At 48.2% G+C, this 143,886-nt stretch overlaps 3 protein-coding genes across 6 annotated transcripts; 1 reads left to right on the forward strand and 2 right to left on the reverse strand.

Annotated features, from left to right (window-relative positions):
* Window positions 1–489: 489 nt before the first annotated feature.
* On the reverse strand, window positions 490–65,671 carry FAM234A (family with sequence similarity 234 member A). Its single transcript, XM_048866659.2, has 12 exons — window positions 65,570–65,671; window positions 26,146–26,451; window positions 24,823–24,939; window positions 24,226–24,414; window positions 14,749–14,879; window positions 10,610–10,742; window positions 10,038–10,176; window positions 8,460–8,600; window positions 7,580–7,658; window positions 6,745–6,897; window positions 5,429–5,531; window positions 490–5,261 (listed from the first exon to the last, which is right to left on the reverse strand). The coding sequence occupies exons 2-12, from the start codon at window positions 26,432–26,434 to the stop codon at window positions 5,050–5,052; spliced, it is 1,686 nt and encodes a 561-aa protein (XP_048722616.1). The 5' UTR covers window positions 26,435–26,451; window positions 65,570–65,671; the 3' UTR covers window positions 490–5,049.
* A 4,389-nt stretch (window positions 65,672–70,060) lies between these two features.
* On the reverse strand, window positions 70,061–107,036 carry LUC7L (LUC7 like). 4 transcript variants are annotated; one of them, XM_048866484.2, is made up of 12 exons: window positions 106,859–107,036; window positions 105,441–105,511; window positions 104,265–104,359; window positions 88,471–88,569; window positions 86,623–86,733; window positions 82,705–82,848; window positions 82,001–82,177; window positions 80,218–80,306; window positions 76,246–76,275; window positions 75,036–75,206; window positions 73,612–73,673; window positions 71,974–72,175 (listed from the first exon to the last, which is right to left on the reverse strand). In XM_048866484.2, exons 4-11 carry the CDS (start codon window positions 88,564–88,566, stop codon window positions 73,646–73,648), a joined length of 846 nt encoding a protein of 281 aa, XP_048722441.1. In that variant the 5' UTR covers window positions 88,567–88,569; window positions 104,265–104,359; window positions 105,441–105,511; window positions 106,859–107,036; the 3' UTR covers window positions 71,974–72,175; window positions 73,612–73,645. The 4 variants fall into 4 exon arrangements, with proteins under 4 accessions (XP_048722440.1, XP_074988939.1, XP_048722442.1 ...); XM_048866483.2 differs by lacking the exon at window positions 73,612–73,673 and having other exon boundaries at window positions 70,061–72,175; XM_075132838.1 differs by lacking the exon at window positions 73,612–73,673 and having other exon boundaries at window positions 70,061–72,175; window positions 105,073–105,511; window positions 106,859–106,918.
* Window positions 107,037–130,042: 23,006 nt separating this feature from the next.
* Window positions 130,043–135,982, forward strand: PERCC1 (proline and glutamate rich with coiled coil 1). The gene is made up of 2 exons (XM_048867210.2): window positions 130,043–130,206; window positions 134,637–135,982. The coding sequence occupies exon 2, from the start codon at window positions 134,684–134,686 to the stop codon at window positions 135,506–135,508; it is 825 nt and encodes a 274-aa protein (XP_048723167.1). The 5' UTR covers window positions 130,043–130,206; window positions 134,637–134,683; the 3' UTR covers window positions 135,509–135,982.
* The last annotated feature ends 7,904 nt before the right edge of the window (window positions 135,983–143,886 follow it).

The raw sequence follows: 143,886 nt of genomic DNA on the forward strand, positions 1-143,886 counted from the left end.
CTGGCAGACTAATTTGAGCTCCCCACTCTTCTGTCCATTGTTTAAGCGGGGAGACTAGAGCTGCATCCAGTGCTCCTGGGACACTGCTATTTACACAGCCTGCCTTAACCTCAGCCCCTGCCCCAGGCCCCTCTATGCAGGCATAGCTTGGACTGAAATGGTCTTTTACTGCAATGGCAGATCCAGCGTGGTGCTGGTCATTACACTTGCCCCCCCATCTCCCTGCATCTGAGACTGCTGTTAGGTACCCAGCTGCTGATTCCATTTTCTCAAGTGCATCATCTCATACTTAATACTTAACATCAGTGCAAAATCCTCAGTGTCCAGCCACCTGGGGCAGGTTTAATCTTTTCCTGGGTACTTTCTTCCGCTGCGTGTTACGCACAGCTGGGATCAGCAGAGTTCATGAGCTCCCTCACAAAACCAACAACAAATCATTCGTTTTCACATCACAATGAGTAGAAATAAAAGCAACCAAGGGTTCAGTAATGAACTGAGCGAAACCGAAAAGTGATTCCTTTATTAGCAGCATAAAAGGGGACCGGCAAAGGGAAAAAATTGTGCTTATGCCCCTTTGGGACTTTGAATTTAGCATCTATTGAGCTTCATGACTGATTCACATTCTGGAGACAGGAAGCCCTCCTTATTGACAACACTCCTGGCCCCTTCAGTGAATGTGTGAATGCTAACGTAGATCCACTGAGGTGTCCTCCAGGGTGCCTGAGCTATCTAGGGCTGAGTCTACTCACTGAAGTTGCCTGGGATCAGTTAAACCAATTTAAGGGCATCCGCAACTGGGGATATAACTGGATCTGTTGTGATCTGGTGCAATGGGTGTGTTTAGAGAAGATCTAGAAGGAAAAAACAAGCGAGAAAACACCCCAGCTCTTTATCACAAGCAGCTCAAAGGGCACATGCACCCAGTCCTATTAAAGTCCTTGGCCAGGTCCCCTGAAGAACTGGCAAGGCAGGCTAAATTCCACTGCTATTGGGAAAGGAGAGGAACGCTTGTTTTCCAGTTACAGTCACATGACGTGCTCCTGATGCGGCTGTGGAGCAAGCCTAGCCCAGATGGTTGGTGTCCCTATTTTATACAGCAGCTTCAGTGCGTCACAGTGGCTGAACAGATGACATGGTCCTTGGCATCGCTTCATTTCAGTGCACTGTCAAACAAGACTAACTCCACAAACTGAAGGGGGGGAAGTTTACTACTTAAACTACATCCAACACATGACAAGCTGCTCTACTCTGAAATGTCATCAGAGCAATTTTCCTCCTTCCAGATAAGGCGGGGAGGGCCTGTTTCAGGACACGTTTTACAACTTTCCATCATTCTGTCAAACCCAATTCTGCATGTTCTGAGCTCAGGGCTCAGCCACGCTGGTTCCTTAAAGACAGCAGCAGAAGCAGAGCACTGTTCACAAACAATGCAAAAGAGGTTTATTGAATCATCACAGTTAGACCACGCCCAGTACAGCAACATTTGCAATAAATTAGAGAACCATACCTATCATCCTAGTGCTAGAAAATACACTGTTCACACACGCAATGATTTCTGCTAGTAGAGCCCAGCAGAGTTACTGAATCAAGTCACAATTAAACCATTCCTTCAATACTGCAAAAACAATGACACAGGGGAAAAGCAGCTGAAAAGAAACTCTTGCATCATTACGAGGGTGTTAGCTTGGCACTGACATTGCTAACAGGAGAACCTGGATTTCCAAGTTATCAGGGAATGTGTTAACAGCGGAACTTAAAGCCAGAAAAGTCTCCCGAGGCTGAGATTCCGGCTCTCCTGAGGCAATGTTCAGAGTGCCTGCTTGAAAGGGTTGCGTCTGAGTAGGGGTCAGGAAGGAAGAGGAAAAACCTCAAACAGCAAGAATCATTAATGCACAATGCAATCCTGATGCACAGACCACGTCCCCTGCAGCCTTGTTCCTTTCGAGGCGGTTCAGCGAGATATAATCTGCAGCTGATATATATCAGTCCAACAGGCATGCAGGCTGCAGGGTTACTGTTTGCCCACGGCACAGTGCAACCCGCAGGGCCAAGTTTCCCGAAGCTCAGCTTGGGCCATCGGTGGGTGGGTTACCTGTCAAGCTGAACCTGCTATCCTCACTGACAGCCGCTCAGTGCCACCAGCAGGGTGCAGGTGAGAATCACAACTGTGCGGTAAGGCATCCCCCAGGTCCAAAGGCACAACCAAGGGATTTGCAGGGCCATTGGGTCTCAAGTCATTCACATGCCAAGCAAGAGGCAGGCTCCTGAAGGGTAGGCAAATCATGGGAACCTGAGCTAGAGCAAAGACACGAGACTGGGCTCTGCTTCCAGCACTCAGACCATTCAAAAGACCATGTTAGGGAGAAGGGGAATTCATAGAATCATAGAAAATCACGGTTGGAAGGGACCTCAGGAGGTCATCTAGTCCAACCCCCTGCTCAAAGCAGGACCAATCCCCAACTAAATTTCGAGAGAGAAGCCAAGGGAATCCGTGGCACAACACACAATGCAGGCTGCAGTCCCAGTGGAGAACGCTCTTGAGAGGAGCCCTCCCCAGACACGAGGAGCAGGGACCTGAGGCATCATCCCACTGACTGCACGTTCTGGGGGCATCCTCAGAGCAGGACGCTGCCCAGTGCACCTTAGAGCAGGGCAGCTGCATCAAGCTGCCATGGTGGGAGACTTGGTTCCCATGATGGCTAGCCGTTCTCTCTCCACTAATTTGCTCCAGTAAAGCAGCTCTGTTCCAGCGGTGAGGGCACTGAGCATAACACTCCACAACTGTGTAATTTCACAAAGGGGTGGAGCGTTGTGCAGTGGGGACCCCGGCCACCTTAGAAGCAGAAGTGCAAGGCCAAACAGTTGGTTGCTACACCAGCAAACCCTAGCAGTAGATGCTGCAGTTAATTTTGCCGGAGTTGTTCCCTAGGGCCTGGCTCTGAGTAACTGAGGAGCCAGGTGCTGCCAAGTCAGATGCTGGGGGCGTGGTGCCCAGCAGCAGTTGAAGTCGCAGTGCAGTATGGGTCTGCAGCTTCGCTGTCCTGCATAGCCTCCTCTCCAGCACCAATCACACCCTGCAGTGTTCCTACGCATGGCCTTGACTCAGACCAAAGGGAGGCGAGCACTTAGCCCCACCACACCTCCTGGGGGATTATCGCCTGCCCTTAGCGTGAGGAAGCCTTGTCCGTGCCCGCTGGGGATCAGCTCCCCGACTCTACGGGCGCCGCACACTCCTCCCGAGGCCTCGCAGGTCCTGCTCTCGCCACAGATGAGCGATGCGCCCACTCCAACCCGCCAGCCCTCTGAGTGTCCCCCCGGAGCACCCAGCCCTGCTCCACTGGACGCAGGCAGAATTCACAGATTCGCTGCTCCCAAAGAACCAGGACCTCAGCTTAGCAGTCACCCCACAAGCCTGCAGCACAGAGCTCCAAGGAGCTGTGACGACTGGGGCAGTGACAGGGCACTTCTGGGCACTGAGGTACGACTGAGGCACCTGCGCTGTGCCTGGCCCCCAGGGCATTTCACCCCGGAGCATGGTGCCCCAGGGCATGCCAAGGGAGGCCCCAAAAGGAGACACCCCACCACTTCTGCCCCTCCCACTGCAACCTCAGTACAGAGCGACAGCAAACGGATATGACCACACTGCAATGGCAGCACCCAAGTGTCCTACCTGCCACACAGCTGTTAGCACTGAGAGGGGCAGCGTTACCCAGTGATTAGAGCAGCGGATCAGGAGTCTGGGCTTTGCAGAGTTCTCCCGCCAGCCCTTTCCCAAAGAGGCCTTGTGTGACCTTGGCCAGACACTGCACAGCCTGTCTCCATGTCCCCCTTGCTCAGTGAGGTAGCAGTGCTCAGAGGACTCTCCTCGCAGGGGTCGCGAGGCTGAATTAATGTCTGACGAGCAGCACACACCCTGGGAACAGCTGGCTGGCCTCCTCCTGGCAAGGAACGCGGGCAGCTCCACTCTGAAGAGCGCCTACAAACAGCCCTGTGGGTCCCAAGTACACTCGATCTGCCCAGCCGATGAGCAGAGAGCACGTGCTAAAACCACAGGGACTGGGTAGCCAGGCAGGGGCTTGTTATGGCTCTTGCATCATCTACAACTGGAACTTCATTCGCAATTCTGTTCCTGATGAGTGAACCAGCTGCGGCAGGGCCAATGGGATAAAAGCAGCCCATGCTTCTCTCAGCCAGTAGTAGGCAGCAGCTCTGCACCTTGGTACGCAGCAGGAGCAGCAGGCTTGGAAAATGAGGAACTGCAGTTTATACAGAGACCTTTTCAGAGTAGAACTGCACTTTAGTCTGTGGCTCTCCTGGGCCAGAGAATATCTGCCATATCCAATACACCAGCCATTGCATGCCCCACTAGACTCACTCGGTACCCATCTCACCACATTATCCCTGGTGAGCAGCACTCGGGTATTCCATTGAGAGACCAAACACGCCATGTCCACGCCACTCTTTGGAGAAGGCAAAAATTCCTACTCAGGAGAGCCCGTCTGTCTGATTGGGCAAAAGGAAAAGAAAATCCAATATCGCACGCACACGTGCGCACATACACACTCCCTCCCTCCTCATCTTGCTCTCTCTCACCCAGATGCACATGCCCTCCCTCACTGCAAACACCAAGGTGAGAGTAATCAACTGAGGCCTCTCTCCGGCACCCAGACATGCCCTCCCTGGGTCCTAGTTTGGGGTGTGTTGGGAAGGTGGCCCCGGCTGAGGTACGCCCTGCATCGCAGCAGGTATTGTGTGATTTAGAAAGGGAAAGAGGCAGATCTCCTGGAAGTGATGGCACTTCAGAGACAGCCAGGGACTGAAGCCCCATCAGTTCAGAGGCTGGCTGCGCTGGCAGCCACCTGTGCAGGATTTGGGGTGCCCAAGCCCTGCGGGCTCACAGGTGGATTTGCTGTGGCTGTTTTCTCAGCAGCCAGCCTTTGGCTTGTGGATCAAGAACGGCAGCTTCCCACACGAGTTCGTGATCTGGGTTTAATGAGTCCATTGCTGGAGGAGAGTGCTGAGATGGCTCTCTGGGGTCTCCCAGGGAGCTCACATTTGGCTGCTGAATCGCATCCTGAAGAAGCGGTCCCTGATGTATTGCTCACTGTCCCCCGCCACCTGGCTCAGCCAGGTCACCCTACTGTCAGCGATGTCCTCTTTCAGCTTTCGCTTGGTGACAGACACCCAGCCTGGCCCCTTGCTGCTCTGCGGCCCAGTCAGCAACACGTAGCAGGCATGCCGGCTCCGCTCAAACAGCACCGCTGGAACAGAGAGAAGGGGGTTACAGCCAGACCCCTGCCCGGGACAAGGGCAGATCAGAGCACTGCAGCCAACCGAGACTCCGCAGGCTCTGTGAGAGACGACAGTGCGAAGGGACAGCTGCCACAGGCAGCGTCTCCACTGGAGGGGCCCAGGGAGCAGCACTTACCGTCGAAGGCAACTATTCGGTCTGGGCTATTGTTCAGCTCCAAGAGAACATTGGGGTAGGACGGATGGAACAGATACAGATTCTGGAGAGCCACTTTGGAGCCCTGAAACAAACAGGAGGCATCAAGGCGGGGGAGCACTTCATCCTGCCCAGTTGGGCAGAAGCCACAGTCAAAACACGCACCTGGCTTTGGGGAAATAAGCCAGGTTTTGCCGAACTCTGCTAGTTTGTGCCAGATGGCACCAAGCGTGAGAGCCGGGCGGCAGACATTACCAGTCCAGCCTGGTCGGACGAGTCCCATCAGTACCAGAGCTGGGTTTATTCACTGGTCTGAAAGGCCCCCCGTCTGTTTCTCATAACATTCCTGAATGCCCCAGGTGCCCATCAGCCACACACAGGGCACAGAGAGGGGGAGGGTTCAGGAAGACGTACCCAGCGGTCATGGGGAAAACACTTAGCACGTCTGCACACAACTATCAGGCTGATGTTGACAAAGGTCCGAGAGGGAGCAGCGTCATCACTGCCCCTCACTCAGCTCTCACAGCCCCTCCCCTGGCTGGTTCCCAGCACCAAGAGGCTGACCTGCCAGCTGACTTTCCCCATCCAAGTCGCTGTATGCCACGGCCACGGCAAGACAGACAACGCTTGAGGGGCACCAGAGAATCCACGGCCTCAAAACAAGTTCTATAGGGGCATTTGCTGTAAGTATGAAAAATCAAAGCTAACCCTCCACTGGGAGCTCCAGCACCTGCAATTTTCTAACCGCTTGGTAAAGACACTAAGGCACCAAGTCTTCCAGGTCGCCACCTCCTCCTGCCGGATGAGCTGAGCTGCCCCCCGCTTACCAGCCCCATCCACAGCACACCAAAACACTTGCCTGCCAAGCTTTCAAGAGCCAGGCTGTGAATGAGTAAACTGCGGCTTAAGAACCAGCTAGTTGCTCCGCAGTCTAGCGAGCACTTTTCACTGCGCAAAGCAGAGACCCCTCTGCTCAGCTCCTTAGGCCTGGGCTGCATCCCCTGCAAAGCCAGCACGGCACCACAACTCGGGGTGGGGGTGATGTGGATTCAGCCCAGGTCATCACAGGAGGAGAGCAGACTGTGATACTGACCAAGGGTACTGGGCCACACATGAGCAGAGGAGAGCCTGGAGGGACGTGTCCAGGCACGTGTGTGCACACAGTACAGGAAGGGCGAAGTGCTTCCCCGGGGCTAGCAGATTTCAGAGTGTGCGTGTGTGCATGGGTGGGGGCGGCTGAGGGGGTGTCCTGCAAATTCCGGTTCAAAATCAGAGTGAGCCTAAGGGACTGCCCTCACCGTTTCATTGGCCTCTGCCTGGTACTCTCCCCAGAAGAGGAACGTGGACCGGTGATCTGCAGTATTGAGAGTGGCTGGCCTTGGACTCCCTGCTCTTGAATTCAGCTCCAGCTCCCAGTGGACTGCTCCAGAGCCACCCTCAACAATCATGATCTGGCAGAGAAGAAAGACCAGAGCTTACCTTGAAGCATGCAGCACACAGAGAGTCAGGGGCCCAGCTCCACACCTCCCTGAGGGAACAGTGCTTGGCTACATGGGGAAATCAGATCAGGGCACGGTAGCTGAACCCAGACTCCACGGAATGAGCTGCCATTTGGAATCTGTGCTCTAGTTCCCCCTCAGACCGCTACAATTTTCCATTGCTTCAATCCCAGGCTCCTCTGACTTTCTCAGCACCTATCCTGGGTATTTGCTCTCTCTCCAATTTGCGGGATGATCACAGCTGAAATGGACACCATGGAAACATGCATGATGCAGCCACGAAGGGGGCACCTAGGGGCCTTTATGTGTAGTTAGCCATGTCAATGCAGAGTCACATCTAGAGGTGCTGTGAGAAATCAGACCCAGAGCTCTGCCTTTGGATTCACCTGTCATTTATGGTTAGTTACTTGCAGGAGGGAAGAACTCCACACACTGTCTGGGCTGACGAAGGAACCTCCTGGAGAAAGAGCTGCACATCTCAGCAAAGGCCTTTGACACCTATCAAGAGAGCCAGCTCCCCTCCGCCCAGTGCAGGGCTAACTCCTTGTGCACATGGTATTCGAGCCCAACCAAACACAGACTGTAGCCAGCAAGTGAGCAATGAATGGGGGATCAAAGCAAAGAGCTTTCAAACCTTCTTCCTGTTGGGTCCAACTCCACTTTCAAGGACTATGTGGAGAACGTCAGGTGTGTAGTAACCAAACACTGGCTCACTGCAAGAGAGACAGGAGGAGAAGGGGACTGAGACAAGGTACCGAGCAGCCAGGGAACAGGTGTCTCAGGCCCAGTGCCTGTTTGTCTAGAGCAGCCTGTACCCAGCCCACACCTAGCCTGGTGAGAGACTCAACTGATCCCACAATGGCTCAGCATTTGACATTATTAACTGGAAGAGCTGGGGGTCAGACTCCTTTTTTCCCTACGCTGGAAGTTCTGCCGAAGCAGCACCCAGGTCCTACTTCTTCCCTGAGACAACAGGAACTTCAACCCTTGAGGCACAGGTAACCAGGCTGGGGCACAGAAAGGGGAGGTTCATGTAGTCAGCACTGGCCTTCAGAGAAGATGTAGGATTACCACCCCTCCATGGCACATAAGGTAATAAGCAGGCCAAGTTTCTACCCACGCATATGGCTACAGTATTTGGGTTGGGGGTTGGAGCCAGGCTATTGGGGAGGGGGTTTGCAGCGGTAAAAGACACACACTACGTACCATGACCTTCTCTGCCCTCACTCCCTGCTGTGGCTCCCAGGGAGAGACAGTCTTGGAAGAACCACAACACAGCCCCCCACTCCACGAATTGCAGCCATGTCCGTAGGAAATAGACTGATTGAATGAGGCTCCCCATTCACCCTCCCTAAAGTCAAGACAGGGCGTCAAGCTCTCCCCTTTGTGAAGGGATACTAGATCATATGAAACATGCACTTTACACGAAGGAGGGGCTGTTTATCCCTGGAACTCAAGTGTCATTGGGCAAACTCTTGGAAAGGAGCATCTCTCTCCTGCAATGGCAGCATTACCTCAAGATGTGGGAGGCGTTGACTGTCCACAGGGAGTTAAGAGTTTGTCCATCGAGAAGCTCAGCCATGTCTGACTTCACAACCAAGATATTCTCCCCCGATTTCCCGGGAACCTTCACCAGGTAATGAATGTCTCCAGAGCTGAACAAGGAGATGCCAAGACAAGGAACTAGTGAGATTTCCTACCTGAGAATACCACTTTATTCTTAGCATGCCCGATGCAGAAATCAAAGGCTATCATCCCGCCAGGAAAAGGAAAGGTAAACAAGACCATGCGCCAGGCCAAATGTCTCTGCTGAAGCCAACATTTGGGGAGGAGAAGTTGCAGGTTGCCAGCTCTCCCCATCCAACTGGGCACTCTCCCTTCACAGAGAGCAGCTCTCTTGGTTGCCACATGCAAGAGAAGTAAAGCATTCACTCTCCCTGCACTCCAGGTGGCTGTATGAGGAAAGCACTCTAGACATGTGCCCTTTCTTTCTTTACAACTGACGGATCTCTGCAACCTGGAAGTGCTCCCTTCCCTCTCTGGGGAATAAAGAGATTTCCCTGACTGGTCACTGCATTAGAAATTCAGGTGCTGTCTAGTGAGTGAGTGACCAGAAAAATATGTTCTGGAAAATTCCCTTATCCCCTGCAGTTACACGCGATTCTGGTACCTACCAATCTCCCGCACTCCCTGATCTCTGCCCTCATGCTTTAGCCATATCCAAACCCACAGCCCGGTCAGTAATCTAGGGGAGAGTTAAGGTTGTGTGGCTCGTGTGGAAACGCGTTTGGATGTGCAGGGTTTAACTAGCTGTTGGAACTGAAAGGATGTCTGTAGTGGAGCTGAGGCGTCAGAGCGCGTGGTGGGGAGCAGGAAAGTTTGCATTGCTGTGGATTTGAAAGTTCGTTTAACTGACGATGGTCTCATTTTGAGAGATTGCACGGACTGGGACTGTGCTTTACCCATAATGCAGTTGGCTGTTCATCACCATGCGCGCGCATGCACGCATTCCGGTTTGTACTGATGGTTTTAGTCTAAACGAATTTGAACTGGAACTCTCCAAAGCCTAAAACTTGGCAGAAATCATAGAAATAAAACATGGAGGAGACATTACACCATCCAGTCCATCTCCCTGGGGCCAACACAGGACTGGGACGTGCAGGGCATTTGATCTGTCCCGATTGTTGGGCGTCCCCCACGCCTTCCCTCTGGCGATGATTCCACAATCCAATAGATCTTGCTGCCAGGAAGTTTTTCCTGCTATTTAGCCTCAATCCATGCTCTCAAATTCATCCCTTTCCCCCTATTCTAACCCCTGTGTACCACACTCACTACTTCCCCTCTGTCTTTGGTGTCTTCCCCAACCAATATATAAGCAGAATTACATCCTCTCCACTTTGTTGTCACTTACTGAGTCAGTTCCCCCAGCCCTCTCCTCATTGTTTGGCACTGGAACATGCTCCTGGACAAGCCAAGAGCAACACTGTGAAGCGGATCTTAGAGACAGCTAAACCACACTGTTGCATGCTTCAATCAGTGGATCAGAGGCCCCACGTATAAATCACAAGGTCAGGAGGATGTAATGCTGCTACCTGAGAAGAGGTATGTGATGTGTGGGGCTCTCGACCTTCTTCTCCCACTGAGAATCTTGCTTCAGGCTGGTGAGTTTACTTTCCATCCCAGTTGCCATGCTGTAGAGATCCTTCAAGGAGTAGCCATAAAGAGAATTTACTGTGCAAACAAAGAGAAATCAGGATGACAGAGGAAGCTTACCTTGACCATTGTGCTGAACTGTGCAAATGAGGCCTTCTTTCCTGTCCTTTCCGCTCAGAAATTGTGCGTCAGATCCTTAGGGAAGCACAGACTAACTTAGCAACCTGCCATACACTCACTTGGCATTACCTGTGTTTCAAACTTACATTTCAATGCACTGTCCAAAGAACATGTAAAGAGCACACTGTGGGTTCACAAGATGAGCTCTTATTTTCAGTAGAGGGCTCTTTCTGTTGCTTTATCTTGAATGTCATTTCAGAACCTGGAAGCTAGTCTTGCAAGAATGTGGAATACTGTACGACAAGCTGGAAGAGTATTTACGCATTTCAAAGTGATGGTCACTTCTCCATACTGGGAGCATATTTAGCGTTCAACCAGCAAGAGGCCTTACCAGTATTGAAGAGAACGTAGTAGGAGCCAGTCTTAGTCACATGTATAAGATAACCAGGCCTTGCACCCAGACTCAATCTGCCACTGGTTCCAATCTGCTCACCATTCTTCCCCGAATAGATGAAACTTTTAGTCTACAGAGAAAAGGAAAACCCTAAGAATAAATACTTATTAACACCACTGCTGCAGGTTAGCATTCTCCTGCTGCTGCAGCCCAAACCCTTGGGGAGGCTGATGGCGTGAGATGGAAAGGTGGCTGCCTGGGCATAGCTTGCACTGTGGCTTGCCCATCTTCTCCACACATCAGAAGACACTTTACATGCCTCGGATCACTTTTTGCTGTTGACTTAAGACAGGGGTTTTCAAACTGAGCTCTTGTCAGGGGGTACGCGTGAAAAATCCTGTGATGGCGGATTACACATTTTATTTAGCAAGACTTTGCAATCTAATCATAGGTATACTACGACCCAATTCTAGATAAGGGTATGCGGTAGACTCCATTATTTGGAAAGGGGTATGTAGCCTTAAAACAGTCTGAAAAACCGTTAACTTTAGACAATGCAATTCACAACACACAAACAATTCGCCACATACCTATCTGGCCACTAGGTGTCACTGTCTGGCATGAGCCTCAATCTTTTTGTTGTGCATAATTAACCACAGGGCAAGGTTAGGCCTATTAACAGTAACAAAGGTGACTGTAGAACAACTGCTTGTGCGTTTTTGCTGTTGTATTAGGTAACAGGGAAATTTAGCTTTACAGGACGCTTATCTTACCCATGGCAGCAGAGTGACTGGCTAGGTCTCGCCTCACTGGTTTATTGAGGGAGGCTGTCTAGGACACCGGCTTTCCTCTTTCCTCTTTCTGAACAATGCCAGCTGAGCGCTAACATCCGTTTGGCCAGAAAGAGGAGCAGAGGGCACTCAGAGCAGCACCTCAGCAAACCTGACACCCGGAATCAGCAGACTATGGGCACCCTGAACCAAGCTCCCACGAAGGCTAGCTCTAGAAAACGGTAGTGCCAAAGAGAATGAAGAGCCCAGCCTGCTCCCACTAAAGTCAATGGCAGGACTCTAGCTGTCAGAGCAGGAAACCTGTTGACCAGACAGGAACTTTTCGAGAACCAAGCTGGAGCAGACACCAAGCACTCTAGAAATGCTTCAAGCAGAACACTACACTGGGAGCCAAAATGGGGTCAGATTCATACGACTAGCCAACAACCACAGCTAGCAGAGCCAGCAGGCAAGATCTCCTGCATGGAGAGGGGCAGGGGAGGGCCTCTGAAGGCAGTATGTGGGTGACTGGGATGGGTAGGGACACAGAGGACAAAAAGGGGGAAAGAAACAGAAACAGGTGAGGAAGAGGAAAGCTGGGAGGTGGAGTGGGATCCAAAGGAGCCTCCCACTCAAGGGGTGAATGGGTGGGTGAGGTATGGTTTGATCTTGCTGGAGAGATTGACACATGAACTGGGAAGGGAGGTGAGCTGGGGAAAAGAAGGTTTGAAGTAGCTGGCACTCGGAGAGTTAGCTGAGGATGTTGATTACTGTAAGGGGACTTAAGAACTTGATTTTCAGAGGGAATGACATGGAAACTCATGACTGACTCACCTCCCCTGGACACCTATCCCAAGGTCCCCAGACAGAACAATAAACTTCCCAGTTGTTCCCAATCTCCCAGGCTGGGGAGCATGGGGGGGGGGGGGGGAACCTATAGTTCAACAGGTCATAAGTTTCTATCCATTGCGGAGAGTTCAGTTCTCATAGATTCCTACATTCCAAGGCCAGAAACAATCATTGTGATCTTCTAGTCTGGCCTCCTGTGTACCACAGGCCAGAGAACTTCCCCACAATAATTCCTAGAGCAGATCTTTTGGAAACACATCCAGTCTTGATTTAAAAATTGTCAGTGATGGAGAATCCACCACGACCCTTGGCATGATCTCATGGTCATTTGTGAAGCTCTTGAGCACTCGTACCCTATCAGTCCTCAAGGAGAGTAACGGCCAACACCATGTACACACTGGATTGGACCTATGGCAGAAATGTCCATGACTTGCTCCTCACTGTTCAGTTTAATACACAAATCAACTATTACAGGTGAGAAGCGAATACATACAGATGGCTGCCTGGCACAAATATGCATAGAAACAGACACAAAGCATAATGAAGAGCTTATGGCAGCACAAACTGTACTCCCTCTATTTGAGATTAAGATCTCAGCAATACTGTATTCACAGCCCTAGCCCCAAGGGCCTTTCAGGAAAATGGCCATTTAAACATCCACCCACCCAGCTCCTGGAGCCTATAAACTCCCCCACCCGTAGCCTGACTCTGCTGCCACTCTCAGGAAAGCCAGTAGATAGACCTTTCTGCTAATCACAATACTATCACTTTCAATCTCAACTGTACTTAGCAACAGAATCAATCCACTTAAAATAATGCTGAAATAAAAAGAAAATGGTACACAGTTCAAGCATAGAAGTTTCTGGTTATCAGGGAATAAGGTACAGATTATCAAGGGGTGCGAAATTCGGTTAGGAGTTGGTGGCATAAGGAATACATAATCTGCAATCTTCCTGATTGGGGGTAAAAGTTTAACCGGTCAAAGTACAGACATTGAGATATGGGGGTATGTTGTCCATATGATGGCTATGTTCAGGTGTGGAGTATAATGAGCGGATACGATGATGGGGATGGATCTACCCTCATTTGGTGGGATATAATGTTCAGTGAATTTATGGTTGCAGTTCATACAGTCCAAGGGAAAAAGCCTCTCAGTCCCTTTCCCATAGTGGATGCACGATGTCGTACCGGCTCACACCTCCTGGTACTGTCGGTGGCCGGTGATGTGTTCGATGTAGATGTCCCTGGACCATCGGATGGTGTCTGAGGTATTACTCCAAAACTGGTTTCTTCCAAGCTGTAAAACTTAACATGAGGTTGCTCACACAGTGAGCTAAGGCCCATCTTCCATACTAAGGGCACGGATTCTTTTATCTGAGATGTGGCAGAACCCCAGCCCAGTGCTCCATCAGAAGGGTCAGAGGAGGGTTCACAATGGCTAAAGAAGTTGAACAGGATAAAGAAAACCTCAAACCCCTGACAAGGCTTTGCAGAACGTGGAATGCATTCAAACATTTTTTGGCTGCTTTATCTATAAGTTGTGAGATAAGAAGACGACACAAGTGGCGAGGGGAACGCATGAGAGGGAATAAAAAACAGAGGAGATGCAGGAGTAAGAAGAGGCGGTGGAATTTCTGATAACCGCGGCAAAGATCATAGCTACTGAGCTGCTCCAGTATTCTGTGTCTCTGAGAATGCAGGGCTCCCACACCTCCAGTGTTGTCCAGTTAAAGAGGGACACGTACAGTTGAAGTGGTACCACCTTCACAGTGTGGACAGCTATATTGGTATAAAGGTGCCTTTGAGCGGTATAGCTATTCCTGTTCGGGAAGGGAATAAGCTCTCTGGTATTAGTCACCTTTATATCAATATAACTGTGTCCACACTACGGGCTGTTCCAGTGTAGCTCTGTTCATAAAATCATCCCCCTAATTGACACAATGATACGAGTACAAACACAAACACTGTGTGTGTAAAGTACAGGCCTTGGTCAAATCTCAGGTATGAAGGGGACATCATCAGCTTAACAATCACAGTTCTGAAAAGCAAAAATCTTCAATTTACCTTCTCTACAGTGCTTTACAGGACCCAAGCAGGACATTTCAGAACCTGATTTCCGGGTGCTGGTTTGCATTTCTCTCAGCCTGGGCAAACAGACCAGGCCAGGCAATTGCACTCTTGTTCACCATCAAGGGGGCAAGGTACCATGGCTGGGCTGCAAACTCAGCAGGGGAATATTTACACCAAAATATAGTTTTCACTGGGATTTATATTTTTAGACCAGTGAAATATTTCTATTCATTTGAGGGAGCGGTAAAACTTTATTGGTCCAAAAGCAGCAAGACAATGTCTCTTCTGGGTGGGGAAGGGGAGGGGGAGGGGAAGGAGACCTGCCCTACTGAAACATGCTGGTCTCACAGAGGCCCCCAGGGGGTACTTCCCGTTTTAGAACACTCCTGTCACACCTAGCAGTATGTGCAAAGGGTCTATCATGGCTCAAAGTGATGATGTATGTACCTCATCTCCTGCAGTGATAAAGATCATCACGTCCTGAACACCGTCCCCATCCACATCTGGTATCTTTAATAAGGGAGTCACCACGGTATAATTAGCTCCAAAACTGTTAAACTGCCTCCATCGAACTTCCCCTGAAAAACACAGTTATTCCTGTTATGAGAAACATTTGCTCAAAATATGCAAAACATTTGCTCAGAATATTGTTTAGTGGCTCTGTGGGACTAAGCAACAATTTGTCATTACTGTTCTCCCACAGCCTGATAGCCCATCCTGCATCATCACCTAGCCCTGCACACTGGGGTGTCAGATTTGGCACTTCATAGTTACGGGTCTTCTTCGCATTTCAATTATAAATTCAGATGTTCATGGGTTTTATTCACAGATGAAGCTCAAACCTAGCTTTCAGCTGGGGAGCCTGAATGGAAAGGGCCTAAAATACAGCTGCACCAAGATGTCTTTCCTAATTCTAAACAATGAACAAAAAAGCATATGCTTGGCTGGGACTGGATCTCAAGTATTTTTGTGGGATCTGCTCTAGGAGAAAGATTTTTCTTTGACACTCTGAAGCTACTTCTGAGCAAACTCCAGATGGATGCATGAGCACATTACAGTATGCCACAGCTGAATTCCAGAGACACAGGGAAACTGGGAGAACCTCACCCCTACTGGGGACTGATGCCTGCTGATAACAGCTAACACCAGCCCAAAGCAGGTAAGTGGCATGAGGAGCTCCTTTGCATGACCTGTAAATTTGATGTGATCTATTGAGGGAAGATCCTGTGTGATTTTTATCAGACACCTAAGACACTACATAGAAGTCTAGATTTAAATGAATTAAACATAAGAGTGGCCATACTGGGTCAGACCAAAGGTCCATCTAGCCCAGAGTCCTGTCGGCCGACAGCGGCCAATACCAGATGCCCCAGAGGGAATGAACATAAGAACATGTCATCAAATGATCCATCCTGTCGCCCATTCCCAGCTTCAGGCAAACAGAGGCTAGGGACACCATCCTGGCTGATAGACCTATCCTCTGTGAACTTATCGAATCCTCCATGAAATTATCAAATTAAATTTAAGTAGTCTTCAGAAATTCCTTACTGATATCTTTGCTTCTGCACAGAAGTAGATCTGCCAACCTGGATGTTAGGGGACACAAAATCACAACTGAAGATATAAACTATACATGCTCAACGACTTTTAAAATAATGAAACCTCTGTCAGCATCTTACCCAATTTACCAAGATTCCTCATCAGACAATTTTGAAATCAAGACTGGATGTTTTTCAAAAAGATCTGCTCTAGGAATGATTGTGGGAAGTTCTCTGGCCTACAATAAGCACATGAACACAGTGGTCCCTTCTGGCCTTGGAATCCATGACTCTCCCGTATCTGAGGAATGGGCACACAGCCTGTCTGATCACTCCTTTGCCAATTGTTTTTGTGTAAATGCAAGCTGTGATATTTTGATTTTATATTTATCGTCCCATTTTACCAGCTCAGAAACAGCTAAAAGGGCTTTGCTTACATTTTCCAAATACAATTCAACCACCACACATATGCGGTTCAGACAAAGGAATTTTACCCTTCCAGGAGTGCAGGATAATCGCTGGCTCGCGGTCATAATGGCAGCAGTGCTGAATAGCAAGGAAACTTTGTGCTGTCTGCAGCAATGCAGAGCAGGTTGCAGCCTATGACCTCAACGCTCCCAAAGCTTTGATCCCAACATTAGAATTTGTTACTATCACAACAGATTTGGAATGGGAGGGTTCCTCTGAGGAGCGGAGGGTAGCGGAGAATTTTACCCCCACAGATAACAAGCAAACAGACAAGGGAGGGAAAGAATATAAGTTTTAGCTAGTGATACCCTGACTCCAAAGTTGCCTGAGGCTATGAAGGGAAGGCCAGGCTGATGCATCACATATTTAATTGCAGGTGGTTTTATTCTTTTCTGGGTAGACAGCAAAGTGAAGTTGGAGAAATGTGTCCCATTTCTCAATGTGTCCCTGCCTCAAAATGGAGTCTGATTTAGCACAGACACAGGCTTGAGCAATAGTCATTTCAATCCAACACGAGGGAACTTTGGTGCTTTCATGCCCTTACTATGATCCTCATTAAGGATGAACACAGAATCTAATTACCTCCAGTCTTCTGCTCAGTTGAGGGAGAATTTCAATGGCGTCCAGAGACCTAGAGTACAACTGCACTTCCTTAGGGTTTTCAGAGTTAAGGCAAGTAGAAGGCAATGAAAAAAAGAGATGGAAAATGACACATGCATATGCAGGAAATCTACAACAGAACGTACTATTTTGTCTGGGAAAGAACTGTGAGACTAAATCTTTGAGGTGGTGAAAGTTGAGTCTTGCCACTGATTTGAAAACAACCAGAGGAGGATGAAATGCGAGACTCTCCCTTCAGGATGGAGGGCTCCCAAGGCAACTATCTTAGAACAAAGATACCTGGGTAGTTAGGACTTTCGTTAAACCATGAAGCAGGACTCTCAGGGGAAAAAACCTTTTCAAACGCTCTCCTGGATTTTACTCCTAGGTTAAGCTACCACTGTCCTTTGGTGGCTCTCTAGGATCACTGATTTGTAAAGGGATTATTGGGAAGAAGCTGTTTATTTCTTTGACTTCTAGGTCCCTGATAGGGTGACGTTTGGAAGGCAATCACTGCCCTGTTCCGAAATATATCCTATATGAGCTACCCATGAAATGAACTGCGAGCTTGACATGCTTCACAAGGAAGAAGCTGAAGATTTCCATTGCACCAAAGACCTGGTGTGGAGAAGTGCTCACTGTATGGTATCAGGACAGAGCATCAAACTACTTACAAGTAGACATTGCCATGCAGCCATCTGCAGGGGTGCTGGAACAATTTTTGTAGTGGGGGTGCTGAGAGCCAGTGTTATAATAGTAATAGCAGGGCAGTTACAAAGTTAGTCATACTAACTGTGTTTGTATATTATTGCCATTTCTCCCAGCCTTTTACTAAGCACAACAAAACAACCAATCAAACAAAAAAACTAAACACCACCTTGCCCCTGACACACACACACACACACACACACACACACCCCTACCCCTCTTTGGGGACAGAGCGTGGCTCTTCATATGCCTTTGTACCAGCACCAAATACATTCAGGGCACTTCTATAAGGGAGAATGACCGGCTCAGTGTTACCAGACATTTAGACCCTGGCTGAGTGACATTCTGGAGTAGGCAGGAGAGCTTTTTCTACATTTTGTAACGTACCCATATTGAAGCAGAATTGCCTTGTCTACACAGGGTTGTTAACGTGTCCTAAATTTTGCCATTGAGCAACACCAGGGTTTACTTTGACCAGCTAACATGTTAAAACTACAACTTGGCTTGTCCACATTAGGATCTTAAAATATATGGGCTGACACCTTTTCTCCTGGTGAAGATAACACTTAACAAGGAGGCAGCACTATTTTCATGCTAGTCTTGCTCAATGAAAAAACACAGGACCTGAAAGCAACTAAACCAGGGGAGGGCAAACTACAGCCCAGATCCAGTTCATCAGGGTTTTCAATCCGGCCCACGGGATTGCCAGCCCCATGGTGCACTGGGGCTAAGGCAGGCTCCATGCCTGCCCTGGCCCTGCGTCACTCAGGAATGGGGAACCGCGGCCAATGGGAGCTTTGGGGGTGGTACCCCCAGGTGAGGGCAGCACGCAGCAAAGCCACCTGTCCTGCCCCCAGGAGCCATTGCCGGACATGCTGGCCACTTCTGCGAGTGGCACGGGGCCAGGGCAGGCAGGGAGCCTGCCTTAGCCCCGCTATGTGCCACTGCCACTCCAGAGCCGCTTGAGGTAAGCGGTGCTGGGCCGGTGCTTGCATCCCACACCCCAGTGCCCTGCGTTGAGGCCCTAAGCCCCTGTGTTGAGCCCCCTGGTGCACCCCAACCCCCTGCCCTGAGCCCCCTCCTGCACTCCACATCCCAACCCCTTGCCCTGAGCCCCTAACCCCCTACTGCACCCCAACCCTCTCCCGCACTTCGCACCCCCTGCCGAGCCCCCTGCTGCACCCAGCACCCATCCTGCACCCCAACCCCCTTGCCCTGATCCCCCTCCTGCACCCGTACGCCATGCCCTGAGCCCCAACGCCCTGTCCCCCCGCACCCCTTCTACACCCCAACCCCTTGCCCTGAGCCCCTTCCTGCACACCGCACTCCCTCCTGCACACCAACTCCCTGCTCCAGCCCTACATTCATGGCCCTGCATACAACTGCCCCATCCAGATGTGGACCTCATGCCAAAAAGTTTGCCCACCCCTGAACTAAACCCAAAAGGGGCATGTAAATAGCTTCCATTATTTCTACAGATAAAAGGAAACTGTGCTGAGAGATTTCTTTCAAGACAGAGGTTCTGCTGATTGACCGGTAGTTACCCTTCCTCAGTTGATAGGGAGGAGGGCCTTTTAACCTTCTGGGACTGTTTTCTACCCCACCCTTGCAGTTGTCTGTCCTGAGTTTATCACAGTATGTATCATTCTTGTATCTAAAACTAGAAATATGAAGTATTACTCTGAAGTCCTATTGTAATTATGCAAAGTATGGGTCATTAATGGTGGTTTAGAACCTTGATAGCTCCCATTGACTAGGACAATTGGTTGTAAATGGCTCTGTTTACTTGCAAGCCTTCCTGTGTTCCTGTTTCAGAGTAGCAGCCATGTTAGTCTGTATCCGCAAAAAGAAAAGGAGTACTTGTGGAACCTTAGAGACTAACAAATAAGTTTTCGTGAGTTACAGCTCACTTCATCAGATGCATGTGAGTCAGGGCGGGAAGAATGAATGCTTGGGGTCTCACAGGACATGTAACCTGGTACTGGAATCCATCTTAAACCTGGTGCTTTTCCATTTAGAAGGAAGGGTGGGGACCCAGAGACACAAAAGATTCCCGCCTTGTGCCAAAGCTATAAAAGGAGGTGGAACAGAACAAAGGGGCTGCCAGTCATGAGAAATCCCCTAGTTACCACCTGAGCTGGAACTAACAAGGAGTGTACCAGGGGAAAGGATTGGGCCCAGACTAAGGAGGAGTCTACTCTGTGAAAGAAGCTTACTGGAACATCTCTGAAGGTGAGATTTACCTGTATTCAGTTTCTTAATATATGAGGCTTAGACTTGAGTGATTTATTTTGCTTAGTAACTTGCTTTGTTCTGTCTGTTATTACTAGAAACCACTTAAATCCTACTTTTTATACTTAATAAAATCACTTTTGTTTATTAACTAACCCAGAGTAAGTGATTAATATCTGGGGGAGCCAACAGCTGTGCATATCTCTCTATCAGTGTTACAGAGGGCGGATAATTTAGGAGTTTACCCCGTATAAGCTTTACACAGAGTAAAACAGATTTATTTGGGGTTTGGATCCCATTGGGAACTCGGTGTCTGGGTGCTGGAGACAGGAGTACTTGCTGAGCTGTTTTCAGTTAAGTCTGCAGCTTTGGGGGCGTGTTTCAGACCCTGGGTCTGTGTTGCAGCAGGCTAGTGTGTCTGGCTCAACTAGACAGGGTTCTGGAGTCCCAAGCTGGCAGGGAAGACGGGCTCAGCGGTAGTTTCGGCACATCGGGTGACAGTCCCAAGGGGGTCTTTGTGACCGAACCTGTCACACCTATTATATCAATATCCTCATTCAATACCAGGCACTCAAGTTCATCCATTTTAATATTTAGAGTTACTGCATTTGTATACAATCACTTATAAAATGTGTCAAAATTTAGTTTTCTCCCTTCATGTGATGGGACTGAATAGGACTCTTTCATTTGCCTATTTCTCTTCAGTTTCTACCTGTACTTTATCGATATATATCCTCTCCTGTTTCCTAAGTTATAGAGCCAGGCTGTTAATAAATCCTCCCTAAGGGATGTCTCTGTCTGAACCGTGTGTTCATCCACATCTGTTGGCTTTCCCCCAGCGTTTAGTTTAAAAACTACTCTAACTTTTTAATTTTACTTGCCAGCAATCTCACTCTGTTTTGGTTTAGGTGGAGCCCATCCTTCCTATATAGGCTCCTCCTTTCCCAAAAGATTCTCCAGTTCCTAATAAACCTAAATCCCTCCTCTCTACACCACTGTCTCATCCACCCATTGAAACCCTGAAGTTCTGCCAAACTGGCCCTGCATGTGGAACTGGAAACATTTCAGAGAATGCTACCACGGAGGTCTTGGTCTTTAATTCATTGTCCTCACCTGGACTGTTGGAGGCAAAGTAGCTGGGCTGTTCCCCCTTCGGAGAAAGAATCTCCTGAATGGGAGCTGTGAAAAGGCTGCTTGGTGGATCTACAGTTAAAATCTCCAGGCTATTTTCTGTAACAGAATAAGGCTGGGAATCCTTTTGAATAGGTGGAAACTTGATTAAGAACAAATTCATTCAGCTCTGATGAATCCTTAAATGTGCTCTGTGATGGCTCCTTTAGACGTTAAATCCCATCAAAGGGAGCCAGGGCTGACCAGGTTAACTTTGATGGTGCAATCAATATTCACAGTTTTTCAGTACACCTCAGGCAACTGTACTGGATAACAAGGGCCTGGAACTATGCTGTTTTTGTGAAGAGGAATTAGAAACTTTAGAGTCGATGGCAGAACAGGAGAAAGAAAAGTGTGCCAGATTTCTCTCTGAATTCGGTACCCTTCTTTGTGTGTTATGAAGGGACCTTTCCCCTGGAATGAGCTACCTGGGGGGAGGGAGGAACTGCTGATTTTAAGTGGCCCTGGAACAGGAATGTCAGCTTAAGTGGAGCTTCAAAAAAGGATGGAGCATCAGAATTCTCCAATCTCAAACATGTTTTTGACCTGTCCATCCAACTATTTCCAGTGTAGATGGGAGGGAGGGGGGAGGAGAAGAGGCACACAGGAAGTTAGAATGAAGGCCCAATGGCATGGCAAGGGGGAAGGAAATGTGGGGGAGGAGAGGAGGCACACAGGAGGGGGAAAGGGGAACTGGGGGACACAGAGAGTCCCTGGCCTGAGTTTAGCAAAATATGCTTTGCGCTGACCATTGCCCCCCTTCTGGTTTCCCAATTTTCCCCCAAATCAATAGGGTTCTGTCCACTGATGGCTAGAAATTTTGGAATTGAACGCATTTGGTGTTCCAAAGTTATCGCATTTTAGACAGACAGAGAAATGCCATCCAGATGAATGTCGGACCTTGCTTTGCTCAGCCAAAAGCATAATTATTTGAGCTGCCCTTCCTAGCAAACTAGTAATCTGAAAATATAAGTCTGATATCATCCCTGAGATGCAGAAAAGATATACTGATACGCAGAGGTTACTTTGCCAACACTGAAATACGGTGGACATCAGCAGCTGTCAAAAAATATGCACAAAACTAATTCGGAGATTCACAAAGTTTAAGGCCTGAAAGGGACCATTAGATCTTCCAGTCTGACCTCCTGTATAGAGTGGGCCATTACATTTCATCCAGTTAGCTCTATTCTGAGCCCAACAACTTGTCTTTGGCAAAAGCATATCTTTTAGAAAGGCAGCCAGTCTTGATTTGAAGACATCACGGGTATGTCTGCACAGCAGCTTCCCAGCACGGGCAGACATACCTGGGTTAAGCCCTGCCTGCTTGAGCTAGCACACTGAAAAGAGCAGTGTGGCCACAATGGCACAGGCAGCAGCTTGGGCCAGCCACCTTAGTACAAACCCGCCCAAACCCCTGGGTGCACGCTCGAGTGGCTGGCCCAAGCTGCTGCCGCCTTTGCCACTGGGGCCACACTGCTATTTTTAGTGCGCTAGCTTAAAAAGCTCTAGAGCATCTATCTCAGGGGTTCTCAGCCTGTGGCCCACTCATCACACAGTTGCAGCCCAAGTGACCATACATGTAGTATATATATTGCGTATGGATACGGCCCACAAAACATAGCGAGAGCTGCATATCCGGCACACAATCGTAATTAGATTGAGAACCACTGGTTTACCTGCACTGGTGGTGGTGATCATTGCTGAGCCCCACTAGAAACACCCCCATTCAGAGAGGATTCCCCATTGACAGCTGCTTTTTGAAAACTGCTGGTCAATCCATTTAATGTGTTCTTTACTGATACTGTACAATGCTAATCAGAATGTCATGCAATACTAAGAAAAGCCTCTTATAAAGTATTTCATATATTACAGCTATGAATTGATGCCAGTCAATATGGCTTCATTATATTCCCGTCCCTAAACTCTCTATTAATGAAATCTCAACTCAGCTGTTCCATTATTTTGCCTGGGATTGATATCCAGGCTAACCAGCCTCATTACTCTCATAATCCAGCTGGCTTTTTTTTTTTTTTTTAAAATATTGGCATATCATTAGTTGGATTAAGCTATAAAGGTGAAAGAGCTGTTTTGGTGGTATAAGCTGCATCCACACTAGGAGCACTCTGCCAGTACAGTATACCAGGACAGCTATCATATAGGTAGAATACTGGTATAGCTATACAGGCAAACATTCCTTGTTTACCCTTGGCCTAGGCAATTGCCAACTTCCATTCCAGTGGCATATTCATCTTTACCCATCCAAACTAGAGTTCCCCAGTGTTGGAAGCAATACCCTTTGTGTTAGAAAATTATCTTCTATCATTTTAAGACTCTAATGATGTTTTTCTACAGGCTGCAGAAGACCCCCAGCATGCATCCCCCAAACTAAGGTCCCTCAAAACAACACAATTTCTGTCTTAACACATTACAGATCGGTGTTTTGGGAGTACCTCATCCTCTTCTCTGGTTTGATTTGGGGGTTTGTAACAGAGCCCCACCATTCACCCTTCTGGGCTTTGTTAGTCGGCGCATTGATCCATGTACATTCAAGTCCCTGCACTTCTGAGTTCCCAATAAATCTAAAACAGGTAATCGTGTCTAATGCAGAGTGCCCCGCTACACGCTCTTATTTTAACCACTTGGTCCTTCTTGAACAGGTGATAAGTAGTGATTTTAACATTCCAATCATGTGAATCATCCCATCAGGTTTCAGGAATGCCAATTATATCACATTTCTCCTCAATGAAAATTCCCAATTGCTTTTGCTTGCTACCTGGACTCCAAGCATTGGTATATAAGCAACTAAACATTTCTTCTCCTCATATTTGAGGCACACAATCCCCATCAGAAACATTCCCAGCTAGGGCTGAAAGTTTCTTCCCATTTCCCCTCAGCATATTTGAGCACTGCAGAAGGATGTTAGGGACTGCAGCACAGACAGTACCCAAAACACACAGCGAGACGAAATGGCAGCTTCAGAACTGAATTGGCTGGGAACATGTTGGCTTCTCACAGCCTTAGTGATGTTTGCAACGTGGATGCATTTGCTATGTTTTCACGCTGATGAAATACCTTGCATTAGTCTGTACCTTATTCATAAGCCAGCATACCATCAGGGTTCCCTACTGCCAGGGGACAGAAGGGATGAAAAGCAATAGCAGAGGTGTGAATCCCCTGTGGTTCAGTAAAGTTCTGCCCCTTAGCCTACCTGTGTGAGGGTTGATTGCAGTTAGTAACTCTGGGTTCCCAATGACAAGACAGCCCGGTGACTGAGCCCCACCCAGCTGCTCAATGGCGCACTCCATCCACAGGAGGTCTTCAGTGACAGGCCTCTCCCAGAGCGTGCTGCCGTTGGTGCCCGAGACAGCAGCAACAAAGGCACATGGAGCGGAAAGGCCTGAAGAAAGAACACATTGCAGAGGGAAGAGTACTGTCCTCCCTTCTACCTGTCCGTGCACACAACCAGTTCAGTGGGGTAACTTGTCCCCCCACCTCCTGTCCCCACATGGCCAGTGCTAATGTTTCCCCTTTATATTCACACTGTCTCTCTCAATTCTCCCTTTTTCTCCTGGCTTGGTGAATAGTGGTTCCTGCTTCGGGACTCAAAGATAGCAGCGGGGCTAGACACGTGCTGCACAGACATCGAATGCTAGATCCTTGGGAGATTTATTCCTCATCTCTGGTGAGGACAACTCCATCCACCCAAGGGGTCTCTGTCATCGCAGCATTACTAACCAGCACTAAAAGAGAAAGCACACCCCATACCACTATGCCTCTGTCTGTTCCTGCTTAGAGTCACAGTTACCTTCATCTGAGCAGGATCTGTTAAAACTGCTGCTGCCATTGGTATCTTTGAAAACGAAGATAACATCTTGTACTTTGTCTTCGTTCACATCTTCTACAGCCAGAAACTTGTAGGTCACTGCAGAGAGATCACAAACCGGATGCTAGAGAGCAGCGCTTGGATCAACAGGATTGAAGGGTACAGTGACAACGCAGGTAAACTGGAGGAAAATGCATTTTCTTAAAAGCACGATTGCTGCCCCCTTCCTTTTTCTTTGGGAAAGCAATGCCAAGATAGATTAGCACTTCATTTATACTAGTGTTTGAACAGAGCCTAGCACAGGGGGATCTCTGGTCTCGGATCAGGATCCCTAGGAGCTACCATAAAAATACAACAACAACAGTTGTATCCAACAGTAAATATTAGGAAATCTTATGCAGTTAGGGGAGTCAAACAGTTGAGAATTTGATAATCTCTGAAAGTGCGCTAATGTAATACACTGATTTGGTCATGCAATTGTCTCTCTCTAATGGCTGGCACTTGTGGATATAACAGCCTAGTACTAGCTCTCAGTCAATGGAGCTCTCCTTTAGCGCAAAGGGTAGAGGCCAGTGTTTATACGGAAGCACTGCATTTGATCCCCTGCTGATGTGCGTGATGTCTGTGAATTGTGGCCATGGTTTGTTAAGCTAGGAACACACAAGACAGAAGAACTGCTCCTCCCCTTAAACTGAAGGAGGAGGATTAAAGTGGCATAGTAAATTGTGAGGGCAGAGAGGGATGTAGTGTCAAAGGTCTGGCATGCAGTGGAGCTCTACCTAGCTTTTCACAGAAGAGCTCAATAAAAGGACATTTTTCTTCGGAATTAAGTGTGAGAGTAATTTACAAGACACGATTCTCTCCCTTCACTAATCCAATGATGGTAAGATAGAGGTACTCATTTCTGATGGAGGCAGGACCCCGTTACTGCTCTTAAGTCTCAGGTCAAAGGCACTTAAAGAACATTTTAAGTTAAAGTTCAACCACAATAAAGGGCAATTCTGTAAAAACATCCTCTCAAGCTTTGCCCAACTGAGGGCCAATCTGCTACCTTTCCAGTGCTTGAGGGCAGCACTAATTTGCCTATGTATAAAAGATTTCAAACACCTACCAGAAGGCCACTCCAATTAAGATAGGGGGCCACTGCATATCAAAACCTGGGATACCTGCAGCTCACACTCTCATGGGCAACGTCCCTGCAGGCCCTAGACTGAGGCTACACCTTGGCCAGGGTTCTACAATCCTGACTATGATGAGCACAGGGAAATGAGCGTTTAGAAATACTGTTTAGTACATCAGACTCACCCGCACGGTCATATTTCCTGTTCCACGTCCTTTGTGAAACAGGCCTCACTGGACACGGGATGATGAACGAAAAGGCAAACACCACAATCAGGCACAGGAATAATGAAAGGAAGAAGGCAGCAGTGCGCCATCGGGAGAGCTGAGACAAGCGGGTGGGCTTCCTGCAGAGAGCTTCTTTTTCTGCACAGTTCTCGTGGTTATCTGGAGCTTTCCCATCCTCATTCTTCAGAGGGTGGATCTCTGCTTCCAAGTTCTTGTTATCCATCACAGGATACTCATCAGAATTCATCAGACAATTTGTGTCACCTGAAGTAACAAAAAGGACGGTGTTACAATAGACTTTGGAATAGATCAAACAAAGCAAGGTACAGAATATTCAGTCACTACCTCAGAGCTTCGGATTGGAAAGCACTGAGTTATTAACAATGGCACAGCAGGAAAAAAACCCTCTAGGTGTTAAATAGGAGCTAAGCAAATAATATCACATGGCCTCAGCACAGCTTCATGTGAAACAGGAAACAACAACCTGTATTAGAAGATTCCCACGCTGCAAGAAGGGGAGAAAATGTGGATGAAGAAATATAGCTCTGTTGACATTCACCTGCAAAAAATCAGTTCTCAGGCTGAATACAGCTGGAATAGGGAAGATAAAGAAGGGCCACAAGCTCTTCAGTATTCTAGACTGGAGGGTCCTGACCTGGTCTGTAGGTCACCTTTGGCAAAAAGCATGCACTGAAAGTTTCTTTCACTGGCACACTGATCCTTGCCGTTTAAGATAGATTTCAGTAGAATCCCAGGACCATATAGGTGGAGGGAGACTGTGAGCTTCATATGCTGACACAAATCAGAAAGTCATTCCCTAGTGTAATGGACTAACAGGAGTTTCCTTAGGAGAGAGAAAAGCAAACATGGAGACATTCTACACAGGAGCTAAACAAACCCATTAACCCCCGTCTCTGAGAAACCAAAGTGCACCCGACACCGCTACACATCAGTTCCAGCCTCAGGCAGGAAAGCAATAGGGTGGGCTAACGCACTGCAGCATCTAGGGATGAAGACTCCTTCCCAGAATAAAATGAAAAGAAGGAGCTTAAACTAGAGTCAGCCAAGTAATATTTGTGATGCTTTTCTATCAGCAGTTGAATAAATTACTCAGGCATTAATTTTCTCCCTTATTCATCCAGTTTTATAGATAGTCAAACAGTATTTGTCAAAGACATTACTTTCTTCCTGACAATCAGCAAATAATGTATAACTAGTACCCTGTTAGTTGGACAGCTTTACGGAAAGCCTCTCTTTTACACATGGCAGAAGAGAGCAGGCAGTGCCTTGATGGCATTACCACTCTCGCTCCAGGGAGCGAAGGGAATGCCTGGCTTTATGTCTGCACTGCAAAGTGCAGGACCTGAAGAGCACTAGACCCTTACTTGTGAGCTTCCTATCTTGTGAGTTCACAATCCCATGACTCTGATCAGCGAGTCCCAACCCGCAGCAAAAAGCGAGGATCATAAGGGAAATAAATGAAAAATAGTAGATACAGACAAAAATTAGCTGGGTAAACACCTTTCTTTGGGTCTACCAAAGCACTTTTTGTTTCTATGTCTGCTAAAACCAAGTCACATTCATGAGCCCAGTACAACTCATGTGTCACGTAAGCAAATAATCAGGTTGGTTTGCTGGTTAATTTATTCTAAAAGCCACAAATAGCACCTTTAAATAAATCAGGCATGTTACAGAAACCCAGAGCTTAAAACCTACAATCATCATAAAAATCAACTTTACACCAGGTTAGTTTTCAGGCCTCATTAAACTGTTAGGGAAAAGAGAAGCAAAGAATGAAAAATACAATGTTCCAATGGCCTTGGACAGAAGCTGCATGACAGCTTGTCATAAAAGTTTATTTAAGAGCCAATAAACATGATGACAAAGCCAATTTTCCGGAGCCATGCCCTGAACAGTCACATGCCCAAATTCTGACTGAATAATTTACCTCTCCAGGAGTCTCAGCAGCAGATCTCATAGACTTTAAGATCAGAAGGGACCATTATGATCATTTCGTCTGACATCCTGCCCATTGCAGGCCACAGAACCTCACCCACCCACTCCTGTAATAGACGCATGACTAAGGCTATGATTTTGGCACGGGTATTTTTTATTAAAAGCCGTAGACAGGACGCAGGCAATAAACAATAAATCATGGAAATGTGCACAAAGCTGAAGCCCGAGCCCCACACCCGGAGCTAATGCCCGAGTCCTGCCATCTGTAACCTTGCTTCGCAGGGCCCCCTGTGGCTTGGGGCCCCAGGCAATTGCCCTGCTTGCTACCCCTTAATGCAGGCCTGGCAACAATGGTGCAAGAAATGGGATTTTTGACACGTGCTGTACTGCAAATATTAAAGGAAATAAGTGATTTCTCGTTTTCTCTCAAATCTAACACTTTCATTGGAATTTTCAAGAACACAAAAACGTCTCTTAAAATCATGGAATCTTTGACCTCCGTGACAGAATCATAGCCTTATGCATAACCTCTGGCTGAGTTACTGAAGGCCTCAAATCACGATTTAAAGACTTCAAGTTAGAGAATCCATCATTCACACTAGTTTAAACCGGCAAGTGACCCATGCACCAAGCTGCAGAGGAAGGTGAAACCCTTCCAGGGTCTCTGCCAATCTGACCAGGGACAAAATTCCTTCGTAACTGGACTGGCCCAGTCCTAAGGGGCCCGGGCCTACCACCCACCAGATGGCGGCCAGGGCTAGGCCACACCACACATGCTGAGGGACCTTTTTGCCCTGGACCCAAACTGGGGCCTGGCCCCCCTCAGCCTGGCCTGGGGGAAGGGTGGGAGGGAAGACGCTGGCTCTCTCATCAGGCTGCGTCCGCTCTGCCCGTCGGCACTGCCTGGCAGGAGCCTCGGAAAAGCAGGCTCTGGGCGCGCAGCCGCGAGGCAGGAGGAGGGCGGGGGCTCGCGGCAGCCTTCGTTTCCAGAGGGGAAGCCAGTGCCAGCTGAAGCGATGGCGGCCGGAGGCAGTCACGGGTCACGGACGTGGAGGAGGATGCCTCGCAGCTCGTCTTCCCCAAAGAATTTGAAACTGCTGAGACGCTTCTAAATTCAGAAGTGCACATGCTTCTTGAGCATCGTAAACAGAATGAGAGTGCCGAGGATGAGCAGGAGCTCTCGGAAGTCTTCATGAAAACTCTGAACTACACGGCTCGCTTCAGCCGCTTCTAAAACCGGGAGACCATTGCCAGCGTCCACAGTTTGTTGCTCCAGGAAAAGCTCCATAAATTTGAATTGGCATGTTTGGTTAATTTGTGTCCTGAGACAGCTGAGGAGGCCAAGGCTTTGATTCCCAGCCTAGAGGGCCCGTTTGAAGATGAGGAGCTACAGCAGATTCTTGATGACATTCAGACCAAAAGAAGCTTCCAGGACTAGGGCTAATTACCAGCCCTTATTATGAAAAGAAAGATCAGAGAATTTCAAATGTTTCTGTGCACACCAGTCCAATCTAGCTAGCTCCAGGACAGCGTAAAGAGAGTTCTTGATGCACAGTACTTCAGCCTTGGGTCCCGCACAGACATGTTTAAACAGTTGACCACTCTTTGACTTGTTGAATAGTGTAAACTTGACAAAGACTCATTTGCGGTAAGAGCCATGGAATCTTGTAAACTCCTGTCTAGGTGGTTTCGGTACCTGTTTCCCCCATCTCTCCAAATATGGTGATCCGTTAGACCCTGAGCATGTGGGCAAGATTCAGCAGCCAGAGAGAGACAGAGAGAGACACACACACACACACACGCTCTCTCAGCCACACTTCAGTGTTAAAAGGAAACACACATGGTCATTATGGCCTGAGGCCACAGGTCCTTTGGAGCAGATACTGCATGAACAGAACAGCTTCCTCCCTCAGAGCTGGATCAACTCTTATGCTGCATTTTTTCCATCTGGCAATCGTGAGTAGTAAGAATCCTATGCGCTTAATGGTATGGCATAAAATGATGCCTAGCCCTGCAATGGAAAATACCAGATAAAAGGTGGATATAACAGCTTCAAATATCTGATTAAAGAAAAGGAGAATTGAGAAGGCCAGGTTGATCAGGGGCTGTTTGCATCTGGGTTCCATTTTATCCAAACTAGCAAAGTAAAGTGGGTACAAACAAAAAGACAAGCATACCTGAGCATGGGAAGACCTACTGAAACCTAACACAACTCCAGTGCTTCTGGAAGCAAACTGTTTGTCTGAGGTGGAGACAGCTTACCACTCCCTTTCTACCCCCATAAGAGCCATAAGGGAACGGGGAGACTGCAAAGTGGTGACCGAAAACAAAGGGCCTTGAAGCACAGGAATGAGAGCACTGAGAAAACCATGGTGCTACCAGAGCCAGTGGCAGGAGCTCATGTGGACAGCCGGTAGGTGACTCATAAAGGGAATCAGACTGGCCACCTCACCCATCCACCTACTACATTTTGCTAGATTTATACAAATGTGTTTTAAGCAGCATAAATCCCAGGCAATTTTTTTTAAAGAACATCATTTTGTACAAGAATAGAACTCCAGCAGATATAACTGCCTCTATATCACCACAAAAGTCAGCAATAATTTAAAAACCTTACCTTTTTCTAGAGACCACTGCTCCACAGACCCTGTCTACATCTAGTAAATCAACCTGGCCCAGAAGTCAGAGAAATCTGGGTGGTGGACTAGGGTTGCCAACTTTCTAATCGAACAAAACCAAACACTCCTGCCACGCTCCTTCCCCGAGGCCCCGCCCCTTCCCTGAGGCTCTGCCCCCTCTCACTCCATCCCCCTCTCCCTCTGTCACTGGCTCTCCCTCACCCTCACTCACTTTCACTGGTCTGAGGCAGAGGGTTGGGGTGTGAAAGGGGGGTGCAAGCTGCAGCTGGGGGTGCAGGCTCTGGGGTGAGGTTGGAGATCAGGGATTTGGATGCAGAGGGCTATGGTCTCTGGACTGGGGGTGCAGGCTCCAGGTGGGGCCAGAAATGAGGGGATTAGGGTGTGGGAGAGGGCTCTGGGCTGGAGCAGGGGGTGGGATGCAGGAGGTGTGCAGCCTCTGGCTAGGATGTAGGTTCTGGGGTAGGGCCAGGGATGAGGGGTTTAGGGTACAGGAGGGGGCTCTGGGCTGGGGCATAGGGTTGGGGTGTGGGAGGGAACATGGGGTCCCAGCAGCACTTACCGTAGCTCCCAGGAAGCAGCTGCTATGTCCCTGCACCCATAGGCACATGGGCGGCCAAGGAGGCTCCATGTGCTGCCTGCGCCCTGAGTACCAGGTAAGCAGGTCCCATTGGCCAGGAACCATGAGAGTCTGTCTTAGCCCCAGGTCCCTGCTGCGTCTCCAACCGGACTTTTAACTTTTCAACTGGGTGTTCTGTTCAAAAACCAGAGGCCTGGCAATCCTATGGCGGACGCAACTTGCTTCCTTGTGACACTTGGTGCTGCACATCCACCTGCTCTGCTGGTCAGAAACTTGACATGGGACGAGTCAATGCTAGGAAGCATTCCAACTAGGAATGGAACAGAGGAAGGAATGGTCTTGCATATAGATTTCCCACTCAGATTTGGCCATTTTGCTTTCTCCTCCTTGACTACATGGCTGAGCAAGTGAACCAGGTATCATTTAGTTCTTGTAGCAGGAGGTCCTGGCAATACAGACAATATGGCACTGGTAAGCACCATGAAGGGAGCCCTGAGCACCACGACAGGTTCTTGGGATGATTCCCTAGCCATAGGCTGACCATCCAAGTAGTGCTGCTCATTGCTACATTAAGCATCAACTGGAAGCCCCAGGGTAGCTCAGCCCAGCATTTCTGTACTAGGAGCTGTACCTTTATGCTCCACCTATAAAGCTAGAGCACCTTCTAACATACAATAGAATGCACTCATCACCCCTAATAAAATTAATTAAACACTCCCTCTATCCTACCACAACAGCAGGAAAGTAGATTCTCCACTGGGCTTGGTTTGATGACGACGACAACGCCTCAAACCTTTCTGTGAGAAGTTATTTTTATAATGCAATACAAATCACTTCAAAGTCATTAAAGGTGGACAAGGGTAATAAATTCAGGTGTAATTATACTGACAATCTCAGCAAATTTCCCTTCATTTGCAACAATGACTAAGTCAAAAACATGACCCACAGCATTTGTTTCTCTATTTGGGCAGTACTCAAAGCAGGTCTACACTACAGATTTGCAGCTGCACTGCTGTAGTGCTTCTAGTGAAGATGCTCTACTTCTCCCTCTCCCTCACAAGGGTCATCAGCTCATTGGCCGCAGGGAGGGAGAGGAGATGGGGTAGGAACCCAGCACACTAGGGGAAGAGGCAGGGGAGGGGGGAGCTTGCCTGCCCTGCAGCAGTGGCCAGCAGGACCAAGCTTCTTCACCCTGCCCCCGCAAGGGAACGCGTGGGGTGGAGAAGAGCGGGCCAGGGCGGGCAGGATTTTTAATGGCACGCTGCTGCCTGCTGGGGTCCCGGCCACTGGCCCCGCTCAGCCCGCTGCCAGCCTGGGTTTGCCAGCGGGCTGAGCGGGGCCAGCAGCTGGGACCAGGCAGGCAGCAGCGTGCCATTAAAAATTGGCTCGTGTGCTGTCTTTGGCACGCGTGCCATAGGTTGCCAACCCCTGCTCTAAGCCAATGAGAGAGCGCTCTCCTGCTGACATAATGCTGTCTACACCAGCGCGTAGATGCGAGTCCAGCTTTACGCTACAGACTTATATTGGTATAACTACGTCGCTCAGGGGTGTGGATCATTCATGCATCCGACAAAGTGGGTATTCACCCATGAAAGCTTATGCTCCAATACGTCTTTTAGTCTATAAAGTGCCACAGGACTCTTTGCCGCTTTTACAGATCCAAACTAACACGCCTACCCCTCTGACAGTTATACCGAAGTAATTCTGTAGTGCAGACCAGGCCTAAGGGCTCATCTTCACATACAGCACTACAATGATGCAGCTGTGCTGCCTTAGTCCTTTAGTGAAGATGCTCCTACACTGATGGGAGAGCTTCTCCCATCGGCGTAGTAAATCCACCTCCCTAAGAGGCGGTAGCTGTGCCGACGGGAAAAGCTTTCCTGCCGACCTCGCGCTGTCTACATTGGGTGGGGGGGGTTGGGTTAGGTAGGTATAACTACGTGGCTCAGGCGTGTGAATAATCCACACCCCTGAGTGACACAGTTATACTGATATAGGTCTGTCGTGCAGGCCTGGCCTCACACCACTGGAGTAAAGGGAGGGTTGGAGTGCCCATTCGGAAATCCAGTCTGCAGGTGATTCAAATGCAACTGGAAAGCTCAGACCCTGAAAATAGCAAAGAACAGCCCAGCCCTACCCCAAACTGTTTGTTCTTTGAATCACAAAGAAATCTGGTAATTAGTTTTCCTTTGTCTCCAAACAAAAAATAGCTCCACTTTCAGATGTTCTCTCTGGTCTTTTAGCAGCTGATGTTTTCTCTGCCAGTAGTATAGAACACAGGTTACTCCCATTTGTTAAATTAATCCAAAACAGGTGTTCAAATCTGGTTAAGTATGCAATTATGTAATTAAACTCAGCTGTGTAATCAGCATCTTAACTCCCACTGACTCAGACTCACTGCTGAAAAGTGGTTCCCTATTTGAAAAATAATTCACATGTTATACTTTGGAGTCACAGCAAGTAATATGTACCAAAAGCTTGAATGAACAGCAGCTGTTGGACTGTCACCACTTTATATCCTAAAGTGGACTCTCAGCCCAGAGGAGCCCCAGACTAGTTCAAGTGGTGCAGGCACGGAAGAGGAAAGTTTCATGGCCTTGCAGTCATAAGATCCCCTACTGCACGTACGCTTCTTCTCCTGCGGGTAGTGACACGATGGCAACTGCATAGAGCATGGCACAATGGGTGGGACAGGCACCAACAAATCCACACATCCCAAGGAGGGCTCCCAGGCAATACTGCTAAGGAACTGGTTCCCAGCCTAGGATTTCACACACATATTTAGTCCACATTACAAACTGACCACCTTCAAACTTCTAAGACTATTCTTCTTTTCAGTGGAAATAAAAAGATTAGAATCAGTCACAGGTCAAAGTGAAGAGCATGGAATGGAACCTGCAAAGCAACCTCTGATGGCCCTACCTTTTGCTAGGGAATGCCCAATTTTCAAATATCAGCACACAACAGCGTATGCTTTCCATACAACAGGGTAGTTGCCAGTGTTGCAGCCAGAAGACACATGCACTCACCACTGTGGGATTTTACTCTACCCTCTGCTGCAGCTGCACTCCTGTGATGTAAATATGAATGAAACATGCCATTTAAATCACTAAAATGTTTACAATTAACTCTCTGCCTTTCATCAGTTCATCCCCCACCTTCTCTCCAGGTTTTCTTCCCTTTTCTCCCTTTAGCTTTTAAGAAAAAAATGTACCACTAAATTTCAAGAATGAATAATAACTCACCCTGTACTTGGTATAGCTACCCTCCAAGCTTCTCCTTTCAGCCCTGGTCTACACTAGGACTTTAGGTCGAATTTAGCAGCGTTAAATCGAGGTAAACCTGCACCCGTCCACACAATGAAGCCCTTTATTTCGACTTAAAGGGCTCTTAAAATCGATTTCCTTACTCCACCCCTGACAAGTGGATTAGCGCTTAAATCGACGTTGCCAGCTCGAATTTGGGGTACTGTGGACACAATTCAACGGTATTGGCCTCCGGGAGCTATCCCAGAGTGCTCCATTGTGACCGCTCTGGACAGCACTCTCAACTCAGATGCACTGGCCAGGTAGACAGGAAAAGAACCGCAAACTTTTGAATCTCATTTCCTGTTTGGCCAGCGTGGCAAGCTGCAGGTGACCATGCAGAGCTCATCAGCACAGGTGACCATGATGGAGTCCCAGAATCGCAAAAGAGCTCCAGCATGGACCGAACGGGAGGTACGGGATCTGATCGCTGTTTGGGGAGAGGAATCCGTGCTATCAGAACTCCGTTCCAGTTTTCGAAATGCCAAAACCTTTGTGAAAATCTCCCAGGGCATGAAGGACAGAGGCCATAACAGGGACCCAAAGCAGTGCTGCGTGAAACTGAAGGAGCTGAGGCAAGCCTACCAGAAAACCAGAGAAGCGAACAGCCGCTCTGGGTCAGAGCCCCAAACATGCCGCTTCTATGAGGAGCTGCATGCCATTTTAGGGGGTTCAGCCACCACTACCCCAGCCGTGTTGTTTGACTCCTTCAATGGAGATGGAGGCAATACGGAAGCAGGTTTTGGGGACGAAGAAGATGAGGAGGAGGAGGAGGTTGTAGATAGCTCACAGCAAGCAAGCGGAGAAACCCGTTTTCCCGACAGCCAGGAACTGTTTCTCACCCTGGACCTGGAGCCAGTACCCCCCGAACCCACCCAAGGCTGCCTCCTGGACCCAGCAGGCAGAGAAGGGACCTCTGGTGAGTGTACCTTTTAAAATACTATACATGGTTTAAAAGCAAGCATGTGAAAGGATTACTTTGCCCTGGCATTTGCGGTTCTCCTAGATGTAGTCCTAAAGCCTTTGCAAAAGGTTTCTGGGGAGGGCAGCCTTATTGCGTCCTTCATGGTAGGACACTTTACCACTCCAGGCCAGTAACACGTACTCGGGAATCATTGTACAACAAAGCATTGCAGTGTATGTTTGCTGGCGTTCAAACAACATCCGTTCTTTATCTCTCTGTGTTATCCTCAGGAGAGTGAGATATAATTCATGGTCACCTGGTTGAAATAGAGTGCTTTTCTTCAGGGGACACTCAGAGGAGCCCATTCCTGCTGGGCTGTTTGCCTGTGGCTAAACAGAAATGTTCCCCGCTGTTAGCCACAGGGAGGGGGGAAGGTTGAGGGGGTAGTCACGCGGTGGGAGGAGGCAAAATGCGACCTTGTAACGAAAGCACATGTGCTATGTATGTAATGTTAACAGCAAGGTTTACCCTGAAAGAGTGTAGCCACTGTTTTATAAAATGTGTCTTTTTAAATACCGCTGTCCCTTTTTTTTTCTCCACCAGCTGCATGTGTTTCAATGATCACAGGATCTTCTCCTTCCCAGAGGCTAGTGAAGCTTAGAAAGAAAAAAAACGCACTCGCGATGAAATGTTCTCCGAGCTCATGCTGTCCTCCCACACTGACAGAGCACAGACGAATGCGTGGAGGCAAATAATGTCAGAGTGCAGGAAAGCACAAAATGACCGGGAGGAGAGGTGGCGGGCTGAAGAGAGTAAGTGGCGGGCTGAAGAGAGGGCTGAAGCTCAAATGTGGCGGCAGCGTGATGAGAGGAGGCAGGATTCAATGCTGAGGCTGCTGCAGGACCAAACCAGTATGCTCCAGTGTATGGTTGAGCTGCAGCAAAGGCAGCTGGAGCACAGACTGCCACTGCAGCCCCTCTGTAACCAACCGCCCTCCTCCCCAAGTTCCATAGCCTCCACACCCAGATGCCCAAGAACGCGGTGGGGGGGCCTCCGGCCAACCAGCCACTCCACCACAGAGGATTGACCCAAAAAAAGAAGGCTGTCATTCAATAAATTTTAAAGTTGTAAACTTTTAAAGTGCTGTGCTTAAAGTGCTGTGTGGCATTTTCCTTCCCTCCTCCACCACCCCTCCTGGGCTACCTTGGTAGCCATCCCCCTATTTGTGTGATGAATGAATAAAGAATGCATGAATGTGAAGCAACAATGACTTTATTGCCTCTGCAAGCGGTGATTGAAGGGAGGAGGGGCAGGTGGTTAGCTTACAGGGAAGTAGAGTGAACCAAGGGGCGGGGGGTTTCATCAAGGAGAAACAAACAGAACTTTCACACCATAGCCTGGCCAGTCATGAAACTGGTTTTCAAAGCTTCTCTGATGCGTACCGCGCCCTCCTGTGCTTTTCTAACTGCCCTGGTGTCTGGCTGCGCGTAACCAGCAGCCAGGCGATTTGCCTCAACCTCCCACCCCGCCATAAACGTCTCCCCCTTACTCTCACAGATATTGTGGAGCACACAGCAAGCAGTAATAACAGTGGGAATATTGGTTTCGCTGAGGTCTAAGCGAGTCAGTAAACTGCGCCAGCGCGCCTTTAAACGTCCAAATGCACATTCTACCACCATTCTGCACTTGCTCAGCCTGTAATTGAACAGCTCCTGACTACTGTCCAGGCTGCCTGCGTACGGCTTCATGAGCCATGGCATTAAGGGGTACGCTGGGTCCCCAAGGATACATATAGGCATTTCAACATCCCCAACAGTTATTTTCTGGTCTGGGAATAAAGTCCCTTCCTGCAGCTTTTGAAACAGACCAGAGTTCCTGAAGATGCGAGCATCATGCACCTTTCCCGGCCATCCCACGTTAATGTTGGTGAAACGTCCCTTGTGATCCACCAGAGCTTGCAGCACTATCGAAAAGTACCCCTTGCGGTTTATGTACTCGGCGGCTTGGTGCTCCGGTGCCAAGATAGGGATATGGGTTCCGTCTATAGCCCCACCACAGTTAGGGAATCCCATTGCAGCAAAGCCATCCACTATGACTTGCACATTTCCCAGGGTCACTACCCTTGATATCAGCAGATCTTTGATTGCGTGGGCTACTTGCATCACAGCAGCCCCCACAGTAGATTTGCCCACTCCAAATTGATTCTCAACTGACCGGTAGCTGTCTGGCGTTGCAAGCTTCCACAGGGCTATCGCCACTCGCTTCTCAACTGTGAGGGCTGCTCTCATCTTGGTATTCATGCGTCTCAGGGCAGGGGAAAGCAAGTCACAAAGTTCCATGAAAGTGCCCTTACGCATGCGAAAGTTTCGCAGCCACTGGGAATCGTCCCAGACCTGCAACACTATGCGGTCCCACCAGTCTGTGCTTGTTTCCCGAGCCCAGAATCGGCGTTCCACAGCATGAACCTGCCCCATTAGCACCATGATGCATGCATTGGCAGGGCCCATGCTTTCAGAGAAATCTGTGTCCATGTCCTGATCACTCACATGACCGTGCTGACGTCGCCTCCTCGCCCGGTATCGCTTTGCCAGGTTCTGGTGCTGCATATACTGCTGGATAATGCGTGTGGTGTTTAATGTGCTCCTAATTGCCGAAGTGAGCTGAGCGGCCTCCATGCTTGCCTTGGTATGGCGTCCGCACAGAAAAAAGGCGCGGAACGATTGTCTGCCGTTGCTCTGACGGAGGGAGGGGCGACTGATGACACGGCTTACAGGGTTGGCTTCAGGGAGCTAAAATCAACAAAGGGGGTGCCTGTACATCAAGGAGTATTTCAGGCAGGACTTCACGGAGGGTTCCAATAAGAAATGGTGCACCTAAGTTATTGTTCTTATTGGAACAAGGAGGTTAGCCTGGCCTCTGACTGATACATGCCTAGATTTACCTCGCTGCACCTTCTCTGTGAGTGACTGCAGTGTGACCTAGAGGAATGAGTCCCCTAGACAGGGGAGGAGGCAAATGAGTACAAAACAAATCTGGTCTATTTCTTGTTTTGATCCACTCCATCTATCTTTTACATCTTTGGCTGGCAGCAGACGGTGCAGAAGGACTGCATGCCATCCACATCTCATGGCTGCTCGGCAGAAGATGGTACAGTACGACTGCTAGCCATCCCCATCTCTTGCCTGCCTGGCAGAAGATGGTACAATACGACTGCTAGCAATCCTCATCTCTTGCCTGCCTGGCAGAAGATGGTACAGTACGACTGCTAGCAGTCCGTATCGCCTGCCCGCTCACCATAAGACGGTTCAATAGGACTGACTGCAGGCAGGACTAAAGAGAATGACCTGGTCAAGTCACTCCAAATTTAGTCCCTGCGCCCATGTCTGCCCAGGCGCTCCCAGCCGACGTGGCCAGGAGCACCTCGGACACGACGAGGACGACTACCAATCGTATTGCACCGTCTGCTGCCAGAAGGCAATGGGTTGCTGCTACTGTGCAGCAAAGCCGTACCGCGTCTGCCAGCACCCAGGAGACATAGGGTGACGGTTACCTGAGCGGGCTCCATGCTTGCCGTGGTATGGCGTCTGCACAGGTAACTCAGGAAAAAAGGCGCGAAATGATTGTCTGCCCTTGCTTTCACGGAGGGAGGGAGGGAACGGGGGCCTGACGATACGTACCCAGAACCACCCGCAACAATGTTTTAGCCCCATCAGATTGCTCCATTGTGACTGCTCTGGACAGCACTCTCAGATGCCCGATTGTTTGCCGTTGCTCTGATGCCGGGAGGGGCGCTTACAGGGTTGGCTTCAGGGAGCTAAAATCAACAAAGGGGGTGGCTTTACATCTAGGAGTATTTCAGGCAGGACTTCACGGAGGGTTCCAATAAAAAATGGTGCACCTAAGTTATTGTCCTTATTGGAACAAGAAGAAAAGGAGTACTTGTGGCACCTTAGAGACTAACCAATTTATTTGAGCATGAGCTTTCGTGAGCTACAGCTCACTTCATCAGATGTTTACCGTGGAAACTGCAGCAGACTTTATATACACACAGAGAATATGAAACAATACCTCCTCCCACCCCACTGTCCTGCTGGTAATAGCTTATCTAAAGTGATCAACAGGTGGGCCATTTCCAGCACAAATCCAGGTTTTCTCACCCTCCACCCCCCACACAAATTCACTCTCCTGCTGGTGCTAGCCCATCCAAAGTGACAACTCTTTACATAATCAAGTCGGGCTATTTCCTGCATAGATCAAGGTTTTCTCACATCCCCCCCACCCCCATACACACACAAACTCACTCTCCTGCTGGTAATAGCTCATCTAAACTGACCACTCTCCAAGTTTAAATCCAAGTTAAACCAGAACATCTGGGGGGGGGGGTAGGAAAAAACAAGAAGAAACAGGCTACCTTGCATAATGACTTAGCCACTCCCAGTCTCTATTTAAGCCTAAATTAATAGTATCCAATTTGCAAATGAATTCCAATTCAGCAGTTTCTCGCTGGAGTCTGGATTTGAAGTTTTTTTGTTTTAAGATAGCGACCTTCATGTCTGTGATTGCGTGACCAGAGAGATTGAAGTGTTCTCCGACTGGTTTATGAATGTTATGATTCTTGACATCTGATTTGTGTCCATTTATTCTTTTACGTAGAGACTGTCCAGTTTGACCAATGTACATGGCAGAGGGGCATTGCTGGCACATGATGGCATATATCACATTGGTGGATGTGCAGGTGAACGAGCCTCTGATAGTGTGGCTGATGTTATTAGGCCCTGTGATGGTGTCCCCTGAATAGATATGTGGGCACAATTGGCAACGGGCTTTGTTGCAAGGATAAGTTCCTGGGTTAGTGGTTCTGTTGTGTGGTATGTGGTTGTTGGTGAGTATTTGCTTCAGGTTGCGGGGCTGTCTGTAGGCAAGGACTGGCCTGTCTCCCAAGACTTGTGAGAGTGTTGGGTCATCCTTTAGGATAGGTTGTAGATCCTTAATAATGCGTTGGAGGGGTTTTAGTTGGGGGCTGAAGGTGACCGCTAGTGGCGTTCTGTTATTTTCTTTGTTAGGCCTGTCCTGTAGTAGGTAACTTCTGGGAACTCTTCTGGCTCTATCAATCTGTTTCTTTACTTCTGCAGGTGGGTATTGTAGTTGTAAGAAAGCTTGACAGAGATCTTGTAGGTGTTTGTTCCTCTGAAACCTGTCATTATGCAAGGCACTGCATTTAGCCGTATGGAGTGGAAATCTATCAACTGCATGAAGAAACTTGTACAGATACAGACAGACATCATCTTCCTTTCCAAATGCAAACAGATGGACATCGTACCAAAAGGACTGAAGGTCAAAAATCCATTACAATCTACATACCACACAGACTATGCTGACAGCTTGTGCCTCACGCTCTCAAAGAAACTGCGGAATCACCTGATCAAGATCCTCTACAGCAAACAGGGAAAGATTAAGAATGAGCTCTCAAAAATGGATACTCTCATAAAGAACCAACCTTCCACACAAACTTCCTCGTGGCTGGATTTTACTAAAACTAGACAAGCCATTTACAACGCACACTTTGCTTCTCTACAAAAGAAAAAAGACACTAAACTTTCTAAACTACTACATGCTACAAGGGGCCACAGCAATGGTTCCCTCACCCCACCTAGCAATATTGTTAACCTATCCAACTATACTCTCAGCCCAGCAGAAGCAGCTGTTCTATCTCGGGGCCTCTCCTTCTGCCCCTCCACCCCCACGAACATGATACAGTTCTGTGGTGACCTAGAATCCTATTTTCGACGTCTCCGTCTCAAGGAATATTTCCAAAATACCTCTGAACAACATACTAATCCACAGAGGTCTCCCTGCCAACACTACAGAAAGAGGGATTCTAGATGGACTCCTCCTGAAGGTCGAAACAGCAGACTGGACTTTTACATAGAGTTCTTCCGCCGACGTGCACGGGCTGAAATTGTGGAAAAGCAGCATCACTTGCCCCATAACCTCAGCCATGCGGAACGCAATGCCATCCACAGCCTCAGAAACAACTCTGACATCATAATCAAAAAGGCTGACAAAGGAGGTGCTGTTGTCATCATGAATAGGTCGGAATATGAACAAGAGACTGCTCGGCAGCTCTCCAACACCACTTTCTACAAGCCATTACCCTCTGATCCCACTGAGAGTTACCAAAAGCAACTACAGCATTTGCTCAAGAAACTTCCTGAAAAAGCACAAGATCAAATCCGCACAGACACACCCCTGGAACCCCGACCTGGGATATTCTATCTACTACCCAAGATCCATAAACCTGGAAATCCTGGGCGCCCCATCATCTCAGGCATTGGCACCCTGACAGCAGGATTGTCTGGCTATGTAGACTCCCTCCTCAGGCCCTACGCTACCAGCACTCCCAGCTACCTTCGAGACACCACTGACTTCCTGAGGAAACTTCAATCCATCGGTGATCTTCCTGATAACACCATCCTGGCTACTATGGATGTAGAAGCCCTCTACACCAACATTCCACACAAAGATGGACTACAAGCCGTCAAGAACACTATCCCCGATAATGTCACGGCTAACCTGGTGGCTGAACTTTGTGACTTTGTCCTTACCCATAACTATTTCACATTTGGGGACAATGTATACCTTCAGATCAGCGGCACTGCTATGGGTACCCGCATGGCCCCATTATGGCTGATTTAGAACAACGCTTCCTCAGCTCTCGTCCCCTAAAGCCCCTACTCTACTTGCGCTATATTGATGACATCTTCATCATCTGGACCCATGGAAAAGAAGCCCTTGAAGAATTCCACCACGATTTCAACAATTTCCATCCCACCACCAACCTCAGCCTGGTCCAGTCCACACAAGAGATCCACTTCCTGGACACTACAGTGCTAATAAACAATGGCCACATAAACACCACCCTATACCGGACACCTACTGACCGCTATTCCTACCTGCATGCCTCCAGCTTTCACCCTGACCACACCACACGATCCATCGTCTACAGCCAAGCTCTGCGATACAACCGCATTTGCTCCAACCCCTCAGACAGAGACAAACACCTACAAGATCTCTGTCAAGCTTTCTTACAACTACAATACCCACCTGCAGAAGTAAAGAAACAGATTGATAGAGCCAGAAGAGTTCCCAGAAGTTACCTACTACAGGACAGGCCTAACAAAGAAAATAACAGAACGCCACTAGCGGTCACCTTCAGCCCCCAACTAAAACCCCTCCAACGCATTATTAAGGATCTACAACCTATCCTAAAGGATGACCCAACACTCTCACAAGTCTTGGGAGACAGGCCAGTCCTTGCCTACAGACAGCCCCGCAACCTGAAGCAAATACTCACCAACAACCACATACCACACAACAGAACCACTAACCCAGGAACTTATCCTTGCAACAAAGCCCGTTGCCAATTGTGCCCACATATCTATTCAGGGGACACCATCACAGGGCCTAATAACATCAGCCACACTATCAGAGGCTCGTTCACCTGCACATCCACCAATGTGATATATGCCATCATGTGCCAGCAATGCCCCTCTGCCATGTACATTGGTCAAACTGGACAGTCTCTACGTAAAAGAATAAATGGACACAAATCAGATGTCAAGAATCATAACATTCATAAACCAGTCGGAGAACACTTCAATCTCTCTGGTCACGCAATCACAGACATGAAGGTCGCTATCTTAAAACAAAAAAACTTCAAATCCAGACTCCAGCGAGAAACTGCTGAATTGGAATTCATTTGCAAATTGGATACTATTAATTTAGGCTTAAATAGAGACTGGGAGTGGCTAAGTCATTATGCAAGGTAGCCTGTTTCTTCTTGTTTTTTCCTACCCCCCCCCCCAGATGTTCTGGTTTAACTTGGATTTAAACTTGGAGAGTGGTCAGTTTAGATGAGCTATTACCAGCAGGAGAGTGAGTTTGTGTGTGTATGGGGGTGGGGGGGATGTGAGAAAACCTTGATCTATGCAGGAAATAGCCCGACTTGATTATGTAAAGAGTTGTCACTTTGGATGGGCTAGCACCAGCAGGAGAGTGAATTTGTGTGGGGGGTGGAGGGTGAGAAAACCTGGATTTGTGCTGGAAATGGCCCACCTGTTGATCACTTTAGATAAGCTATTACCAGCAGGACAGTGGGGTGGGAGGAGGTATTGTTTCATATTCTCTGTGTGTATATAAAGTCTGCTGCAGTTTCCACGGTAAACATCTGATGAAGTGAGCTGTAGCTCACGAAAGCTCATGCTCAAATAAATTGGTTAGTCTCTAAGGTGCCACAAGTACTCCTTTTCTTTTTGCGAATACAGACTAACACGGCTGTTCCTCTGAAACCTGGAACAAGAAGGTTAGCCTGGCCTCTGATTGATACATGGCTAGATTTACCTTGCTGCACCTTCTCTGTGAGTGACTGCAGTGTGACCTAGAGGAATGAGTCCCCTAGACAGGGGAGGAGGCAAATGAGTACAAAACAAATCTGGTCTATTTCTTGTTTTGATCCACTCCATCTATCTTTTACATCTTTGGCTGGCAGCAGACGGTGCAGAAGGACTGCATGCCATCCACATCTCATGGCTGCTCGGCAGAAGATGGTACAGTACGACTGCTAGCAGTCCGTATCGCCTGCCCGCTCACCATAAGACGGTTCAATAGGACTGACTGCAGGCAGGACTAAAGAGAATGACCTGGTCAAGTCACTCCAAATTTAGTCCCTGCACCCATGTCTGCCCAGGCGCTCCCAGCCGATGTGGCCAGGAGCACCTCGGACATGACGATGACGGCTACCAGTCGTACTGTACCGTCTGCTGCCACAAGGCAAGGGGTTGCTGCTACTGTGTAGCAATGCCGTACCGCGTCTGCCAGCACCCAGGAGACATAGGGTGACGGTTACCTGAGCGGGCTCCATGCTTGCAGTGGTATGGCGTCTGCACAGGTAACTCAGGAAAAAAGGCGCGAAATGATTGTCTGCCCTTGCTTTCACGGAGGGAGGGAGGGAACGGGGGCCTGACGATATGTACCCAGAACCACCCGCGACAATGTTTTAGCCCCATCAGGCATTGGGATCTCAACCCAGAATTCCAATGGGCAGCGGAGACTGCGGGAACTGTGGGATAGCTACCCACAGTGCAACGCTCCGGAAGTCGACTCTAGCCTCGGTACTGTGGAAGCGCTCCGCCGAGTTAATGCACTTAGAGCATTTTCTGTGGGGACACACACACTCGAATATATAAAACCGATTTCTCAAAAACCGACTTCTATAAATTCGACCTTATTCCGTAGTGTAGACATACCCTCAAATTACCTGTAGAGCAACTGTTGAGCTCAAACCTCTCACTTGTTCTCATGTCACTCTGGTAGATGGATTAGCTCACTTTCCATGGTCTGAAACACTGAACCATCATGCCTCTGCCTACAGTAATATCCCACATGAATCGAGTTTTGCCTCTTCCCTGAACAATGCATCATAGCAAGTAACTTTTTCAAGATCCGAGGCTCAAGTACAGTTTGTTTACTTCTTTCCCAGATGGAGAAATCTGTCTGAAACACAACTTGCCATTTGAGGAACTATACACAGCGTTTTCACATACCTTAAGGGTGAAAAATTTCTGTATGCCAGACAAAATGTTTGAAACTACAGAACGTGATTGACAGGATGAAGAAATAGACAGCTTCCACAAACTGTTCTCTGTGTAAAAAAAGTTACATTCTCTCAAGCAGCATTTCCTCCCACAACCACCCATGATCTGCTTCCATTTTTGCTGAGGTTTTGCTGCATTATACATGTGTCCATGTGGAACCCCTCTGAACTCACTAGGGACCCATCTGCAGAATCAGAGCCTGACTGGGTCAAATTCTGCCCTGCTGATGTCAATGCTTGGAGAGCACCAAGTATGGCCAACTTGAAATCCGCAAGAAACTTTGCAAAAAATCAAAAATAATTTTTCCTCTCCGAAAAGACAACAAGGTCACTTTGAAACACACACAACACTAGGGCTGTATTAAACTTTTGCTCTGAATAGCTATTTTGGCAAAAGCTTGGAATTTAGCTTCAGCTAAATAATATTTTGAATACAAACCAGAAGCCAAATAGTCACAAGGCAAAACTCCATCGCTGAGGTGTCTGCAGCATGACTAGCTAGCCATTTTAACCCATCTCCCTGCCAGTTATGACGATAGCTCAGGATGGCAAGGAGACACTGCCTCTTTTTGGCCCATCCATGTGGCATGAGTCACTTCTCACCTCCTTATTGTCAGTCTGCATCCAAGTGCCATGTCCATCACCCCCTCACTGGCATTCTGTCTCACCTTCCTTGCAGTATCAGACCACGCCCCAAAGAGAACTCAGGACCTTTGCAGTGCATGAAGCCGTATCTATAGTTGGTCTCCTCTGAGGTTGTTCATTTCTCCTTTTGCCACTGGCACCAAACTTCTCTTGAAAGCAGCACATCTCTCGTCCAGGAGACTTATCTTAACCCTCTACTGCAGGTGAACAACATAAATCAGAGAGCATTCACAGCAAGTGCTTTAAGCTTCTCAGAGTGCTAGTCCACTTCATAGAATATCAGGGTTGGAAGGGACCTCAGGAGGTCATCTAGTCCAACCCCCTGCTCAAAGCAGGGCCAATCCCCAACAAAATCATCCCAGCCAGGGCTTTGTCAAGCCTGACCTTAAAAACTTCTAAGGAAGAAGATTCCACCACCTCCCTAGGTAACCCATTCCAGTGCTTCACCACCCTCCTAGTGAAAGAGTTTTTCCTAATACCCAACCTAAACCTCCCACACTGCAACTTGAGACCATTACTTCTTGTTCTGTCATCTGGTACCACTCAGAACAGCCTAGCTCCATCCTCTTTGGAACTCCCTTTCAGGTAGCTGAAAGCAGCTATCAAATCCCCCTGTCATTCTTTTCTTCTGCAGACTAAATAATCCCAGTTCCCTCAGCCTCTCCTCATAAGTAATGTGCTCCAGCCCTCTAATCATTTTTGTTGCCCTCCTCTGGACTCTTTCCAATTTTTCCACATCCTTCTTGCAGTGTGGGGCCCAAAACTGGACACAGTACTCCAGATGAGGCCTCATCAATACCGAATAGAGGGGAATGATCACGTCCCTTGATCTGCTGGCAATGCTCCTACTTATACAGCCCAAAATGCCGTTAGCCTTCTTGGCAACAAGGACACACTGTTGACTCTTATCCAGCTTCTCGTCCACCGTAACCCCTAGGTCCTTCTCTGCATAACTGCTGCCTAGCCATTCGGTCCCTAGTCTGTAGCGGTGCATTGGATTCTTCCGTCCTAAGTGCAGGACTCTGCACTTGTCCTTGTTGAACCTCATCAGATTTCTTTTGGCCCAATCCTCTAATTTGTCTAGGTCCCTCTGTATCCTATCCCTACCCTCCAGCATATCTACCACTCCTCCCAGTTTAGTGTCATCTGCAAATTTGCTGAGGGTGCAATCCACGCCATCCTCCAGATCATTAATGAAAATATTGAACAAAACCGGCCCCAGGACTGATCCTTGGGGCACTTCATATCTTAAAAAGTAATGCATGTGTCATTTTGTAAGAGAACAGTCATCCTGTCTGGAATAGTTCTCATTATGATCAGGTGTTTGAAATTGTGAGACATTTGCTGTTTTTTTCCCTGAAGTGTGTCAATGGGCACAGCAAGTTATTAAAATCAAATAGGAACACAGCATTAACTCAGCAGGAATACAAGGGTGACTGGCTACTGGTTATTATTACTAACTTCCTGATACATCAAACAATCAGATGTCATACACACAAGTGCCATTTACTGCCCTGCAGACTACACAGCTTCAGTCCAATGCCACTTGTTTGGCTGATTAGATTTTTAGCGTGAATGGTCTATCTGTAGTAGTCAACAACTTAACGGTACCTGTATTGATTACTACAGAAACTATCCAACCCACACCCCCCATTTATAATCTGCATCGAAAGCATAGTGACTTCTCTGCACTTCCCAAAGATTAAATACCAGAGGTTTCTACGGGATCTCTCATTAGTAAAACTAGCTCTATGTCAAAACACACTATGGTGCACTTATTAATACATTAAGTATGATTTTAAATTAAAACTAAAGCTACAATTGTTGGGGGCGGTGGTCACATGACATGTAGAGAAAGTGGCTGCCTGACTCCTGGTCTCCTCAACCCCCCACCCCACACTAATACTCATCAATTAAGGGTTCCCAGGTATATAAACCATAACTTTGTCTGAAAGGTATTAACTAGATGAGGACCACCCTTTCTGTTGTGTTGTCATGGATCTGGCTGGGAAAAACAAACACCAAATGACCCATGCCTGCTAAGGCCAAGGGAACCCAGCCGTCTCTCACACTGGACTTTGCAGCTCTGAGGATTTTGGAACTACCAAATTTGATTTTTTTATCTCAAGACATACATGAGCTCTCTAATGACGTGGGAGAAGTCAAAGCTTGTTTGGTCTATTTAGATAAGGAAGAAACAAGAACTGCCATAGAAAAGAAGGCAATTAAAATGGAGAATGGTTCATTACGGCAAAGAGTAACCAGTCTTGAGGAGAAACAAGAAAATATTGAAAACAGATTACAAAAATAATTTGTGGTTACTAGCATAGTTTGACTTCTGTATTGGGGGGGGGGGGACGACGACGACTCCTGTCAGGCCAATGGAGCTGCGCGGGGGAGGCAAATTCCACACCTGCCTGAAGCTTGTGGGAGGCACCCCCCCCAATACACCCATGGTTACTAGGGGTCCTTGAAGCATGGGGAAGGAAAAAACATGATCAGCTTGCTCCAGAACATAATCTGAGATACTAGGTTTGGATCCCAGTTTGCCGCCACTAGAGACTGAAAGGGATCATTAAGTGGCAGGGGCCAGCAGCAGAGCGACCAAGAGACCAATAATAACCACAAGCCCATCGTCTTTAAACTGCAAAGATTTAATGACAAAGTTAATCTGATGACTGCTCCAAGGCAAAAATGAACTCAAGTATAAGGATTTTAAATTTTCTTTGTATCCAGACTTGTCTGTGAATTTAAGCAAGAAGAGAGCAAAACTAAATAGCATCAAGTGAGCTCTTCTGGGATCAGATATTACATACATCCTCAAATATCCTACAATCTTCATAATGAAGCTGACACATACTGTGAAATTCTTCAAAACCCCAGCAGATACTTGGCAAGCACTATAGGAATTGAGACCAGATCTCACTACAGGTATCAGCACGATCCTCTGATAAAGGAAAATAAATGGAGAATATAAGCCCTGAAGAAAAGGAACTGTGATTGGGAAAAACTAGGCAACTCAAATACACATATTTTATATATTTAAGAGTGTTACAGGGTATAATTATCTGTAATATAGGTTAATAATAAATACTTTTAATATATTGATAAACCAACAAAAAATATACTAACAACTATATTACTCTTATCTTCTTTTATTTATAGCTATATTTATGAGCTTACTCATACGTTTATAATATATATGTATGGTGCCAATATATTCATAACTGCTTACCTGCATGTTATTCGTGATATATGGCCACTTGCATATTTATTGTTATGTTTCTACCCATACTTAAAGTTTATATACTTTTACAGTGCTACTCAAAGTGGTGCTCCACGGACCACTGCCGGTCTGCAAGCCATCGGCTGCCAGTCCGCGGCGAGTTTCCAAGAAAGAAAGAATAGTATAATTTAAAAATCACACTGGAATTCCACCAAGAATAATTATCAGTGGATAAAGTCGACAATATTAAATAATATGTTTTCAGAAGCACGTTATAATATTGATAATTCTGCCATAGCACAACAGCATGTTTTGCATGAGACGCGCGAGTGCGCGCTTACCCCACTCCTTCGCATATAAAGACCCCGCCCACCGGCAGTTACCATCGAGAAGTTGAAGAAAGAGCATCATACGGATCTCTGCGTGTTTGTCATTTGGGACCCCCTCCGAACCCACTGATCTGAGAATGTAAGTACTAATAATATTATAAATTTTAATAATTATTTTCTATCCTATCCCACCGTATCCCTTACGAGGTAGATAGAGGAAATCGAGCACCACACACCTACAGCCAAATAGACAGTCCTCGCTTCCTCCATATCCATATATCGTTTCATACACGCTCTCATTGTTTGTACTTATAGCCTTCCCCTCTTCTAGAATCAAACCTACGTGTTTCTGCCAGGAAGTTCTCGAAATTCCTTGCTTTCTCACTCTATATCTTTCAGACAGGTAAATCTTATTTTTAATGTTCATTATTCATTCTTTCCATATGTTCAAACCATCTTAACTTTCCAATTATTGTCCTGTTTGCAATTTAATTTTAAAATGTATATTACCTTCTTATCCTAACATTACTTACCCTATTAATCAATGTTCTCCTGCACATATTTCTCAATAAAAGCATTCCCACTGCATTTATTTGGCTTTCATCCTAATATCATAAATTAAGTATATACCCAGGGTAATGGAATTTATATTCATTATTTTTATGCCTAATTTACAGATGGCGAAGTGAGGCCCAATCAACATATTTATCAAAAAGAGACATCCAGTTGCTGAACACGCAAGTAATTCTGAATCAGATGACGGCAATGTAAATGAAACTGAAGTATTATCAACAAAAAGAATTTGTACTAGCTTTACTCGGAAATATGACTCCTCATACATTCAGTTTGGTTTTGTAGCCACGAATGATGGTGGAGTGCCAAAACCACAGTGCGTTATTTGTGGCAATGTGTTGGTTAACGACGCAATGAAGCCATCAAAGCTCAAGCGGCATTTAAATACAAAACATAATGAAATTAGTTCAAAGCCAAAAGAGTTCTTCGAAAGAAGGCTTGCTGATTTAAAAGGCTGTCAGAAACAGATCTTTGAAGCGTCACACATAAATACTTAAAAAGAAAAGGAGTACTTGTGGCACCTTAGAGACTAACAAATTTATTTGAGCATAAGCTTTTGTGAGCTACAGCTCAGCTTATGCTCAAATAAATTTGTTAGTCTCTAAGGTGCCACAAGTACTCCTTTTCTTTTTGCAGATACAGACTAACACGGCTGCTACTCTGAAATCTGACAAATACTTGTGCTTTGCAAGCTTCTTATAAAGTAGTGCTTCACGTTGCTAAGGCTAAAAAGCCATACACAATTGGTGAGATGCTAGTGATAGGCTGTATTAAAGATGTCTGCATGGAAAAGCTGGGTGAGCTGGCGGCAAAGAAAGTGGCTCGGTGAATTCACGATCTGGCTCACTATATGGAAGATCAGCTCATAGGACAGATTAAATTAGCAAAGTACTTTTCTTTGCAACTTGATGAATGTACAGACATTGCTAAGATGACAATTCTGATGGTGTATGTGCACTCTGAACATGAGGGTGATTTGAAGGAAGAGTTTTTGCTTTCTGCTTCACTACCAACAAAAACAAGTTCTGAAGTGTTCAAGACTGTGAGCGACTACTTTGTTAACAAATGTGGGTTGGATTTCAAGTTTTGTGTTGGCGTATGTTCTGATGGCACTGCTGCAATGACAGAACGGCATTCTGGAGTGGTTACCCAGATTAAGGCACTTGCACCTGAATGCAAGTTGACGCCCTGCTTCCTTCACCGAGAAAGTCTTGCAACAAAAAAAACGTCAACAGAACTAAACAGTGTGCTCAGCGAGGTTGTAAAAATTGTGAACCATGTAAAGGCAAATAATTTAAATTCGAGACTATTCGCTGCATTATGTGATGATACGGGAGCTGATCATAAACATAAATTATCATAAACATTTGAAAGATGACTTAACTGTCACTATGGAGGATAAATTGTTGGAGCTGGCTGCTGACGAAGGATTGAAGATGAGTTTCAAAACTACAACATCACTTGCTTCCTTTTGGATAAAAGTGAAAGCAGAATATCCTGAGATAACTGAAATTGCTCTGAAAACTCTTCTCCCATTTCCTTCAACATACCTCTGCGAGACTGGCTTCTCAACCATGAGTATCATTAACACAAAGTACAGGAATAGTATGGATATTCATTCTCCATTGCGCATGGCACTGTCCTCAATTGAACTATTGGATAAGCTGACAAAGAAGAAGCGGGCTAACCTATCACATTAGTAAAGGATAAGTTTTAACATGCCTATTATTGTGTTAATAAAATAGCTTATCAATTTGATATTTTAGTATTATGACATTTTCAAAATTATTATGTCTTCAATTTAATGTTACCTATTCCTTTCAATTTTTTTTTTTAACTTTTACTTTATTCATTATAATTTTTTATTTTATTACTTATATATAAATTTTTTTATAATATCTTTGTTAGGAGACTTTGCTCGTTTGTTTTTTTAATATTTTTTATTTGTAATGTAATATTGTATTAATTTACAAAATAAACATAAAATAAAAAATGTGTACCAACTATTATATTCATTATATTGTTTCCGATATAAATTAGTATTACTACGAATGTTCAAATAATATTTTCTTGGATCGTAAACGAATAATAGTCATTTTATACTATCCACACAGACGCACAGCCTTTCAGTCAGTCTTCAATATATTTAAATGGGAACATCTCTGCGAGTACGCTACACTTGGTATGCGCACTCCCATTCCAATTAATACAGTGAAGAAGGTTAGTTTTTCTGATCTGATGTGCTATGTGCCTATGCAAATAGGATAATAATATGGCACAAATATGGTACCGGTCCCTGGCACATTGGAAAAAAATTGCCAGTCCGCCACATCAAATAGTTTGAGAAGCACTGCTTTAAAATGTGTATGGTGGTAATATATTCAGGTTTGCACACATATCATTTATGTCACTTCATGTTAATCTTTTTCCATTAGTCTATTGGTATAAATATGTATATACCATGTGCATATTGGTATTTATATGCTATTACTTATGCAGTCATATCTATGAAGCTATAGGTTTAATTCATTTATACACCTTGGCACATCTAAGTATTTTGGTAAACCTAGGTATATTTCTGGTAGATTCCAAATACACCATGTGAGATCTGAACGTGCCTGTACCGGAAATCTGGGATGTCATGGGTAAGGCGGGTGGTATTTGCATGGAGAGGAACTCAGAGGCTGTCAATCTATTGAGCATCAGTTGGCATCTGAACAATCACTGATTTTTCATGTATTCTATTAAGTTTTGTTCCTGGAACGTATTGTAGGGGCTTAATGGACTCTCCAAGAGAATCAAAACTTTGAGGCACATAATAAAATGGATGTCATATAGCTTCCCTTCAGGAGACCCATTTAAGGAATGAAGATGCAGACAGAATTAAAAACCTATAGAGGAGCATTACTATCATACCTTTTCTAACTCCAGAAGCAAGGGAGTTGTGATACTAATCCAGAAGAGCCTAACTCTTCAATCTAGTCAGTCACGGTCAGATCCAGAGGGCAGGTACATAATAGCTGAAAGTATTTTCAATACTAAGAGATTAATTTGTGGGGAGTGTATATAATCCTAATGGCGGGAACACACCCTTTATCACAGAAATAACTGACATTAATTTCCAACAGAGGTGATGGCCCAGTAGAGCTAGGAGGAGACTGGAATGATGTCATGGATGATATCAGAGACAAATCTGTGTTCCATGTGAAAATCTCAGGCCTGTGCAAACCATCCATTATCTCTACTGAAGTATATTGGACTAGTGAGTATTTGGAGACTGAAGCACCTTACAAAGTGTGACCACATATTTCTCCACAGTTCATGCCTCCTATTTCAAATTCAATTTGCTTATGAAATTTAAGGTGCTAGCTCCTGAATGTCTGGAGGCTCAAGTCAGTAATATCATCATCTCTGATCATGCTACCATTTCTCTTCACATAGATAGTGATCATAATGTTACAAGATCCTCAAGATGGAAGTTAAACACACGTCTACTTAGAGACCCTGAATTTATTCAGATGATTGAAACATCCATTACCAACTTCCTGAAGGAAAATACAAATACTGTCTCCTCTACTCCAACTTTATGGGAAGCACTGAAGGCTATATTAAGGGGAGAATGCATAAAAATTGCATCTGAAAAGAAAGGAATAAATTACTTAGTTCTTTAACAGAAGAGGCTGCTAACGCTTTGTCTACGCCGGCAAGATAAAACATTCCCTGAAAAACAACAGTTTTGTCTGAGGACAAGCACTGGAGTGAACAGTGCTTGGTTGGTAATGCCGCTCGTTGGGGGTGGAAGTTTTTTGTCTGCGGGAGAGCTCTCTCCTGCAGACAAACAGTGGCTACACTGTGCGCCATCTATACAGGCACAAGATCCAACTGTGAAGACACTTGGTCGTTCATGACAGCTTGACAAATTGGCTCCAGGTACACTGAGTTTCTGATGTGCCTTTTTTCAGGAGGTGGGGTGGGGGGGTTTGCTATAATGCTCAGGAGTACTTATCTGTGAATATTAAAATATTGTGTTATTGTTAAAAGCGTACTCGTGCTGTGTTTTCTTTGTCACTGTGCTTTAATGTCTGTATGGATTTATTAAACTTTTGAAAAATAAAATTAAAAAAAGATACAATTGTTAAAATTACTAAAGTACATTTTGTGACACAGTCTCCTTGCTCTATAATTCAAAAACTCCACAATATGCACTAGTTATGCGACTCCCGAGCATGCTCAAATAAATGTGTTAGTCTCTAAGGTGCCAAAAGTACTTCTTTTCTTTTTTCAGAGTAGCAGCCGTGTTAGTCTGTATCTGCAAAAAGAAAAGGAGGACTAGTGGCACCTTAGAGACTAACAAATTTATTTGAGCATAAGCTTTCATGAGCTACAGCTCACTTCATCAGTTGCATTCCTCCGATGAAGTGAGCTGTAGCTCACGAAAGCTTATGCTCAAATAAATTTGTTAGTCTCTAAGGTGCCACAAGTCCTCCTTTCCTTTTCTTTTTGCGGATCCAGACTAACACGGCTGCTACTCTGAAACCTGACGATGTGCACGGAGTCTCTCAGTCATTAATTTACAGAAATGAGGTCTGTGGCTATGTTAAATAAAATGGACTTATTTCACCCATTCTTGTCTTCAGAAATATGATCTTCCATTTCTATGAGATAATTCGCTCACTCCCTCCCTCGAGAGCTTTCTCCAGAAATAACCTACTTCCTCTGGAATGAAAGTTTCTGTTTCCCTCTCTCCTACACTTTTATGCTGGAGACCCAGATAAAAGAAATCTCAGATATTTTATAGAACATTCAACGTGCTGCCACAGGGCCCAATCTTGTGAGATCCTGAGTGTTCTCAATTTCCATTGACAATTCAAAACCTCTCAGGATATAATCCCTATTCCTGTGGATTGTCTGTTCACATTAAAGACAACCACAGTGGACAAACCCCGTTAGCTGCCTGTTTCATCGTGAAGCATACATCTGTTCTAGCACATGCAACTGCCCTTCCTGTAGGAAGTCAGCAGCCTTGTGCAGCATGCAGTTGTGTTCCTTTCAGAAAAAAAGTTTTCGTTTTTAAAAAGAATTAGTAAGAAGTTGTGATTTCGCCTCCCCCCAACACTGGTCATTTCTTAACATGTTAAAGATTTTTCTCCCTGTTAGGACCAAGTCTGCAAGTGTGAAGTTGTAAAAATTAAATTGAGTTTGGTTATCCATTTTAGGGAAGGGGAGCTCAAAGCCCCTACCCCCCCAATAAAATAGCCAATAAGAAACAGAGTGGCTTAATGAAAATGATTTTAAATGAAAAATAATTTATTTTAAACTGATATTTTGTATTTTATTTAAATTATAATAAGTTTCTCTTTTTAAAAATAAACCTGCTTAAAATGAAATCCGAGTTTAATACAAAATATGTTAAGGACTAAACTTACTCTCTCTTAAAACATTTAAATAAAAAATAAATATACTCAATCCATGAGCATCTACCATGAACTCTAAGAGTTATAGGCTGCTTGTCTATATAAAGAAAGAATCGGGGGGAAAACGTCCAACTTTTGAGGTCAAACTTTATAAATAAGGCACAATAGGTCAGCTTAAGGGCCAGTGTAGCCATGCCCTAAGTAACTCATTTTCAAGAGATTTAGGCAAGAAAGAATTTAAGCTCCAATAAGAAGCGACGGAAGCTCTCTAAAAGTGGGGGGCCCCTGGGCCACCCCTTCCCCTTGAGCCCCTCCCCCTGCACCACCCCTTCCCCTGGAACCTCTTGCTTACCCTTACAGTTACTAAAAAGTGATGGGGCCATGCCCTCTGGCCCCAGTCACTTTCACATGAGCATATTTAAAATTTTTCCCAGGCTGACTTGAAATAATCCATTTAATTCACTGATTACAATTAATCCCTCTGTTCCTTTAATAACTTATTTAGTTGTAAATGTTAAACACATTTTGATAAAAGAAGTTTGTGTACGCAAAACATTTAAGATGGTTTTGTTTAATAAAAATAAATTGTATATGTTGCTGTGTTTCATTAAATTCCATTTACCATCCCTAATGCAGCTGGACAAAATTTACAAGCAAAAAGTTAATTAGCTAGTAAATAAGCAATCTGAAAAGGAGAACTAGTGGCACCTTAGAGACTAACCAATTTATTTGAGCATAAGCTCTCGACAGCTCACGAAAGCTTATGCTCAAATAAATTGGTTAGTCTCTAAGGTGCCACAAGTCCTCCTTTTCTTTTTGCGAATACAGACTAACACGGCTGCTACTCTGAAACTGTAAATAAGCAATATATCATTCACTATTTTCTAACATACTAAAAATGTGCAATTAATAAGAATCTGAAAATATTAAGCTATAATTGCTTAAATCAAAGTAAACAGCATACCTCCCAAGTAGCAAAAAGATTATCAAACCTAGCGTAAAGGCTCTATTTAGCTGTAAATCAACGTTTTAATGATTATATTAACCAATGAGAATGCACCTTTCTCTAGGCAATCACTAAACTATAAATGGAAATGGTGATTACAATCAATTATTTAAATTGAGGCTTTCCACTTGGTGATTTAAATCAATGCACCCTGAATAGAATGTAACAAACGAGCCAGAAAAACAAGTTTTGAGTGCTAAACAACTGGGGTTTTTTCCCAGCAAGACAGAAAGCATTTGAAGGCAGTGGCTTACAAGGAAAGTGCCTCTTCAGCATTAATATTTTACATGGTCATCTAAAAAGAATTAATTCAATCCAAAGAAAGAAAAAGGGTTAGAACACTTACTTCTTACTGTAGAGTCACAATTTTTAAAGAAAATGCGGTAAATTGACTAATTAATGCTGACAAGCTGGGCAGGTGTTTAACATCTTGAATTCTAACACTGTGAGCTGGTTGTATGAACAATGCAATTTTTTACTGAACCCTCCCCATCACCCACTCCAAACTCCCTTGGCCAATACCGAATGGCTGAGGCCATGAGGCAGCAGAAAGCAGGGGACTACAGGAACTGTTCTGATTAGAAATCACAATCACAAGAGATATAGAATCATAGATTTTAAGGTCAGAAGGGACCATTATGATCGTCTAGTCTGACCTCCTGCACAACGCAGACCACAGAATCTCACCCACCAACTTGTCCTGTAACAAACCCCTAACTTATGTCTCAGCTATTGAAGTCCTCAAATCGTGGTTTAAAGACTTCAACATGCAGAGAATCCTCCAGCAAGTGACCCGTGTCCCCCGCTGCAGAGGAAGGCGTAAAACCCTGAGGGCCTCTGCCAATCTGCCCTGGAGGAAAATTCCTTCCCGACCCCAAATATGGCTATCAGCTAAACCCTGAACATGTGGGCAAGACTCACCAGCCAGACACCCAGGAAAGAATTCTCTGTAGTAACTCAGATCCCACCCCATCTAACATCCCATCACTGGCCATTGGGCATATCTACCGCTAATAGTCGAAGATCAATTAATTGCCAAAATTAAGCTATCCCATCATACCATCTCCTCCAAAAACTCATCAAGCTTAGTCTTGAAGCTAGATATGTCTTCTGCCCACACTGCTTCCCTTGGAAGGCTGTTCCAGAACTTCACTCTTCTGATGGTTAGAAACCTTTATCTAATTTCAAGTCTAAACTTCCTGATGGCCAATTTATATCCATTTGTTCTTGTGTCCACATTGGTACTGAGCTTAAATAATTCTTCTCCCTCTGTGGTATTTATCCCTCTGATATATTTATAGATAGCAATCATATCTCCTCTCAGCCTTCTTTTAGTTAGGCTAAACAAGCCAAACTCTTTGAGTCTCCTTTCATAAGACAGGTTTTCAATTCCTCGGATCATCCTAGTAGCCCTTCTCTGTACCTGTTCCAGTTTGAACTCATCTTTCTTAAACATGGGAGACCAGAACTGCACAAAATATTCCAGATGAGGTCTCACCAGTGCTTTGTATAACAGTACTAACACCTCCTTATTTCTACTGGAAATACCTCACCTGATGCATCCCAAGACCGCATTAGCTTTTTTCACGGCCATATCACATTGGCGGCTCATAGTCATCCTGTGATCAACCAATACTCTGAGGTCCTTCTCCTCCTCTGTTACTTCCAAGTGATGCGTTCCCAGTTTATAACAGAAATTCTTGTTATTAATCCCTAAATGCATGACCTTGCACTTTTCACTATTAAATTTCATCCTATTACTATTACTCCAGTTTACGAGGTCATCCAGATCTTCCTGTATGATATTCCTGTATGATACTTTCTCTGTATTGGCAATACCTCCCAGCTTTGTGTCATCCACAGACTTTATTAGCACACTCCCACTTTTTGTGCCAAGGTCAGTAATAAAAAGATTAAATAAGATGGGTCCCAAAACCAATCCTTGAGGAACTCCACTAGTAACTTCCTTCCAGCCTGACAGTTCACCACTCAGTGTGACCCGCTGTAGTCTCCTCTTTAACCAGTTCCTTATCCACCTTTCAGTTTTCATATTGATCCCCATCTTTTCCAATTTAGCTAATAATTCTCCATGTGGAACTGTATCAATTGCCTTACTGAAATCGAGATAAATTAGATCCACTGTTTTCCCTTTGTCTAAAAAATCTGTTACCTTCTGAAAGAAGGAGATCAGGTTGGTTTGACACAATCTACCTTTTGTAAAGCCATGTTGTATTTTGTCCCAATTACCATTGAGCTCAATGTCCTTAACTACTTTCTCCTTCAAAATTTTTTCCAAGACCTTGCATACTACAGATGTCAAACTAACGGGCCTGTTGTTACCCGGATCGCTTTTTTTACCTTTCTTAAAAATAGGAACTATGTTAGCAATTCTGCAGTCATATGGTACAACCCCTGAGTTTACAGATTGATTAAAAATTCTTGCTAATGGGCTTGCCAGTTCCTTTAATATTCTTGGATGAAGATTATCCGGGCCCTCCGATTTAGTCCTATTAAACTGTTTGAGTTCAGCTTCTAGCTCGGATGTGGTAATATCTATCTCCATATCCTCATTCCCATTTGTCGTCCTACCATTATCCCTAAGCTCCTCGTTAAAGACCGAGGCAAAGTATTTGTTTAGTTATTGGGCCATGCCTAGATTATTCTTAAGCTCCACTCAATCCTCAGTGTTTAGCGGTCCCACTTCTTCTTTCTTTGTTTTCTTCTTATTTATATGGCTATAGAACCTTTTACTATTGCTTTTAATTCCCTTTGCAAGGTTCAACTCTACATGGCTTTTGGCCTCTCTCACTTTATCTCTAAATGTTCTGACCTCAGTAAGGTAGTTTTCCTTGCTAATCCCTCCCATCTTCCACTCCTTGTAGGCTTTCTGCTTTTTCTTAATCACCTCTCTGAGATGCTTGCTCATCCAGCTTGGTCTACAACTCCTGCCTATGAATTTTTTCCCCTTTCTTGGGATGCAGGCTTCTGACAGTTTCTGCAACTTTGACTTGAATATTATAGAACCTCTCTCACAGAGGAGTAGTGACAATTTGGGAAAAGGAGAAAATCTTCATCTTTAACGTATGGAAGTTCAGCCCATGGAGATGAAAGTTCCCGGCACTGCAACGTTCCACCTTGCTCTGAACAGCCTTGTCAAGACGGACTTTAATTAAAAACAAAGGTAGCTGCATCCAATCTGATTCATACCAGCTAAACACAGCCCTCAGTTCCCTGGTCAGTTGTCTAGTGTGGCCATCGGCCAGGCACAACATCACCAATGTACCATCGCATCCTTTCCCTAGAACAGTGGTTCTCAAACTTTTTTTTTTGCTGACCACTTGAAAATTGCTGAGGGTCTTGGCGGACCACTTAATGATCTTTCCAAATGCTGTTTGCACCGTTAGCTAACTATTGTAAAGCACTTTGGATAAAAGCGCTATATAAAAAACCTTAATAATTAACTTTTTTTGTTCTACAAATAAAGCACACAACTCATATTTTAATATCAGTAGTCTTACCTTTCTAATGTGATGGATGTGCCCTCTCTCGCCGCCACAGCAGCCCCCAAGCTGGGGCTGGGAAGGGAGGGTGTCTCTCCCTCTCTCCCGCGCCATGGCAGCCCCCGACCTGGGGCTGGGAAGGAGTGGGGGTCTCTCCCCTGCCACAGCAGCCACAGAGCTGAGGCTGGGAAGGAGGGCCATCTCTCCCCAGCAGCCGCAGTCCTGGAACTGGGGAAAGTTGCCTCTCTCTCTCGTCACCGCAACCCTGCACGTCCAAAATTCCTCCCACCCCCTCTTCCACCTACTGCCTATTCCCCCACCTCACCTTAGATGTGCATCATCTCCAGGGTTCAGGCACCTAATTAGAGGAGCCATGCCTGTGCGACTCTACTAATTAGGTGGGTGGCCCTTCACTCTCTTGTGTGCGGCCGCCCACGTTCGCACCTTAGAGGGAACTATCCGCAGACCACCTGAATGAAGCTTGCGGACCACAGTTTGAGAACCTCTGCCCTAGAATCAAATCTACTCCCTTCTCCAGGTGTGCAGTGGGTACATTACACAAGTAACATTGTTACAAGGTGTGTTTCCTTGTATGCCGACAAATCCTTCCAATCTCATTATTCAAGCCATTTTTTAAAATGTAGGAACAAAAGTCATCGTTTTGGCCTTCTGTGCTGAAGATCTTAAGTGCACAAGGTTAAAAAACAAGCTGCCACAATTTGTATTAAACATTAGCTGCACTGGCTTGATGGAATTAAATGAACTATTCTTGGCTCCAAAGTCAATAAAACAGAGCTTCCAGAGCGTGCAGCTAAGAACAATTTATGTAAATCATTGCTTCATATGAGGGGAAAAACAAGCTGCTAACACACATCACTGCACTAATGGCACCTTTCCACAAGCACTGAAAAGCCCAGGCCTGGCTGTCATTATGCAGTCCTTTAAACCAACGGACAAAAGGGGACTCACTGGCCCTGTGGATTACTGCCACAGCCTTTTGCCAATGTTAGGATTCCGCTAGCAAGCTCTCTCTAGTCAATAATGCACATTTGAGTAAATACCAAAAAATATATAAAATTACAAAATTCAACACAATACTCAAGAGATCTGGAACAGCAGGGAGCACTGCAGTACAAAAGCAAAGCTATAGTATAAACAGGTCCTGAATTTCTATAGTGCCCTAAAAAAACTACAATCAGTGTTACGGTTGCAAGCGATGCACTCAAAAGCCAACAAATGACAATGTGGAGGTTGCCTGTGCCACCTTTATTCTATCTCCATGTGTATGCATGTCAATCTACACTAGTTACATCAACATGTACTACTTTTCCATAGAACCCCTGCATCAAACAGTGCACAGACAGTAATGCAGAGGTGAAGAAGGCGCTTACACACCACAATCTCTATTTACCAAAATTAAAGCAACTTTCCTCTGTGGAAATTAAATATTTGTAATGTTTTAAAAATCAATTCAAAAAAACATAAAAGTGTTATTCTTATCCTCACTATTTAACAAGGGCACTCCACCTTGTTGGGAATGGGCAACAAGGGATGGATCATTTGATGATTACCTGTTCTGTTCATTCCCTCTGGGGCACCTGGCATTGGCCACTATCAGAAGACAGGATACTGGGCTAGATGGACCTTTGGTCTGATCCAGTATGGCCGTTCTTATGAGGTAGGGTGGCTCTTCTTTCCTTGCATTCCAATAAATGGAAAAACTAAGTCTAAAATGTTTGTCTGAAATCATGTTTTTCAACAGTGAAATGTAGCAGGTTTGGTTACTTCAGTATGTGCCTCAGAGCACATAGCAAACTAATGTAAGAATTTCATTGCCTGTCACTGAACTGGAGTTACTTTTGGCAGGGAACTCAAGTGTGAACTTGTACATCACACAACCGTTTAATGTGAGAGGAGTATTGCATACATTTGAAACTACCTGGGCAATGTTGAGGAGACTCAATTACATTAATCAAGTTGAAATTTGGCAAGGAGCTTTGGGCTAACACCTTCACTCATGTGAAAAGTTTTAGACCTCAGTTTTGGATGTCATACAGAAAGATACCTCCAGTGGTAGCACACTCTGTCAGCCCCTGCAGAGGAACTGGTAGAGTACCTGGAGATAAAAAGAATGAATAAGTGCAGCTTGAAGTTCTGTTAGCTGTATAGAGTACCGCGTTCCATATATCAAGCCAAAAAAAAAAAAAAACTCAGTTAGTTTTGTATGGTTAGAGGATATCTTTGAAAGTAATTCTTGTGAGTTGAACTATATTAAAAATAAGTGAGCAATGCCAACTGTTAGAAATTCCTGAAATGAAAACAGTAATGTCTTGGGGCCTGATTCCACGGAACGTTCACCTGACATCTGGGTGGAGGCAGAGTGTGCTTGTGATATACAAACACTGAACCCAGGTTTATTCACTTCTGATTTATTATAAGTTGACCGTAAACGTTAGAGATCAAAAAGGCATCCGTAAGTGCATATCCAAATTCATTGGGTCACCCCACAGAGTGTTATCTTAAGATTTTATAATGCTTTGCTTTAGGGAGTGTGTTTTCATGGGAGCATTAAGTTTACAGAAAATGTTAGCAGCAGTCTTGTAGGTTCCATGCCAGTTCAGTCTGAGATAAAGGGTCAACAGTTGATTTCTGAACAACAGGGGAAGAATAGAAGAACCTGGGGTGTATAGTTACTTCTAATGAAACTTTGCAGCTTTCACATTTTTCTAGTAAGTGCTCAAAAGTCAGAAAATGCCAAAGTTAAGGTTACATATACTTTAACTTTACACACACAACTATAACCTCTGTCCCTTGTGTATACATTGTGTAGTTCATAATGGCACAGCGATACTTTTTCCCGCCAGATCACTGCATCTTTCTGTGTACATGTTGGATGGTGTTCAATAACTGAGGGTAGGGGTCATGATAAGCTCTCTATTATTCTGGGTGAATCCTTTTACAGGTACAGCAATATAAATCCAGAGTAACTCCATTCTATTTATCTCTTGATCTTAGTACTTATGTGGCCCCCATTATCATAGTGTGTATCACAATATTTTAGTGTGTTTATCCTCAGAACACATCTGTGATGTTGGGAAATACTTACCATTTATTTCTATTACGATAGTAACTAGGAGTCCTAGTCATGAATCAGGACCCCACTGTGCTAGGTGCTGTATAAACAGAATAAAAAGACCTTTCCTGCTCCCAAGGGGTTTATACTTAAATTGTAAGACAAGAGACAACAGCTATAGACAGATGGGGGACCACAAGAAAACAAATGATAGACAGTGGTCTCAGCGTATCAGCAACCTAACCGTTATCAAGTTTATTGTAGATATCATGGCAAAGAAGAGTGTCGAGGAGGGATTTGAGGTGGATACTGTGGGAGCTTTGTGGATGTTTACAGGGGCATAAGCATGGACCTGAGGCACAGAGAGGCTCAGTGACTCACCTAAGGTCACAGATAATCTCTGACTGAGTAAGGTATTGAATTGGGATCTGCCAAGTCCCAGGTTAGTGCCCTAAGCCCTGGGACCTTAATTTATGTCAATGGGTACATTTACACGACAAGCAGAAACCTACAGCAGCAGGTCTCAGTGCCAGATCTACAGACTAGGGCTCATGCTACAGCGTTAAAAATAGCTGTGTAAACTTTGGAGCTTGGGCTACAGCTTAGACTCTGAAGTCTAGGGAGGGGGGCAGGCTTCAGAGCCTAAGCTCCAACCTGAGCGCATACATCTATACAGCTAGTCTGTACGCCCAGCCCCTGAGGCTCAGTGCTTTGTGGATTTCTGTCTGCCGTGTAGGCATACCCAGCGTGACTGAGATGTAAATATGGGCTTCAGTATGCAAGTTGTAAGGTCACAGAGAACATAAGAATGGCCATACTGAGTCAGACCAAAGGCCCATCTAGTCCAGTATTCTGTCTTCCAGTGGCAGGTGCTTCAGAAGGAATGAACAGAACAGGTAATCATCAAATGATCCATTGCCCATTCCTTGTCAAACAGAAACTAGGGCCACCATCCCTGCCAACTTGGCTAATAGCTGTTGATGGACCTATCTTCCATGAACTTATTTAGGTTTTTTTTTTTTAACCTTGTTATAGACTTGGCCTTCACAACATCTTCTGCAAAAAAGAGTTCCAGAGGCTGACTGCGTTGTGTGAAGAAATACTTCCTTTTGTTTGTTTTTGTTTTGTCTCCTTAACTCAAGTTATGAATAATCTGTTCCTGCAATTTGTAGCCAGATAAGCAAAATGGCTGGGGAGGATGGGAAGAGGGCTTGTCTACACACAAACTGGCAATGAAATTAGTTAGAGTGTTTTTAATTAGACTCTTTTGTTATTTACGGAAAGTCTGTAACCAGACACTCTTATTGCAAATTAAACGGGTTTATTTCAATTTAGTTTAGACAATTTAAACTGAACTAAAATAAACCATTCTTAATCTGAGCATCAGTGCCCAGAGCTGCGGGGAGACAGATAGGAGCAATTAAAGACGATTCATGTATTTTAGCCAGGCAAGCAATCACATGTTCAGGCACGAGAGGCATATAGACAACCCGAGCATTACAGGGTGCATTACAAACTGCTGAAGCCTGGTGATGGGTGTCTGTGGCCACTTTCCAGAGGGCCCCAAAGAACCAGCTATCCACTGCAGTCCCGCCACTCCCCAGCATACGGGGCACTGTGGGTGCTGCCCCTCCCCACCAAGCCCCATACTGGTAAATTTCATGCCCTCAGGGGCCCTGGGGGCTGGGAAGGACCCTGCACGGGAGGGTCACCAAAAGGGGCCAAGCCCCATACAGGGGAGGCATGGGACCGCCCCCCAAAAAAGTTGTAGAGAAGGGTGGAATAGCACTGTCCACTCCCCTACACACACAGAGTCATAATTACCAGTCATTACAGATACAAGCTGTAAGGGGTGCGGCACTGCTCCCCATACATACAGGAACTCTCCAGTACAAGCTGTAGGGGGTGCGGCTAGCCCTAAACTATCCCCACACACAGGGATCCCCCCTCCCCCCCAAGTACAAACTAGCCCTGCACCCCCCGGCACAGGGACCCCGCAGTACAGGCTATGGGGCTAGTCCTGCACAAACACACACACTCCCCCACACAGGGATCCCCCAGTACAGCCTGTGCAGGGGTGGCACTAGTCCTGTACCCCACCAAATACAGGGAACCCCCTCAGTACAGCCCGTGAGGGGGTAGGGGAAGTCCAGCACCCCACCACACACACAGAGACCCCCCAGTACAGCCTGTGGGGGGGGGGCTAGCGCTAGCCCTACAACCACCCCCCTGTACACAGGGACGGCCCCAGTACAGACTATATGGGGGTGTGGCTAATCCTGCAACCCCCCCCCCCCGGACTCCCCAGTAGAGGCTGTGGGGGTGGGGCTAGCCCTGCAACACCACTTCCCCCGTGCACAGGGACCCCCTGCAATACAGCCTATGGGGGTGGGGGTGGGGCTAGTCCTACACCTCCCAGTACAGGCTGTGGGGCTAGCGCTAGCCCTGCAACCTCGCACACAGGGATTCCCCAGTACAGCCTGTGGGGGCGGGGCTAGCTCTGACCCCCTCACGCAGGCAGGGCCCTGCCGCAGGGTGGGGGTCCCGTATCCCCCCCGCGCACGCGCGCGCGCACACACTCACCCTTCGCTGCTTGCCAGCCGGCCTCCCATCAGCTCAGGCTCCCCTCTTGGCTCCGCCCCGGGGCGTGTCTCCGCCGGAAGGGGTGGGGCTCCGCAAGCATCACATCTAACACCGCCCCGCTATGGGCATGACGCCATTTCCGATTCTGGTCCTCTCAGGTTCTCTGTCCCCGGAGTTGGGCGTCTGAGATGTGCGCCTGCGCGAGACCGGAGTGCCCAGGTGCTCGGCAGCCAGCTGGAGCCGCGCGTGCGAGCGTAGGGCCCTCTAGGGGCGGGCTCGGACCAGGGCAGCGGCCGCTCTTCCAGCCCTGGGGCCTGTGGCAGCTGGTGCCGGGGAGTTCCGCAGGCTAAGCGCACTCTGGTTAAACATAGCCCGAATTTCATCAGCTGCAGTAGGGTTGCCAAGCCTCCAGGATTGGCCTGGAGTCTCCAGGAATTAAAATGATGTCATGTGATGAAATCTCCAGGAGTACCTCCAGCCAAAACTGGCAACGCTCATCTGCAAGCTCCTTGGGCCCTGGTGGTGCCTGAATAGGAGCCTGATTAGCGTGGGCACCTCCGGCGCCGGGGCCAGAGGGGAACAGCTGGGGCAGGCACCACAAAGCAGCAGCAACGGGGGTCAGCCCCAGCTGCAGTGGAAGTCGAACTGTGTTTTTCCCCTCTGTGACCATCTGCCACTTGGTCTAAGAAACCTCTGCCCGGGGCTGCAGAACTCTTGGGCCCAGATTACTAGGAGTTTAGGAAGCAGGAATAATTTTGTGTCTCCGCAGGGCAGAGAACATGCAGCACGGTGCTGCGAGAGAACTGGCCAGGAGTGCAGCACTGACCGCACACCACCCTCTTCCTGCTACTGGGTTGTGATTATTTTAAGGGCAGCAAGTCAAACCAGAACCCCTTCAAACCAATATTTTTACTTAAAGCAGAACTAAAGCTTATGGTTAAAATATTTTTTTAAGCTCACTAGTTTAAAAAAACGACTGCTCTTATTTGCCTTATAAAACAAGAAAGAGATAGAGGAGCAACACCTCTAAGAATAACTAATTTTACATAAAGAAAAGGAGTACTTATGGCACCTTAGAGACTAACCAATTTATTTGAGCATAAGCTTTCGTGAGCTACAGCTCACTTCATCAGATGCATCCGATGAAGTGAGCTGTAGCTCATGAAAGCTTATGCTCAAATAAATTGGTTAGTCTCTAAGGTGCCACAAGTACTCCTTTTCCTTTTGCGAATACAGACTAACAGGGCTGTTACTCTGAGACCTGATTTTACATATTCAAAGTTGTTGCTGTATATAGAATCACTCCAAGGCACACATGTAGTATTACAGTAATGGAGCAAACATGGTGAAAAACAGTGAAGTTAATGAGGACCAGGAAATTGAAGAATAAGCACAACAAACTCAAAGGGGGACGGGGGAGGAACGACAGAATTTACTCTTCAGGGAAGCTGCTCAAAAAGATACAGACCAAGACTGAATTGATTTGATTCATGTGGCTGAAGAAGCTAGACTTAGGAGGAAATAGATGTAACACTGCAAGGAGTACACTATTCTGCCCACACACTTGCAACTTGCCGTTGAAGAAATGTGCAATCTCTGCCATAACTTGTAAAGCTTGAGATCTAAAAAACAAACAAAATAATATTGGTAATCATTAGATAGGGATAGATAAGACAGAAAACATATTGCCTCTATATAAATCCATGGTTCACTCACATCTTGAATACTGCATGCAGATGTGGTCGCCCCATCTCCAAAAAAACATACTGGAATTGGAAAAGGTTGCCCTTTTCTGAACAAAAATGATTCAGGGTATGGAACAGCTTCCCTATGAGGAGAGATTTAAAAGACTGGGACTTTTCAGCTTGGAAAAGAGACTAAAGGGGGATATGATAGAGGTCTATAAAATCATGACTGGTGTAGAGAAAGTAAATAAGGAAGCATTTATTCCTTCTCATAACACAAGAACTAGGAGTCACCAAATGAAATTAATAGGCAGCAGGTTTAAAACAAGCAAAAGAAAGTATTTCTTCACACAACCTGTGGAACTCTTTGCCAGAGGATGTTGTGAAGGCCAAGATAAACAGGGTTTAAAAAAGAACAAGATAAATTCATAGAGGATAGACCTATCAATGGCTATTAGCAAGGATGGGCAGGAATGGTGTCCCTAGCCTCTGTTTGCCAGAAGTTGGGAACAGGTGACAGGGGATGGATCACTTAATGATTATCTGCTCTGTTCATTCCTTCTGGGGCACCTAGCATTGGCCACTATTGGAAGACAGGATACTGAGGTAGATGGACCTTTGGTCTGACCCACAATCCAATATGAATTGAACATGGTTGATTTTTATGATACGGAGTTAAAATGCAAACTGGAAACATCAAGTCTCTTCTCTTTTTACTGTCTTCAGTGAAAAAACAAGAACAAACCTGTTTTGAAAATTGTATCTTCTCTCATGTATGTACCTTGATATCAACTCCTATTGTCAGAGGAGGACAAAACCAAGGCAACATTTAATTTACCCAAAAGGTGAACAAAAATGGAAATGTTTCATTTGTTCATTTCTCTTGCTCATGGAGCACAGAGTGCCCACTTCACATCACCTTTTCCAGACAGCCTGGTCTCTTGCCAACATTGCAATAATGATGTCATTGAATCAATGTCGGACACATTTGAAATTGAAATATCAAATGATGATTTGAAAAACTTCTTAAAGCTCATGAAAATCTCCAAAAAGGAAGAGCTATCTGGACGAAGGAAAGTGCAAAAAAGGATTGGGACAGTTCTTGGTTCATTTACGGCTAAGCTATTTCTCAATAAGAAAAACAAACATATTAAACTACTGGGGACATCATAAAAATGGCATGTCCAAGCTGTATCAATTGGCACAAATTGTACTGGCAGTTCCAGCAACACGAGTGAGTGCTGAAAGACTGTTTTAAGCTTCAATGTATCCTTTCACTGCAGAGATCCAATATAAGAGAGCAAACATTTGAAGTATTGGTGGAGTCATGTTGGTGTTGGGATACAAGAGACACACACATAATATCATTTATTGGACCAACTTCTGTTAAAGAGACAAGCTTTCGAGCGTCATTCTATCAACATCCTTCTTGAATTGTGGGCATCACAACTGGACACAGTTCACTAGGGGCTTGTGTAGCCGAACACTTAGTTTTCGGCAAGCTGGGTTGTAAATCTAGCCTGCTCTGCACTATCTGCACGGACTCTGCAACTCCGCCCTAGAAGTCCTGTTGTCACTATAATATATACTGCTTTGAATGGGAGTAAATAAGAGCACACTAGGGAACTCTGAGTGCACAGCTGCCAGGTCCACAGGGACAGTTAATGTACAGCTGGCTAGTGCAAGTTAGTTTGCAGCAAGCTGGCGTGCATATCTAAGTGCATAGACAGAGCTTAAGTTAAAATGCCCTATCTGAGAAAGGGGCAGTGGCATGCACAAGATGAAATAAGTCTCTAAGTTCTAGTCCCAGGCTAGATAGTACCTGAAAGCTTAAAGGCAGGCCAGATCAGTTCCAGCTGAAGATCAATTCCTCAACTACCAGCTCCCCCCCCATGATAGGTGGTGACCTGGATATTTAGGTTGGTATCTTATGTATTAACCCCCTCAGCAGTAGTCATCACATGCGCGGAGCTGAGAGGATAAGAGAAGGAAAGCGGAAGTGCAGCTAATCACACTGGCCAGGAGAACAGTACGCAAGTCATAGCATTGACACTCACCTCAGCGTTTCTAGCAGAATCCTTGCTCAGTGTATTTGAAAGCTGCAGTATTGCACGGATTTGCTAGTTTCAACCACAGTGTCACACCATATACACATGCCAAGCTAGTTAGTAAGGAAAAGTATCAGCATTACTTCATTTGCTTAGTAAAACATTTGAAGTGCCAACAGTTCCCTCCTTTTATTTATAGGTAAAGTATGGTGAATACACTGGCACTGAAACTTCAACATAATACTGATCAGCATGTGCTGCAGAAAGGCACAGTAACAGCCCTTTTGGATGGGGTGACAGCAACAGGTAGGTAACAGAGACAGGAACCAGCTCTGGCCAATGCAATAAAGAATTGCCCTGAATTGCAATTCACAGAGTCTCTACGCATTGAGCACTCACTCCAGCAGGTGGCAGTAGCTCAGCATTTGGAAATGCACCGTAAAGGAAGCTGCACCCATTCCTATGCAACAGCTTGTTTTCAATCTTACAGTTTTCCAAACATTTAAATATAAAAGCAGCAATGGTTTGCATACACAAGAGGCATTGCATTCCCCATGACGTAGAGCAGGACTGCTGCCAGTGCTGGTCTCTAGAGTGATTATGAAACGATTTTTCCAAAATTTACAGTGACCAAGTAATTTGCAGAATTTACTGGTCAGGTCAATGGCTTTGGGATCCATTAAAAGGGACCATGTCAGTGCAACATCAGCAGGGTGCAGATACTAGACTAGTATACAAAAGCCAGAGTACCACTCCAAGCCACAAACATAAATCTTTAATGTGAGTAAGACTGGCAAGAGAACAGCATATTTTACTTACATTTTTATACTTAGACCAAAACTCCTCATAAGCAAAGGTGCTATAAAAAACAAAACGCTCCAACATGATAAACCGCAACATACAACAAATCAATGCATGGTGGGTTCCTTTCTAACACTCCATTACACTTGTGTGATCAGCTTTAGAGTTTTATTTGTTATTAGATCCTTTGTGTTTCTAGAAAGGAAATACACTGGGCCAGGCCCTGCTCTCAGCAACATGTACACCCCTGCCATTGGCTTCAACAGGAGCTGCAGGTGTAACTGAAGACAAGAGTTGAGCCCAGCATATCAATCAACTGCCAACCTGTGTGATGTTCGCTCACACAGGTTAAATTTATTCTAATGATGACCTTGTAAATAAGAGCCCTGAAAAGCAGGAGCTCACCGATTGCAATACACAGAGATTACAAAACAATAATTAAAATGCAATATTAGTTGTAAAACAAAAAGGAACTAGATTCCCCCAATACCTAAACATGCATCTAGAAGACTAACACACCAAGGACAACTCCTGCACCTCTGCAAAAAAACAAAAAAACCAAAAACCAAAAAAACCCACTCCCCCGCAAATTAAAGGAAATTGAAGAGTTAAGTGAATTATCAGAGGCTCAGCAAGGAAAAAATGGCTGGAAAACCCGAACACGCTGGCCACACTAATGCAATAGTATTTACAAATACCTTAAGTTTCCACTACAGGAAAATGGTAAGATTTAACTGTGTTAATTTCAGATACCTGCCTTACCTAATTAATAGGTAGGCTGAGAAGTCAAAACTGGACAGCAGTGGCTGGAGTTACATTACTTTAGTTCATGATTCTGCACATACTAACTACTTCAGCTAAGTTATTCTGTGGGAAGTCTCACAATAGCGCAATCCTTGTGATCACCATTGTGGCTGGCACAGTGAACTCAGAGGAAGTTTTTCCTCCCTAATTTTAAAATACATTTAGTTACAGATATTTCATTCTTCCCACACTGTTATAGTCCAGGTTCCTTTCACCTCAGTTGTAAGCACCAGTGAGATAAGTCAGTTCAATGTAAATTTATATACACAGAAACCAGACCAAGGGCCCACCCTTATTAGGCAACCTCCTGTCTTAAGAGGCCACACCTCAAGGTACCGTCACATGTACAAAGTACAATTCTGCTCCACCCTGATTGGAAGGCTACCTCCATTAAGCATGACTGAACTCGGTTACAGAGATCAATCCAGATATTGTGTTTCACTTGAACACAGGATTTTTACAGTAGGTATGTGTAATTACTACTAGGGATAGGCCCAAGCATATCTCGGTACTGTGCCCCAGGTACTTTGGTCATCATCATGAAGATGAAATGGGGTTGTTTAAGAGGGAAATTAGGGGCTAGTTTTGTTTGTCCTAAATTAGCTGGAATACCAAGATGTTTCTCAAACATTGGAACACAAAATGAGTTGCTAAGCACTTAAAAAAAAAGTGAGAAAAACCTTACATTCCTCCGAATGTGCACAAACCAAAGGAAAAATGTGAACTGAGGTAGCACCAGTGCTACTGATGATCTCAAACTCCAATTGTGTGAAGGGACAAGTGGACATTCCAAAAGGGCATAAGTGTTACAAATGATGCAGCAGGTTACGTTTCCAACCACAGCACTAGCTCTAACTGCTGCATTCCTTGGGTCATGCCAATCAACACATATGTAAATCACTGACCTGCGTTGAAGTCAATTCATTGATTTATTTATTCCTACTAAAACAAAATCCTGGTAAACAGTAAGTAACTCTGTATCTCTACAAACTCACAGCTATCTGCCAAATAATAAAAATTCAAAACTACAAAAGATGAGTTGTGTTCAGTAAATATAAATGGGAAATTTAGGCTTTTCGTAGAATGTTTATCAGACTATTTACAGTGCAATACAGATCATTTGAGTTCAGATCTCGCCAGCTTCTCTCTCTTCCGATCTCTTGGAACGAGATTTGCCATTTGTGCTCTCATGCCGTCTTTCAGAAGAGCTCTTCTCTTTCCTCTCTCTGTCTCGTGACTTTTCTCTTGAAGATCGGTCTCTAGAGGATCTGAAGTACAAACCAAACCACTGTAAAATTTTGCATCTAAAAGCATTCATGAATGTGCACTTGATGGCAAAGAGCTGTTCCTATCAGGAAATAAAGTATGTCCCAGGAGGCACATGCATATATAATGCTATGTCAGGACTACAAGTCACCAGTAGTGAACTGAAAGACCAGACAGTCTCTCGGTGACCTTTGTGTAACAGCGTCACCATCATCTGACTGGTTTGTGGAAGTCAAAGAACATTTCTCAGTGGTAAGAGAAATATGTAGGCTCTAAGTATCAGGGAGTAGCCATGTTAGTCTGTATCCACAAAAACAACAAGGAGTCCGGTGGCACCTTAAAGACGAACAGATTTATTTGAGCATAAGCTTTTGTGGGTAAAAACCCCACTTCTTCAGATGTAGGCTTTGTCACTCTCCCCTTAAATAGCTTGACACTAGAGACTCTTTAGGGTGTTGCCTACTGGACAACAGTAGAAGTGTATATGGTTCCTCTCACTTCAGCTCTATTTCTGTTTCTCTTACAGCACTTTTGGGGATACTGTGAGACAGTGGCTTCCTGCCTAGAGTGCTCCTTTACATTAAATTGACTCTCCTCCTTGGGCTCAAATGTTTGTATAGTCCTGGGCTTTTGGTACTTTGCCTCTTGAGAGCTGTCAGTTTTGCCAGCATCCTCTGTTCAAAGCACAGCTGTAATTTTGGACTCAGGGACCACTCTGCTAGCACAAATTATCATAAGATAGCTAGGACTTTAATCAAGGCTTCACTTCTTCAGCCTAGGCAGAATTAAGTAAACTAGCTTTTTAGACCCAATCTTCCAGTAGTGACCTAAGCTAAGAGTCAACTAGTCATCGAGCACCCTTCAAGAGGTGCTATTCCCATAAGGTTCCTTACACCATCAGGTTCAGAGGGCATGGGAAGCATTTTATTCTAGAGCTACCATGGTATAAAAACATTTCCTTTGCAGCCACAAAAGGTTGGCATAGGGTTTTATTTACATGCAAGCTTCAATTACTCTGGAAGGTAAGGTTGAGACACTATATCAAATGCTGTCATACCACGCAGATATATCTCAGCTACCATTTTGTCTTCATCTCTACGACGGTCATTCAGCCCCCAGAACAAGCTAGCCTGTTTGAGAAGGTGTATTCTTTAGCCCATCCCCTCAATGGTGTCTCTTGCCCATAATTCCATTAGTTTCCAGATGTTTGGAGAGCTCTGCTTTGCTATGGAACAGTAATTGTCAGGCTCACTAATTCCTTTTTAGAAAATGGGATTGCCACCGGCTTTTCGCCAATCTTCTGGAACCTCCCCAGTTCATGAGTTTTCAGAAATGCCTGTCACTGGAACAATAAGTTTGTTAGCCAATTCTTATGGGGCACATGTTATCCAAGGGGGCTAGTTTGTATATGTTGAAGTTTTCCGAAGTATTCCCTTACCTGCTCTTTAGCAATAGTTATTAGAGGGTCTTCCTCACTTCCTAATTGTCCAAACTTCTTTTCTTTATTTTTCATGTTCAAGACAGATTTAAAAAAGGACTTTAGTATCTCAGCCATTTGTGAGAGTCAACATTATTTTCACCCCCCTTATTTATTAACAGGCCTCCTTTCTCTCTGTTGCTTCTTTCCCTCCCCCTTCACATATCTGTAAAACCCCTTCTTATTCCCCTTAGCTCCTGGGCTAGCAGTCGCACAAGCACAGTGTGTGCATGTGTTGTATATCATCTGCATTTTACTCAGGTGGGTTCAAGAAGGGGATGCCGTACTAAACACGGCTTCCTCAAAGATGTCCAGAGTACCGTTAGAGCATGCTATGGCTGACTTCAGCAAAGAGCTTGGCGACATGCGTGCACACACACAATCAGCTTTTAGATCCCTGGCTTTTGGACTTACAAGTGCTGCAAGGGAGCATGCTCGTCCCTTGAGGTGCAGAGCATTTAATATTACTCTTTGATGCCTGCTCCCACCCTTCCACTAACCCAGGGACTGTTTTAGGGTCCAGCTCCCGAAGAGACACATCAAGCTCTTCTGTAATATGGGACCGTGAGGGAAGAGATGAGTAAAGGGAAAATGCCATAACTCCTGCAGTACCCTTGCCCTCCCAAAACATGGGAATTCCTAGAGAACCGTCCATCCCTCCTGCCAGAACATGCCAGAGACCGATCAAGATGTAGTCCAGGCTCCAGCAAACAATATACCCCCTTCCCAATGACAACCCACCAAAAAAGAACATGTGTCTGAGACCCCCCTTCAATGCTGAGAGGATATAGACCCATACCAGGAGGCAGCTGTGCAAGCAGTAGCCAGCCCATGGCATGCTGATGCCCAACATCCCTCTTGTACTTTGCTTTTAACAGGCCAAGAGGGAAGTTCCAGATTCGCCCCAGCAGGCTCTTTGGCCTTTTTCTATAGAGGCGTGAGTGAGAGAAAGGTTTCCCTAGCAGCAGGCCCTCATATTGTGATTTAAAAAGGAAAACAAAGGTTCTCCTTTAGACACACATCTCTAAGCTGCGATTCTATTAAACCAGTCATGCCTCAACTTGCTTCCTGGCACCATCATCTGCAGATGACCATGGGGAAGAACTTCAGAGGCTTGGGGGTTAATCACAGTTCTCACAGAGCAGTGGTTTTCAACCTGGGGGCCTGCAGACTATGTCTAAGTTTTCCAAAGGAGTCTGCACCTCCATTTGAAATTTTTTAGGGGTCCGCAAATGAAAAAAGGTTGAAAGCCACTGTCCTACATGCTTTAGTTCCTAACTTTCAGGTTAGCCCTGCTCCCCTGCGAGGAAAGGCCATTCACAACATCAAAGACTTCCACAGAAGGGCCTCCCTGATAGTGGTGCTGTGTGAAGGGGAGTACATACTTGTGTTTTGAACTCCTGTCTCTGGAACCACGGCGGTGACCTCTGCTGTGGCTGCGTGAGCGGCTCCGATGGCGTCTGTGTCTGTCTCGCTCTCGGGACCTGGAGCGGGACTTTCGTTTCTCGCGGGAAGCGGATCGTGAGCGCCTTCGTCTCCTGTCCCGAGATCGTGATCTGAGAGAACACAAGCTGTTTCAAACCCCAAGATTCTGTACACATGAGACACCTCCCTGCCAATACAGTCAAGACAAGGTCATTCCAAAGTAATAGTGCATCTAAAGAGACAGCAGCAGCCAACTTCAGTTATGCTTCACTATACATCCTTCCTAACGTAGACGGCAGCCCAAACCAGGGAGCACACACCATCCTGCGATGGAGGGCAATCAACAAGAACCCAAAGCTGGTAAATTCCATACAGGAAACCAGCTGGCAACCCCAACACCCATTCAAACACATGCTGATATAGCGCACAGCTACAGTGCAGCAGTCAGAAATGGGATCCACACATCAAAGGAAGAGAAGCTGAGGAATAAATGGCTATGGGAAGTGCCATGCAAGATCTTTAGAAGGACTGCAAATGAACTCTTTCCTATGAAAATGCTGCACTTTAAAAAGTAAACTCATTTCACTCTGTCCTAAAACAAGCAGCAAAGGGTACGAATATATTTTTAAAGAAGTGGGGAGAAAGGTTAAATGATCACAGAGTTGTCCCTGGCACAGCATGCCATTGTACTGGATGTGCCCGGGACATCTGGCATCCATCTACAGTTGCCGGAATCCCAACGCTGTACTTACAAAGTGCATTCCATTCAGGGACGGCAAAGCTCTGGGCACACCAATGATAGGGACATTCTACTACCAACAGGCATCCAGCATATTCACTTGTTTAAATGCTGGAGTTAATGTGCCCAGTGCCCTATTCCCTGGATGTCTGGAGTAGTCGGCACTTCTCTCTCAAGTTACTGCATTCCTCTGCCCCCACAGATCACTTTGAGAGACTAGGGAAGTGTAGGGTCTGGAAAGTGCACTTGTGGCAGTTCCCATTTTCATTCAACGAGGGCAACAGGTGGGTCTGGGGCATCATGGCAGCTGTTGAAAGTATTATCAGGCTTCTGATTACTACACCCAGTAACCAAACACAATTAAACTAGGCAGGAACGAGCACATGCACATGCTGCATTTGAAGACGACTTCGTAAGATTTACATACTCACCTTCTGCGATCTCTATTTTTGGAGCCAGACCTAGAAAGAAGAGCAAAGCTTATTTCAGAGAGTGAATAAAGAAAATTCATGACATCAATACGGGTTTTCATAAGATCCCCAATTCTAGAACATCGCTGTTCTCAAGGACACTGCAACACACTGAGTAGCTTGGCCCCTCAACTGGGACCACTAGCGTAGTGGAAATCAGATGTACATCAATGGCTTGTTCAACTCCAAAAAACTGCATTAGTCCAACCTGGTTTCGGGTGCTCCATGTAACAATTCAATACAAAACCAACACACCCCCATTCGCTATAGTGTTAAGTATGCATGCTGCCCTCTTATGTACAGTATTAACATCTCATCATTTGTCTTCCATCTTAGACCAGTGGTCCGTGGACCCCTGAGGGTCTGCAGACTATGTCTAAGGGGTCCACAAAAGATTGTCATTACTATAGAACAGTGGTTTTGAACCTGGGGTCCGCAGACTGAAAGCCACTGCCTTAGACACATGTAGCTGAGATTTCTTGGGAGCATGAATTTTAAAGCTATCATAAGGAGTTGCGCAGTAGCTCAGACTTAAGGTTGCATGTTCAACCTTTAATTTCGCAATAACTCCCTTCTGGCAGCTTAACTTTGCATACATCCAATTAACAGAAAATTACATGAAAGAAGTGTTGAGTGAAGGGTGAAGTCTTGTTTAATAATGTTCATTTAATACCTGGCTAAGAGGACAGAACCCCACACTAAGGAAGGGACTTTACTGAGAGGGTGCATTTACTGAATTAAGTCAGTATGTATCATGACTTAGCCACAAGGAATTATTATTATTCAATTATAGCACTGGAAGATAAAAAGGGAATTCTGCTAACAGAACAGTAACAAGGTTGGAACTGAACTTGGAGCTAGACAGATTTAGAACATGCTGAGGTGGTGCTGATAAGCTGGGCTTAAGGTACAGCTGATACATGAGAAAGAAGTTAAATCAACATTGTCTTACTCCCGTGATGTAACTCAACTTGACAAATAGAACAGTAGCGCCTTCCTATAGACAGGCGATGTTTAAGATCATTTTTGGTGTTCCCTACTGTATCTTTAAATAAAAATGTCAGGCTCTAACAGGTATGGAATCTGACAGCTTTAGAAAGATAATGTTCCCTTCCAAAGCACTGACCACTATCTGACTCTCTGGAAGAGGCCTGAACTTTCAGAGGGGTGGGTATGTACGCTCTGTATGGGTCAAAGGCTGAAGAAGGGCTGTGGTTATCTGCTCAGGCAAAGCCATATGGGGAGCCTGCAGGTACCAAGCGAGGTTCCAGGCCAACAATTAGCATGTATAGTGTTGTGTATATCCAGAAGCATCATGCTCAGCTGGTTCTGGCGTGGGGTCCAACACTAATAGCTGGCACACCAAGAATCCCACACTTAAGGAGCCATTAACCTGCGTCTCTCCTGACCCTCAGGAACCAGGCTTTTGGAAGGATGTGAGGAGGAGCTGGGAGGAGGCAACCTCTGAGGGAACTGAGCCAGCATTGTCGGACAGTCTGACCAAAGAAACTCTGAGCATTTTCTCAAGGCAGCCAGGTCAGGTTTGTTGAGTTTCTGGCAGAAGTGAGCTCCACAGTTGAGAGGCTACCACGAAGAGGACTCTCCTTAAGATAAGGAGTACTTGTGGCACCTTAGAGACTAACAAATTTATTTGAGCATAAGCTTTCGTGAGCTACAGCTCACTTCATCAGATGCATTCAGTGGAAAATGCATCTGATGAAGTGAGCTGTAGCTCACGATAGTTTATGCTCAAATAAATTTGTTAGTCTCTAAGGTGCCACAAGTACTCCTTTTCTTTTTGCGGATACAGATTAACACGGCTGCTACTCTGAAACCTCTCCTTAAGATAGACACACGACAGCATCCAGGCATGCTATGGCCCTGAGGTGGGTCAGAGAGAGAGGCTACCAGGAGGCAGCTGGACCGTAAGCCATTTAGGGCTTCATTTTTAGGAACCAGCAACTTGCATTTTTGTGGGTGCATTCCTGACAGCCAGCACAGTGACCTCATCCGCCAGCCACATCGGTGCCTGCTGGGCAGCGCTCTCATCAGTCCAAGGTAAAGCACATTAAAACAGCGTTTCCTAGATGCCACCAAAGCAGAACGATTGAAGCTAGGTCTTCTATGAGAGCGAAGAACTAGGTTTTTGGCCATCCAAAGGCAACGAAAGGATTTTCTGGACACTATGTTGGGGGTCTCATTGCAGAGATGTATGCAGTAGTGCCCTGAGACTGTGGACCATTTTCACAATGAATGGGGAGACACTGCCAACTGATGGGGCACTCAGATATGCCAGTTCCCCCAGAGGCTGCTCCCTGCAAATAGGCACCATCATGTCCAGGCTGAGCTTAAGCCAGCTGGCTTCCATGCAATATCGTCGTCTGTCAGTCATACTGGAGGAAGCAGGAAGAGAGTTCTTTCTGGGTCACCAGCATACAAACACAATAGCCTACGTTGTCTCGCTCTCCCCTAGGGTATTTACATCCACACTGAACAAGAGACAACAAGAACCACCCACAGCTGAAAGCCACCAAGAAGAGCAAACACCCCCTGGGATTTCTCAAACAGGAATGAGCAGAACCATAGCAGGGAGATTCCTGGCACTCCTGGCTGTGTCCCAAATGTAAGTCAAAAGCACCTCACTGGTAAGGTATGAAAGGCTGCTGAAGAAAGGGATAAATAAGAGAAAATATCATATTGCTTCTATATAAATCCATGGTACACTCACATCTTGAATATTGCATGCAGATGTGGTCTCCCCATCTCAAAAAAAATATACTGGAATTGGAAAAGGTTCAGAAAAGGGCAACAAGAATGATTAGGAGTATGAAACGGCTGCCATATGAGGAGAGATTAATAAGACTGGGACTTTTCAGCTTTGAAAAGAGACGACTAAGGGGGTATATGATACAGGTCTATAAAATTATGACTGGTGTGGAGAAAGCAAATGAGGAAGTGTTATTTACTCCTCATAACACAAGAACTAGGGGTCACCAAATTAAATTTATAGGCAGGAGGTTTAAAACAAGCAAAAGAAAGTATTTCTTCACACAACACACAGTCAACCTGTGGAACTCTTTGCCAGAAAACGTTGTGAAGGCCAAGACTATAACACTGTTCAAAAAAATAGATAAATTCATGGAGGATAGGTCCATCAATGGCTATTAGCAAGGATGGGCAGGGATGATGTCCCTAGCCTCTGTTTGCCAGAAGCTGGGAATGGGTGACAGGGGATGGATCACTTGAAGAGTACCTGTTCTGTTCATTCCCTCTGGGGCACCTGGCATTGGCCACTGTCGGAAGACAAGATACTGGGCTAGATGGACCTTTGGTCTGACCCAGTATTGGCTTTTCTTATGTTTTTAATGAGTGAAGATGCCTGCCATCTGTTCCCTGCCTCGACATCTTCACTCACAGATTGGTGCTGTTTCAGTACAATGTCCTAATCTGAAGTCTGTTCATGGAATTAGTGCACGGCAGAAGCTACTTGAGCAGACCCAGCAGCATCTTCTTAGTAATTTCGGAAGGATAGAGACTGGGCCATAGCTGAAGCCATGTGTTCAGAGTTGGCTTCTTAAGCAGGGGATAAGCCAGCACATGCCTGAAAGTTCCTAGGAGCCTCTAACTTTCAGCAATGCAGCCAAAGATAAAAAAAGCACTATAAAGATTTTTTTTCTTAATCAAGTGCGCTCCTAGGAGCTTACATAGGGACAATAACACAGTGCCAGGAATGAGCCTGACACAAGGCCTACCTGCTTTGTCATGGTTAGCCACCATTGCCTATGCCACAGCAGCTCTCTCAGCCCTTAATGACGGCATTATTTTGGAAAGGATTTGTCTGTCATTTTCAGGGCTATTGTAACAGCCACAAATATGAGAGCTGCACGCTTTTACAGCCCATCCCTGTAGAGGGGCTCACTTGCTTTCACTCACCGTCTGCCCATTCTCTCCTCTCTTTCTCTCTCTTCTCTCCGCCTCAGACGATCTTGGTTTCTTTTCTCCTGTTTTTCTGCCACCATTTTCTAAGTTGAGAAAGAATTCATATGCTGCGTTAGACACACAACAAGAGAGCAAACTAAGACCCCAGGAAGACCTTGCAGCTGGAGGCAAAATGCAGTAATTCAATAGATTTGTGCAACATTTGCCTTTTCCAACACGTCATGTCTCTTTATTGGCTTGAAAGGGATTCAGATTCCAAGGCCAGAAGGAACCATTGTGATCATTTTGTCTGACCTCCTGCATAACACAGGCCATAGAACATCCCCAAAACACACCCATTCAATGAGATTCCTCATTTACAATTTCACTTTGAAACCTATCAGCTAGCCAGCTTTTAATCAATTTGATGTGTGCCATGTTAGTTTTTATCACTTGAGTTTTTTTTATCAAAAAGCGTGTAGCATCATGTCAAATAACTTACAGAAGTCCCAGTACATTACATCAACACTATTACCTTTATCAAGCAAACCTGTAATCTCATTAAAAAAAAAAAGACATCAAATTAGTCTGACAGGATCTAATTTCCATAAACCCATGCTGATTGGCATTAATTATATTACTCTCCTCTAATTCTTTATTAATCAAGTCCAGTATCTATTACCTTGTCCAGGATCAATATCAGACTAACACGCCTATAATTACCCATGTTATCTTTTTTATGCTTTTTAAATAGTGAGGCTATAAAGAACTGCTTATGAGATGAGACAGAAGGCTGGGAAGCAGAACATGGATGGTACAGACTGTGTTACAGATTATTTAACACTTGAAAAGCAGCTGCTTACTTGCCTGCCAAGACCCCTATTCAAAGTCCTGTGTTTCCCCTACATCCATTGAAAGTATCACTAACATATATCAGTGCAAAGAACACAGCTCTGGGTGCCTGTGGTTGTTAGCTGTAGCATTATCTGTTTAGGCTGTAGGCCCTTCAGGGCTGGGACTTTCTCTCACCGTGTCTATGTAAAGCACCTAGCACAAGGAGACCCTGATTTTGGTTAGCGCCTCTAGGCCTCATTGTAATACAAATACTCAACAATCACAGAACAAAATGGAGAACCCTGATCTGAGCAAGCAGAAAGCACCAGTTCACTTGTAAGGTTTGTGAAGTGACTGACTTGACTAAGTATCAGTTCTACCATTCATGAGCCAAGCTGCTGTCTGTGCATCCAACTTCACTTCAGGCTCATGTTTTGAAAATCATTCCATCATCAATACTTCAGCTTCTGCTTCACTGAGACCTTCACGGTCAGCACTCTGTAAACACACTTTGCATTGCTACAGCATCTCACTAGTAGGTCTGAGTGCTTTATAAAATGTTAAAACCCAAAAAATATACATATAATTTTTAAAACTAATGACAGACTTCCCATTGCAAATTGTGGCCCAGACCTATGGACTCCAATTCAGAACATACCAAGAACCCAATTTATGTAAGGAGGAAGCCAGTCTAGTGTAATTCTTTGCCCTGCTCCTCTATGGGTACAATTTCAGTTAAGCAGACATTACAGGGCTGAACCAGAAGTGAGGTTAGGCAAACCTCCACTTGGAGTTTCATCTATCTTGAATTCAGAGTGTTTCAGAACAAAGACTGTGTAGAGTTTCCATACAAGCCAAAGACAGCAGGTTACAAAACAAATCAAATGAATAAGTATTCACAGGAGAGCTGTCGGGCCATGGCTGGCCAAGGTAGAGGGATGCTGTTTAAAATATAACTGATTACCCTCAACTGGTCCAGTTTTTCACGGATCTGAATGAAGCCCAAGTGTAATTTGCCTCCAAAGTGATCAGCGAGACGCCGGTCGTTGTCATGGAGACCAAGGTACGCGGAGCAGACCTCACAGACGCGCAGCTTCTGCTGCTGGAAACTGGATGCGGGCATGGAATTGCGGTATTCTTCCTGCGGAGAGGCAGAGACGGCTCAAAACCAGGGAAAACCATCATAACACACACACAGGACACATGCAACCCTCACAGAGCTTGAAGCGAGTGTTTTAAATTTAAACAGGAATCTCATTCTCAACATTTGGACCACTTCTAACACTCCAGTAAAATCTGTACAAGAAATTACTATTACTATGCAACCTCCTGCTTTAAAAAAAGACCTAAAAAAGCACCTGCTAATAAGAACACAAGAACTGCCAGACTGGATCAGACTAATGGTCCATCTAGTCCAGTATCTGCTCTCTGATCATGGCTAGTACCAGCTGCTTCAAAGAAAGAAACCCTGCAGCAGGCATTGTTAGATGGATGAAAGCTTACAGGGAACATTTCATCTTCTTTCATTCTTTGAGAACAATCACTTGCTAACTCACTGTGCAGATGGAGAGGGGAAGCTGCCCAGCTGGGTGCTATGTGCTCTGTTTACTAATTCAGTTCACCATTACATAAAACATGGGAACATAGTAAGTGTTGATTTTGGCAAACCTCTGCTTCTTTCTTCTTTGCTCGGACCTTCTCCACTTCCATCAGGATCTTTTGGGATTCATCCACATTTCCTTCAGCTCCCAGCTGCTCAGCTTTAGCCAGCAGTTTTCCTATGTCTTCATTCAGCTCATGAACCTTTTCTGCCTAAAGAGAGGAGTTTGCTTTTAATAAGACAAAGAACCCTGTAAAGCTTGTGGGATTTGCAGACAATGAATCCTTCACTTGCACTTATAGCTACAGACACACAGGGGCCTACAATAAACCATTCCATTGCCACCATGACCCCAGGGCTGGTTCCAGTGGCCTGCAGTCCCCCCACAGAGAGGGAGAGAAAACTGTCCTTTCCTTCCAGGTCCCAATTTTTATTCCTGGTTGTTCCTGCCTCCCTCCCACCACTACCAGGATCTTTTAACGATGACTGGAACTTCCTTCAGGCCCACTCCCCCCATGTGGGTGACAGCTCCCTTGGGGGATTCCCTCCCTAGCAATTGCTAGCCCCCCAGCCTGAAGTTTTAACAAATGGGATGGAACAAATAATTACACAGGGAAGGGCCAAACATCCAGGTCCTTGAACCAGCCTTGCAAGTTTCACTGACATTATATCTTAACCTGGAACTGGTTTAAATGCACCTCCTACTTCTAGCAGCAGGGAAGGCTTAAATTATCCTCTGCCTCCGTATTCATGCAGGCCGGCTAACAGGATAGTACCAGATGGCAGAAACTTTACTTTGAGAACACAAAGTCCCATGTCACGCTCCACTACGAGATATAGAGAGAGCACGCGCGCGCTCACAATCTCCATGGGAGCCCCTGTATTTCAAATGAAACTGTAACTACTCAAATGCTGTTAACACTGGTTTGCCTCTACAGTGTTCTAGCTTCATTGGAGTGGACACCTATTTCCAATCTATTAGGAAAGCCACAATGTTTCAAGAGGGACACCCTCAGAGATAGAATGCTTTCAAGAACACACTAGGTAAAAGCAGTAGCTGCAGGCAGCATCCTTATTATTTTAATCTTTGCCCCAGCTAAAGATGATGTACCAATATCTACAGTGAACTACAGAAACTTTTCAATCAAGTCCTACATTTGCTTGTAAGATTCCAAGAGGGAGAAGAACTGGCTGGTTACAAATTTCAGTAGTATTGGATTTGAGCTGAAGAGCTCAAGGAATATGGGCTACTGACCTCCAAATTTTTCTGCCACAGCAAATGTCCTCCCGAGTACCACAAAGGGTGTGGGGGGAAATAATAATAAAAAAAAAATCAGGGTAATTAATGGGGATGGTTCTTTCGGACCTTTGCTGGTATTTGGGAGGTCACTGGCAGACCAAGATTCCAGGGCATCTGCAGCTTAAATTCCTCAGGCTCGGGGAAGGGACGGATGACAGGATAATGGTCTCCTGCTTTGTTAAAATACAGCACTAATATTTATACACTGCATATTAGATGCATGATGGTTTGGTATATAGGGTTGATCAGCATGATTTTAATGCATTACTTACTTGTAGCAAAGCCACAAGCAAGTTACTTAGAGCACCTCTCAGCCACTCCACCCCCCAGGCATTCTGTATTTGTTTGAGGGTTACAGGAAAAGGGTGAGACACAATATTCCCAGAGTACTAAAACACTAATATTTGTATCCCCTACTGATAAAGCCAAGTGCCTAGGTTACCTTCAGTCAAACCGACAGGGCTCAGAGGAAGCCACAGAAACCTCAAAAATGATTTTAAAATGTGAAGATTTTAGGGTCTGATAATCTCATGACTTCCCAGGGCTGGAAGCAGATGTTGTGTATCCCAAGTGAAAGATAGGAACATCCCTGTTCTGCATTCATAGATTGAGGCCAGAAAGGACCATTCTGATCAAACAGTCGGACATCCTGCATAACAAAAGCCAGAGAACCTCACCCAGTGATTCCTGTATCAAACCCACAGCTTCAGGATGAGCTACAGCATTCTTGAGAGACAGATGAGAGTTTCCTCTCCCAGCCCGGCAGGGTCACTAGATAGGATATAAACCTGTCCCTGGTGCAGGATTCCCTTACCAAGGGCCTCAGGCCAGGGCCTATTTCATGGGAAAATTTGGTATTTGGGGCAAGAAAGTAACATTTATCTGGCAGGCTGGTTTAACAAGAGTAGCTCTTGGAAGCTGCTCAGAGATGTGGGATGATGGAAGCAGATATGGACAGCAAGACAGCCAGAGGTGTATGATAAATGTATGACAAATTAGATGGGGAACACATCACACAGTTCCACAACTGATCCCCACACATACGGCTGTTTTGCTACCCCTCCTTTGGGATTGTACAAGCAAGTCTGAAGGGTTCTCCTCCACACCCACTTCTCTTCTTTAAAACTCTTGCTCTTCTCCCCACAGGGAGGGCAACAGGGACACAGCTGCTCACAGCCACTGCAGCAAACGGTCTCCACCAGCCCCCACCAACAGCATGGTCATGGCTTGTTATTTTTAACCTCATCTGTACTTGCTGTGTCTTTATTACAGTTTCTCCTGTTGAATTTAGTTTTTTGAATCTCCCTGTGCAACCCTGGGTAGCTTCCTTTGCCCTGTAGTCATTAGCAATGTGGGTATTTTCAATTTTGGAAGGAGTGAACCATTTACACACACACACACACACGCTGAGAGAAAACCCCTGCGCTCATCTTGAAGGGAGAAAGGATGAGGGGACACCCACCTGGGCTACAGGAGAAACCAAGCAGCAAAATACACATTATACAAATTCCATGCCAGAGGGGTGGGAGAGAGGGCTGGGTGTGCGTGCGCGCATGCGGGTCTCCTGTCTCATAAGGGGCATGGGGAAGCGAATGGTCACAGGAAGTGTCACTAGGAGCCATATGATGAATGAGAAAACAGGGATCTTCCAACATGGATTTGGTGGTAAGAAATCACTGTTTAAATTGCCACTAGTGCAAGCTACAGGTACATTTACTCTTTGTGCAATGCAGCACTCAACCAGGAGACACCTCCTCTGTCAGCCAAGACTTCACAGCAACATCCCAAAGGAGCAGGAGACCAAACTCACGAGCTTCAGGGCCTAGGGCATCCCCAACTATGAGGATTGGGAATACTAAAGAGATCGCCACTGAACAGCACAAGAGAAGAGAAAATGCTTCAAGCAGAAAAACTAAGTTGGACAAAGTTGCCAAGGCTAGAAGCCAAGTCAGCCAGACAAGAGGCAGGCAGCCCTGACCACTCTGCACTAGCAGCTCGTTAAATGGCTGCAAGACAGGACAGTGGCCCAAACACAACACAACAGTTTTCTGTGAGTGGAAGGAAAAAGGTTAGAAACAGGTTAAAGCAGAATGGTTTGTCTTCATCTCGATCCCAACATGGTTTTCTTGTCTATGCAGGTAAGAAAAAACCCCACCACCGCAAAAGGGCTGAAGCCACATTTTGGAAATATGACTAGTTTGTAATCTCCTGCAATGTTCCCTCTAATTTTTTAAGTCCATGTGCGGAAAGAATTTTGTTATGTGCACCAATATGGAGGGGGTGTGGCTGAGGGGTTCAGAGTGTGGGAGGGGGCTCAGGGCTGGGGCAGAGGGAAGGCTCTGGCTGGGGGTGTGGGCTCTGGCATGGGGCTAGGGATGAGGGGCTTCGGGTGCAGGCTGCCCCGAGGCTGTGGTGGGGAGAGAGAGGACTCCCCCCAGCCCTCTCTCGCCACAGCAGCCCAAGGCCAGGGAAGAGGCGCCTCTCCCCTGCCAGGGCAGTTCCGGGGCTGGGACCAGGGAGAGGTGCCTCTCCACGCCTGCGTGGCCCTTGATAGCCCGCTGCACAGCCGCGCAACTTAGAAGTAACTTAGGTCTCTTGTTTTAGAAATCACATTTTAACATAGATATACCTAGTCATAACAATGCACACAGGCCCTCAGAATAAGTGTTGAACTGAAGAGTGATACCTTTGCAGACACTTCAGCACTGATCTCCTCCTGAGTTTCAGCCAGGCGTTTCTTCGCCAGCTCAGTTCTCCGGTCACACTCTGCGATAAAGGACTCCAGGTGATCCATAGCCTGTGTGTGTTCAAACCAAGAACTGTAACTATGGGTGCTTTTTGCCATACAAGCAGCATTTGCTGGGCTCTGGCTCTTTTGCTACGGACAGCCAGCCAGGAGGATTCCTTTACAGATCACAACCCACCACACAGCTCTCCTTTCTTACCTGAGTGGATGTAGGGCAACATTTTCAAACTGGGATTGGATGGCCCACTGACCTGATCCAGCACAGCAATTCCTATATTCCTCATGCTAGCAGCACCCACTCTGGGGGAACACACTTCTAAATGGATGGTGGAGATCAGCCTGTCTTTTTCCCTTCATCTCTTAGTCTTTTGAAGCAGTGATACAGTTGGGATTTGAGTTCCTGCCCCACAAAGGAGGCTGTGCTCAGCCCTAATCCACCTCCGTATATTTTTTTTACTCAGTGTCATTTACTCTTCTATGCGGCAAGGATACAGTATTTCCTTAGGCTACGAACACACTACCACTTACTGTAGAATAAGCCGCCACCTCCCCCACCCCTCCCGAGTGACATAAGTTATGCCAACCTAAGCGTCAGCGTGGACAGTGCTATGTCAGTGGAACAGCTTCTTCTGCCGACGTAGCCACCACCACTCGCGGGGGCAGGAGTAATTATGTCAACGGGAGAGCTCTCTCCCATCAGCTTAGAGAGTCTGCACTGGGAGTGCTACATTGGTGCAACTGCATGCACAGCTGTAAGCTCTGTAGTGTAGCCATAGCCTTAGTGTGAGGGAAGATGCAACAGCAAAGGTAACTAGGAGACCGGGATATCAGTGATCTCATAAGGGGGGGAGGGGAGGGGAATGGCAGGGTGCCAGTAATTAATGAGAGAGTTGAGAAGACAAATTTACAGGTTTAGCTAGAAAAATACTGAGCTAATAAAGGAGCAGGAGATAGAAAACAAACAGTCAGTAGAAAGAGCATTGGGTTCTGATATTTCAATAGAAATGAAATTAGGGCAGGGAACAACAGAATCAAAATGACCGACTCTCGTGAAACCGAGATGAGGCAAACCAAGAGTCAACAGCTGCTTGTCTGCTTAGGGAAGGGAATTTCACTGATCCCTGTCCCCCTCCCCACCTTTCCCAGGTAAGTAACTACAGCAGGGTCATTATGCCTTATTTTGAACATAGATGTGGGCAAATAGAATGAAGACTGCTCTGAAGAGTTTCTGTTCTGGCTGTAACTTGACAAAGTTACTACATTCTGAGATTTAGCAGGGGATTCACACCTAGATGGCTGATGTGGTGCACTGAAACACCACTACATGGACAACGGGTGTACACAGACACGCCGGAGCAGCCAGGATGGGAGAACTAGCATTTCTTTTACGCTTGAGCAGTTCCAATGCACAAAATCAATGCGGAAGCACAGGCTGGCAAAGGTACGATTACACAGAGCAGGTTTCTAATGTTAGAATTCACCCCTGTTCATAGCCCATCAGAGCATGATATTTCTAGCCTTGCTGAGAGCAGTGGCAGTTCTGAGCAGAAAAGGAATGTAGCCTGTTTTTGTTCCTAGGTTTTGCAAATGCCATAATTAATTTTAACTTTTCAATTCAGCATCAGATTGACATGAGGAAAGTCATGACATGACATGACTACAAATTAGCAAATAGTACAGTAAACAGAAAGATTAGCAGAAACATCAGCTGGACTCTGCTGCTCAATCTGATATCAGAAGTTACACTGAGCTGTTTACACACAAATAATTAAAAATCACAATACTTACATCCAGCTCAAAAAATAGGTCCCTCTCTTTACTTGCAATCTCATAATCTGCTCTCAGTGCCAAGTCATGGATCTTTGTACATTCTCCCAGGTCCATACGCTATGGGAAAGTAAAGAGAAGGTCAATGAAAGAACTTTCTACTGCAGCATTTGCTGGGCTCTGGCTCTTTTGCTACGGACAGCCAGCCAGGAGGATTCCTTTACAGATCACAACCCACCACACAGCTCTCCTTTCTTACCTGAGTGGATGTAGGGCAACATTTTCAAACTGGGATCGGATGGCCCACTGACCTGATCCAGCACAGCAATTCCTATATTCCTCATGCTAGCAGCACCCACTCTGATATTTAACTGCTGATAGTTATGTAAATGCTCATTTCATGTATCACACCCACAAAGGCAATTTAGAAACCGATTTTCTTTCTTGATTTACCAATATGAGAAGTGGCCACAAGAGACATGTCTGGTTGGATTATTCTTCCAGGTGCTTCTGAAGTAGCACTATTTTGACTATATGCAAGCAAAACATATCGCTCAACAGTCAGAGGCAGGTAGAATGAACGTGTTATCTGACTCCTAATATTAAAGGGCAACAGGAAAAATGCATTAACAATGGGGTAACTGAGAAAGTGTCCAAGGAAACCCAATACAACCCCATCACTCAGGTGCTGCTTCCTGGTTAAGAGTAACTCAGTCTGAAGGTGAAAGGATGGAGCCAGTGACCAGTACGTCCATGTGCCTGCTAGCAGCTAACTTGCGGAGTAGTATTAAGAGTTCCATTGACAGCTCCCTTTCACAGGGTCAGCCTAATGCAGCTATGGATTTGAAGTCCCACTGGACCAACGCAGTGGCCTCTTTTGCACAAGCCCATATGAATGACCGGACCAGCAAGCAGCGTTGATAAATAAAAATAACTTGTAATTTAAATTACAAGTTTATTAAAAAAAACGAAACACCTATTTACAATTACATTTGAAATTGATAAATTATGTTAAGACTTACAAAAACAACAAGGAGTCCGGTGGCACCTTAAAGACTAACAGATTTATTTGGGCATAAGCTTTTGTGGGTAAAAAACCACTTCTTCAGATGCAACTTATTTATAATTTATGTTAAGACCTAAATTATTAAAATCATGTAAATCAAACAAAAAAAATATGAAGGAGTACATGTTCGCTGACCAGCTTTGAAGAAAGTCAAACTACTGAACTGGTGGAAATCACCAGCTAAGCATCTGGAACCAGAGTTTGTTGAAATGCTAAACCAGTTTTTGCCAACAGTACCCTTTTCTGCAAGTGGAGAGAGAATATTTTCTTTACTTCAGTTTATTCAACTACTTCAGGCCAATGACTAGTTTATTCGAAGTTAGGAAACCAACTAGGAGTTGAAAAAACAGGAAAGCTCTTCCAATCTACGAATAAAACTAGGTATGAGAGGGTGAGATCTACTGTTCTAAAATCTTGAAGGACATGGTGACCAGGAACAACAATGTCAATTCAACTAATTACAGGTAATACTTCCTTAGTTTTAAATGCCAAACATGTTTTGATAAATTTTCTTTTCTTATGCATCCAACATATTTAAAGGTAGTTTTATGCAATAAAAACATGAAATGCTGTTTGTGTGTGTTTTTAATTGCATTTGAATTTCAATCCAAGTATCGCTTGACACAAATTAACAGTTAAAAATTAGTTTAGGAAATAAGAAATGCATCATTCCCCATTTTCTAACATAACAAATAATGTAAAAAAAATAAAGACTAAGAATAAATATAAGATGAGTTATATAACTACTTAAATGAAGGCGTATATAGTGTACCCTCCCGGTTAGCAAAAAAAAAAAAAAAAAAAAAAAGGAACCAAACGTAGTGTAAAGGCTACATTTAGTTGCAATCAACATATGTTAATGGTTACCAACCAATGAGAATCAACCTTTCTTTAGGAAAACACCGAAAAGGTAGAAACACAAAACAATTAAAATACGAGATATAAAATCGCTTTGATTTAAAACTAATCCACCTTGCTAACGAGACACTAAGTAGGACTGCCCCCTTGTCAAAAGAGGCTTCAATCACTTCTGCCATCTGCTCCCAATTTTTAAATCTATTTCCACAGTTATCAACTAAAAAAATTAAGGGGCTTTAAGGTTTTAGTTAAAATATTTACAACTGACCCCTCTAGTTTCATCCCTGCATTTATCAGTGTCGACTACCAAGCACTTGGTTTGGTTTATTTAAAATGGAAAAAAGTATATTTACCATCTGGAGAGCTCCAGAGCCAAAGGCCCATGTATGAGTGGAGAACAAATTCCATCAGAGCTTGCAGAGTCATGCTGCAGACATATGTATGTATGTATGTATACACCCAGATGATTAGGGGGTTGAGCAGGACTAAGATTAAAACTAAATATCTCTAAATTAGCTAGCCAGGAACTGAGGAAAATACCTAGAGAACTACCTACAAATGTCTGATCTAATCCTGCAGCAGCAGCCCCATGATGATGGAGGACAGCTCCAATTTCTATTATTCTGTAAACAAGAGAGCAGTGTGAGTCACATGCACGCTAGCAGAACAGGTACAGAGGAGGAGAACTGAAATTTTCAGAATGAAGCAAGTACATTAACACAAAAGACAGGCTACACAGAGATGAAATATCAGTTTTAAAATCATGACTTGTGACATCAACATAATCTTAGTTTATTAACAATGAAACAACTGCTCTAATTGACTTATCAAGCCATTTACTCTTAGCTTGAGCTGCCAAATGGAGACAGGCTGTGGCCTTTAAATACAGCCACCACTTCCAGGAGCAGCCTTGTTCCAAGATCCTTTTAACTGGGTAACATTTGGATTAAGTCTCTAGAAAAAGCTCTGAAGGACTACTAAGATGTTACAATCGTGCCGAGCTTAATATCTCCAAAGGAATCTAGAGTGGCTTCAGGTCGGTTTACGGTAATTACAGCTTTCAGCAACATCAGACCGGCGAGTGTTCTTTCACCCCTTTCGTTCTGTGGGGCTATTCTATCAGAATTCCTTTCCAACACCAGCCAGAGGAGGATTTTCCACAAGACAAGGAGGTCCAGTCACAACCTAGAACCATCTTCTCCTGAAAACAAGGTTCAACATTTTTTGCAAGCAGAAATAACACCTTCTCTTATTTGAGAGGTAAGCTCTCAGGCTCAAGTCTTCACTTTCAAGAAGTCCCCCAATTCACTCCACACTGTTCCCTTCTCTCTCCAGATCTCATGAAAAGCAATGCATCTCTGAATTTTTCTCCCTTGGGGCAATCACCCTGCTTTCAGTCAGCAGAGAAGCCTTCATTTCTCTTCCACATTTTTGGTGGTAATCTAGACGTCTGGAGGTTTCCACGGGGCCCTTTACCTCAGCGCACCAAGTTGATTTCCTGATAGAACACTGGCCCTTCTGATCAAGAAACAATCCCCCAGAATTTTTCATGTTCCATAGGCCTCAAGCAGGCTTATCTTCATGTGCCAATATTACCCTGCCATTAAACATTTCTATCCTGTAAGAGATGACCGCTATCAACTACAGGCAATGTCCTCTGGACTATCGTCTGTTTCACGGGTGGTCTATGCAACTGATGTCTCAGCATGGCTACCAAAACGGCTAACAATGCACTAAGATTTACCCCCTCCCTACCTTAAAAACCTACTGGTTGCAGAGTCACCACATTTGCCTAGCCATCCAGATCCTGGGGCATCACATGTTTCTAAGGAGCTCTCCTGCAGATTCAATAACTCTATCACAAGAACTCTTAACCCCTAAGAGCATCTTTCACAACTAACTTGGATGTTGTGAGTTGCCCAAGGAAAAAATCAACAAAATTCAGGTCCTCATGGATGAGATCTCTGCCATGCCACAGGTTTCATCAGCTCGCCACTCTCTCTTGCTAGCAGGTAATGGTAATTTGTGCCAATACAAGTCTCTGGGTGATGCTCCACCTCTGTCGCTTTCAGAACTATATGATCAGTTAATAGAGCTACCCAATTTAGGGAAGATTACCAGCTGACACTTCCTCCAGAAGTGCTGCCATTGTCTGTTCCATGGCAATCTGTTGGCAGATCCACTAGCAATCTAGATGACCACCAGGCCAGAGCTATCTGCATTCACTTCAGGACAAGTAGTCCCTCAGAAATTCCAGCTAAGCATCAGCCTCCAAGAGTGCAATAGTCCATCTCCCTTCTCCATGTTTCTCCACCTGATTGGTTGCGAATTCTGGAGGGTGACAACAAAACAACTGTAGCTTGTCGCAACCCACGAGGTGGAACAGACCGCAAAAGCTTTAAACAATGTTTTCCTCACTGGAAACCTCTGTGCTGGCTCCCTACGTTTGGAACCAGGCTCAGCAGTCATGAGACAGAAAAAAAGAGAATGGAAGCTGAAGCTGAACCAACAAGTCTGATCATATTGCTGAGAGGTGGTTTCTCCCACCAGTGGATTGTTAACAAACCAGTCCAATGGGAAGTATGAAATTCCATCCTGGCACTGGCATTCACGAGCCTGGTGAGCGGACTCCCTGTCTCCAGGATAATGACTTTCCATGCTTCCTTGAAATATCCATAGTGGCCAGATAAATCAAACTGGCGCAAGCCACAGTTGTTACAGCAGAGAGCCAGCTCTGCTACAGTTAAGGTGAGAGCACCTTTCTGTTTAAAGGTTAACTCTTGTAAGTGCTCTAAAATCGGCATGGTTACTCGAGTTGCCTTGACATTTGGTGTGCCTCATGGGGTTGCCGGGTGGGTTTAATGATCCAAATTTGAGATTCTTTCGGCAAAGGGTTCCCAAGGTATATCCCTCCTGAAATAAAAAACACTAGCTTTTCTTAAGTTGACAGATTCTACCAACTTTCTCTGAGCAAACCTAGGGATCAAAACAGGGTTCCAAGTGTGGTCACATGGTCTGATTAGCTGGACTTTTAACCCCCCAGGTAGTGCATGGGACCCACCGACACAAATGTGCAGACAGTGTGCTTAAGAGGTTTGCTAGCCAGCCACAACTCATAGGACCTGCACAGCTCAAGAGGACATATTACAGCCATCAAATCTGAGCAATACTGAGGCCCTGTAAACTCAAATCCAATTCTGGGCAAAAATGAAAAACAAAAACAAAAAAGTAGGTATATTGCTACAATACACCCCTGTCAAAGGACTTGCAGGGGGAGGAGGAGGAGGAATATGAGTATAGCAGAAAATTCAGAAGGTGCTCAAAATTCTGTTTGAAAAGATGATAGCTTAGACATGTGAAAGGGGAGGGGAGACATAGAAGTGGGTGGCAGGGGAATTGGGAGCGGCAGGGGCATTGGTCATACCCACATTCTCCCCTCTGGGGGTGTCTGAGCCCCTCTCTGTGCCACCCCATTCGTGCCATGATCTGGGGGCCCTTGCCTCTCTTGGGGATGTCGGAGACCCCCTTCGGCTCCCCCCATGTGAGCCAGCACCCGGGGCAGTCCTGCCCTTCTGAGGGGGGAGCTAAGAATTAGCATGTTAGGAACATACACAAGAATACACTACATGCTGAAACTGGTGCGAGGAGTTGAGAACAGGCATGCTTGAGGTATATCACCGGCTCTTAAGCACCAGGGAGGAGGTGACAAGAACACTCACTGACACGAATGGGGCAGATCACACGTCTCAGTTCTCTTTTTTCAGGATGTATTCAACTCCATGGGATGTTCTCATTCTGCTGAGACCATCACATTGAGAAGAACTGAGCCAAGATTTTACTGTGGGGGGGATCTGGACACAGCAAAGCACTTGCTGATGATTAATTTCATACAATTATTATAGCAGAGAAGACTTCTCTTTTAAAGGACGATTTTTTAAATGTTCTAAAATCTGCATGTTTACCTTGAAATTTGCTGTGCTTCATGGGGGGGATGATCCAAATTTGCGATCATTTGAGCAAGAGGTTTCTAAAGCAACTCTTTCAAATTCTACCAAAATTTTATACACACACCTGGCTTCTAAAAAGCTGATGGCTTATTAGGATGGAAAGTTGAAAAAGAAATGATGGCAGGATTGGAGGCAGTGATGAGAGAGACAGTCTTTTCTCACATGCTTAAAGTTCCTCTAACCACCATCGAACTGTCAAATTTTGGGGACGTAGACCATGTTTGACATTTCCCTCACCAACTCTCTTAACAAGAAAGTCCAGGACCTTCAGGGTAGCATTCTTTAAAATGCTTTCACTTTCTCTGGTTGAGAGTTCTGGAGGTTGACAACAAAGGAACTGGGGGAAGTCAGACAGAACTGCAGGATCTCAAAACATGGATAAGATGGTGATGTTTGGAAGAGGGATTCAGGTTTATTAGGAACTGGGGAACCTTTTGGGAAAGGAGACACTTATACAGAAAGTAAGGGCTCCACCTAAACCAAAATAGAACCAAACTGCTGACATGTAAAATTAAAAAGGACATACAAGAGTTTTTAAACTAAGGGCTGGGGAAAAGCCAACAGGTGCAGAACAGCACAAGGTTCATACAGAGACATCTCTTAGGGGAAAAAGAAAAAGGAGGACTTGTGGCACCTTAGAGACTAACAAATTTATTTGAGCAACTTAGGCTTGAATAAAGACTGGGAGTGGATGGGTCATTACACAAAGTAAAACTATTTCCCTATGTTTATTCCCCCTCTCCCCCCCGCTGTTCCTCAGACATTCTTGTCAACTGCTGGAAATGGCCCACCTTGATCATCACTACAAAAGGTTCCCTCTTCCTTCTCCCCCCAGCCCCCGCTCTCCTGCTAGTAATAGCTCACCTTACCTGATCACTCTCGTTACAGTGTGTATGGTAACACCCATTGTTTCATGTTCGCTGTATATATAAATCTCCCCACTGTAGTTTTCCACTGAATGCATCCGATGAAGTGAGCTGTAGCTCACGAAAGCTTATGCTCAAATAAATTTGTTAGTCTCTAAGGTGCCACAAGTACTCCTGTTCTTTTTGCGGATACAGACTAACACGGCTGCTACTCTGAAACATCTCTTAGGGGAAGATTTATAAATGGGGATACTCTATATCCTAGTAAAGAGGAGAGGATAGAAGCTGATGAAGTACAGGTAGGAACTGAAGAGAAAGTTAAATTAAAAAGAGGCCCATTCAATTACATCAGATGAAGGCAGACAATTAAATATTGGCAAATTTAATAAATGCTTGTTTACAAACGCCAGAAGTTCAAATACTAAGATGGGTAAACTTGAGTGCCTGGTATTAGATGAATAATAGGCATCACAGAAATGTGGTAGAACAACAATAATCAACAGGGCATGGTAATACCAGGGTATAAAAGATATAGGAATGAGATAGTATGTCATGCTGGTGGGGGAGTGGCACTACATGTGAAAGAAAGCGAAGAGTCAAATATAATAAAAATCTTAAATGAATCAAACCATACCACAGAATCTATATGGATAGAAATTCCATGCTTGAACTACAGGAGTATAGCAGTAGGAATATACTACCAACCATGTGGCCAGGATGGTGATGGGGATTGTGAAATCCTCAAGGAGATCAGAGAAGCCATAAAATAGTAATGGGTGATTCAACTCTCTCCATATTGACTGATAACATTTCACCTCAGGACAGGATGCAGAGATAAAATTTCTAAACACCAGAAAGGACTGCTTTTTGGAGAGCTAGTCCTGGACCCAAAGGGGAGAGGCAATGCTTGCTATAGTCTTAAATAGCGCACAGGATCTAATCCAAGAGGTGAAGATAGCTGAATTGCTTGGTAAAAGAGACCATAATGTAATTAAATTTAAAATGCTTGTGCGGAGAAAAAAGAAACCCACCACAGTAGCATTTAACTTCAAAAAGGGGAATACACAAAGATGAGGAAGCTAGTTAAATGAAATTAAAAGGAACATTCACAACACGCTCAAATAAATTGGTTAGTCTCTAAGGTGCCACAAGTACTCCTTTTCTTTTTGCAAATACAGACTAGCACGGCTGCTACTCTGAAACCATTCACAAGAGTGACATGCCCGCAAGCTGCATGGCAACTATTTAAAAACACCATAATAGAGGCTCAAACTAAACATATACCCCAAGTTAAAAACAAAAACAAAAACAGAGGACCAAAAAACCACCATGGCTAAATAGAGTAAAAGAGACTGTTAGAGACAAAAAGACATCCTTTGATATTTGGTAGTCAAATCCTACTGAGGAAAATAGAAGAGAGGATAAACTCGGGCAAGTCAAGTGTAAAACTATAATCAGGCAGGCTAAAAAAGAATTTGAAGAGCAACTAGCAAGAGAAACAAAAACTAACAGCAAATTTTTAAGTACATCAGAAGCAAGAAGCCTGCTAAACAATCAGTGGGGCCACTGGACGATTGAGATGTTAAAGAAGCCCTTAAGGAACACAAGGCCGTTGTGGGAGAAGCTAAATGAATTCTTTCCATCATTTACTACTCAGGGAATTCAAAATTAACATCCCCGCAAAAAAATGGATTCACACACCCAGGGCGTGCGTCTGGTTCAGGTGTCAGGGAGACGTAAATCACTTCAGGAGGTGGGGCTGGGCTCTCTCTTCTGGCTGCAGGAATCTCTGCACCCCTCCTCCACTTCCTGCTCCCATCACTCTCTAGCCGCAGGGGGAGGGATCACTGTAGGTGGAGCTCCATCCCCATTTGCCCAACCTCTGTGCATCCAGATCACACACCCTCTCCCCCCCCCCCGGCCACAAACAAACAAACACACACACACACACACCCCTAGTTCTCCCCTGCATCCGGATCCCCATCCCTGTACCTGGACCACCTCCAGCTGTCAGGACACATCACCCTGCACCTGGACCACACTACAGAGTTCCCTGCACCTGGACCCCAACCCCACTGAGTCCCAACCAACTGTACCCAGACCTGCACCCTACCAAGCCTCACTCTCCAGTACCCAGCCGCATCCACTGAGCCCCATGCCGAGACCCATCGCTCTCCACTTCCAGACCCCATCTGCTGAGCCCCAATGACCTTCACCTGGACCTCCCTGCACCCAGAACCCCCCACCAAGCCAACCGCAGCCCAATTGCCCCACACCTGTATCCCCCCAACACTAAAACTCCTCCATACTTGGATTCTGCCAGGCTGAACCTGCTTGACCCACACCTGGATCCATGGCGGGAGGGGGAGTCGGGGAGCAAGGCTGAGCATGCATGCAAGACTCTGTCCCTCTTGCTTGCTGTGGAGCCACACAGATGTGCCAATATGCCTAGTAAGGAATCCATTTTTCAAAAAACATTTCCTGAATCTGTTTTGCTATCTGTATTGTTACAGACACACTTGCTGAAAAGTATGTTGAAATAAATTACCAAAATAATTGAAAATGGTTTGATTATATGGTGTTATTTTGACAAACAAAATATGCCAAATATTAAAACATTGTGTGCAGACTTTTTAATATTTTGGTGCAAAATTCCCCCCGGAGTAGGTAGGAGTCAGTCCTTCAAACACGACAGATGTTTCTCTGTGGTTACAAATTCATAACACGGTAACACCCATTCAAAACAAGAATAACCAGAATTCTGGAAGTTACTCCTTATTACCATTTGGGCTGCTAACCTTGTTCTCATGGAACAGGTGATCAGCGGACAAAGGTCCCCTCCTCAAGGCTGAGTTTTTGCATAACCAGAGGGGGGTACTTTTGCATATACCTTCGCATAGATCTTCCCCTAGGAAACTTTAAAAGTTCATTCTTGTCTGGCACATTGTTTCAACTAGTCCTTTGAAGCTCATAGCCCTTCCCAGAGTCTACATTAGTCACATCTCCCTGCCTGAAACATTACATACAATAATACACAAACATTTGCATTTATAATACAAACTCTTAAGATACACCCACGATATTGCAGAAGTTGCCCTGTCACAAGTGCCATAACAGCCTTGCTACAGCTGCTCTTACTGATACCACGATTTTATAGTGGTCTATCGGTGATACAATCTAAAGATTAAATACTGAATCTTTCCTCTGTTGGCAGCAAGCATGCCAGCTCCAGCCCCCATATTACAAAAGGCAAGGCTATAAATTGTAACTGCATTTTAAGCAGTGTAGCTTGACTACAACAATATAAAATGACTGATTTTATAATACTTTAATATTTACCATTGAAAGCAAGTCCCTCTAAGCTGTGCACATGCACCTAAACCCCGCGCACACAAAAAAATGAAATGCTACATTGGAGCCAGGCCGTAATATCATTTACGGGCGACTTTTGACATTGTTCGCCTGCCATCTATCAACACAGCCAGATTCTACTAGCTGGCGGGGGGAAGGGAAGGAGGAGGAGGAGGGAAAGGAGGGCAATGAATCATACCCCTCCCCGCCAGCATTTCGAACATGGAACGTTGATCACGTTGAGACCCACACATCTCCTTGTAGTCTGTTCATTTGGCTATGTACAAACTCAAGTATGTGCGAATAAGTCAAAATGCCTGGCTGTAGTTGCTAAGGAACTGCAAAGATTTCCCAGAAATGAACAAAAAAGGTAAGTGCTGTTTTCGTGGTTGAAATCTTTCAAAGACATTGGACATCATACATTTACTCGTGATGTTTTACCATTTTCCGGCGTTTTTTTTGCCACAGATGCATGGAAATGATCGGAGCTACGCACAAACTTCCGGTATCCTGATCTGAATGATCTCCCATTTGCCCTTTTGTTGAGTCACGCTGTTAAGCGCATTGAAATAGTAGCCATATAATAAAAGTATTAATTTTAAATAAACCAATCCGGTAAAAAAATCAATCCCAAAATGTCACTGTCTAGAGGTCTAAAGCATAAAAGAACAGCAACTTCATTTAAATCTGGATGAGACTATAGAGACGGTTATACGGAAGTCAAATAGTGTAATGTTTGTTAAACTTTGTGAAATATTCATATCTGATGGAGGACAGAGTCATTTGTGTATATTGTTAAGATGCCAGAGCTTCAAGAGAATTTAACAGGAAGAATGTAGAACGATGTATGGAAGTTGGATTTCTTAAAGCGTCATCTGGCAAGTAAGTCTCATATAGATGGTGGAACAAGACTTAGAAACAAAAACCCTTCCTTACGGAGTGGATTGCTTAGCATGATTCTTGAAAGTCCAGCTGACAAGCAGAGGATGCAAATTAATCTTGAACGCAAGCACTCAAAGAAGAAATCAAGGTATTTATTGACAGTGTGTTGTTGGCTATTAAAATGAACAGCGCAATGCTTCCTGTTCAGGATATTAATGACCACAGGGAAAAGTATGTGCGCATACCAGTGAGCTGGAGAAGTAAAAATTATGCTTTCGAATTTCTTGAAAATATCAACTGCATTGTCCAAAATGACCTCATGCATGAAATAGCATCAGCAGTGTTTCATACTCTAGCTGTTGATGAAAGCACTGATATATCCATTAACAGATACTTGATACTCTACTTTAAATATAGATCCCTATATTCTGCAGACTATAAAACTTCGTTTGGTGGACTATTACGATTGCAAGAACTTGATGCTGTTTCAATAGTGTCTGCAATCAAAGAGTTTTATAAAAAACACCAACTTGATCCAATGAAGATGGTGATGTTCACATCTCTTGGTGCCTCCATGATGTTGGGCAAACTCAATGGCGTGGTGGCTCAGCTGAAACATGATATTCCACGCTTAGGGGATTTCCGATGCATGGAAAGAGATCAAGCTGATAAGAGACATCGAAACCTTAATGAGGACCATCTACACAGTGTTCTATCGGTCATCCAAGAGAAAATGCAAATTTCAGGAAATAGTGGATGCTTCTGAATGTGAGTCAGTGGCTTTCAGGCCACTCAGTGAAGTGCGCTGGTTATCTAGGCACTTTGCACTTCAAGCAATTATTTGCAACTATAATCCTCTTCTGGAATATTTTGAGCAAGACAAAGTTACTGATCCGGTTTCTAAATACTGCCACAAAAAGCTGAAAGCCATGGAATACCGAATAACATTAGAAGTTTTGAATGATGTTTTGTCGGAGCTGGCTTCACTATCCACGCTGCTCCAGAAATGGGGCCTTACGCCTCTTGAAGCATTTCACCTTGCCCGAGGTAAACGGAACAACATCAGAAGACAGTACCTTGGAGATTCAGTCTTATGGAGTGACAAAGTTAAGGCTCTCTTAGATATGAGCTCTCAAGAAAATAATGAAATTGATACCAATTCCATAATAACTTTCATAAACATCTTGTGTGCACATTTGGCAGATAGGTTTCCAGAGGATGAAGACCACAAGTGGTCTGCTTTTGATTGTGTAGCAATAGTTAAGCGTGACTTCAATTTTGGAATTCATTAGGTCAAATCCCTATGTTCAAAATACAAAGACTTTCTTGCTAAAGAGATTGTTTTGGTCAGTCAGTACAATGACTTCAAGTTTGCAGTAGCCAAAAGAATCAAAAGCCAATCGGTTTTAAGTTTCCCAGATATGGTGACATTTGCTCACCAGAACGAACAGTTTCACGATCTTGCAAAGTTGATGGATATTGGAGGAACATTCCTAGCATCAAGTGCAGACTGTGAGCGTGGCTTTAGCTTAATGAACACTCTAAAAAACAAACTATGGAATTGTTTACAAGTAGATCATTTGGACATGCTGATGTGTATTCATAGCATCATAGAATCATAGAATATCAGGATTGGAAGGGACCTCAGGAGGTCATCTAGTCCAACCCCCTGCTCAAAAGCAGGACCAATCCCCAATTAAATCATCCCAGGCAGGGCTTTGTATTAAGAGTTACCAGCTGGATGGAGAACTGATAGATCTGGACAGTGTTTATACTGAATGGGCAAATGAAAAAGATCGCAGGGAAAAACAGTAAGATTAGTTTAGCAGACTTTGATATTTTGACCAATAAGAAATTAAAATTCATTTGTAATTACATATCTTATTCTTGGCTGATAATCATTTATTGATTTTTTTTAGGGAAATTTTAAATTTAAAAAACACAAACTCTTGTCTTTCTTTTTTTACTTATGTTGTCTCTATCTGAAAACCCATATAAATTGACATAATGGCATACTTATTAAATTGTCTTTATTATATGTTTATCAAAATCTTTCAGACATGTATATAGAATGAAAGATGAAAGTGGACACCAATGGGCAGAAGCTATATGTGCTTGAAATATGCTCGTGATTGTCTATAAAAAAAGATCATAAAGCGTAATGCTTAAAGCTAACTTCTGCTTCATGAAGAATGGTTAAATTTCCTTTTTCTAAGTATTTAAAAATGACATTTATAAAATAAGTTTAGAGTAGCAGCCATGTTAGTCTGTATCCACAAAAAGAACAGGAGTACTTGTGGCACCTCAGAGACTAACAAATTTATTCCACAAGTACTCCTGTTCTTTTTACTTATAAAATAACATGCTGTAAAACTATTATCAAAAATTGCAAATTAAAACTATTTAAATGTATAAGCATTTTACTCGCTTGGGCGCATTTGCCTCATGGAGCACAAATTTGAACTCTGCTTCAAAAATTTGCACAGAAGAAATTTTTTGCACACATGGCCTGTCAAAAATTACAGGGAACACTGAAGGCTACAGAAGAATTCAAGTATTTGAATTCATCTCCAGCATGCAGCAGTCTAGTTCTCATGTGGCAATGACAGAAGACATGCTTCATTTTCTTCTGAAAGAATATCCCAGTTTACTGTAATTCAGCAATCTGTCTGGTGGTATCCATTTTCCATAAGTAATTTTTTTCATCTTTACTCAGTCACCCCAAATTAGGATACTTTTAATTACATAAAATCTTGTCAGCACCATCAAAATCCTGCATCCTCTTTTTTGCTCCTATAGAATACCTTTGAACTGAACACTCAAGATGAGCCAGATTTTTCCCAGGAAGGGAGGCAGAAACTAGAAAAGCAGGGAGGTGCAATTGGTTTCCTTCTTTCATCTGCAGATTAAACAAAATCTGCTCTGACACACTAACATGCTACTTAGCCAAACCAGTCCTAAGAGCTGAATTACAGTGAACTACAAAATGCCATTAATACTTGAATATATTCCCCATCAAAAGAAAGTTGTTCCCTGGGGAGTCCATCAGGACAGGGCCACATGCAATAAGACTGGAGACTGGAAAGCTGGGGAGTTGAATTATTAAATTAGATCAAAGAGAAACAAGGTTGTTTAAAACCATCTCTAAGTTCCACAAATGAGCCTTGATCCAACCTGCTGAAGACAGACGGTGGGCTGGAAGGGGCAGCAGCCGTGTCCCATTTAAGATTCATACATTGCAAAGTCAGAAGGGACCATTGTGATCATTTAGTCTGACCTCCTCTATAACAGAGACCAGAGAACTGCCCCATAATAATTCCTACAGCAGATCATTTAGAAAAAGATCCAGTCTTGATTTTAAAATTATCAGTGATAGAAAATCCACCATGACTCTTGGTAAATTGTTTCAAATGGTAAATTACTCTCACTGTTAAAAAATTATGCCTTATTTCCAGTTTGAATTTGTCTAGCTTCAACTTCCACAGCCACTAGATCACGTTAGACTTTTCTCTGCTAGACTGAAAAGTCCATTATCAAATATTCACTCCCTGTGTAGATACTTATAGACTGTGATCGTCACCCTTTAACCATCTCTTTGTTAAACTAAATAGATTGAGCCCTTTGAGTCTATCACTATAAAGCAGATTTTCTAATCTTTTAGTCAGTCTCGTGGCTCTTTTCTGAACGCTCTCTAGTTTATCAGCATGCTTCTTGATTTGTGGACACCAGAACTGGATGCAGTATTCCAGCAGTGGTGGCACAAGTGCCAAACACAGGGGTAAAAATCGCCTCTCTATTACTACTCGAGATACGTAAAGCTGGGGTATCCACACATCTCATTAGCCCTTTTGGCTGCACCCTAGGAGCTGGTGTTCTGCTGATTATCCACTATGACACTCAAATCTTTTTCAAATCCTGCTCCTCAGAGTCCCTCATCCTACAGTCCCCAGATGGCCGACACTCGTTCTTCCTAGATGGGTACATTTATATTTAGCCATATGAAAATACATTGTTTGCTTGCACCAAGCTTACCAAGAAATCCAGATAGGGCAATCTGGATTTCTTGGTAAGCTTGGTGCAAGCAAACAATGTGTTTAATAGCATAGGTTCAAGAACCAATCCCTGTGGGATCCCAGTAGATATTCACCTGTTCAGCAATGATTCCCCAATTACAATTACATTTTGAGACCTATCAGTTAGCCAGATTTTAACCCACTTAATGTTTGGCGTGTTAATTTTATATCTTTCTATATTTTTAATCAAAATATATGATACCAAGTCAAATGCCTCACAGAAGTCAAGTATATTACATGAACACTAATACCTTTATCAACCAAACTCGCAAATCTCATTAAAAAAAGATACCAAGTTTGTTTGAAATTATCTATTTTCCATAAATCCATGTTGACTGACATTATATTATCCTCTTTTAATTCCTGATTAATAAAGTCCCATATCAGCATTAGAAAGTTTCAAAGGCACCAAGTATGTCAAACTGACAAGACTGTTCTATTTTAGCACCAGATACGGGATTACTAAAATCCCTCACTTCTGACCACTTCCACATAATTCTACAGGCAGATTTTTTCAACAGCAACATGTGTGTGTGTCACAGATGGGCATGCTGAAATTCACGCACTAGGTACATTCAGAATTTGCAGAGACTGTCTGATCTTTCCTAATTGGCATCTCCTAAGATGTATATATGGCACAGGGATGTGATCTGAACAATTTCCATTGCCTTTTATTTCACCATATCTTACAACTACCAAGACAGACACTTACTGTTCCTGCCAGGATATCATGAGGGCAGCAGTCCAGGAGATGGCTCTTGCAGACACGATCATCTGTAAACTTCACCCTTTGCCTCGTTTCATCTCCTGAAATTCATGTGTTGGTTTAAATAAGAAAGCATTAGAATGCTGATAAAGCATGATGGTGCTGGTATGATCATTTCGCCTCAATATGTAGATTAAAAATACTTCATGTTCCTGTTCCCCAAGATAGTTTGGAAAAGCTTAGAGGAGAATAAGGTATTCTGGAACTTTTATAATTGGCAACTGAAATATGAATGTTGCATTTAGATGACCAGTACACCACATATTAAATATGGTGCTGGAAAGCCAGAGAACGCCCATGGCCTGTTACCAATGCAAAGAGACAGCCTAGCCAGGGAAAAAAGACAACCTGGCTGATAGCCATGACAATTTTTTTATTTTCCTCTTTTAAATATACAAAGGATAGGGGCAGGAGATACTGAAACCCATGCTATCAGAGGGCCATGAATCACAAAACAGGGCTGTGCCTGGCAATTTCTACAGGCAACTGCTATTTATTAATCCAATAAGATAATGCTTCAGTCCTATTGGTTTGGACAACTAAATATGCAGTGTGCTTTCCAAGGCCATGTGAGGAATGAAGTTTTTTAAGTGTTGGCCTGGAACACAAAACATGTACTTCCCACCCCACCTTCCCACCCTCAGAAAACATTTTACACTTGGGAGCCACTTAAACAAGACAATATCAGAAAAGCAAAAAAAAAAAAGAAACAAAGTTAGTCAATACACACTGCGAGCTCCAACACATACTATACCCTTCTGCATTCTTCAAGACCTCAGCTGCAGAATTTTATGCCCACTGTTGAAAAGTTTTAAAGGAAAAGTTTTCTTGCCCACACCTGCAGTAAGGAAGTCAGGGGAATGATACATAAAAGTAAAGGCAAAGTGGCAATGGTATGTGACAATTTTTATAGCTAATCTGTGTATATGACACAGGTATGTGTAATACTAAAGTATGAATATAGTTTAGGATTTGCAAAGCATCCAGGATTAATGTCGTGTCTACTGAAAATGGTTTTTTCTCTCTCTTTCTTTCTTTCTAAGCTACACTCTTAAAATTACTTGTGAAAAAAAGCAAACACTTTTTTTGTTATAACAGCTTTAAAAATTGGTTGTGACTCACGGCTCGATGAACATGAGGCTTTTCTGCAACTCCCTTGCAGATTGATGTAGGCAGGCAAAGATACACTGAACCTTTATAAATAAAATAGAGGGGCCACAATTGTTCAGTTTGTATGAAATAAAAATATGGGAAGCAATTCAAAAGCAACTCAATACACAAGAAAGAAAAAGCACTTATTCACTTACGAAAAAAAGTGCAAAGAACCAGGACAGCCCTGCTAATGTGCCAGAATGAGTTTAAATATTCAGTAGCTCAGTAGAAAAGAAAATACAAACCATAGCAGGAAAATAGTTTTGCATAGGATGCAACATTCCTGTCCTTGGCAACTGCTATGAGCTTCAGTTTCTACATACAAACCTACCTAACATGCTTCTGTGTGTAAAGCACTGACTGGATAGAGCTTTTCCTCTGAGCTTATGGCCGGAAAGTCTCTCCAAATAAATATATATTAAATCAGGAAAGTTAGACTTCCAGCTCACCTTGCAATGCAATAGCAGAAGCACTCAAGGCTGCTTTAGGGGAGGCTTAGATTGTCTCTGTTACAGAACCGCACACTAAGCACATATCCTCTGCTGAGGTTTCCAAAGAGTCCCAAGAGAAAAAGGCTGCACAGGCTAGACCTAGGCTACTCTGATTAATTACTATAAAAGAAGAGGCTCCACATTTTCAAACCCGGACTCCCCACAAGGAGTCGGCCAAACCCCACGTGTGGGCACTCAAGTTGACACAAACAGAGACAAGTGTCAAACAGGCACTGGAGTTCTGAACCGAGTTGTTCAAAGGGGAGCTGCAGACGCCCTGGTGAGACACCCCCTGTTTGAAGTGGGGCCTGGGCAGTCAGTGTGCCCCCCTCTCCCCGGGATAGGTACTGAAACAACCAGACTCGGACAAGTCTGACTCATGCAGACGTTTCCAGCAGCTGCCGAGGGCTCTACACGGACAATGACAGGCGCCACAGCTGGACAGGGCCCCTGCAGACAGGCTGGGGGAGCATCAGCAAAGCTCAGGTGCTGGATACGGAGCCTCCACAGCTGGGGGCAGCAAGAGAACCGGGGGCTCTGCCAGCTCGGGAGACGGGAGGGCAGGGGAGAGGGGCTCAGACCCCGGCGCCAGGGCCCCCGCTGGGACGGAAGCGAGCAAAGGAGCGAAGATCTGTCCTGGGAACCAGACTCGGGCCCAGGAGCCAGGGCCCCGGCGGGGGAGAAGGGGGTGGGCTCAGCCCAGGAGGCAGAGCTCGAGGGGACGGTCGGACCCCGGATCTGTCCCCCACGGCGAGCGCTGACCCTTCCCCAGCTGCCGGGATCAGGCCCCGCTCAGAGCCCTCGCTGGCGCTTGCCCGGGCCCGGGCCCAGCGCGGCCAGTGCCGGCCCCCGGCCAGGCCGCGGCGCTTCCGGCAGGCCCCGCCCGCCCCTACTCACCGTCCCGGGCCGTGCCCATGAGCTGGTCCAGCAGCGCCCGCATCTGGGCCTGGGCCGACATGGCGGGAGGCAGGCAGCGCGCGGCTCCTCACAGCGGGGACAGAGCGGGCGAGGGGCGCAGCCAACAGCTCCGGCGCCGAGTCCGGCCGCAACAGCAGCCACCGCGGGGCACGCTGGGCGGAAAGAGCCCCGCCCCCGCGCGGCATCCTGGGAGATGTAGTCCTGCCCCGAGCCGGGCTGCTCGGAAACGGGGCGGCCCTGGCCCAGCACCCCCATGGGCCCTCCCGCAGCCACCGTCCCGGCCCGTCCTCCCACTGGCCCGCCAGGGGCTGAGGCTGCTGGGGGCTCCCCAGAGTCCCAGTAGTGCCGTTAACACTGGGGGCCTCTTAGTCCAACCCCATGTGTCTCTGCAGAATGGAGCCTCCTGGTGGGTGGACGAGTGGTAGAGGAGACACATGGGGTGAGAATGGAGGCCGGGGGGGGGGGGAGAGGGGTAGAGGAGACACATGGGGTGAGAATGGAGGCCGGGGGGGGGAAGAGGGGTAGAGGAGACACATGGGGTGAGAATGGAGGCCGGGGGGGGGGGGAAGAGGGGTAGAGGAGACACATGGGGGGAGAATGGAGGCCGGGGGGGGGGAGAAGAAGGGTAGAGGAGACACATGGGGGGAGAATGGAGGCCGGGGGGGGGGAAAGAGGGGTAGAGGAGACACATGGGGTGAGAATGGAGGCCGGGGAGGGGGGAGAAGAAGGGTAGAGGAGACACATGGGGTGAGAAGGGAGGCCGGGGGGGGGAGAAGAAGGGTAGAGGAGACACATGGGGTGAGAATGGAGGCCGGGGGGGGAAGAGGGGTAGAGGAGACACATGGGGTGAGAATGGAGGCCGGGGGGGGGGGAAGAGGGGTAGAGGAGACACATGGGGTGAGAAGGGAGGCCGGGGGGGGGAGAAGAAGGGTAGAGGAGACACATGGGGTGAGAAGGGAGGCCGGGGGGGGGAGAAGAAGGGTAGAGGAGACACATGGGGTGAGAAGGGAGGCCGGGGGGGGAGAAGAAGGGTAGAGGAGACACATGGGGTGAGAATGGAGGCCGGGGGGGGAAGAGGGGTAGAGGAGACACATGGGGTGAGAATGGAGGCCGGGAGGGGGGGAAGAGGGGTAGAGGAGACACATGGGGTGAGAATGGAGGCCGGGGGGGGGAAGAGGGGTAGAGGAGACACATGGGGTGAGAATGGAGGCCGGGGGGGGGAGAAGAAGGGTAGAGGAGACACATGGGGTGAGAATGGAGGCGGGGGGGGGAAAGAGGGGTAGAGGAGACACATGGGGTGAGAATGGAGGCCGGGGGGGGGAAGAGGGGTAGAGGAGACACATGGGGTGAGAATGGAGGCCGGGAGGGGGGGGGAAGAAGGGTAGAGGAGACACATGGGGTGAGAATGGAGGCCGGGGGGGGGGAAGAGGGGTAGAGGAGACACATGGGGTGAGAATGGAGGCCGGGGGGGGGGGAAGAGGGGTAGAGGAGACACATGGGGTGAGAATGGAGGCCGGGGAGGGGGGAGAAGAAGGGTAGAGGAGACACATGGGGTGAGAATGGAGGCCGGGGGGGGGAAGAGGGGTAGAGGAGACACATGGGGTGAGAATGGAGGCCGGGGAGCGGGAAGAGGGGTAGAGGAGACACATGGGGTGAGAATGGAGGCCGGGGGGGGGAAGAGGGGTAGAGGAGACACATGGGGTGAGAATGGAGGCCGGGGAGGGGGGAGAAGAAGGGTAGAGGAGACACATGGGGTGAGAATGGAGGCCGGGGGGGGAGAGGGGGAGAGGAGACACATGGGGTGAGAATGGAGGCCGGGGGGGGAAGGGGTAGAGGAGACACATGGGGTGAGAATGGAGGCCGGGGGGGGGAAGAAGGGTAGAGGAGACACATGGGGTGAGAATGGAGGCCGGGGGGGGGAAGAGGGGTAGAGGAGACACATGAGGTGAGAATGGAGGTCCCCGGGGGGGGGGGGGTAGCTCAGTGGTCTGCTCTGCCCGGGGTTATGAGTTCAATCCTCGAGGAGGCCATTTGGGATCAGGGCAAAAATTGGGGATTGGTCCTGCTCTGAGTAGGGGGTTGGACCAAATGACTTCCTGAGGTCCCTTCCAACCCTGGTATTCTACAATTCTATGAGGGGTAAAAGAGACACATGGGGTGAGAATTGAGGCCGGGGGGGGAAAGAGGGGTAGAGGAGACACATGGGGTGAGAATGGAGGCCCCCCGGCGGGGGAAAGAGGGGTAGAGGAGACACATGGGGTGAGAATGGAGGCCCCCGGGGGGGGAAAGAGGAGACACATGGGGTGAGAATGGAGGCCCCCTGGGGGAGGGGGTAGCTCAGTGGTCTGCTCTACCCGTGGTTATGAGTTCAATCCTTGATGGGGCCATTTGGGATCAGGGCAAAAATAGGGGATTGGTCCTGCTCTGAGTAGGGGGCTGGACCAAATGACCGCCTGAGGTCCCTTCCAACCCTGGTATTTTATGATTCTATGAGGGGTAGAGGAGACACATGGGGTGAGAATGGAGGCCGGGGGGCGGAGAGGGGTAGAGGAGATACATGGGGTGAGAATAGAGGCCCCCCGTGGGGGGAGGGGTAGAGGTAGAGGAGACACATGGGGTGAGAATGGAGGCCCCCCGGGGGGGGAGGGATAGAGGAGATACATGGGGTTAGAATGGAGGCCCCTGGTGTGGGAGAGCAGAGGGTAGAGGAGGAACATGGGGTTAGAATTAGGGTTGCTTGCACCCCCTCCTGCACCTGAAGCCCCAGCCCTGAGCCCACTCCCACACCAAATCTCTTGGCCCCAGCCCGGAGCCTCCTCCTGCACCCCAAACCCCTCAGCCGCACCCCAAACCCCTCGGCTCCACCCCAGAGCCTGCTTCCCCAGCGGGAGCCCTCATCCTGTTGCGTAGGAAAGGTTCAATTTATTAAGTGTCCATAGTAGTCATTTTGGATTGATAATAGGACAACCTGTCCTCCATCTTGGCACCCCTTCTCCTTCAGCTTTTTGGCTCTCTTTTTGAGTTTGGCACCAAAACAAAGAAAAGGTGGGAAAGGTAATGTCTCGTGGCAGTAGAATCTGGACATTCAAAAAAACAAAAAAACCCCAGAGAACTCATATAAGGGAGCATCACCCTCTGAGCAGCACTCTGTGTCTCTAGATGCTGTGAAAGCAGGTCATCCGAGTGAGGCAAAGAAGCCCTCCCACAGAATACCAGCCTTGCTATTAGCTGGAGCCCTGTGGTATTAGGACTTGAGGTGAACCAGTAATATCTACCAAGGTTCCCTTAACTTACCTCCACTCACCTGTTCCATCATCACATGAATTAGCATCGCAGGACAACGAGATCAAGAAGAGAAGGCAGAAGACACCATACTGAAGATCTACTTTACTTATCACCGAAGTTCCTGAGTCCTGGTTCCTGCTGTGTTTCTGTTCCTGGCACCTGTCCCTGAGATTCTGGTTCCCGTCTGCGTTCCTATTCCTGTTCTCCAGTCTAGTGTCTGAAAGATATGGTATAGTCCTTCTTGTTTAGTCCTGTCTATCCCATTGTGTATAGGGTTTGGGGCTGTGGGGTTCACCCCCATCTACATCATTGGGGTTAACAACCAAGCTGTTATTGTATTATCTTAGTTTGCAGGGGGTCGGTTACTGTTACTCTTAATAAATATCACCTGACTGTTTGCAACCTCAATCTGCCTTTGTCTTAACTACACAATTGCCGATGATAGATGGGGAGGGGGTAGAACACTGCAGATAGCCCAACTTCTGTAAAGTAAAACCTAGTTCCAGCTGTCTCGAGCTAACCACCCCCTCCCGCACCCTGACCTACTGCCCCAGCCCAGTAAAAGTGAGTGAGGGTGGGGGAGCGCAAGTAACGGAGAGAGGGGGGCTGGAGTGAGTGGGGGTGGGGCCTCAGAGAAGGGGTGGGGAAACGGTGTTGTGTGCAATTAGAAAGTTGGCAACTCTAGTTAGAATGGAGGCCCCAGAAATGGGGGCAGGGGGAGTCAGAGAGTAGAGAACACACATGCGGTTAGAATGGAGGCCCCAGGTGGGGCGGGGGAGAGTAGAGGAGACACATGGGCTTAGAATGGAGGCCCCTGGGGGGAGGGGGATAGAGGAGACACGTGGGGTTAGAATGGAGGTCCCTGGTTGGGAGGAGGAAGAGTAGAGGAGACACGTGGGATTATACGAGTAATTTTACTAGGTGTTCTGTATTCAGCATAGGGAAATATGGTCACCCTAAGTAAAGTCCTTTCATCATCTGAGTTCGCAGCTGAGAGTCCAGGGGGGGGGGGGGGGAGGGATAAAAAGCCCTAACAAGAAGAAACTCTATTTCTTTGTTGCTTGGAGTGTAGGCCAGGGGTTCTCACAATAAAGTTTTTGGTGGCGTCAGTGTGTGGTAATTTTTTGTAAAATAATTAACTTTAGAAAAAAAATGAATATGCACATACACATGTCCAAATAATAGTAATTTATTTATGTAGGGGTTATTTTGCAGACTTAATAAAAATAATGTACCGTTGCCTCTATTCTTTACTGCAGTGGTTCTCAACCTTTCCAGACTACTGTACCCCTTTCAGGAGTCTGATTCGTCTTGCGTACCCCAAGTTTCACCTCACTTAAAAACTGTTGTAGAACTAGGCAAATATATAGATGAGTTGATGTACCCCTTGGAAGACCTCTGGATACGCCCAGGGGTACATGTACCCCTGGTTGAGAACCACTCCTTTACTGGATCTAAACCAAATAGAAACACAAATAAGGTGCTCTGCATATTCTTGTATTTTTCTGTTGATCCTTTTGCTTTTTTGATTGCTTTCTCTTTCTTTTTTTTTTTAAGACTTGCTGATTAGTAAGTCTGCTTCTGTGAAAAGTGATATTTGTATATTAATACCACTTTTCACAGCAGCAGACCTGTTAGCTAGCTGGGAGGCAGTGAAAAGAGTGTAGAGTCTGAATGAGCTCTCCTCTGACATCTAGTGGTGAGCTGTGGAAAAAGATTTCAGGAGCTGATCTTGTTTACATGGACACACCCACCCTGCCTAGGTGCTCAGCATGATGGGATTGCTTGCCAAATAATCACTTGTGGCTGGTGTTGGATCCCCAGTTTCCTTGTTATTGGGGCAGGAGTAATAAAGTGTTGTTATCCTGGTTGTGTGAACCGAGGGCAGCAGAAGTGTACCCGGCATACCCCGATGGAGGGACTTACCCTCAACCGAACGGCACTCGCTGGACAGGGGACCTGGGTTCCAAAACCCAATGAGTTGGGGGAAGGTAGGTATTGGTATCTAGATACCATTTCATGCCTCCTCTCTCCATGGTATAATAAAAGAGTTAATTTAGATTCAACTGAGAGCTTTGTTCATGCTGCAGAGCTGCAATCACTGATACCTAGATCTAAATATTAGACCTACTTTGGGACAGTGTCTCTATTCCAAGAGACTGCCCAGTGTGCACCAGCAGTGAAGCTTCCCTCACTAACAGCTGATATCACTAAGAGCTGTGTTAGATGGGGGTCCTTGAAGATATATTGGTGAGTGGCCAGCCCAGCAGCTGGTGGAGAGGTGCAGCAAGTGGCCAGCAGGGAAGCTGGTGGAGAGGGCCAGAGCAGAGCCCTGCAGAGAGACATGGCAATTGGCCTTTGGGACAATGAGTGCCCAAACAGTGGAGTGTGTAAGGTTCCTCCTTACCGCTGCCCCTCCACACGGGGTGGGAAGTGAACGCTGTGGATGAACCTCTGAACTCTGGGGCTGCATTGGCTAAGGACAGCAACTGTGAGTGGGGTACAGAGAAGGGATGGGCACGTTAAAGAGACTTTTGGATTGTTGGACTTAAGAACCTGAGGGGAAAAGGACATGGTCCAATGTACTTGGGGCTGGGTCTTTTGCTCATGGTTTATGTTTATGAACCCTAGTTGTGGTGTTTTCCCAAATTAATGCCGAGTTACTTCCCTCCTTTTATTAAAAGTTTTTGCTACACTCAGACACTGTGCTTGCGAGTGGAGAAGTGTTGCCTCTTAGAGGCGCCCAGGGGGTGGTGTGTAATTGTCACTGGGTGGGGGCTCAAGCCGGTTTTGTGTTGTATTGTTGATAAGGAACCCCTAGATACTGAACCTGGCCCTTGTTGCTGCTGGCTCCACCTGGCAAAACAGTTACAAATATCACTTTTCACAGCAGACTTACTCAGCCCTGTCAAACTGGGGGACAAATTAAGTGTTGGATGGAGAGGTGGGTAGGGAGGTACCAAGGACCGCGACGATGGGGTGGGTGGGTGAGGGGTCAGGGGAGGTAGTGGGAGCCAGGGGCAATGAGTGGGGTGGTGACACTGAAGCCCTGTGGCCGGGGGATGGAACCCTGTGGCCAGAGCCCTGCAGCCAGGGAGTGCTGCTGTGCAGCCAAAGCCTGCAGCCCCAAGTCAGAGCCTGTGGCCAGAGCCTGCCACCGCCTGGCTGGAGCCTGCTGTCTGTCACCCCAGGGCTGAAGCTGGAAGCCTGAGCCCCACTGCCCCCAGGATGGTGGGGACCGCACAGCAGCTGTCCGCTCCTCTAGTGTTTGTGGCTCCAGAGCGGGACAGGGCCCAGGATAGATCCAAGTGCCCAGGGCTACCACGTGTGCCTCTCTCTTAAGGCTGTTATAGTGCCTGAGGAGTTTACACTTAATAATTGTTTGGTGAAATCAAAGTACAGAACTCACAACCAATTTGGGGTTTGTGCCCTGGCTCTTTACAGTATGCCCTGAGGTTGGTATTCATGCTTGTGTACAGCTTGACAGCAACATTGACCAGTAAGGGCACAGAAGGCACCCATGAGGCTGCGGGCAGTGGCTATATACACTGGAGAAATGCAGGTGCCTATATGCCACGTGCTCCAGGGCCTGCAGCACAGGTCTCCCCAAACTCCACAGGCTGGAATCACCCCCAGGCCCTGCTAGCCCAACCTGAAACCCTACCTGGCTGTGCTGCAGCAGGTCAGGTTGAGGGGGGGAGAGGTTTTACCTCCTAGAGGCAGCGATGCCAGGTGATGCTCCGGTGCCAGAACAGAAGTCACTACAGAGTCTGCAGTAAGGTCCCGGTGGCACTTGGCAGTGTCTCTCTCTCTCCTTAGACAACTGAGATGTGCAAGCCCAGGAGAATCTCCATAGTGGCTTACGGCTGATCTCGTCTTGCAGCAGGATGCGGCCAGGGTGAGAACAACTGGCTGCAACCCAGAGGGGCCAGGGTTTTTGGGTCCTTCTGGACCATGGAGTCCTTTCCCAAGCCTTTGGCATGGTAGGGAGAATGGGGGACCCTGATGTGTGTGCGGGGAGGAGGACATAAGGGAACCAAGCCCTTGGAATGGCAGGGTGAAGGAGGGACCTCTTGTTTTAATTCAGATGGAAGATCTGGGCCTAAAGAGTCAAAGGTGTTAACATTATCCTGTCACTGTCCAACAAAGTTTTCAAAAAGGTGCAGGGTTTGGCACACAGAGCCCTCAGCTGCCTAGTACCACAGCAGACACAGCAGATTCATGCCACAGGTTAGAAATTTACCGATTGAGGCACATTCAAGGGAAAGAATCAAAACACGGAGAAAGGCAGCAAACTGAAACTGAGTGATCAGGAAAAACAAACATGATCCAAACTTACCAAGGTCTCTTTTTAGAGAGCCACAGAGGGAACAGCAGCTAGAGTCACTTTTCTGTCAAACAGCCCGTGGTGGGGGCGAAAGGCATAGTTCAATTGTTTAATTCTGAGTGGGAAATAATCGTACTTTCCTGCTTTCCACAGAGAGACCCATAGGGGAGAAGAGATAGGAGAATAAAGACAGGAGAGAGACGTTTTTTGTTGATGTCAGGATACAGGGTGACTGGCCAGCCACAGATGGATTCTCTGGGCCGGCAGGTCAGCCACAGCAGCTATTGCTTTGGACCCTGGCTCACCTCTCCAGTCAGGGACATCATCTGGCTGGGCTGGTCAGGTCTCTCTTAGTCACTGGTCCTTTTCCAGGTGAACCATCTCATCCCACTGTGCTGATGCCGTGATTTCAGGATCAGGTGAAAAGCCGAGAGAGAAAGAGGACAGGAGGAAGATGGGGACTGGAGAAGGAGCACATGAGAAAAGGGCAAACAAGATCTCCTGTGTATCAGACTCGGGTTCTGGGGATAGTCCAGAGTCCCTATGTGCCAAGGCCTGGGTGTCTGTATTACTCATGACAGTCTCCTGTTGGTGGAGTGTCTTGGAGCCCAGCTAAACGTCTGTGACCACTTAGCACATGCAGGGCTGTGGAGCAGGCTGTGATGCCCAGCTCTGAAGGCAGCGCAGAAGTGATGGTGGCAATCCCATCACACACACCCCCACCAGCTTAACAACCCCCCCACAGTCCCCTTTTGGGTCAGGACTCCCACAGTTACAACACCATGAAATGTCAGATATAAACCTCTGAAACCGTGAAACTAACTATTTTAAAAATCCTATGTCTGTGAAATTGACCAGAACAGACCACGAATTGGTAGGGCCCTAGCTATGAGATTGGCACCACCATTGCCTGGGCACGGCCACAGGAATGAGCCAGGGCCAAAGAGGTTTTTATGCAGAAAAATTAACAGAGCTCTGTGGGTCCCCAGGAGGGTGTGCCCCCTCCCACCCCACAGCTCCCCAGGAGGATCCATGTGTTGAGGCTGAGAAGGGGCAGTTCCCTGTTCAGGGCCTGTGAGTCTATATTTCCTAGGCTGCTCTGTGACTTGGGAAGGTGGGAGTCAATCTTTCCAGCCCCTGAGGCTCTTCCGGAAATTCACCCTCATCTGTCTCTTGGGTTTGTCTTTCCTCCGGACGCCAGGGCCCCTCCCCTGATCCTTCCCAGACCTACACTCTTCTACCGCTCCTCCCCAGCCTCCCCTCTCTCATAGAATCTCAGGGTCGGAAGGGACCTCAGGAGGTCATCTAGTCCAACCCCCTGCTCAAAGCAGGGCCAACCCCCAATTTTTGCCCCAGATTCCTAAATGGCCCCCTCAAGGATTGAACTCACAACCCTGGGTTTAGCAGGCCAATGCTCAAACCACTGAGCTGTCCTTCCCTCTGTTCTGGGAGCACCAGCCCCAAGCAGAGGCAAAGGAGGAGCAGAAGAAAGCGAGGTGACCATAGAGAGCCCAGCTCATCTGTGCTCCATGGGGAAGGGCCTCCCATGCTGCAAGCTCTCAAACACCCAGTAGGCTGCAGGAGCTGGATCCCACACGGCCCAGGAGCACAGCCCCCCACAGGAGGAGATGCGGAGTTGTTGGGCACAGCTTGCTCCAGATAGGGAGGGCTATGCATCCCCTTGGCTGAGCCCTATAACTCGTGTCACAAGGTGACCACTAGATGTCACCCACATGCCACCTCCCCATGTCTGACAGGTTGTGGCCGTTGGGGTTCATGGTGGTGGGAGGGCTGACGGTTTCCAAAGTGGCTGCTGATTTTGGCTGCCTCAGTTTGTGGCTGGCCAACTTGAGAGCCCCACAGCCCAGCACTCAGCCGTGGTGGTGCTGTGGTGGGAGTGCCCAGCTGCCAGATCATGTGTGTTTTATCGCAAGTTTTGTTGTTATTTGGTCTGTTCTGTAAAGCCCAGAGTCCTGCAGTGATGGGATTAGGGAAGCAATCCCGCTTTCCTTTGTAGATAGTTTTGAGCCTCCCACTCCACTGCAGGGAGAAGCCTGACCATAGGGCCTGCATGTGCACAAAGGATAAATCCAAGAACCCCAGATGGAGACATCTCCTGGGTGTTAGGTCAGTCCTGTAATTCTGGGGGGCAGGTCATGCTCTGTGAATGTCAGGGACCGGCGAGCCTGAGCCAGGGGCAGCAGCAGGCACTCGGTGGTTCTGAAAATCCAGTTCAAGCACCCTAAGGTTGGGCGCCCAAAAATGGAAGCTACCCATTCCTCGGTTTGCACAGATTATCCAGGTGTAAACTCAAGTTCCCCTGCACCTGGCAAGCCAGACATGAAGCCTGTCTATCATGGCAGCTGCCCCATAGTTAACCAGGCCAGTTTCCAGACAGAACCCTATTTATCACCACCCCCACAAAAATCTGTACATAAACATGTATGGGGCTGAAAATTAGAAGGGTGCCTCTGTTACAGGTTTCACTCACCACTGGAAGCAACCCCTGGTGGCTGGTCTGGGAGATCAGCTCTCATCTGGTCTAGCACCCCCTTCCATCACCGGGCTTGGGGTGCTCGCTCTTCATGGCTCGGCCCTCTAGCCAGGCTATTATATAGTTTTCCCTCTTCTGGCATATCAGCATCTCACCAGACCAGCTACCTGGATGCCACCTTCACCAGTCCTGTACCACTTCACAGTGGCTGGTAGGGGAACCCAGGGCCTGCCTGCTACTCTAGCTTCCAGCCCAGGGACCCAATGAGCAGTAACAAAGATCTGCACAACCTCACTGTTCTTTCCCTGGACTTCTTCCTACTCTGCCTTCTACATGCTTTCCTTTCCCACAGCTCTTCTGGTAAACCCTTCCTGCAGAGCTGGGAGCCTAGGGGTCTTGTGCACTCCCTCTCTCCCCCTCCAGCCCTCTTCTACTTGCAACTGTCTGGCTTTATACAAGCGCAGCCTGCCCCAATCAGCTGGGCTTCATCATCAATTAGCCTAATCAATCAAGCCTGGCTCTCCCCCAGGTGCAGCCTTTAAGGTTAATTGGCCCCTTCTAAGCTAGCTGAACCCCACCCTGGGGGGTGAACCCCCCCTTCACAGCCACTAGGGTGGTGCCTGTGTCATTTTTTAACACAATTTCATGCAAATCAAAAGGAGGGTTCTGAGGCTGCAGCCCCCCCACTATGTGCCAGGTGCTCACAGCTTGCAAATTCATATCGCTTGTTTTGCTCACTTGTAACTCCGCGCACAGGGCTGCAGACATGCACTGCCCGTCAGTGGACTCCTGTGGGCAAGGCTGGGAGTCTCTTAACATTGCCCTGCCCCTAACAACAACCACGGCAGGGAGAGGGGGAAAGTGGTAGGGATGCTGCTCAGTGAAGCAGAGATCTGAGCTCTAGTCCTAAACTAGCCTTGGATCCAGTGAGCTTCTCCTGCTTTGCTGGAGGGGGCGCTCTTTCTAGACAAGCCATTGGCAGGTTCATGTGGGTGCAGGTCAGTTGCTGGGAGATTTGGGAAGGGAGCTGTTCCCCTTTGTCCCAGCCAGACAGTCACAATGGGAGAGTTAGCAGAGCAGGAGGGGGTCTCCAGCCCTCACTGTCCTGCTGCTCACACAGGCCACATGCAGGCAGATTTCACCACCCACTGAAGAGCGATCAAACAAGGTGATGCCATCCCTACAAGGTCAGAGTTAAGGTTGTAGGAGCAGTGTCATCCCACAAGGGCAGAGTTAAGGCTATGTTATATGGACAGTTTCACTTTAATGCTGTATTTCCTGGTTCTTCTAACATTTGTTTTGTTTCTCATCACCACACTAGCATCATTATAAAGGGTGTGTGTGGCGTGGGCTCAGTAGGGGTCGCTCCTTCCTTTGACTCAGTCCTGAACAATGCCCAGCCTATGATGCCAAACTTCACATGAGATTTCAGCTGAGGTTCTGACCACTCGAGGCCACTGCAGTCACCATGCCAGGCGAGGGAGAAAAAGGAAGCGGAGGCACAAAATCCTGACCGTTAATCAGAACGGAGCCCTTGTGTCCTAGGCCAAGGAGCACGTCCAGCTGGAGAATGGCTGCATGAACTGTTGGCTGATGAGCTCCTCCCTGCCCCTTTGGCCACCTGGCTCCCTGGGCCCAGCAGGAGCCAGCAGCACCTCTGCCTGCCAGGGGAGACGGCTGTTGTGTGTGGCCCTTAAGCAGCCATGCGAGGAGAGGAGAGGGTCCTGGTGCCTCTAAGGCCAAGTAAGGGTGGCAACCTGATCTGGCTTGACAGCTTTTGGCCCTGGGGGGCAGCCAGTGGCCAAGTTCAAGGAGGAGTTTCTGGAGCTCAGGACTCTGTGGGCCAGACGCCCTGCCAGTGTAGCACCACTGAAGTCATCAGAGCTGAGGTGAGTCTCGGCCAGTGAGGACCTGACTCCCATTTATAAATGTAGCTGGTGCATTTGATTTTGCAGCTCCCAGAACAGAATCAAGCCTCACGGCACAGGGCCAGGGTTGCAATGCATTGGCTGGCCTGTGATGTGGCAGAGGGGAGCTCCAAGCCCCTTTGTGGCTCCATGGTCCGCCCTCCCAGCACCCCTCCCTGCTGCAGGGACACATGAACTAGCCCCTGGCTTTGATTAGCTCAAAGCACACAGAAAGATCTCACCCAAGGGCCTAATGTTCTTCTAATGGCTCCAGGCGGGCTGCCGTGTTGCTGTGCTGAGTTGCGGCTGTCATTTCCTGCAGCTCCCCTGGAGTGCTAACATATTGGGCTATTGATTTTCCTGCAGGAAGATCAATAAGAGCTGTGAGAATAGCAGAAACTCTGAATCCTCCCAAAGGGATGGAGCAGGCAGGGCCCAGAGCGGGGCTCAGGCTTCCAGCCTGCTGGGGTGATAAGGCCGAGGTTGGCAGGAAGCTGTGTTTTGATTGGAAAGAGGCGGCAGAAGAGGCCATCCTGCAGAAGCATATGCCGGGACATATGCTCCATCTTCCCTGACTGCATCATCAGGGCGCTTTATTATTGAACAGCCAACTAGGTGCCTAATCAAACACCCTGAACGAGGAACAGGTTGCAAGATGTCCTCCTGGCCCGTCCACTCCTCCCTCAGAGCCAGACTTTGGGCTTGATGAAGCCCACAGCCCCAGACTCCTTTGACTGGGGGCCTAGAAATGCAGAAGAGACTCTGGGCTTTCACTGACCAGAGCGGTGGGGCGCCAGGAGCTGAGAGCCCGAGTGTGCATCTTCTCCTGGTGTTGGGGGCCTGGCAGTACTGGGCATGAGCCCCCGAGTTTCCAGAGGAGCCAGACCCATTTGTGTTGAGGCCACACAGGTTCCCTCCCAGCAGGGCAGGCTCCTCCAGAGGGCAGCCAGCATGGCTGCTGGCCAAGAGGCACAGGGGGTTGGGAAGCCCAGGTCACTCAGGGCTCCTGCCTTAATCCCATCTTGGAGTCAGCTACTGGAGCACGTCAGTCGTATATATCGCTACCTAATGACTCTGCCCCGCCAGCCACACACCCAGCTCCAGCTCCACCTCCTGCCTGTGCAGCCAGATCCACCGCCTTGCCCAGAGGCAGAGCTTCGGCCCCCCCTGGCAGGGGTCAGGGTGGGATTCCCCACCCACCTACTGGTTTAGTTTGTTTGTCCCACCCTCCTTCCTCTGCAGCATGTGGGTGCAGGTCACGGGCCAAGATTATCTGGGTCTCTCTCGCTCTCAGGCACGGGTCACCTTGGTTCCCCCTGAGCTCTGCCTGTGGCAGGGGATAGTCTAGTCTCGTCTGAGCTGTGATACTTCAGTCCGCTGCAGGCTTCTGGGCTCAGTGCGGGGTGGAATGGGGGTGGGGATGTGGCACTGGCTCTCTGAGAAAGGAGGGCCCTGGAGCCGTCCCACCAGGCGAGGGGGCATCCAGTGGATCTTCTTTCCCAGGCCTCTTCTCCCCGCAGCTGTTCGGTCCTCGGGTGAGCAGGCTCCCCCCATACTCAGCTCCTGTGTTCCTTCAGATCCATCCCACAGCTGCCATGTTCACAGGGGGCAAAGGCTGGTGGCTGGAATCCCCCAGTCGGCCTCCTCCGTCCTGCCCCAGCAGACCCAATGGCCTGTCAGCCCCCTGCCCATGGGACAGGGTGGGTGTGCAAGGCTCCTCCAGGGGACACTTCTCTCCCCGTGCCACAGGGAGCCAGAGATGCTACTCTATGTCCAGCCCATGGCACCCCCTGAGGAGCAGCTCATCTCTGGCCAATGCCTGGATCCCACTGGTGCCTTCACCCCAGCTCCTTGCACCTGTGCCTCCGGGTGTGGAGGGGGGTAGGCAGAGGAAGAGACCACCCCAGACCTGCAGATGGGGACAGTGAGGCAATGCCACTCCCTGCCCCTCCGCTGCACCAGGTGTGGGGCTGGCGTGGAGTGAGTTCCCCATCTCTTTGGCATAGATGGAGGGACACGGCAGCCAGAACCCAGGATGGTGGGGCTGACTGGGAAGCCAGGCAGAGAGGCTCCTGGGGTCCCAATGTGCTGCTTGCCTTTGGAAGTGCCGTGAGCTGGGCTGCAGCTGGGGCACTGGGTTACCCCTTGTGTCTGCTTGCTGAGCTCTGCCTGAGGCAGCCCCTGCAGCTGCCAGGGAGCCTGGGTAGGGCTTTGTGAATGTGAGATGAGTGGCCATGCTGTAACCATGGCCCATCCCCACCGTCCCCGGGCACACAGCATCCTCTGTGCTCACCCACACACCCTTTTCAAAGTCACCTGGGCACCCACCACAGGCAATCTCCTCCTAGCTCCTCTTAGCCACCAACCTGACAGCTTCTGAAAATCTGCCTAAACCATGGCTCATAATGCCCCAGCTATGCTGTGGCCCTGTGTCCATCCCCACCCTCAGTCGGGCCACGACCCTGTACCCAGACCCGGCCCCAGCTGCACTGCGGCCCCATGCCCAGCCACGCCATGGCCTTGTGCCTAGACCTGGCCACAGCTGTGCAGTGCCCCTGTGCCCGGCCCCACTCCCAGCTGGGCCACACCCCAACTCCAACCCCAGTCCTGTGCTCCATGTGCACCTTCCTGAGAGCCCTGCGTTGGAGACTGCAGCCAGGACGCTGCGGGCTGTGCCCCTCGGTGGAGTGGTCCTGGCCAGTACATGCCTGAGAATCACTCAAGGGGAAGTTCTAGTGACAAGGGCAGGAGGGGCTGAGATGTGCCCCAGCAGAGTGTCAGGGGGAGGGGAGTGCTGGGCATCAGCAGGGGCCTTCTACACATTGCAAACCACGGCCCGACAGTCGGAAAGCTGCCTGCAGGCAGCCCAGGAGGCCGCTGCTCAGGGCGGGAGGCGAGGAGCAAGTACCTTACCATCACTCCACAGGGAGATGCTGAGAGCTGGGGGTGTGATGCCCAGCTTGCTAGACCTCCCCGCACTAAGAATAGCAATGTCGCTGCGGGCCTACAGGCAGCAGCGCAGGGGGCTTGCCATCCAAAGTACAAACCCACCACAACCTCCGGGCTACGTGCCCCTAGCCGCTGCCTGTGGTACTGTGGCTCCATTACTATTTTTAGGGCACTAGCTTGATGAGATCTAGCATGAGTACATCTCTTCGGGCTGGGAGCCCCCTCCCCCCCGGCTCCAAGCAGTGACGGAGCCTTCAGGTCCTGCTCGGGGGAGAGGAAGGCGGCTGGTGGAGCACAGCAGCTCTGGATGCAGGACCAGTGTCACTTCTCCCTCTCCCTGTTCCCAGCCACTCTGCCACAGTTGAAGAAGCTGCATGGGATGTCCTGAATCAGCCACTTCTGTTCAGCTAGCGTCATCCTTCCTGCAGGGTCCCCCAGCCCTCCACAGAGCTTGCTCATGCCGATTTTCATACTCGGGAGCTTTAATATGGCCTCCAGCTCTTGCCTTTGGACACAGAAATGGGCACACCCGGACACGTGTCAGGGCCCAGTGTACACACCTTAGTGCAGATCTGAGGAGCCCACTATATGATGGGGGCATCCTGTTACAGGCCCTACGCTGGCAATGCACCACCTCTGGGGTGGGGCGTGGTCCCTGTGGCAGGGGTAGGGAGTATTGATGAAGGGGGGGAATTCTCAACGTTGGGGGCTCAGGCATTTCCAGCTGTGGAAGCACAAATGTCAGCTCCAGGATGCTCTGGATCAACTGGTGCCAAGGGAGTGCCAAGGAGAGTCTCATGGGGCCTGGGTACAAACAGCAGAGGTTGGCTGCATAGTCCCCGCAGCATTTGTAGCCCAAGAAGGAGGTGAAGCGAAAGTGACGTCATGGGACCATAATGAAGGCTTATCAGCTGCTGCCGAGATCTGGCTGGAACTAATCATGTTTGCTGAGCAGGCAAATGGGCTAGATGGCTGCTATTCCGGCAGGACGGTTGCCAGCGTGAATGTTTGGAGAAGAGAACAGTAAGTGCTCCTGCAGGGCAGGGGCTACCCTGCGAAGGGTCCAGAGAATGGAGGCCATGAACAGTGCCGCAGGCCTTTGCAACTGGGCGACAGAACAGCTTCCTCTGCTCTCCGCAGCTATGTACCTTATAGGATCTTGTTTCCTGCACAGTGTACCTGTCCAGCAGCCTGCTATCTGCAGAGGGCAGTGGTCGTAGTATTGGAGGGCAGGTGCAGCCTGGCTTGGAGGAGACACCCCAGCAGGATACTCTCTCTCTTGGGGACTTGATGTTGGTTCTTCCTTGCTTTGTTATTTTCTCCGTAACCCCCAGAGATACAAGGCTGAGATGGCTGGAGCTCTCTGCTGCCCCCTATTGGAGAAAGGGGAAAAGCCAGCTCTGGCAGGCTCATTTACAAAGTAGCATTTCACCCCAGTGCAGTTCTGCATGGAGTCTGGAGCGTTCTGGTATTAGATAGTCTGTGTAAATATACCGGGGGCATAGGGGGGAGAGAGAAGAAGTCTGAAAGGTACAACCTGAGGAAAGAAGATCACCACAAGCTAAGAGTCAGCAGAGTCTGGTTGGGTAATGCAATCCAAGCTTTCCAGCCAGAGAAGAGGAGCTAAGAATGGGAAATGTTGCTAATCGGATTGTGCTGCACTAGGGATCTCCCAGCCAGCCATCTTGGACTGTATGTGGAATGGAGTTTTGTGGCAGGACTGCTGAAAGATGAGGAGGACCCTAGTCTGGAATGGTGGTAGCCACCGGTGCCATGTGGACTCCATGGACTAGGCCAGGGATGCAGAGTAGATTCTGTGAGACTGGACCAAGCAGCTGCAGTTCAGAATAGCTACAGGTCTGGAGGGGCTGCACTGATGTAGGGAGGCGTACAAAGCTTCCATCCTGGTGCCCACACAAGCACTGCTGAGCCTGTTTGGATTGATGGGGTGGGGTGTGTCTGCCCGAGAGTGTGGGCCCCCAGCAAGCGGGACAGCGTGTTGACTGGGATCAAGGAGGCTGCATAGCCCTCTCACTTCCGCAAGGAAAATGAGCACATCCAGGTTCCACATAACAATGATCCAGAGGGCTCCTGCGTGGGCAGGAAATACTTGGAAAGGGAGATTGTTTAGCTTCCTGAAGCAAAGAGTGGGAGTTTGTCTCAGTGGGGGATGGGGCCTCAAGCCAAGCCTTATATTTTGTTTAGAAAGGGTCCCCTAGACTGATTATTGGACTCAAGCCTCACTGCTGTCATTGACACCTAGCAGAGGAGAATATCCCTTAATTAGAGGGGCAGCTGGGATTGTAATTAGGTTTCCATAAACTTTCCATTAAAAAGATTCTTGTGATTTTGTGTTTGAGAAACTAGCTAATGCCACTGTTGTTAGCAGCAGGGCCTTTGAAATTCAGCAGCAAGAAAGCCCTGGGGCCAGATAAGTGCCTTTTTTTGGTCTGGGGAACTTCTGTTCAGATGTGGCAGAGATGTAATCCTTTGAAAAGGGCCCTTTCCCTGCTGGTTGCTTGCTTTGTCAGCAACGTTTTTGCAGCTTGTCAAAAGAACTGACCATGATGATGTGAATCTAAAGCCAGGCTCCTGGTGCCCCAGCAGCAGCTCATACTGCACTGGGAATCTCAGAACCAGACGGCCTCTCTGGGAGGTGGGAAGAGCATGCCAGGCTGGGCACCCCCAACCCAGCACATAGCACCAGTGGACCACATGGGGGAAGGAGCTCCCTCCCCGCCTCAGGCTAACAACCACCTTCTGCTGCCAGCTAACATAGTTAGGTCTGTGATTCAAGCTGTGCTTAAGGGCCCTGCCCAGTGCTGTTCCTGTGTGGGATGAGAGTGGTCCAGCTCCCACATCACAAACTCTGCTTTGCACTAGCTTGTGGGCTTGTCTCTCCCTTGGTTTGTACAGCACCTAGCACAATGGGGCCCTGAGCTCAGCTGCAAGCACACCTGCAGCAGAGGCCGATATGTGAAAGAATCGGCAACAAAGTTCACACAGAGACATGCTGGAAGGCAGGAGGGGGAGCAGGGACAGCTCAACAGGCAGCCAGACCAAAAACCACCATTCAGTTCTTTGTCAACTCTTTCCTGGTGGAGCCAGACCCCTGAGTCTTGCCCTTTTGGGGCTGGCGATAAAGGATAAGCGAAGAGCAGATAGGAGCACCTCTCTGTGGGGCCATTCCAGCTGGTGCTGCAGCGTGTATCTCTGAAGGCTTGCAGGTGCAATCCACCCCACCACCCTAAGGGCAGACTTTATGCCCTGGAGTTGAGTCCCTGCCTCCCTCTGTGAGGGCATATTTGAAACCAACATAGCCCCTACCCCAGCAAAGGTGGGGGGACCCCTGTGCACATGCCTAACCCCCTGGGAAGGGTATTGGTCCCTTGCTCTGGAGTGGGAGCGATGCCACTTTGCCTCATTACAGTCAGACAGTAACCAATAGTCTATGGGGGAGCCCTGGCCCTATGGGCAGGGCAGAGTACAAACAGTCTTTATCCCACAGCTTTTGGGCTGAAGCAGACAGCAGTTCCAGCGTCTCTTGGCCTAGAATGAGTCTGCAGTCACCCCAGGTGTGGGATGGCAGCAAGGGATAGGGGGACCCAGGCCCATCCTACTCCCCCAAATCCCAGCCCAGGGCACTAGCAACAGCGAGTGGTCCTGCCACTGGGTCAGCAAGGAAACCACTGAAACATGCTGCCTCGTTTCCCAGCAGCACAACCGGATCAAGGTCTGGTTCCCCTTGGCTACATCCTACCCCACTTAGTTGCTGGTGCTCTGGGGGCTCTGTCTCATCACCTCACAGTCAGGTGGCAGCCACTCATCAGGGTCTTCTGTCTTCTCCAACAGCAGGGTGCTGCTCCGCTCAGGGCTGGTCTGGGATCCTGTAGAAGGCAGCTCAGCTCCCTGGAAGAAACGTCTGCTCTCTCTGGTGGTCCAGCCCTAACTGAGCTCCACGGCTCTCCTTTTATACTTCCTGTCCTGCCCTGGTACTTCTGGCGAGGGAGGTGGGGTGGATTTGGCTCCGCCCACCAGGGGAGAGTGTAGTAGTCCCTTGCTCTCCAGTTCGAAGGGAGGCCACTCCACCTCACTGCAGGGAGTGATGCTCAGTGTGAGTGGATCCTTGCAATAGGGTTTTGTGTGTGTTGTTGTGTGAGGTCACAGCTGTGTGCAGGCTGCTCCCCTGTGCTTGGGTCCTGGCACGAGCCCTCCCTGCTCCGGTGTGGGGGATGATTGGGCTCATCAGTGACAGACAGGCAGTTAGGCAGGGAGGGGGGCCTGCTCCCATGAAATCATTGCTAACACCACTATGTGGGCCTCTAGGGCTGTTTACAACCCATCAGCTGTTGGAGGCAGCTCAGTGATTCCCTCAGCTGCTGCACTTCCTGGCCTGTGCTCCCTGCTGAGGAGCTGACCCCTCGCTACTCGCCAGGGTATGAACCGCTGCCCACTCAGGATAGCACCCTGCCCTGGGGTGGAGTGCGCAAAGAGCGGGGTCACTGCAGAGTCAGGCCCCAGGGGCTGCGGGGGCTTAGCACTGGCCAGGAGGGCACTGCACAGACTGAGCACGGCCCTCGTCTGGCCAGAGACCTCAGGTCATTCCCTATCAGCATCTAATGGGGCCGCGACCTGCCAGCCTCACAGCCACTTCCTATGCCCTGGGTCTGTCTGGGGATCTGAGGGTTTATCCTGGCGCTCAACGCCGCAGAGCCAGCCTACGTGTTAACCATAGCTGTGTGTTTGTGTCTGAGGCCATGCAGCTGGATTCCATGGAGCCACCTCAACTGTACCGGCGTGTTGCACGACCAGTGTGTCCTTGACGCCCTTGTGCAGCACGCTGACATGGCTCAGCCTGGGAGCAGAGACCCACCCAGCACTGTGGGCCCGCCCCACCTCTCAGGGTGCTCAGAGCCTAGCTCATCCCCAAGGCGGATGGGGAAGATGAATGACACCAACAAGCAAGAAAGAGGAAAGAAAAGCAGAGTCAGCCCCAGGAGACCTCACCCGCTAAGGCTGGTGCCTGCAGCCTCAGCCCCTGCTCCCTGGCCTCTCCATCCCTGTGTGTGTGTCTGTCTGTCTGTTTGTCTGCCTGCCTGCTGGCTTTGGCTGGCTTCACCAGGCTAGTGCCACCCCTGTAGGCAACAGTTCGTGTGGGTAGCGGCTGCAGGGAGTTTGATTTCCAAAAAGCAGAGCACCGTGTGTGCTCGTAGGCCCTCCTACAGCCCTGTCCTCCCCTGGCCTGGTGAGGGCTGTGCCCCTGGGATCACAAGGCGCAGGCTGGCCATGGGGCTGTAGAACATTTCAGCCAGGCCCCACGGTCACCAAAGGAGCTATGCCAGCCAGGACCTGATCCCACCTGGCTTGCCAAGCTGCTTGCTGGAGCCTGTCCCATGCTGGGAACATCCCCTACCAGTGGAGGAAGAAAGATGGGCGAAGGGACAGGGCACCTGGGGTCAGCTCCCGGCTCTGCACAGGCTCCATGGGTGACCTGGGCAAGTCCCTGCATTGCTCTGGGCCCCTGTTGCCATCTGCACAATGGGAATATTGGCCCAGCCCTGGCATGGGGGATTTGTGAGGATAAATGCATTAGGCCTGTGACAGTGATGGGGGCCACAGGAGCAGACAGACAGTGGGAAGCCGGCTGCATGCAGAGCCAGGGGCTGGGCTACCCTCCTGCAGAGATTCTCCCCTGGGATTCCTGGACACCAGGCTCCCTGTGGCTTGTGTGCACGCAGCACCCAGGCACCCGGCGCCTGGCCCTGAATGTGAGTGGGGCCTTGGGGGAGGGGCTGGGCACGCAGCGGCAATCTCTGGGCCCAAAACAAGGGGAAATGTTAAAGTCCCAGCCCTGAAGTCAGGAGGCCCCTGGAAACTGGAGCCCTTTAACTCAAACACCTTGTCTGTAAAGCAATGAGTCCCTGCAGGGACTGTCCCCCTCCTGAGTCTGGGTTGTCTGCCACGCTGCCTCTTAGAGGAGGCCATGGCAGGGAGAGGGGGCTGTGCTAATACCAGGAATTGTGGGGCTGGCTGCCTGCTGTGCCCCCCACTCAGGGCAGCTCATTAAGCCCTGTCCATTCCTAAGCTGGGCTGGGGAGCGGGGGGCTGTGGCGAGGGTGGATGCTTCTGGAGAAGGCCGAGTCCCCCAGGAATTCAGCACACTCTGGAGCTGTGCTGTGCCCTGCCAGCAGAGGGCAGTGGTGTTCCCCCTGCAGAGGGCTTGCAACACAAGAATAGGCCGAGGCCAGATAACAAAGCTGCTGTGTTCTCCAGCTGGGTGTTTACTAAATAAAATTATGAGGCTGTTATCTGTGATTTATAATAGCCACGCCCACCAATAAATCAATTACACCAGGGGCCAGCTTTCCCAGTAAATCACTTACTAAACCATTAGTCCTGGGCTTCCTATCACACCAGCTTGTGTCGGTGCAAGCCGGGCAGGCTAGTGAAATACTTCCGTAGCTAATTAGCCCCGGTGCATTTGGGAGTGAAATGGTTCTTGCACAGAGAACTGATGAATGAGTTCCTGGCTTTTATCTGGAACGTTTCAGAGCCAGTGTCTCGGGCAGTGGGAACATGATGGCAAAGGGTGAGAGTCGCTCGCAGCTGGAAAGCCGAGATCTGACCCTAGGCCTAGCGCCTGGCACTTCCACCGCGGCCCCCATGCCCAGGGATTCATCTGGTTAAACCGGGAGTGTCTAAAAAGGCTGCAGGATGCTTCCTGCCAATCTGGAGTGAGCGCACTCACATCAATGGAGCTGCCCTGGTGTAGGGAGAAGTGAATGGAGCCCTGTGTTTGTAGCTCTGCTGTGATAACTGGGTCTACCTGTGTACCCGAAGTGTGAGCTCCACTGTAAGAAGTGAGGGAAAGTTCACAAACTGTCACAAGAACTGATAACAACACATGGTGCTGGGCAAAAGGGAGACGGGCTGAATTAGTCTAAACCAAAAAGCCTTGTGATAATTCAAAAGCTGTATTATGATCATGCCTGGGAAACAAGACGTGAGGGACCGGAAATCAATGGAGCAAAATTGTTGTGTCCGTAATTAGGCCTAATGAGTGAACATAACCCCGAGGGAATGCGCTGTTACACCGGCCGTGCCTTCTTACCAAGAGGTTTTGTGGGGGAAAGCTGGCTGTGGCAACACTGGAAGACAGGAGGGGAAGGAGCAAACTTCACCATGATGGCAGCCATCTCCTGGGGGACGGCCTGTTTTGCAACCCTGCTGCAAGCTGACAGCAATGCCCTAAACAGCCTGCCACAGTTACCCATTTGCCAGCCCTCAGGGTGACTGATCAGGCTGTGGGCATGGCCCATGTTTTCCATCACTAAGACTGCATGTGAAAGCCAATAGCTGCATCTTCTCTCTGCTGTTCTTCTTTCTCCCCTGGTTCGTGTCTTGTTTTGTCTTCTAGGAAACGGGACTAGACTTTAACACAACGACAGCTCCAGCCTGTCTCAGCAAACTCCCTTTCCCCAAAAATACCAATGAAGAGACTGCCAGACAAGAGATTCTCTCTTTGAAAGACTCTTGCCAGCTAAGGAATGTTGCTGAAATTAAAGCCTTTCTTAATACTTTACATTTCAGATACTTTTACTGGTTTTCCATCTGTATTTTTAATATAAGGTTCAAAGGCTGTTTAATGGCATGTTTGCACCATGGCACTAAGCAGGTGGAGGTCTTCGTATGCCAGACCCTGAATCTTGTTTAACACTCTTAATGTTGGACAGTGACTGGGTTGTATTAACACCCGTGGGCCCCTTATTCCATCTAAACGAACAACAGATCACAGGCGGCTGGGCTGTCTCTAGTCCTGCAGCTGATTCGAGAGGCTGTTTCTAATGGGGAGGCCCCCATCTAGGGCACGTCCCTTGCCCGTTGTGGCCAGTATTTGCACAGGGCTTGTTTGATGAGCATTATGTTCTTCAGAAGATGCCTACTCCAGGAGTCAAAATAGCATGAAATTTAATTTTACGCCTGTTTGACAAAGCTTGATTTCGCTTCCAATCAGCAGCGGAGATAAGAGCCCTCTGCACAAGTGTGCGGGGTGGTCTGGCAGCTGTGACTGCAGATTTAATAGGTGAATCTACAGGAACAACACTTGAAAATCCCCTGGGAAGTCAACCATTAAGGTGAGCCCTATCTTCCGTCCCACTGGCTCCCTTGCTGCAGTGTTCTCTGGTTGCTGGGCGCTAAAGCAAACCAAAGCTCTGTTTACCAAGTCTACTATTACAATACAGCTACCAAATATTTGCCAGCCGTCAGTCCAGCTCCACTATAAATACTTCAGCCCCAGGTGGAGGGATGGCCAGGGGAGAGAGAGAGCCTGGGATGCTGCGCATGGCACGGCTGCTGCAGCGAGGTAAGTGCTGAGGCTCCAACGAGGAGGGTGCAGTACAGTGGTTTGGTGCTCATGACGCCCGGAGGCACCTGGCTTGTTCAGGCACCAGGATGGTATTTCAGTCGCTTGCACCCCAAAGCTGGCCTCGTTCTCCCTCAGGCTGACCGCTCGGGGCAAGAAGTGTCCCGTCCCCCCACGCATAGCTGCAAAAGAAGCTGTAGAGTCAGTCTTCTTTCTAACCACTCCCTATTTAGCGCCCGGGTCCCCTTTCTGCCCAGCAGCTGAGTGCTGCAAGGGACAGCCGGGGGCAGAGACTGGCACCCAGGGTGCATTGAATGGGCCAAGGAGAACAGGGCCATTCTGCCTGGGCAGGCTCAGCCCCCGGTGCTCCCCAGCCTTTGGCCCCTCTGCATTCCCAGTGCTGGCACAGAACGCACGTGGGCCCTGCGGCTGAGAGATCCCAGCGGGATGGGGGAGGTGTCTGGAGAGAGCAAAGCCGGGCTGTCTGCGGTCAGTTGGAGGTGGGTGAGCAGGGGCTGGAGTGAATGAGGCCTGCTTTCCCGGGCAGGCTGGACTTTCCCGCTGCGTGACCCCCTCGTGAAAGCACCATCGGCACAGGACATGGCCTGCGGGTGGAGGTGGCTGGGGGGTGATGGCACGGTTGCGGCGGGATCCTGTTCTCGTTTGCTGGAGGTCAGGAGCGACCCCCTGCTCTCAGTGGCGTGTGCTGGTGCCCAGGAGCTGGAGCTCAGGTTCAGGCCCATTCTGGGTCTCTCCGTAGCATCCCCCACCCAGGAGCTGAACTCGCCCCCACAGCCCAGCGCTGGAAGTGTCACACCTGAGGGGCATCCTCAGCGTCCGAGCATCTCCTCGCTCAGTACACCCATGGGTCCCTGTTCTCCCGGGGCAGCACCGCTGAGTGTAGGGGTGACCCCCAGGCTGGCTCCGGCCAGCTGGCTCCCAGCCCACTGGCTCCCAGTGTGGAGCAGCCTGCCCAGCTCCCAGCCACAGCATTGCTCCTGCTCCATGTGGGTCGCTTGGGACACTGCTTTAGCCCCTGCTAAATCCTCTCCCATCCCCCCTCCCCTCCTATCCCACCTGCATGCATGCTGCACGGGATGGTCCTACCAGCGTGCAGCACACTGGCCAGGTCGTTGGATTCATGGGGACCAGGGGTGAGGCTGCCCACTTGGCAGCGGGCTCTGTATGTGTCAGTCATACTTTGCCCTTCTCTAGCATCCTCCATCCACAGAGCACACTGTGCCTCGCACTCTACAGTAGTGTCATCCCTGCTTTACACATGCGGAAACTGAGGCACAGAGCAGGGAAGTGACTTGCCAGGATTCCTGATTCCCAGTCCCCTGCTCTAGCCCCTAGACCACACTCTCCTACCCATTGGTGGCTCTCCTAGTTTTCTTTGTATTGGGAGTGCTGTACTGGTAAGAGAGGGGGAACTGGAGCCAGGACTCCTGGTTTCTGTTTCTGGCTCTGCCTAGGCACAGGGCAAGTGATTTGTCCCCAGTTTCTCCTCCTGGGACGTAGCAATGTTGCCTGTCTCCCAGGGCACCGCTGAGGTGCTGGGACTGTTTCCCAAACTACGTGAGATCCTCTCAGGAAGGGCAAAGGGTTTTAGCGTCTTTGCCTAATGGTGGGAATGGCCCCCCACCCTGCATGGGCATGGAGTACCCTGAAGGTGGCGAGCCAACGGGGGCTGCTCTGCAGGGGACAGGCTGCAGGAAGCTTGCGCTGGGTGCAGGGAGCCCAGTTCTGCAGCTGTCTCTGCATTCCAGCCTGCAGGGGATAGGGATCTACAGCTATGCCGAATCTAGGTGTGGAGGGCACGCAGCAGCTCCTGGGGCCGGACCAGCCTCAGGCCCAGTGGAACTCCCCAGCCCACAGTCTGCGAGCTTAGACAGGGTGCGGTGGCACACAAAAGTCTTGCCCTGCTGCTGAGTGGGATGCTGCCAGCCCTTCCTGCTCAGTTTGCTCAGGGGGGTGAGTGCAGGGAACACTGGTGGTTCTCTCTGGTGTTCTGGGGGGTGGCTCCCACTTGCACACCACCTGCTGTGGGGCCCTGCCCACCTGCATTACCGGCCTCTTGCCTGCCCTGGGTGGGACTCCAGAGCCTTCCCTGAGCTGTGCGTGTTCTACCCACAGCGGTGCTCAGGCTGCAGCGAGGGGCAGCCCCTGAGCTCCAGCACCTGGGGTGGAAGGGTCAGGGGGCCAGATAGTGCAGCTATAAAGCAGCTGGAGGTGGGTGCTCTCTACACTGGTGAAGGAAGCCAGGCACTGGTAAATGCCTTGCCCCAGGCATGTGGCTGGGGGGCCGGGCAGCAAGGGCTGCGGACTGTCAGTGAGGGCTGGGCCTGTGGGGAGGAGCGGACGGGGGCCATGCCCTGGCACCAGCAGCATGCCTGGAGAACTAGCTGGGCAGCGCCCGCGGTGGGGGGTGCCCAGCAGGAGACACCCATGCCCCAGTGGTTGAGTCAGCACTCGCAGGTCCCCAGCTGTATCTCCCCAGCCGGGTGGCTAGTCCTGGGGCAGTGGCAGCCGACCTGTAGCGCAGACAGGGTGCGGCGGGGGTGTATACACTGCGGTACAAATGCCCGTTATGTGCCCACACCCTTCCAGCCTGACAGGGCTGCTGTTTGCTAGCGTAGAGCCTGGAGATAAAGGCCCAAGTGGGGCGATACGGCCCCAGCCAGTGGGCGCAGCCCGAGCGGGCGGAAGTGTCTGTAGGGCAGATGGTTCCCTAGCTCCCCTGGGAGAGCTGCTGGGGAGGGAGCGCTTAGCTGGAGCGAGGCACCCAGCTGTGTGGGGAAGTCACCAGCACGGTGGCAGGAAGGAGCACGCTGCATTCAGCTCCTTATGCCTGCCACAGATCAGGGCCCCCTCAGCACCTGCCGCCGGCCATGCACCCACCTTCCGATCAGCAGCCCGGGTCCCAGCAGGGCAGGGAGGATTCCAAGTGGCGCCTTTTGGAATTGGAAGGCCCTATAGAAATGACTCCAAACGCCTACAGACCATGCAGTCTCTTCCCAGGGCTGGGAACCAGTCACGAGCAGGGATGGGATGGTCCATTATGTTCTTTTGGATGCTTGGAGAGTGATCCTTCACAGTGCTGCTCTCTGAGGCAGTACCGAGGGGGAGACGGGGCGGGGGCGGTCACAGCCTTGCGCCTTTCTCCTCTGCCAGTTCAGCAGCCACTCCAGCCCCGCCCTGTCTCAGGCGGGCAATGCAAAGCCACTGAATGGGCATCAGCACTGGGAGGAGCCAGAGCAGGTTCAGCTTGAGCCCCAAAGGGACCAAACCCAGCCCCTAGGTCTGAGAATCCTGCACTCCGGGCCGGCCAGCTCTGGAGTGCTTTGGCTGTGGGTCGGGCCGTGCTCGGTCTCAGCCCAGGCTGGGTTCTAAGCAGGCGCTCCAGCTGCACATGGGCAATCAGTGCCTCCCTCCCAGCGTTCTCCCTGGGGCTGGTCCTGCCCATGCTGTGCCAGCACAGGCCTGGGCCTTAATGGCACAAGAGCCAAATGCCCTCCCCACCCTGCCCCCTCAGCACACCCATGGGAGGCGTGGGGTGACCATTATGGCAGGGCAAGCAGACACTGGGGAGATGCTGATCTGTTACCCTGGGCTCTCTCCAGTTACTCCCCATTGACACAGGGCAACTGAGATCCAAACCGGGGCTTGATCCCTGGCCTGGGTCGTGGGAGGGAGATTGCCTCCTGCTGCTGCCAGACCCTGCTGACAAAGAACGCCCCAAGCTGCCAGTTGGAAAATGTGCCCAGCTGCACGCCAGGTTCTCTCCCTGCCCCCGGCTGGCTGTGTGGCCTTGTGCTTCTCAGGCCCGGCAGATGTTAGGGGGGTTGTTTGTTTGCTTAAGCAGCATAAATCCCATCTCCAGTTGTGCAATAAAACTGTTATCCTGGATCCGACCTGCTCCGCACATGGCAACAGCCGGTGGGATCTGGTAACGCCAGCACCGCTGCCCCCTGAGCTGCTTCCAGCAGAGTCGCGGTGACCCCATACTGCGCAGCAACCACCTCAGAGCTGTAGAGAACGGGCCCTAGTCCCATACCGCAGCACACCTCAGCCACCGCACCTGGCCAGCTGTGCGCAAAGGCAGGAGCACAGAGCAAGACTGGGGGGGGGGGGCGGGGGAGGTGCATGAATACAGAGCTGCTTGAACCATTCCCACTGTAACTGACCCGTACAGACTGACAGGCAGCTCCCAGGCACGTGGAGAACAAAGTGCAAGATCCTCCAGCTCTCAGCACCCTGGCCCTGCTCAGCGGGGAAGCACTGACGTTGCACAGGAGGAAAGCACCTGCACGGCTGGACTGGGGAGTTAACACACAGAGGGGAGCAGAAGTATCACTGCACAAGCCTTAGTCCTCCACCGGGTCCCATCCACACATCCCTAACCATGTGTTTTCCCTTGCATCCTCCAGTGTGACTGCACAGCCCAGCGGCACCCGTCCATACGCAGCGTGGTAAGATGGCTGCAGGAGTGATCAGGAACCTGCCAGAGTTCAGGCTGGCTGCTTCCTTCCAGCACTCATTCCTCCACCCCACCCCACCCCAGGACATGGACTTCCAAGACCTGTCAGATGAGGAGGAGGTGGAAGAGGAAGACTACTATGACGTGGAAGAGCAGGACAGCCCTCCCTGTCACAGTCCTGGCACAGAGGGGCAGAAAGTCACAGCTGGTTGCAGCCAGAGTGATGCAGAAATGACCCTGCAGCTCCTGAAGTTCTCCGAGCTGATCAGCTGTGACATCCAAAGATACTTTGGGAGGAAGGCCAAGGATGAGGACCCTGACTCCTGCAACATCTACGAGGACTGCTTCTCTCCCCGCCGGCTGGGGCGGGAGCTGTACTATGCAGACCTGATGCGACTCGCCCAGAGTGGCGAGCTGGATGACGAGGATGCCCAGGGCCCTGTGGCGCCCCCCGGGCAGCTCGACCAGCGGGTCTGGAGGTCCATTTGTAACAAGGACGGGGTGCAGAAGCTGGGGCCGTTAGCGGAGCTCTTCGAATATGGCTTGCACCGCTTCCTCAAGAGGAGGGCGGCTGACGGCAGGAAGCTGCGGCTGGAGAAGAAGTATGCCCACATCATGCCCATGCACAAGAGGAAGCTGCCACAGTCCTTCTGGAAAGAGCCGTCACCTGGCCCTCCATGCATCCTCAACACAAACCCGCCTGACTTCAGCGACCTCCTGGCCAACTGGACATCAGAGCCCGGGCAGGAGCAGGAGCTGCCCAGCACCGGCAGGGAGCTGGCCAGGCCGGCTATGGAAACCGATCAGTTCAGCATGCTGTGAGGCAGAGGAACTGGGGCCCCAGCCAGCCCCACCAGGGGCCCCTGTGCTGGACAGACGCTCTATGCCCATAAGGTGCTGAGGATTGGCTCTGGATGGGGGCACCATGCCCACCTGCAGTTCTGACTGAACCAAGCCCCCAAACCGATGCCTGGCCTATGCACCATGGGCCTTAGCCTGCTCTCACCTGTTAAACCTGACAGGCTCTGGGTCCCTCCCAGCTGCAGCACCAGCCTTTGTGCCCATCCTGTAAAACCATCCATGTCTGTATGTCCTGCAGGGATGCTGGGCAGTGCCAGGGTGCACCTGCTGCCATCTGATCGCTGCATCCCCGCCATGTGCCACCCTGGTTAATGATAAAGCTCACTCCCTTTTTATGGGACAGGGTGGGGGTTGGGAGACATGTCACCTGGGATTTCCCAGCAGCCCAGAGCCAGGCTGTGGCAATGCTGGTGTTTGATTTTGTTCTCCTCGGATTGTGATGGCACTGGCTAGGGCGAATAAATGCTTCTTTTCAGTGCATGTGTATCAGCAATGCCCTCCGATCACAGCCATGCACGAGGGGCCCATAGCGCTGAGACAGAGGCTGGCCCCGAGGGCAGCTCACATACTGGGCCGAATCCTGCCCTAGCCCCACTGATTTCAGGCTTGGATCCGCCCCTGGTGCACTGCGTGCTGGAGGCAGGTGGGGGCCTGTGGGATGGGGAGTGCATCCCTGCCCTGTCGGACACACTGTACTCCGGCTGTGCTGAGCGCTCACCGGGCTGGCAGTCGGTGTGTGTGAGAGGGGGCGGGGGAAGGCTGCAGGTGCTCAGCACCGTCCCTGCCCTGTCGGACACACTGTACTCCAGCGGTGCTGAGTGCTTGCTGTGCTGGCAGTCGGGGGGGGGGGGGTCCTGCAGGCTCTCAGTACCGCTGAGGAGAATCAGGCCTGAGGATCTCACCGTGGACACCCAAACCGCCTGCATGTCCCTTGCGGGGCAGGTGAACAGAGGGGACGAGGACGCAGACACTCCAGTGTGGTGGTGGTGGCGGGGCTCTCACTCCCCATTCGACTCCAGGGAGGGCCAGCCTCTCTGGCGCTGGGTGCCCACGGGCATCCTCTATAGTGGCTCGATGCAGGTTTGGCAGGGAAAGGGGATGTAGCTGGAGAAAGTAGATGTTGCTTGGACTCCTCAGTGCTGAGCCTCAGCTGTGTTTTCAGCCCCTCCTTTCCGGCCACTGTAAGTTCGAGCAGTCCTAGGCTACTCTAACATGGGGCTGGGAGTGAAGAGGAGAGCCTTCTGCCACCTTTGCCTGCTTCCTGAGGCTGGCAGCACCATCCCCCCGCTGGGCACTGTAAGCCGTTCTCAGCGATGAGACAAACCTAGCTACAAGAAGCAGTCCAGGGAACACGCCCCCACGGGGCCTCTTCGAGAGTAGCCTCTCCCAGTACACACCGAGGGGGAATGTCACATGTGCTGTTAGCCCCAGGAGGTCGTGCGTGCCTCCCTCCCAAAGAGACTTGCCCAGCCAGATCCTGCTTTCCCGGAATGGGAGGGGAAGGGCTTTTAAATCTCTCCCGAGCAGCTCCCACCCTTCCAGTCATCCCCCCTGCTGCAGGCAAACCCCCATGCCCAGGGATTTGTCTGGTTAAACCGGGAGTGTCTAGAAAGTCTAGAAAGGCTGCAGGATGCTCCCTGGAGTGAGCACACTCACATCACTGGAGCTGCCCTGGTGTAGGGAGAGATGAGTGGAGCCCTGGGTCTGTAGCTCTGCTGTGATCACTGGGTCTACCCGTGTACCTGAAGTGTGAGCTCCACTGTAAGAAGTGAGGGAAAGTTCACAAACTGTCACGAGAACTGATAACAACAAATGGTGATGGGCAAAAGGGAGAATGGGCTGAATTAGTCTAAACCAAAAGGCCTCGTGATAATTCAAGAGCTGTACTGGGGGGGGCAGCATATGATGGGGGTGCTCTACTCACTGCAGGATGGCACCGCCTCCTGGCCATTCTGGGGATTAGCTCCAGGAGGCCAATGCCCCTTTCTGCAGTTGCATGCCGTACCTCCATCTCTCTCTCCCAGTTATTCTCGCTCCAGGAGCTGCTACTGCCTCTTCATGACTCAGTCCTTGGGCCAGGTCGTTCAGCATCCCCTCTCTGGGGTACAGTCCTTCAGCCTCTGTCACTCCCAGTGTGACCGCAGCAGTCTTCCAGTTCACTGCCCCACCACTGCCACAGTGGTGGGCAGGGGAACCTGGGCCAATCCACGACTCCAAGTCCCAGCCTAGGGACTGTACAACAAATGGTCAAAGTCTCTTCAGTCCCCAGCCTTACTACTTCCCACTGACTCTCTTCAGGGTACATACCCCCAAGGTCAGGGAGACCTATGCTTTCCCTGGGTTCCCTCCCTGCTGAGCAAATGGTGACCACAAACTTCCTCCCAGCAGCCTTTGCTGCTGCCGGGCTCCTGGGTTTACCTCTGCTCAGGTGAACTTCCCAGCCCACCTCTGCTCAGGTGAACTTCCTCTTAATTAGGGATTTCTCCACCCTTAATTCCCCCAGTTTGCAGCCTAACTAGTTGATAGGCCCACCTGGCTTGCCTCAGCCCTCTCCCAGCCAGTGTGGGGAGGACACCCCAGCCCAGGGCATCAGATAGGGAACTAACCTCTAGTCTGGCAGGTCACTTCTCTGTCAGTTTTGGGGCCTGCAGTCCTCTGTAGATGACAGAGGGGTCTGAAAGCAGGATCCTAAAGGGCTCCCGGCTGCAGCCTCATCTCCACGGAGGGTGTGACTGCCTCCCGGTGCACAGCGCTTGGACAGCGCTTCCCCACCAGAGAGCACAGAGATGGGCATGTGTCATTATCCACCGGCTGCTGTGAGTCCTCAGGCCAGGAATGGGGCTGCCTTATGCCTATAGCAAGGAGCAGCGCAGAGGCCCAGTGCCCAAGGACTGCTGTGAGCAACCATCACTCCCTGCTCCAAGGGTCTAGCCCTTATAGCAGGAACCGTGGCTTGGCTGCTGGTTGGCACAGGGGGGTGCCATACCTCCCACCCACCTGTGCCAGGGGAAGGGGAGCAGGAAGACATGTAGAGCCAAGGGCTGGATACTGGCGCAGGTATGGGAGGAGGGTTTTGCTCCTTTGATGCCCCCGTATGGGGATGCAGCCCAAGTCCCATTCAGGGTCATCCAGGAAGTTCATGGTGGGGGTCAGGCACAAGGCACCGTACCTGCCCTTCTGCCATGGGGCCTGTTGCATCCAGGCAGGGGCATACCACCTCTCGTCACCCTCCAGGAAATGCCATTCTGACCTCCCCCGCAGTGGTGCACGCTGACTGCCTGGGGGGTGATTCAGTTCCACAACACTCCCCCTTTCCACTGCCTCCTGGCCCAAGCCTGCCTGGGGCGATGCTCACATTACCTGGCACGTGAAACCTCTACTAGCTCAGAACCTACTAAGCCCTGATCTGTTCCTAGGGGCTGGATTTAGGCATTTCCCTTGTGCACAAAGGAAGCAAAGTCAGACAATCTCTCGTCACCCCTAGGCAGGCTGGGAAACCACCACCAGTCTGGGCATGGCTGATGGGAGACAGGCCGTGCAGCCTGAGCGGATTGAGGATGTTTGTGGTCACCCTCTGTGTAGCAGAAAGGGAAGGAAGGACCCCAGGGAAAGTGTAGGCCCCTAGGGGCCTGGCCTGGGGGCATGTACCCTGATAATTCACAGGCTAAGGAGAAGGAGCTGGTCTCTACCCAGGTTGGTTGCTGATGGGAAGAGCCATGCCTCAGGTAGGGGTGCCGGACCAGGGGGCCCAGGGAGCCATGGCCCCATCACATCACTATGCCTTCCCACTTTTTACCAGCTGTAAGGGCAAGTAATGGGGGAGGGAGGGGCAGAAAGGAGCAAGTCGGGGTGGGGCCTCACAGGAAGGGGTGGGGCAGCGCAGGGGCTATGGTTCGGGCACCAGTGGGGGCCCCCCACACTTTTAGGGAGCTTCCACTGCTCCTGGCCTATGGAGCTTGTTATAAATTTTATTAAATCCATTAAACAAAAATAAACCCAAGAAAACCTGTCACCCAAGCGGTGCCTGTTTCTCCTTGTCCGAGGGAAGCGAGTCCCTCATTTCCCCTCCCTGCCATTGCTCTGTTTGTCTGTTTGCTACAGGGCCGATGGCCCCGAGGTCTTTAGGCAACCGACCCACATTGGTTTGAGGGGGAGTTGGGCACCGACGTGCCTTTGCAAATCAACGTGCTGCAGTCCAAGGGGGATTCAATGACATTATCTGGAAACGATTTCCAATGATGAACAAATGTGAGAAAACTGCAGTTTGCTCCTGGGCACTTTGGGACCTGAAAGTACAAGCAAACTCCATCCAGTAAAGGACTGGCAGAGACCCTGGGGGGGTTTCACCTTCCTCTGCAGCAGGGGGGCCCAGGACACTTGCAGATTTAAACTAGTGTACATGGTGGATTCTCTGTAACTTGAAGTCTTTAAGCCATGATTTGAGGAGTTCAGTAACTCAGCCGGAGGTTAGGCATCTATTACAGGAGTAGCTGGGTGAGGTTCTGTGGCCTGTGATGTGCAGGAGGTCAGATGAGATGATCCTGATGGTCCCTTCTGACCCTAAAGTCTCTGAGGCCCTGGCTGGCTCTGCTCAGAACAGGGCCAATCCCCGAGCCCTGGAAGTCAGCTGTTCTGTACCAAACACCACAGGGGGGCTGGGACAGGAAGGTGCTAGAACCTTCTCTCTCTTGTGCCTGTGGACAGGCTGGGGAGAGGGAGTGGGTCATTGCCATGGTCCCTCCCCTTGCACATCAGCCATGCGGTGAGTGGGGAACATGGTGGACCCTGTCCAAGGATGGAGAGCTGATACTGTGGCATGCACCTTCCAGGAGCCTCCGGGATCTCATGCTGAGCCAGCAGGAGCTCCTCCAGGGCTCCAACCACAGCATTCCCTGCAGGGATCAGGCAGAGTCAAAGATGTGAAATGAGCATTAATGGTTGATGGGGAGCAGGCAGAATGCTTTCCATGTCCTGGCCTTGCAGTGCACACAGACCCAGCTTCAGTACCTGCCTCAGGCCTGGCTGCTGGTCACTGCCTGGGTGTAGTTGTCCCTGGAGTTTCCATCCAGATCTGCCCTGGCCTAGTCTCATCCCCAGGTAGCTGATCCTACCCCTCCATGTCCCAGGTGGAATTAATAAACCAGGCCCATCAGCCAACTTTCAGCTGCTGAGTACAGGGCTGAGTCAGCTGCAGGGCCCAGCCCCCCCATGGTGTCTGCCTGAGTTTGCAGAGAGCCTGAAACAACAGCTGTGAGAGGAATAATTTTTCCGTTCATATCAATAGGTCATAACTCAGCGATGATCCTTTAATGCCAATGGCGATCCTTCAGATGGCACCACTGCTAACTTCACTGCCCAAGCACGTAAGGAAGGAGAGTTGGCATCAGAGCACAAAGAAGTACACCCCTGCTCGGAGTGGCTGCTACTGTTAGTGCCATCAGGGTGAGCCTGGAAGATATGACTTGTATTTTCTCCAGTCAAGGAGGAGCCACCTGAGCCCCCCGCCCTCTTGAGCTCACACGATCAACTCTGAACAGCTCTGGAGCGTGCTCTCTAGCACGGGTGGCTTGAGCTGAGCAGAGCTTATTTTGTGGGTGAACCATTGAAGATCCCCGCCCTGCATCCGACCACTGTTGGATGGCTCAGCTGGCAGAGGATCTTGGATTATCATTGGTTAGATGAGAGGGAGCTGCCAGCCTGACACTAGCTCTCTATAGAGCAGGGCTGGCTCTTTACCAACAGAGTTGCTGATTAGTTTGGGGGCATTTGAGCGCTGATCAATAGCAGCCAACTTCTAGTTTAGTGTCTGAGTCCATGTAGCAGTTGGAAGAGTTGTAGGGTGGTAGGCAGCAGTACTAATACCAGCTCTGAAGTACTGCAAGGGCTGTCTAGGGGGGAAGCTATTTCAAACGGAGATACGGTGTGAAGTTAAAGCCCAATATCTACTGCGGAGGACAAGCGCCCAGAGCAGGAGGTGGTGTGCAACAGCCGTTCCAGACCATTCCCTGGGTACACGAATCCTTATGAACACAGCTTGGCGAAGAATGGATTTTCCAGTTCTGTGGCAATTTCGAGAAGTTGACAAATAATTGTTTCGGGTCAGACTGAGTCAGAAACATTTTCACTGTGTGCCGAACAAAAGGGTGCATTTGCTTTTGACCGTGTTCAAAGGGCTTTGACATTTCTGAAAATAAAAGGAAAGGAAATTTGGAAACAAAAAATTGTTTGAAACAAACAAACAAACAAAAATCCCCAACTTTTGTTTGTTTCCTAAATGAAGAGTTTGGTGAACCTGACCAGGAGGAGAGCCCTGGGGAACTCAAAATCTTCTCTCTCTCACCACCAGAGGTTGGTCCAACAAAAGGTATTACCTCCCACACCTTGTCTCACAAATTGGGGAAGCATTTCTGCGTCACCCACTCTGCATTTTTTGCTCCCAAAAAGTTTCAGCTGAAAAACAGGGTTCAGCTCCAGTTACAAACATGAAGCCAGACCCGTGCCCAGCCCCAACCCAGAGCCAACTCCTGTGACCATACCACAGAGTCAGCAGAGCGCTGCAGCTTGCTACCTCGCACGGTCAGAAACGTGGGAGACTGGGGAGGCCCAGGGGTCACTGCTCCAGGGAAGGGCCTGCAGTTTGTGGAGAGCATCCGGAGCCGGGTGCATGCACAGAGACAGGCTGAACGAAGGCACAAAGAGACAGTGGGAGGAGCAGGGGCATGAGGGACCAGAAGGAGTGCAGATGGGGTTGGGGGGAGATCAAGGAGGGCTGTGATGGGAAAGGGGAAGCAGTGTGGACTGGACACCGTCTGAGTCAGGAAGGCAGCCAAGGGGTTGGGTAGAGGTGAGGTGGCCAGCTGGCTGCAGGGGAGCGGGCACACGCTCTGCCCAGGGGTTCTTGGGTTGTGTTCACCACGCCTGACCCTCTCTCTGTTTGGAAAGGGCAAGCCAGGCAGTCCGGATTGTTCCCCAGCACGTTGGCTGTTGGCCTGTGTACAGTCCCCATCCCCCTCTACCTACTGGCCTCTGCGAGGGGCCCCATGTCTTTATCTCTGGGCTCTCTGCCTTGCCTCCTCTGATAAGGAACTGCCAAGGGCATCACTCCACTCCTGAGAGTCAGTGCCAGGCCCAGCCTCACCCTGCAGGTCAGCCCGGGGGTGGGTGATGCCTGCCACCTGCCCTGCTGGGGTTAACTGGGGAGCACAGAGCACGGCAGAGGGGGTAGGGGCTCCTGGAAGGAATGCCTGGGACCACCCACCAAGGGGCAGCGATTAGGAAGAACAACAAACAAAGTCATTTGTCTTCTTCTGAGCAAACCTCTTATCTGCCAGGAACACCTCCCCATATCTCCCCACTCCTCGCAAGTCAATAGCTCCTGCCAGACTAGGTAAATCATCCCTCTGTGCAGGGGAGGGCAGCTGAGATCCAGCAGCCCTGCTCCTCCGTCAACGTGGCTACATGCTTCACTGCGGGGAAGAGGGTGCTTTGGCCCACCCACCACTGAGCCACACACAAACCTGCAGGCCAGGCTGCCGGCAACCAGCGAGAGAGCTCCAGCCTGTGGTGATGGAGTGACCTGGGTGTAACCAGGGGAATGTGTAATGAGCAGGGATATGACCTTAGTAGAAACCCCTCCCACATTGCCTGCCATGGGTCACAGTGGGGCCAGGACGTAAGGGTAGGACCCCAGTCCCCCACCCCCTGCAGCTCCCAGCCTCCCTGGCTTCCCAGAGAGTGGCTTCCCTGCTGAAAGGGGTGTGTTTACACTGACCAAGCGCCCTCACTCGCACTCCGCGTGCAGATGAGGGGCAGGTAGGTCTTACTACCACATGGCTAGTCATGGTGCACATTAGTGTCCCCTCCTGGAGCCACCTGGACTAGCTACAACCCAGTAAACACACCTTAGGGTTGTCAGGCATTTGGTTTTTGACCAGAACGCCCAGTCGAAAAGGGACCCTAGAGGTTTCAGTCAGCAATGCTGACCGGGCAGCTAAAAGTCCGGTCGGCTGTGCAGCAGGGCTAAGGCAGACTCCCTGCCTGCCCTGGCTCTGTGCGGCTCCCAGAAGTGGCCAGCATGTCCCTGTGGCTCCTATGCACAGGAGTGACCACAGGGGCTCCATGTGCTGCCCCACCCTAAGTGGCTCCGCAGCTCCCATTGGCCAGGAACCACAACCAATGGGAGCTGCCAGGGCAAAGGCAGCATGCAGAGCCCCCTGGTCCCTGAGCCTAGGAGCCAGACAGGCCAGCTGCTTCCAGGAGCTGCCCAAGGTAAGCGCTGCCTGGAGCCCGCACCCTGAACCTCCTCCCACACCACAACCCCAACCCCAGCCCTGAGCCTC

This window comes from Caretta caretta, chromosome 10 (assembly GCF_965140235.1).
Source record: "Caretta caretta isolate rCarCar2 chromosome 10, rCarCar1.hap1, whole genome shotgun sequence".
Taxonomy (NCBI): domain Eukaryota; kingdom Metazoa; phylum Chordata; order Testudines; family Cheloniidae; genus Caretta; species Caretta caretta.

Coding starts and splice junctions, on each gene's coding strand:
- FAM234A (XM_048866659.2), bottom strand. CDS start 26,434: ATGAATTCTGATGAGTATCCTGTGATGGATAACAAGAACTTGGAAGCA. Junction 8,601..10,037: donor CATCACATACCTCTTCTCAG/GTAGCAGCATTA, acceptor CTCCTTGTTCAG/CTCTGGAGACATTCATTACC. Junction 6,898..7,579: donor TTGGACCCAACAGGAAGAAG/GTTTGAAAGCTC, acceptor CTTCTCTGCCAG/ATCATGATTGTTGAGGGTGG.
- LUC7L (XM_048866485.2), bottom strand. CDS start 106,919: ATGTCGGCCCAGGCCCAGATGCGGGCGCTGCTGGACCAGCTCATGGGC. Junction 88,570..104,264: donor ATGATATCCTGGCAGGAACA/GTAAGTGTCTGT, acceptor ACTTTCCCATAG/CGTATGGACCTGGGAGAATG. Junction 86,734..88,470: donor ACCTATTTTTTGAGCTGGAT/GTAAGTATTGTG, acceptor GAACACACACAG/GCTATGGATCACCTGGAGTC.
- PERCC1 (XM_048867210.2), top strand. CDS start 134,684: ATGGCTGCAGGAGTGATCAGGAACCTGCCAGAGTTCAGGCTGGCTGCT.